The sequence below is a fragment of the Haliotis rubra genome, unplaced genomic scaffold (assembly GCF_003918875.1).
Source record: "Haliotis rubra isolate DU_JTF1 unplaced genomic scaffold, ASM391887v1 Scf92, whole genome shotgun sequence".
Classification (NCBI taxonomy): Eukaryota; Metazoa; Mollusca; class Gastropoda; order Lepetellida; family Haliotidae; genus Haliotis; species Haliotis rubra.
In genome coordinates this window covers 414,209-515,942 of record NW_025767657.1, presented here as the reverse complement: position 1 = coordinate 515,942, position 101,734 = coordinate 414,209, and the positions used below count along the sequence as shown (strand labels likewise).

The window sequence follows — 101,734 nt, the reverse complement described above, 5'->3', positions numbered from 1 at the left end:
TACACTGCCCCCGTAAAATCTATTTACCAGTAGTGAGTGAGATTTTAGCAATATTCCAGCAACATCACGGCGGGGGACACCAGAAATGGGCTTCATTGCACATTGTATCCATGTTGGGAATCGAACCCGGATCTTCGGCGTGACGAGCGATATAGCTGGAATATTGTTAAAAGCGGCGTAAAACTGAACTCACTCACTCACTTTTAAACGGTACAACCAGGCTGCAGTGAAAATGCCCTCGCCAACTCGATCAAGAATGCAGACACCTTGGCTTCAAGCCAGCACGAGTAACCGGCCTTGTCACGCGAGAGAAGCGTGGCGTGAGAATGCTTGGCGAGAAATACAGGCAGTGCCAGCAACGTTACGTGATCACCATGCAAAGCGAGATTCACCTCTGAGATAGGGTTACTCTGGGCGATCTTCACTGATGGGATTCGAAAATATGCTGGTTGAGGGGTATTAGAGTATGGCGCAATAAGCAAACATAACTAAGGTGTTCGGACAACTCGGTCCAGTGGTGTGAAATTGTGAATCGGCCGAGTTAGTCGAACACCTATTAAACTTTTAATGACCAATCAATGTACACTGCCCCCGTAAAATCTATTTACCAGTAGTGAGTGAGATTTTAGCAATATTCCAGCAACATCACGGCGGGGGACACCAGAAATGGGCTTCACACATTGTACCCATGTGGGGAATCGAACCCGGATCTTCGGCGTGACGAGCGAACGCTTTAACCACAAGACTACCCCATTTCCCCTATTTACCAATAGTTTATAGGTACAACGTGATAAAATATAATATTTTACCAAAACAGCACTTAAGAAACATTTAGAGTACAGCTTTACTTTGCTCTCTCTCTCTCTCTCTCTCTCTCTCTCTCTCTCTCTCTCTCTCTATATATATCTCTACACCAATCGCTCTCTCGCGCACACACACACACACCACCACTACAGCTACAGCGTAGCACAAAAAGCACGTGCTTACACTTATAAATTGGAAAATATTTTGATTCAAGATGCTAAAAATATATTGTTTTCTGGGTGGTTTCTGGTATAGTACCGTGGCACCCGAACGCAGCTTCGCGGATCATTTATAAACAAAACATGTTTTGTCTACACTATGCAATAGTGTCTGGGAACAGGCTGACACTTCAGTCCGAAATCGGTTGTTCTAAGGTTGAAGTCCGACGGTGGAAATGCCGATTGTAGGACAAAACCCCCTGTGGACAAAAGCCCCCTAGGACAAAAAACTCTTAGGACAAAAACCCATAAGGACAAAAAAACACAATGAGGACCTTTGGACAAAACCCCCAATCATATTCAACTACTGAGTGATTGACTTAAGTGACATGTTTTGATTGAAGCAGTAATAGAGATTATCAGTGACAGGGATTAACAGGCTTCATTAATTAACTTAGTATTTCGTTTGTAAACATTCTTAAGGGTGAAGCTTCATTATTGATGAGGATTAAGTGACTTCAAGAGTATTAAAAGTTTAATTAATCAACATAGTATTTAGATATTAGGAATGGATATTGCCTGGATTCTCCTATTGCGATATATTGCAATAATTCAAGAGATATTGCAATACATATTGTGATATATTGACTGGAAGTTTCTGTCCAAGTGCGTACATCATAAATTCATAATAGCTCTCTGTGTGCGACATCATCTTCTTAGTTGCTGTTACACCATATGTTCAGGCTCCCTGTCCCCATTGTGTATGGGTGTATGCCAGTAGTGTACAGATAAATGATATAGAGCCTTAATGTGGAATGTTTCATTGAAGTAACTGTATTGCAACAAAGTTTTGATAAAGGTAATACTATAACATGATTTTCATGGTCAGTGTTTGCTTCAACAGAATGCACTTCAATGCAGTATGTAGTTATTGTTACTGTTTGTCAGTGATTCATTCAGATTCAACTCCAATATAAACATGTGTTAACATGAACTGTTGTAAAATGAAACAAAAACATGATTTAATAATAATAATAATAATAAATGGATATTTCTTATGCGCCAAAGTCCATCCAGAGCATGCTCAAAGCGCTACATATAAAAAGAGTCACTAGAGTTCAAGAGGAAGATATGACAATTCGTCAAAATGACCATGAGAATATTTCGCAGTTATAGGTTGTAGACTTTTTTGAAGAGGAAGGTTTTGAGTCCCGATTTGAATGCTTCTAAGGATGAAGCATTTTTTTATGGGAGTAGGAAGACTGTTCCATAGGGTTGGTGCTGCAAATTTGAATGATCTATGGCCAAAGTGTTTGAGACGAACTTGGTGACCCACTTGAGCTTAAAATCCCATGTGACCTCCAATAACTAAAATCCTTCACTAGAATGTCATTATACAGCTGCGTATCAAAAGTTTGTTCACCCAAGGAAATCCATTCAAACCATTCATTTTAAGCTCGAATAGGCAAAGGAAAACAAGGAAAACACAATGAGAAGTAGTTCATGTGTGAACTTTATTCATTAATGAGTAGCTCCACCTTTGGCCGCGACCAGTGCTTTGATTCTCTTTGGCATGGACTTGTAGAGATTCTTGAACACTGAATTTGGCAAAGAATACCAATGATTTTTGACAGAGTTCCAGAGGTCATGGCTTGATGTACGCATATCTTTTGCTACTTTCTTCCCAATGATATCCCACACTGTCTCTATGGGATTCATATCAGGGGAATTTCCCGGCCATGGCAGCACCTGAATTTCCCTGCGAGCCAGATAAGCACGTGTAGATCTGGAATTGTGAGCTGGAGCATTATCATGCTGGAACACAAAGCCCTTTTCTGGAAAAACCAGACAGGAACCATGATTTGAAATATCGTTGATGATATGTTGTTGATATCGTTCACTATTCAATGTTCCTGGAACAATTTTCAGAATCCCTGGCCCGTTGTGGGAAATCATCCCCCAGACATGAACTTGAGGGGGGTGCTTTACAGTGCTCTGTAAACAAGCTGTTTTGTAGCGTTCATAGCTGAAACGTCGCACTCTCATGCGTCTTCGGTTACTGAAGCAACGGAAAATGGATTCATCAGAAAATAATATCTTGTTCCACTGCGGCAGCCGAAACTGTTTGACCCGTTTAGCCCATGAAAATCGCTGTTTTCTTTGCTTCTTATTGAGAAGAGGTTTTCTGGCAGGGACAAAACATTTTAACCCAAATGTTTGTAGTCTACGAGAGATAGTCATCCGACTAACCTGTTTACTCAATGATTGCTTTAGTCTACCATGAATAATGTTCAGTGTAGCATATCTATCCTTTAGACACAGTTTCCTGATTATTCGGTCTTCACGTCTTGAAGTACATCGAGGTCTGCCTGACCTTGGCAAATCTTCAATGCGGCCAGATTCTTTGTATTTCTTATATAACTTGATCATACCTCTAACTGAGACATCACACTTGTATTCTCTCGCCATAAACTTCTGAATTGTACTCCATTTATTCCCTGCATCCCTCAATGTCACAATCCTGCTCCGTTCCAAGTTTGTCCAGTTTCGTTTCTTTGCCTGATCCATTCTGTAAAGAAATCACGACAGTTTATTATCGACACATTGTGCGTTACCAAATGTTTCAAACCGAAGACTAAAAGCATCCCAGCAACGGAACATTATACTTTCAAGCAGAAAAGTTCAGATTTCTTACAGGGAAGATTTTATACGCTTAATTATGATGGAATGAAATTTGTAACTGTTCTATCTTTCTGCCAGAGGATAGTTTAAATATATCCTCACAAATGTTGATGTCATAATTTAAGCACAATAACAAAATAAAAGTATAACTCACCTTTCTGTCTCGATGATCGCCGCTCCTGAATTTCATTCTGCGATTCCGTTAAAGTATCAGAGCGGTTACTAAGTTGTTTAAACGCACAACAATGATGAGAACACACAACTTGAGCTCATTTGAATGCATAATTTACGAATAGGATTTGCAAACAGACACTGGAATTAAATTGAAAGCAGTACTTTAATGTAAAAGTACTACAAGCGTTTCCATTTATGAAGTGAACAAACTTTTGATACGCAGCTGTACTGTGACGGTGAGTCCTACAAAATTTATAAGACTTTGGCCTTTATCATAAATTGATAACATATGTCCCATTATTAAACAAAAATAACAAAATAATGTGAATTGTGAAATGGTCACTCAGAGCCAGTAGCTCTACTTATAGGTCCAAATAAAAGATTGGTCAAATTTTTGAAGGGCATTTAGAAATGGAATGCATAAGAAAGGCAAGATTTATGGGTGTCAGCTTTTTTATTGTGAATATGCATGACCTGATGAAGGAGCAAGCATACACTCCAAAACGTTATTCACAACAATAAGTTGAAATCCATAAATCTTGCTTTTCGTAAAAGATTGGTCCATTTGAGGCCACTGAATTCCTCCAAAACGTCACATATGTAACCATTCAAACCCCAAACTTAAAGCATTTGGTAGAATATTTTGCACTTTTGCCGCCACTTATAAAGACACTTCCACTTGTAAAATGTTACATGATACAGAAAAGAAACAAAAGTATATTTGGCACTTTTAGAGCTCATTTTGTTGCTATGGAAATGAAGGGCAGTTATTTAAAGGGAGCTAACTCTGGATGACCCAATCTATTGCAGAATCTGAACCATATGGCGATAATCGTATCGGGAGATACTGTACCGGTATATACCGGTTTACCGGTAATATTGCACAGCCCTATTAGATATGTACACATTATTAAGCATTTCAACTCACTGTCACATTACAACTGGTCTCAATATATGCTCCATAAACTAAACAGGCAGTAGCATTCCAGCATGGAGATATTGAAGAATAATAAGGGTTAAGCTACGAAGGTGTTGAGAGGCAAATTAGTGCTCAAATTGTGATGTACCCAGTTTATGCTAGTGCAAATTGGTGCTCATGATGTATGTGATGTCGGATAAATAAAATATTTGAATAATAGACAATCTTCATTATTCATTTGGAGCTTTGGGATTTTTTGTCCCACATGGTGGGGTTTTTTTGTCCTAAGGGGGTTTTGTCCTAGGGGGCTTTTGTCCACAGGAGTTTTTGTCCGCACACCGAAATGCCGTTGGCAGGATCAGGGATACTCTACAATATAGTCTCTCTGGCAGGACGAAGCCATTGAAGAAAGGCCATCTTGTCTGGTTACAACTCTCAACTTTGCCAAGGGGGATCTTTATCCTCACATCTATGTGGCCGTGAAAACCTTGGCTACAATGCCAGTGTCCTATGCAACAGCTGAGTGTTCCTTCAGAGACGCATTAAGACATACCTCAGGTCAACAATGTTAACTGGCAGATTGTCTGCACTTGCACTGATTCACCTACATTGTGATTTCGTGATGGACATTGACAAAGTCATTGAAATATTCGAACAAAGTCAAACTGGAAGACTGGCTCTGCTCTTTGACTAACACCTGTGATGACCTGATGCTGATTTGATCGTTTGTTGCATCCTCTCAGTCGCCATGACATCCACCTTATGCTTTGAAGTTGAAGCGTTCCATTTACCGAGTTCTCTTTAGGTTGTTATGGTACTTAACTCAGGGTTCCAGATAATTTTTCATGATCAGGAGTACGAACTCCTTATTTTTTCAATATAGGAGTACTGGAAAACAATAAGAGTACATTTAGAGTACTGAATGGAATTTAATGGCGTATCTGTAATCTTGTGTTTCGTTTCATATATGCACCACAACATTGCTATTCTTGTGTAAACAGGTCAGTAAACAATAAAACAATACTTTTTTTCAGATAAATACGTCTGTAAATGATTCTGAAACCGTACACCATTGCTGTGGTCCGTATCTGCTACGTTTTTAAAATTGTTTCCTACCGTATCGTGCTTATTTTATATCCGTACATACGCCGATACGGCCCTTATCTGGAGCCCTGTTAACTATTTACAATATTTACATGGTCAGGGTCTTCTTGAGTTTGATCCGCTAGTTTGGAGATAATATTTTTGGTTTGCATGTTTTACCATGTTATTGATATTTGCCTTAACTTTATCTCGTGTTCAGAAGAATGTTTTACTTTTAGATGTGGTATACCTTCCCTGATTTCAAAATGGTTCGTCATTTGTGCTTACACTCAGTATCTTCCTGGCTACGCGCCTGACCACCACCCCACCCATAAATTATTAACTGTCCTTTATATAGGAAAAGGGACTCGTTCACTTCCCCGTGTATGATCAGCCCATTGTTGTCAGGAATGACGAGGGTCAGGTTGGGTCTGTGACATGCTCGTTGTGTCATCGTGTCCTGATGGGAGTAAATTGTTGGTCATGTTTTGCATTGTCTCGATTCAATCCCAACTGCGGAAATACCGCCTTCTTTTCATGTCTGGTGAGTGTTTAGTGTCGGAGAAGAAATCAATTACGTAAACTTTGTTTTATTTTCGGGTTTCGGTTTTGTATACTCTTTGTTGTTTTAAGCGACGATCTTTAAGTTTCATGCAACAAATGAAATAAAAACTGCAAACAACCATCCATCAATAAATCACATATTCAAGCTGGGAACAACTGTTAATCCTTTATGTTTAACTTTATGAACAGAAGACTTTAGATATTGTCACATAAAACACAAAACGATTTGCACACGTGGTTCTTAGTCATATTTTCTGAAATTTAGAATGATGTAATTTGCTCATATGAAGAACACGAACCAGTTTGGATAAATTCTTGAACACAATTTCAGTTTTATCGTTGACTGTCAAATCAATAGAAATTAAGTCACAGGCGTGCAAATCACAGGTGTTCTTCCAAAGCTACAACAACCTCGTACCTGGATGGTGTCGAGAACTCATTTTGCTCTGGATTTCTGAGTCATGCAGCATCATGGACAGAAAATTTACAATGGATGGTACTTGATCAGAAACCGACTCGAAAGGGCTTTGTATTAAATGTGTTTGGGGTTTTTTTCTTTTCATTTTTCGGTGTTGTCTGACGCTTCACCAGTGTGCGAAATAGCTAGTAAATATCCAGTCAGGCCATTAAATCTCTGCAGTCAGTGGCACGAATGGCTAGTGCATTTTCATGGGGTCATTTTGTAAATATATCTCTCCCTCCGACTTGTTAACTTATAATACACTTTTAAATCATGCATTATTATAGCCTGATAAAGTTCATCATATTAGCAGCTCAATGATGAAACCTGTGTCTACATTCAAATTTCTGGCTAGTGAATTGTTTTGTGGGCTATTAACTTTCAGGCATAGCTTGGCCGACTGACTTGCAAAATTTGGAAACTGTTTCACACACTGCCCTTCACTGAGTAAAACTCCAGGTGTATGGTGGCAATATGGAATTAATAGTCTTGATCAGATCCTCTTTTTCAGTCACTAAGTCTGACCACCTGTTCAATCTGATCACCTATAATGAGGAACATTGGTTGCTGGGAACTGCTGAAAGTCACTCATAGACAAAACCGAGTGAGTTAGTGAGGTTTTATGCGCTTTCAGCAATATTCCCGCAATATCACGACAGGGGACACCAGAAATCTGCTTGACACATTGTACCCATGTGGGGAATCAAACCCGTATTTTCTACATGACGAGCAATTGCTTTAACCATTAAGCTACCCAACCACCCCTGCAAAAAACAAAAGCAGCCCCGTACATAATTGTCTTGAGTGCACCAACACTCTCCCCTCAGAAAGGGAACTGCTTAATCACAGAAACTGCCCCAGAACACAGAACAAAACCCACAGTGTTTGTTCAACAGTTTATCTGATACACTGGGAACAATCCAGACAATACAAAGTGGATATCACAAATCTTAACAATCACTAGATCCACATGCAGTAGCAATGTAATACATGGGTCATTCTCCTCAGAAACGAACAAATTTTATGATCACATTTCCTGGCATTTGTTTTCCACCCCTCATTTATGAAGTATTCTCAAAAAAATAAATCAAAACAAAAAGACATGACTGTAAACAACTGCCTACAGGAAATATTATACCATTGGCAAATACAGGGGAATCACAGAAACATTATGGAACAAAGTATTATATACAATAGACACTGTTAAAGGCTGGATGAGCAAATATTACAGCTGTACAAAACAAAACCGGCTCAAATAATGATTTCCCTCCCTTAAAACTCACCCATTGCATTGCTTATTTTCGCATACCCAGTGTGAAATAAAGCAGGAAGTGTTGAGATGTAAGTTTGAGTAGTACTGTGAAGAAGTTAGACATCACTTCAACATCAGTTTGATGTCTATTCACTATCCCACTGCTAACTACATACACAGAGCTTAGTCTAAAATTTCAGATAAAGTTTGAGAAGATAACTTGTGTTTTTTCTTAAGTCAACAGGTTAGTAAGCGTGGTTGGCAACAAAGAGAGACTTTCCGCCAGCAGCACTCTCACTACCACCTGTGTACTTTCCAAGAGCTGCAGCTCCATTGGCCTGAAACAAAAAAAGTATTGTGAACCACCGATATATATTTCAATCAGAGGCAGGGATGCAACTGAAATATGACTAGGGCTGCAACCATTCGGTTTGATTCATCAAAAATCAAATCTGACACCTTAGTTTCAATTTTCGATAACCATTATCACTATTTCGATATTTGAATACCTATTTAAAATTGTTTCCAAGGAACGTAATTTTGACTCCAACTGGAGCAGTTTCGAGTGCTGAAATAAGGCGAAACTTGATTGGTTTATGCTTGGCAAATTATCCAATGAGAATTGTTGTTAGTAGACATCGCCAAGTTGACGATGGATTTCACACTTAAAAAAGCCGAGTCTGAGAGTTAAATGAAATCTGATGTATGAAGAATCAACTCGAAAATGATCGAATCGAAGGTCCATTATCAAAAATGATCGAATTGACGGTCCATTATCAAAAATCAAATTGAATGTGGTCTGGTTGAATTGTTGCAGACCTAAATATGACATACATATATGTCCCCCCAATACTGCATAGACATAGAAAGGACAAAAGCTTCATTGATTCAGATACAATTACTTCAACTTAAAATATCTGTCAAAATAGAGCATGAAATTACGAGGTCTTTGTCATGGCCAAAATGCTTAAAGTTATAACTTCATTACAATATTACCAGTGAGTGAATGAGTTTGGTTTTCCGAGGCTTTTAGCAATATTCCAGAAATATCACAGCAAAACAAAAAACACTGTTTTCCTGTTACATGCACCACACTGGGTCCCGTTGTATAGAGCGATCTTAGCTCTAAGGCTACCGTAACTCCCGTACGTTAAAAGAGTTAAGGTAGTCTTAGCGCTAAGCTACTCCACTCTGACTGAAACCAGAAATTAGTGCACTGACCTGTGCTCTCCTGCAAAGCTCGCCCTGCCCAGCCTTGATGTTTTCATCCTTGCCCTGCCATGCAGCAAGCACACTGGCCTGGAGGGCACGCCCGTAGGAGAAGGTGAGAGCCCATGGTTTGCGGCCAGGGTACTGGTTGATGGCGTTCAGGTTGAGTGTTGCATCTTCTTCTGACTGGCCTCCAGACAGGAATGTGACACCTGGAACAGGAGCAGTAGGATTTTGGTTAACTCGGACAATATTTTCGTAATATCAGTGTCTGCTTAATGTGAGAGTGAGTGACTAAGCGAGAGTGTGAGTTTAGTTTTACGCCTGCTTTTAGCAATATTCCAGCAATATCACAGCAGGGGACACCAGAAATGGGCTTCACACATTGTACCCATGTGGAGAATAAAACCCGGGTAATGAGTGAACACTTTAACCACTAGGTTATCACACCACCCAGCTTAACTTGGGAGGAAAAAATAATCTAAAGTTCTAACTGTTTGCCACTTTCTGTAACCATCTGCCTAAAGTATGGTGCTGGCAAATGAAGGATTATAATCAGGACATATTTGGGATGCAACCCTGTGAACACAAGATCATGGCAGACCTAAGGCACTAAACATCAATTGGTGGTCCTAACATGCAGTGTATTATACCACCAAAACCAGTGTTAACATTAACAAATGAATATCAGGTGACATGTCCTAGAGATAATGTGTATAGGTGCTGTCCAGGATATATAGGAGTTCACTATTAGTGTTATTATAACTTTGAGGAATAGTGTCCTGGAATTGAGCAGTCCCCTGATTGATTGATTGATTGATTGATTGATTGATTGATTGATTGATTGATTGATTGATTGAAACGTGGATGCTGTTACCAAGAAAGTTAATGAGTGAGTTTAGTTTTATGCCGCTTTTAGCAATCTTCTACAATATCACGCCAGAGGACATCAGAAATGGGCTTCACACATCATACCCATGTGGGGAATTGAATCTGGGTCTTCAACGTGACGAGCGAACACTTTAATCACTGGGCTACCCCACCGCCCCAACAAGACACTTAAACAACTGTTCATTTTGCAATCATAACAAAGCAATGGTGTTTCATTTTAACGTCCATGAACCAAAGTAAGACGACACAGTACCTGCAACTGCTGGTGGGACAGTCCTGGAGAGGGCCTGGACTGTGGCACGGGCGTTCTCCTCATTGCTGTTCTTCTGAGCACTGCTCATGCCAGCGGTCACCATGTTGGGCTTGAGAAGGGTGCCCTCCAAGAAGACATTGTGGTCAGCCAGTGCCTTGTATGTGAATGCCAAGACCTATAGAACAGAAGATGCTGATGTTAGTACTGGACTGACTGACTGACTGACTGACTGACTGAGTTTTAGTTTTACGCTTTTAGCAATATTCCAGCAATATCACGGCGGGGGACACCAGAAATGTGTTAGTACTGGAAGTGTAATGATATAATGAGGCAGTGATATATGTATCCTGTGATATATGTACTGATGCAGTCAATTGTTATCCAGATACAGTACCTATATTTCTTAATTTCATATTCTCTCCCTTTTAGCTGGTGAATCACAACTCTGAATCATCTGTTCTTAAATCTCAGACAGCAAAGAGGGGATATTAATAGGAAGAAACATATACTTGTGGGCATTGCATACTTTAGTATGCATAGCCAACCAGGAATTACTAGATCTGCATAAACTGGTTCTTGTATTTTTCACGTTTTACATCAATAAATAACTTTATGTAATGTAGTTCATTTATAGAGATCCAGGGGTTGTAAATTGTTTCAAGGCTCACAATACATTACTGTATTGATGTATGGTTACAACACTTAGTACAGTGTTCAAATGATTTATAGTATTTATCACCACCTATTATTTGTTAAATATGGATTGAATATATGGATATAGACAACACATCCTACTTTTTCATGCCCTTAATTATGTTAATGCTGAGCACAAACTAGTGTAAAACAAATACTATCTGTTAAATTCTTTGGACTGTGGCCTTGGGGTCAGACTACAGACCGCAAGACCATCTGAAAATATCACCTTATAGTGAGTGAGTATGGTTTTACGCCACTTTTAGCAATGTTCCAGCAATATCACGGCAGGGGACACCAGAAATGGGCTTCACACATGTGGGGAATCGAACCTGGGCCTTCAGCAAGACAAGCAAACACTTTAACCACTAGGATACCCCACTGCCCAATTGCCTTTGAAGACTGAATCCTGCTGAAGTCTTACCTGCTCTGTGACTCTCTGTGCTGTCTGGATATCGTGATCACCATCTGGCAATACTTCTGGTTCAACAATGGGCACAAGGCCGTTCTGAAATAATATACATATTCATGAACATAACCCAGGCAAACACTTGGGTCAATGGCTTGACAATACAGCCTATATTCAGCTGTTAGTTTCCAATGCATTGAGGATATTGATTCATTTGTCATAGATACAATCAGTTGAATTGCTTTTAAACCTGAAATCAGAACTTCTGTTTGAACCCAAACTATTGAGGTACTGAATTACAGAAAGGCCTGGCTGAGATTTTTTACACAAATATAACACATTTGGTTTTCAAAACATACATCAGTGAGTGAGTGAGCAAGTATGGTTTTACACCACTTTTAGCAATATTTCAACAATATCACGGCAGGGGGACCCAGAAATGGGCTTCACACATTGTACCCATGTAAAACATACATCAAGGTAAACGTAACATTATCTCCTCACACTCTCAATGTCAAGAAAATGAAAAGCATATTCTGTTTGCTAGACCTCTGTAACCATTGTTTTAAAAACCTAGCCATATGATACGTTTAATTAAGTGTCAAAGACTCCGAACAAATTCCATCTGTGATATCGCATAGTATATTTAAAATCAGAATAGAAATGTAATACATTCAATTTATGCATGTGCAATGGAACAATCATATGATATACATACAAGAGATATTGGTCTTAACAATAAACTGAACTGAACATTAGGGATAGCAACATGTTGTAAGGGTGACGTACAATCACCAAGGTCACATGCTGTGACCCTGACACCTCAAGGTCAGCCCTTGGGTCACTGGGCACTTCATCTCTCTGACTCCTCATATGGGAGACACGAAGGACACAACTGATGATAACACTATTGGGGGGTACAAGCTCAAACCTATCTGCTGGCAACAAAATGCAGGGATTTACCTCGAGTCCTGTTTTTGAGGATCCCTTGGACTCATACTCTTAATTTTCATGGGTCCTGGACCACAAAATGGGGGTCCAGACACTTAAATATTATTATTAATACTGTTATTGTATTGTGTATCATGATCATCACATTGTTACAGTAATTAAATTGCAAATAATACCATAACCCAGCTAGTAGCAAACTCAGTGATAACTTATTGTCACTTGATTTGAAGTTTTACAAAAAGTATTTGGACTTTTTTGAGTCCCTGTGGACGCGCTAATAAATTTTGTTGCGTCCATTGTCAATTTTTATGTGTATAAGACGCAGGAATTCCTGTCCTGTAAATCCCTGAAAATGATTTCAAGAGCTTGAACTGGTTATATTTCAAATGAGCTTCTTACAAAGTAGGGGTGTCGCGATACGCGAATGTATCGATGCATCGACACATTTTATGACGATATGATAAGATACTGCTTCAGTGTATCGAACTTTATCGATTCAAATTTTTATGCTATATCCATCTCCTTCAAAATAGTAAAATTATACAAGACCAGCTTAGATGTAGCTTACGTTGCCGGTGTAAGGTAATGCTATGAACAGGCCGCGAAAATAATGTATCGCGATACGTATCGTATCGTGACCTTAAAATCGTGATACGTATCGTATCGTGAGATTGGTGTATCGTGACACCCCTATTACAAAGCATCATCACAAACACATTTTCACACAACACGACTTCCAAAATCTACACACAATCTTCAATAGATGTACAGACAATAATAAACTAATGGAGAATAGTGTACATCATACATCTTGACAGCATCTATGTAGGACTGAATTGTTTCCATGAACTTCTAGCTAAATTTTGAGAGTTTTTGGAAACTGATACTAATTGCACTCTGATAAAGCTTCATAAATTTACCATTTGGTGTACTAATATAATTATGTCCAAGTAATTACTTCTTATCTCATTCAACATGTTTAAATATTTACATGAAATTTTCACCCATACATTTAGACTTAAAATCATAAGATTACATTTTCCTGCCATAATGGAGTATTATCCCATTACATGAATTCAACAGGAAGAAAATAACTAACAGTGCGAAACTGTGCTACATTAACCCACTATTGTATCAGAACCTTGCCTAAATACAGTACTGAGTCAATTTTTGTTTCACACTTGAAGAACCGGGTTAGAATTGGTCTTCAGCAACTCAGCTTGCCGAAAGAGGTGACTAACTGGATCGGTGGTCAGGCTCGCTGACTTGGTTGACACATGTCATCGTATCCTTATTGCATGGATGATGGAAGCGAATGCTGTTGATCACTGGATTGTCTGGTCCAGACTTGATTATGTACAGAATGCTGCCACAAAGCTTGAATATTGCTGAGTGTGGCATTAAACAACAAACACTTTGTTTTTAAAAGAGTCGGTAATTATACCAGACTCCAGCTTCATCAAATTGGCTACAGTGTAAATGCCAGCTTACCTGTTGACAGATGCTAGCATAGCGTGCAAGGACATTGCCATTCTCCAGCATGGACTGGTAGGAAGGGGTGTGTGGGCCAATCTTCAGCACACATCTCCATTTGGCAAACTGGGCTCCATCTTTCTTGTACTGGGCACACCTGGTACCCAAGTCATCCAAACCTGAAAGAACGCATCACAGAAATCAGCTTCAGATTCATCACATAGTTCACAGAAGGGTCAGTGCATCTCAATATTTTGAGCCTCTTTTTGTGTAAGAATTGTATCCTATCAGAAGGTTATATAATTATACAGTAAGAAACTGTACAATGGAATGTAACTCAATCATATTTTCTAACAGTATGGACACAAACAGTATTAATAGAAGCAGTTTATAAATATGATTTGATTGGCTGCTGTTCACTCCCTGCAAAGGAATACAGGTCCTATTTAGAATAATGGTAGAGTGCATGACATCCTGAAATACTGTTTTGTAAAAATGTGTACTGTTGATATTAACAACTAACAACAAGAAGACATATCCCCCGCAACGGCAAAATACTCTTTATGAATATATCTACTAGTTATGATTATGTCAAATGTTTTGGAGTGTATATAGCAAAGTGGAAGGAGAGTATTGAAAGGTTTTAAGATCTGCCCCAGAAAGGAGCACTACCACCAAATTCAGTTGAAGCCAGTTGAAATGCAACAAGATGACATCCTCATAGTCACAGCTTAAGTCATGTTTCCATAGAAACAGCAAAATATAAAATTCATATCGGGGTCTAACCCCTAAAAGGCACATCTAGGGATTATGCTTGATATGTGTACCAAGTTTGATGAAGCTAGCATGTACGGTTTAGGAGATCTGCTCCGGACAAGATGACATTCTCATAGCCACAGACTAAGTCACGTTTCCATGGAAACAGCAAAAAATAAAATTTGTATCTGGGTTAACCCCCAAAAGTCACATCTAGGGATCATGGTTGACATGTGACACAAGTTTGGTTAAGCTATCACGAATAGTTTAGGAGATATGCTTTGGACAAAGTGACGGACGGACGGACGGACGGATGGAACTTGTTTCTATATCCCCCGCAACTTCGTAGCGCTACGACTGCCGTATCTTTTATAACTGTAAGAGACTTTTTTATTCAAACATTCAGATAGCATCCATCTGGCTGTCATTTACAGCAGCTTTAATTTCTCTTAAATATTCAGTGGGAAACATGATCAGAATTTATATGATCAGTTACCATATACATTCATATTCAAGAAACAAAAATGAATTTATTGTGTGTCACACTGATTTAATGGTACTGTATAAAGTGGTAGCATGTCTATTTATTCAGCATGATTGGATGCATGAATTCTGACAAGTTTTGAAAAATCATCATAAAACACATTTCTTACGCATGAAAATGAAGGACCAAGTTCTAAGGAATATACTGCAGGACAAAGCCTTATAATTCCACTTGTACAAGACTACCAAAAGTTGCTGAGTATTATTTAACAGCAAAAGACTAAGCTGATGCTTGTACCAGTTGACCGAAATCATTAGTTGATTTTGAACAGGATTCCTTTTTCATTATGCTGCACACTTGTCAAGAAAAGGTTTCAAGACAATATTACATGTAGCAACTTGTCAGATTGTTTACAGATTTCCTTGACAACTAAACTGTCTCAATTCTATTAAAATCAATTTCTGTAGAAAAAAAGAATTTATTTATACTTTCCTAGGTAAATGTTTTCTTCATCTAGGGGAAAAATTGAGATGAATATGTTTTATTTCTTCATCACTTTGTCCTCAGAATCTGTGTCTAGGGAGCAAAGATTGAGATGATGAATATAGACTTTATTCATCTCAATTTTTGCTTCCTAGACACAGATTCTGAGGACAAAGTGATGAAGTGATGAAGAAAACATGACTTTATTCATCTCAATCTTTGCTTCCTAGACACAGATTCTGAGGACAAAGTGATGAAGTGATGAAAAAAACATTTACTTAGGACATAGGTATTGCGCCAAATCTATGGCAACATCTTTTTAAGTAGCTGAGACCAATTCTCAGGTAATCAAAAGCACTAGACATTATATGCTGTCTACTAAAGCCAGATACGAAAGGGATAAATATGATCACCAGTCTATTAGTCCAAGAAGAGTGAAAATCAAGACAGACGAGCTGTTTTCCCGAAAAATGTTTTCAGGGTTCGAAATACTCCATAAATTAGTGTGCCATGGCACGGTAAATATTGAAATGACACGGTTAAAAGATGACAATTGTGTTGTTACAATTCACTTGTGTTTTCAACAAATTGATCTGTTTCCCTTCATGAATTCAATCTGTTATTCCCGATCACTAGAATCAAATATTTTGAATATTTCTTTAAAGTTGTTTTTTTATTTGAATTGGGGAGTTATTTATCAAAGATATGCAAAATATGGAACAAATCGAAGTCAGGCATGATAACAGTAAACACTTCTTATATTTAAATTGACAGTAATGTGATCACTGGTCACTGATAAATTAACTCTGTCAACAAGGTCAAAGCATAATTTCCTTTGCTATTGTCTCGCAGAATATATTGAATAACACATAAACTGTGTTGTTACTGTATTCGTTACCCAATACCTATGATATGTATTATTCCCCCAATAGCAGATTCAGTGGAAAGTGTGGTAGACTAATGCCAGTAATGGTTAAAACATCCGCTTGTCATGCTGAAGATCTGGGTTCGAATTACCACATGGGTACAATGTGAAGCCCATTTCTGGTGTTCCCCGGTGTGATATTGCTGTGATATTGCTGGCATATTGCTAAACGTCACATAAACCATTCTCACTGATAGTAGATTCATTGCAGTGCCTGTGTTCACGGGAATTCAAAGATGACAGACAAAAGATCACCATAGCCTACCCTGAGTTGTGCATTCATTGAAGGTGCCGGCAAGAGGGACCACACCCTTGTCGACCTTGATGCCAGGGATGATGCCCTTATCCTTGAGGATCTTCAGGAAAGGAGTTCCATCAGATGCCTTCTGGTAGAGAGTCTCATGGAAGAGGATCACACCACTGATGTTCTGTGAAACAACATCATCGGCGGTGAACAGGAGCTCCCGGTACTTGCGGCGGTTCTCCTCCGTGTTCTCCACGTTGATGCCGGAGAGACGCTTGCCCATGGTGCCTAAAAATACAATGTTCACCATAATTAGCAACTTGATCCATCAAGATCTGGATTGGATTTGGTTTTGGACAATCCATTCTTGCCTAAAGAGGGGATTAATGTGTTGGGTTGTTCATGGACTGGGTTGACAAATGTAAGGACAAGGACATCATGCATTTCCTTCACAATGTCCTGTTGTCCTCTAAATGTTCTACAGTATCTGACACTAGCATTCAGAGAACCCTCAGACCTAAAGATCACATGTTCTGACGAGCACATCTAGACTTTTAGTTTTATCCATATTTTCAAACACTGATGAATATAACATATATTTCTTTATAGGCAATCATTCATTCATCATGGAACTCACTCTTGAAATGCAACATTTAGTCACATCAGCAGTATTTCAGCCATAAAGTAACAAAAACAATTATAAATGCATGACACAGAGGCCTATGGACAAAGGATGGCAAAAACAACTAAAATATCACAGATATAGACGTAAAACTAGCTTGCAAATTTGAGACAATATAACATATAACAGGCAATAGATTGCCAGTAAATTAAGGTAATCATCAGGCTAAGGACAATGGGAACTTTTGCTTCCTGCATGGTCCTTTGCTGGATTTACACCATCACTTCAACAGTTGGTGATTGTGCTATCGATCTGTTACAAAACATATTTATCACAATTTTTCAAACAATTCAATTTCATTTAAAAAGTCAATGATTAAATAACAAATAACTTTATCAAAAAGATCTTGTAAACCACAATGGGACTAAAATACTGAATTTTTCCACCAAAACAAGAGTCAAATCTGCAATCATTCTATTCTGCTCACCGGTTGACTCATCAGCAGCCAGGATACCCTTGCCTGGAGCTACAATGTCATTGGCAATTTGACGGAGCTCATCTTCCTGTGCAGGAGTCAAAGCTGGCGTAAAAGCAGGCATGGCTTTCTGGAACAAACAACAAAGTCCTTATTCAAGCTGCTTTTAAAACCTAGACTCCGTCATGTAAACAGAAGAAATATCGTAATACTCATAATGCTGTGTAATGAAATTAAGTCTTGCGTACATTACCTGCATCTATAATCCTGACCGTTTCAAATCTTACCTGATTTCACAGTGCTGAGTCTGATATAACAGATTGTGGGCAATGCTACACAAAGCTACATTAGGGCTCGACTTATGCATATGGAACTTGTACTGGGGCAACCTCAAAATGCAACCACATATTTATGCAAACTTGCACCCAATGGGTGTTTATATTTTGCTGTTCAAAGAACATTGACTTCAGCTGGAAAACAGAATGTGGAACTGGCTTGACTGATAGCCACACGGATAGTGCATGAGTGATTGTTACTGTCTAATAATTTTGTTACCATGCAAGTTGATGTGCTAAATCATCCATACAAAAAATCACGCATTATATATCATTTTATATTAAACAACAAGTGCAACCTGTTTTTGTCAAGGGCAGCAAGGCTATAATATTAACTAAGGTTGCACCAGATACAAGTAGCTTTCTTTTCCTTAAATCGAGCCGTGTACATTTTCACCTATATAGATACTGCCCGTGAAAAGCCAAGTCTTGGTTGACAAGAAATAAACCATCCAAGTATGAGTCATACAACGAAGTCACCCAGCATGACCACTTGGGTGCTGTTGTACAAAGCAATCCTAGCGCTGAGGAGACTGTAACTCCTGGAGTCTCTCATACCTTAACATAGACTTAAGACAGTCTTACTGACAAGGTTGATTAGTGCAAAAAACACCCTGATCCAAATTGGTTGGCCTTTATAAGCTCTATAGTGCTGGGAACCTGCAGCAATGTTGTATACTACATCTACAACGCAACCTCCACATAGACACCTTCAAATGTCAGAGTTATGTCATGCTAAGAAAAAGTAATGTCATTTCTGACGGACATGCGATATCGATCGATTGACCCATTATTTGATCAATTGCTCCAGCACTATTATGATCATGATCAAATCAGTTGAATGTTTTATTAAACAATTAGTACATATATTAGGGAGTTTAATACCCAAATGATCTCTCTGTACTATAACATTGGTCGAGCAATCTAATGCACACCAAACTCGAAAATGGCACACCTGAGAAACAGTGAGTGAGTGAGTTTGGTTTTACGCCACTTTTAGCAATATTCCAGCAATATCACTGCAGGGGGACACCAGAAATGGGCTTCACACATTGTACCCATGTGGGGAATCGAACTCGGGTTTTTGGCATGACGAGCGGACATGTTAACTATAGGCTACATCACAGCCCCCCTGAGAAACAGGCTCCAGTGCTTAGGCACACACAAGTTCTGTGTAATTTTGAGTCCTTCATTGTCTCATTTGTGTTCTCCTTGGACTCCAAGCAAATACCATAATAAATAACATAGTAACCAGTCTTGGAAATTATATAATGCATTACTGTAATACTATATGAATATGGGACAGGGTCAGTGAGTCAGTTTACTTCAGTGAGCAGGGGACACCAAAAATGAGCTTCACAAGTTGTAGGGGCGGTGGGGTAGCCTAATGGTTAAAGCGTTGGCTCGTCACGCCAAAGACCCGGGTTCGAATCCCCACATGGGCACAATGTGTGAAGCCCATTTCTGGTGTCCCCCGCCGTGATGTTGCTGGAATATTGCTAAAAGCGGCGTAAAACCAACTCAGTCAGTCAGTCAGTCAGTCAGTCACAAGTTGTAAAAATATCGGGAATCAAACCCGGGTCTTCAGCATGATGAGCGAACACTTTAATCACTTGGCCACCCCATCATCGCGGGACAGGGCGAGACAAGAGTATTTCCCAAACAAAATTAGCCAGTCACGATCTTCAATAACACCAAAACTTGCTCTGTCATGCTAGTGCCTCAAATAGTCAAACAATTTCTGTCAAATCACTCTGTAAAATACATACAAGATGACATTGCAATTTTGTTTGAAATGTTGACAATACCTGTACCAGGATTAGTCATTTTATCAAATCTGAACAGTTTCAAACCAGATTTGAACCTATTTGTCCACTGCCAAAATCAAGACCCTTGACAAGATTCAAGCATTTGTAAGCTTTGTTTTAGACTGAGATATAGTCAATTTGTTTAAGAACCCCACCAATCTGATCTTTCATTCCTAAGATCAAGAGCAACATTTCTTCAGATCTTTCATTCCTAACTTCAAGAGCAACATTTCTTCAGATCTTTCATTCCTAACTTCAAGAGCAACATTTCTTCAGATCTTTCATTCCTAACTTCAAGAGCAACATTGCTTCAGATCTTTCATTCCTAAATTCAAGGTTAACATTCCTTCAGATCTTTTGTTCCGAATTTGAAGGGCAACAGTCCTTCACACTGCCAAGGGCATCCAGTCATCAAGGTCATTGTCATCAGAAAAAAAACTTGTAACCGTCAATTTCTGAAGATCATGGATTTGCCACGCAGAAGATTTAACTTGTTACAAAACATGACTATTCAATAAATTGACTGCTAAAAATTAACACATACACTAATAAAGATCTTTAAAAAAACATGTCCTAACACATCAAGGTCAAGGACACAGGCTGTGATAGATACATGTATCAATATCATCTGGTGACTGCACAGATGGTTCAGTAGTTATATTACACGTCTTCTATATAGCACTGAACGTGTACCATGATATATATCACAGACAGATCTCCATCATATATAAATGGCATGCAGACAAACACTGTAGAATCGTTTTCAGTAAATTTTAATCAAGACATTCTGTCCATGTTTTTTGATAATGAGATGACAGAATATTCTATCAAAATTTGCTAAACATCATGAAAGGTCTTAAAGATTTGTTGCAAAATCACTATAGACATTATGGACACTTTTTAGTTATTCCTATCATGCTTATTAGATCTCTACGAGATTTTGACTCAGAATTTGGATTAGTTGTGAATTTGAATTTACAACATTCTACATCATGATGATGCTGAGCATCAAATATTCATCAATCCCTCAGTTGGAAGTGTTTATACTTAAGCTGTGTAACTTGGGGTTTGCACCAAAAGTAAATAGAATTTTAGTCTCATTCTGGGGACGCCTAAATCTTTAAACTTTAAACATCAGGACAATCACAAGGACCACTCCATGCTGAACGTTGAACAATGGCTAAGGAAATAAAATAAATGCAGGCAAAATACAGAACAGTAGAATTATGTCCTTTGCTATGTATTACGTGGTTGTAGAATAGATTAAATCCTCTCTACATGTACAATATTGTATGGACTTATATTTACACATCTCTAATGAAGGAGAATATTTTTTACTTACTTCTGTATGATCTGTAAACAGGTAAAGTAAGCTTCTCTTGAAAGAACAGTTATACTTTCAGACAAGTCCTTTTAAATGAATGTATAAAATGAAGCAATTTGTTCCTGGAACTACATCAGATCTGAAACACCTAAATCCGTATTGCGTCAGTTTTGTCACTCCTTGAAGTCATCTGTTCTGTCAAGGATGTGGAATTGGATAGCTTCACATCGTCACGTACAAGGCTACAACGACTTCCTTTTACTGTGTTTACTTCTAAGGGTGTTTATCAAACAAATAAGCTTGTAGTAAACATGTTTATTTACCAATACTATCAATGAACACATGCAACTGACTTCGTCATTGACTCTGGGCCCATGTCAAGTAAACCAGCGTCTATGAAAGGCATGAAAGTAACAATTTCGGTATGTATACATTATTCCAGTGGTTGAGAGGCTTACCATTTCTAGACTTAAGGGGTAAACAGTAAAACGGGTGCAGCAAACTAAATTATGTTTACATACATATTGTCAAAATATATAAATATTAAAGATCCGTCTGACAAGGAGGTACAAATTCGTCAATAAAACCATGTTTGGGTCAAAATAAACCTGAATGTATTGTCATAATCACTCTAATATTTACATGTTATTGTTTCACATGAGTATTTTTCGGGGCCATTCAGACTGCGTGTTTAGTTAAAATCTATACAATGTCCTTGCAAACTTACGATACGTCAAGGTAGGACGACCTAGACTGTATAAATGAGTTAGTTCAAGGTCAGTTCGTCCTACTACAAGGACGCTGAGGAAGTACGAGTCATTATCAAATGTGCACAAAATAAATAACTAGCACTCATTATGAATATCCCTCATTATGTACCACGTGCCAATTAAATGCATTTGACGAAGTCAAAACTGCGTACTCACAGAATATGTTTCACCCGAGTGGCAAGCGACCTACTCCAACAAGAGCACACGACTAATGGCAGCGAGAACGAGGCTGTTTGCCTGTGACATCACATATATCAGGTCAACGGTCACAGGTCAAACGTCTCTCATTTCCCTTCCATGAAAGGAGGGATAGGTGAGCTCATATTGGCATGAAGCGCGCACGAACCAAATAAAATAAACAAGAACAGATTTATAAAGCATTCTCAATCAAATCATTGTATCTAGTCAATATAAACCAGGCATCCATAAACATATCTCCATTGACACGTAACAGAACAATCGGTGACACTTGTCAAGATATTCAGTTTTGGAAGATGAAAAAGGAACCCGTCTATATTTTGATAAATTTCCTGATATTACGCCGACAGTGATGCAAATTTTGACCACTAAAGTCCTCAGAAAGATTATATATCTCTGTAAAGATTATGTAAATAAACACAAAAAATAAATCATGTGGATTCTGAACCTATTATAATAATAGGAATGAAACGTCGCCTATATAGAATAAAGAAGTTGTATAACCATAAAAATAGTCCTCATCCTTCATCTACCCAATTTCTCGAATGCCAGTCAAAGAAGGAATGAACACATACATTTTTTACACGCACGCGTATTTATTTACTTTTCTTGTTGGCTATTTCCTTCACGGTCATGTAATTTGTGTTCAGTTCATAATAAATATATCCCAGAACGCTATCAACAAGTTTTGGTGGCGATATTGCCGCACTCGAGGATATTCCATTTATATAGCGGCGGTAAAATTACACCCGTATGTAAACAGTACACGTGGAAACTCAGAGAGGCATGCACGTTATATCAGTGGGCGGATACAGCTTTTTGAGAAATGGGGGGTTGGGGGTTTGCACACACTATTGAGAAAAGGAGGGGTGCACACCTCATTTTAACCAGCGTTTCAATGGTCATTTAATAAACTTTCAGGGCAAAAGGGGTGTGTGCACACACACACACACGCGCGCACCCTCTGGATCCGCCTATGGTGTATGCTCTCCCCGAAACAAAATTCCCTGAAAAGCATGTCCCCCTAACCTTTGGATTTCATTATGTATGTGGACGCCTTCTCCTTCTCCTGGATCCGCCCCTGTATTTATATGTTTCCACATTAGTTTGTTTGAAACATTTATAAAACGAAGTGCAAAAGCAAACATGTCTCTCAGTTATTATATAATATAGCAGGCACAATGAGAAACTGAAGTGATATGAAATCAATCTCTATATATTGGAAATACACGTGTAATCATACAGATGTAAAAACAGTAATCAGTGAATTGAACACATATGCACGTATCCATCCCAACACAGTCAACGACCCTTTGAGACTATTTTTACATTATTATAACGGTAATGCTATTTTTGAGAGCATTATCTTTTGTAGAAGCCACAGGTCTTCAATTAACTGCCCGACGAAGGAGGCGGTTGAAATAGACCGAGGGCTTCTGCAAATGATAATGCCTTAAAAAATAGCATTACCGTTATTATTGCTAAAATACATGGAATTGTTTTGAAAAAGAACAAGAGTCATCAGAGGATGACATATCCCCCCGGCCCCCACATCTTTGAAAGAACAAATCATCTGACAGTTGATTTTAGACTAAGTGCAAATCGTTTCCATGGAAATCATGAAAAAAATAAATGACAAAAATCTGCAAATAGCAAAAGGCACCACTTCAAGATCTGACTCACATATCTGCCAAGTTTTGCTAAAAGATATAAAGAAGTTTTCCAGTTGTGCTCCGGAAACGAAACCTACCCCGCCCTTTTGAGACTAAGTCTGAATCGTTTCCATGGAAACCGAGAAAAATAAAAATGACAAAAATCTGCAAATAGCAAAAGGCACCACTTTGGGATCTGCCTCACATATCTGCCAAGTTTTGCTGAAAGATATTAAGAAGTTTTCGCGTTGTGCTCCGGAAACAAAACCTACCCCTCCCTTTTGAGACTAAGTCCGAATTGTTTCCATGGAAACTGAGAAAATAATAAATCACAAAAATCTGCAAATAGCAAAAGGCGGCACCACTTCAAGATCTGACTCACATACTAGTATCTGCCAAGTTTTGCTGAAAGATATTGAGAAGTTTTCGAGTTGTGCTCCGGAAACGACACCAACCCCTCCTTTTGGGACTAAGTCCGAATCGTTTCCATGAAAACCGGGAAAATAAAATGCCAAAAATCTGCAAATAGCAAAAGGCACCACTTTGGGATCTGCCTTATATCTACCAAGTTCTGTTGGAAAATATTGAACGGTTATTGAGTTGTGCTCCGGAAACAAAGCCCACCCCTCCTTTTGAGACTAAGTCCGAATTGTTTCCATGGAAACTGAGAAAATAATAAATCACAAAAATCTGCAAATAGCAAAAGGCGGCACCACTTCAAGATCTGACTCACATACTAGTATCTGCCAAGTTTTGCTGAAAGATATTGAGAAGTTTTCGAGTTGTGCTCCGGAAACGACACCAACCCCTCCTTTTGGGACTAAGTCCGAATCGTTTCCATGAAAACCGGGAAAAATAAAAATGCCAAAAATCTGCAAATAGCAAAAGGCACCACTTAAGGTTCTGTTTGATATATGTACCAAGTCTTGTTGAAAAATATTGAACGGTTTTTGAGTTATGCTCCGGAAACGAAGCCCACCCTTCTTTAAGACTAAGTCCAAAACGTGTCCATGGAAACCGAGAAAAATAAAAATGACAATAATCTGTAAATAGCAAAAGACACCACCTTAGGTTATGTTTGACATATCTACCAATTTTTGTTGAAAAATATCGAACGGTCTTTGAGTTATGGTCCGGAAACAAAATGATTACGGACGGACGGACGGACAGACGAGGCGACGACTATATCCCACCGCATTACATGCCGGTGGGATAAAAAGGAAACAATGAAGGAATTTGACTGTAGGTTTACTCAAACCCAACTTCTGACGGGGTTTACTGCCCGAATGCAATTACGTCATCGAACAATTCCAGTGACGTCACAACAGAACGTGACGATATTCGACCATGGCCTTTGACAAGACCATGGCCTGCAACATGTCAAACTAAGTCAGACACAACGTCAGTTTTCAGTGTTCGGTTTTGGTCCAACAACAAAGTTATTTAGTGCAGTTGTTAAGGTTAGCACCAGCAAGAAAGCCAATATTACCGCTATTTAAAGCGGGAATTCGGGTCGCTTTGACTTGTTTGCCCCAGAATATCTGCCAGTCCAAAGCCAATGTCGAATGAACCGTAAGCCCACGCACCCACTATGACATCACTTGACAACAGAACTGATATTGAGCGGTACAATATCATTTGCATCGACCCGCAAATTTGAATTTTCTGATAATAGGAGGGCCGTTTCATGATAATTCCATGTATGTTAGCTATAATACGGTATAACGACCACGTCACCCCCGTCACACGACCTATTCTGACTCTGTGACGACATGTAGAAAACCGTCATAGGTGATACTGAAAACATGTCCGTCAACAGGTGTCGTGGTGGAGGCATGTTGTTTTAACAGACGTGTTAACACTTCCCGAAGTGGCGGACATCCACGTGTTTACAGAGCCCTGCACCCCACTAGGACTCGAAATATCAGGGTCGTGGACATTAAACACGCGCTGTTCTACCATCTTCTTATCATCTCAATATCCACCTATTAAAGTTTTCATGGGAAGGTTCCATTTAGAAACATTTTTAATGTACAGTTTCTTTTTGTGGATGTTAAGATGGTCGCTATTTTAGATATCTTATCTTTGAAAAATCAGTAAGTTTGTTGTGTTTTCGGCACAAATTTCGAACACGGTTACAAATTCAATTCTCACTCCAGTCTTCCTTAAACAATCTTATATAATAGAAACCAACCCATAGATGCATAGATTTATTTCACAAACTGTTCCAGGAATGAGTTGTGGTTAAAAAACGTTCGATCAGTGTTTTCAAATTTTGAAACATAGAAAACAACTTCGGTATACCTTACTTTTTACCCCTCAAGAATATTTTCATCGTATGGTCGACCGAAAAGGGCACTTACACTTGTCAGCACTAATAGCGAGAGACTTTTTCAAAAGTAACCTTAGAGCCCCCAGAAATATTTCATGAAATAGAATGTCTTTTTATCAATTTAAATATTTTTATCTATGACTCATCAGCTTGTTTGTTTGTTGTTTATGGCCGCACTGACATTTTCCACCTATATGGCGGCGGTCTGTAAATAACTGACTCTGGACCGGACAATCCCGTGACTGACATCATGAGCATCGATCTACGCAATTGAGATAAGATGTGTGTCAACCAAGTCAGTGAGCCCAACTACCCGATCCCGTTAGTCGTCTCTTACGACAAACATGGGTTGCTGGAGAGCAATTCTAACTCTATCTTTATATGTATCACCACCTTGTGAACACATTACTCCACAAAAATCTCCTATTTCGCGCTGATGCCTGTTTGTCATCACGATACCAGCGCTCGTGGGTTTCACCAGAGTGATATACGTGCACACGTGTGTGGTGCCCTGCCCAAGTGCACAGTAATCATAAATACGTCATGAGTGGGGCGGAGTCACGTGCACACGTGCATCACATCAGGTTTTAATTACTCCCATATTCATACCTATTCGAATGGTCTCATGGTTGTCAGGTGACAGTAAGGAACCGATAATCCTTGCAGGAATATCAAATTTTCGATCTAACCATCCCCAAATTAGACAACTATAACACGACTGTCTCCACAGAGGTCGCGCAATTTGGAACCAACTGGTTCTTGAATAAAGTTTTAATTACGCTTGTCACCGGAAATCTGGTACCGGAAGTAGAGCCTCGTGAAACTTACGGGCCCTCAGCAGGAATACAGTAACTGTTCAAAGCGGCGTTAAACCCAACTCACTAACTCTTCAACCTCTGTACGTACCTCGGATTAAAAGTGATTGCTGTTAACGGCAAATATGTTATTGCCATGTTTCCGTATTGAGGGACAAAAGTGAAATGATTCTAGATTTAAAAAATACACACGTGAGATGACATTGAACATTTTTCCCAAAAAATATAAATGTAGATCGTAAATTAGACTTATGTAAAGTCTCTAAATCAATAGATATTTGTTGAAATTATCATTTCTAGATTATATAAATATATAACAAGTTGTCAGAGACTAAGGGACCTTTAATAAGTTTATGACTAGGGAATGATGATGCTTTAAGGGTGGGTCTGGGGAAGTACGGGTGATTGTCGTAAGATTTTTACACATGTACTAGGGGTGGGGTGCGGGATCAGCAATTTTTTGCATTTAAACATTTAAAAATATGCTTAAAATTATGGAGGGGGGGCATTGATTATGTACATGACATGGGGGAGGAGTCATTTTTACTTTGTACATAAAATTTGGGGGTGGGTGGGGACATTCACATTGTACATGCTCCTCCATAAAAATCATCATCGGCCCCATTGCCATAAATTATGAACGGTCCCTAACGTCCCAAGACTCTACTATCCGCTTATCTTGACTTGCCTCTGTGTTAGAAGTGGCAAGAAAAGTCGCGCTTATTTTTGCAAGCAGGGCTAATCCAAGGTCGTCAACGAACGCCCACGTGGGTAAGGACAAACTTTATGGACAAACTTCCATCTGTATCGAAACGTCGCATCTCCCGAATAAAAGAAGTTGTTCACCCTTAAAGTCTGTCCTTATCTGATTCTCATTATGCCACTCAAAGAAGAGGCACCCAAATGCACAAATAATCGGACTTTGATGACCATATATAGCTTAAAACAAACTCCCATTCAAAATGCGTAATAAACTTATGTCTGCCCAATGGGTCACACTGTCTCCTCTCTGAAAGATGTTTTCCTGCGTACTGCTACTGACGATCACAATCGATGATGACAAAAACATGACTATCAGTTGCGGGACAATCAAACTATTAGAGGAATTTCGTTGAAAACTAGTGGAGGTTTTTTGTTCCATGCTCAGACTGTTGGAGGCCTTCATCATTATCGCTGGCGATAGGGTAGCCTTGTGGTTAATGCGTTCGCTCGTCACGCCGAAGACCCGAGTTCGATTCCCCACATGGGCACAATGTGTGAAGTCCATTTCTGCTGTCCCCCGCCGTGATATTACTGGAATATTGCTAAAAGCGGCGTAAAACCGAACTCACTCGCTCACTCGTCATGAACGTTGATAGAATTTATTACATCCATGAACTTAATCATTCAGTAAAGCCTTGGACCAAATCAAAATGTAATTACATGAGTAGATTTCCACATGTGGTTTATCTATCATATTCAACTATACATTATGCATTTGAACAGAGTAGACGTGACACAATAATAATACGTAAAATGACAACTGATAAAAAAATATCCCGAAATGTATCGGAGAACGACTTACCTGAACCTCCATGGTGAACTCTGATCTGGGTAGACACAAACGACCTTCACCTCGACCGAGATAACCTGACTTCTTCGCTTTAGGTCAGGAAAGACAAACCGCTTGGTTAAACAACAACAACATGTCTTCTCGGTGAGATAAGATTGTACCGTTATATTATACGGTATAACGGTGGAAACCTGGCTGTAGGACAAAATCCCACCCGAACAAAATCCCACAGGACAAAATGTCTGCACACTGCGGACAAAATCCCAACGGTGTGAAAAATGACATACAATTCATTTTTTTAGATACATTGTATTTATTTATTTTCCTCATAGATATAACAGTATTGATCATAAGCACTAATAACTTAATTCAACGCAATTTCATAACATAATGCATCATCCTGGTATATCTCATGGTACATGTTATCATCTAAACCAACATTCTAAACATCATCATCTTTGTTGATGAACATAAGCACTAATAACTTGATTCACCGCAATCTCATAACCAGGGAGACTATATAACGTTGTAGATTATCCCTGTCATAACATAATCCATCATCCTGGTATTGATCATAAGCACATAAGCACTAATAACGCAAACTCAAAACATTAATCAACACAATCTGATGTTGTGGCCAATGCCAGACAGAAGGGTAGCAATAACATAAAAAATGGACTTCGTCCTTTGTTGGTGATTTTGACGTGGGATTTTGTCCAAAGGAATTTTGTCATATGGGATTTTGTCTGGGTGGGATTTTGTCCGGTCGGGAGTTTGTCCATCCCCAGTAGCCATATACTAAATTACATGTATGTTGATGTTCACTGTATACAAATGTCAGCCACAGATTCGTCGCCAGCCTTGATTCCCTAATTTTGAATTTATTTTCGAATAGTTTCTAATTCCCAGTGATATTTTCAAATATTATTTTATAATAACCAGCATCCACCATCTAGACCGTATTGCTCTCTGTAGGCATATATGAAGCATATTTCGTATACAGAAAAAATGTTAAAGAGTTAACTTGATTTTTCTAATCGCAAAATGCCTTCTTAGTACTAGTTTCATAGGCTTTAATAATAACTGTTGTCGTATTTGTGGTGTAAAGGTTTTACGATTTGTAAACATTGGTTAATTTGTAAATCTATACAAATCCAAAACAAAGCATACAATAAACCAACATTGCATCAATAATAACCACCCAAACTAACTGTTAAATGATAAGTAGTAATAAATAATTTACCTTTGTTTACCCTATCGGCCGTATTTTCACTCTTAAAAAATTGAACGTTTTTGCATTTCATCTAATATTTCGACCTTGCTACTTGTTTTGAACCGAAAATCCGCAAGTAAGTTAATAGTTAATACACAGAGGAATTATGTTAAGGATTTAAGGAGCGTTTCCAGTGGAACAAATCACACCTTAAAATAAGCTCGTTGGCCATTGCATGTCAAATGTAGCATGTGCGCTTTGGATGGAGCCGGTATTCGCACTTCACGTGGAGGACTTAAAGACGCTCGCATCCTCCTGTCTTGTCTCATCCTCTGTTAATTACATTTGTGACGTCATTCCTTTGTCGGCTCCATTATTTTTAAGGAATGGAGAGTTACTCTGACATTACCCTCTACATAATCTTATCTGTAAGTGGTCAGACAGATGTTACTGGTGTGGGCATGTAGCTGCTGTTATTGCATAACACGTGACATCTGCAGAGGAAGTTGAGGAAGCTTCACACTCTTTGACCTGTCCCTGATCGGTCATCTTCATCACTTGTGTGACGTAACAGGGTGGATGTATTTCTTACGGGACATCGTTATGTGATATGCACCGTCATTATTTCAGCAACATATGGACGTGTCGAAGTACATATATGTATACAACCGCCTCCGTGGTGTAGTGGTTAGAACGTCTGCCCGGAGAGCGGAAATATATTAAAATATGGTACTTGTTGTTCCATGCCTGGCGCTCCGCATTAATTGGTACAACAAGGACTGGTCGGCTCGGAGTCAGTAATATGTGTCTGAGCGGGGTATGCATGCTTAACTGCGGCATGGTATCTCAGTGGGCTAGCACTATAAAACCTTAATCTGGGCTAGTACAAGCAGCCCCACATACGCATGCATGTCGTCATATGAGCGAAATATTCTTAAGTACGACGTTCAAACCCATTTCACCTTACCTCACCACATATACACTACTCACACTTTGCTAAGGATCACAAAAATTAGATTTATAATTTGAAATTGTATCCATTTAAAACTGGATAAATAATAATATGATAACCCTTCTTTAGGCAAACAGTCACTTTAATCTAACCTTATGCACTTGATACATGAGTAACCATAAAAATAGTTTTCATGGCACCAATCAACCATTTTGCAAATCATGGAACGAGTTATTAACAAGTACACAACACCTGTCAGTAGCAGGTATCGGATCACAAGATGCAGTGACATACTGAAACCTAGGATCGATGCTTACAATAAGCTTAGATATTTAATCCAAATAAGACCCCACATCATACATAGTTTTCTGTTGAATCAATTATCCGATCCTTAGCAAAGTGTGAATAGTATATGTACACAGTCCAGGAGGAGGCAGCTGAAAAATTTGAAATCGTAGCCTCCCCAGTACTGATTTTGTTTGACACTATTTTCAGTTAGTATGATGTCTTGGGCTCATGAAAAGGCCTGTAATACTCTCCGATTGTGGTATCAGGGTATTTTTACAGGCCATTATATGTGGCATTTTTGCCAGATTTGGTTTTCTGCCCGACAACACCTCAAAGTAAATCATTGATAGTTTTACTACTATCAATCTCATCACTTCATTTAGACTTCTGTCTACTGCTAAAGGATGTAGAAATTATTTGGCATCATTTTGTTTTGAAAATGTTGTTTAAATGGATGGCGGCCATTTTGTTTTGTCGTGTTTTGCCTTCTCAGCACTTAAATTTACATAAAAATGAACAACGAATGTTTCCATTTACATCCAAAGTTGATATTTTTATGTGTTTTGACACTTGTTTCTCCAAGAGTGATGGCTTGGGCACAAAACAAGTCATTTTGTATGGTCATATCGTGGTAATTTAATGTATTACAGCCTATTCTTTGAGACAGAGGCATTTTACCGATTCTCCGACTTTTCATGGAAATGTGTGGTGGTGATTTATTTAATGACAGTTAACATTATTCTTGTTACTAAAACAAGTTGTTTAGATGGTTGTAATGTGCAAGCACGGTGTGCAGCGACAGGTGAATTACATATTAAAAGTAATCGCTTTACAGATTGTCATGATGATGATGATGATTTGGAGATTTAACTTGCTCTTTCCGACATTAAGGTTGTGATACTTGACATTTCATTTTGTATGTGTGAGTAGGAACATGTTCGCTAGCATTACGAAACACATTTCTTTCTTGAATCTCTTTTACTCTATAACGTTTTCAACTCTTCGATATGACTGACTGACTGACTGAGTATGGTTTTACGCCATTTTTAGCTAATATTCCAGCAATATCACGGCGGGGGACACCAGAAATGGGCTTCACAAGTTGTACCCGTGTGGGGAATCGAACCGGGCCTTCGGCGTGACGAGCGAACGCTTTGACCACTAGGCTACCCCACCGCCCCTCTTCGATATGACAATAGTTGATGATCATAGGCCATAATTCTTTGCCCAATGGCAAATTGTTTCCTTTATTGAGACAGAGTTTGTTTTGAAGCACTAGCAGTAAATTAGAAAACAACAGCATAGTATGGTTTTAGACAGTAGACATCGTGGCCATACTAGTCAGATTGCGTTGATGTAAGATCTGGCAAATGATTCTTGTGGAATGTGAGATGCGAGTCTGCAGGCGCCTTCATCATTGAACAAGCTGCCGTTGGTACATCACCTGATCTGACGTCCTGATTGTATGGTGTTGATTGCACTTACCTTATAGTCGCAGTTAATTGAACAATAAACACGTATCTCTCCGCGCAGGCTATCGCTTTGTGTTTTAAAATATATAATTTTGATAGAAACAAAGAATTTTAAAAGAGAGTCCAAGTGAACTTGTTACAAAAACGCTATTAAAATCTAGGGTCTGAACATGGCGTTCGAACGCAACCAAGAAATGCCCTAGTTTGTACTGTGTTACAAAACGATATGGGTCATCTCGTCCTTGACATAACACGTCTATCCGAGCCTCCACTGTTCTCGCAAACACTGCTGATAGCGGGTTCATCTATATATATCTGTATTGTATTATGCATATTATCTGAATATAAAGTCATTGATGAGAGATATTGTATTCCAATATCAAATCTCAAAGGATATAAGTTTTGTTTAGGTACGTAGTCTCTAATCAAACTTTAACATGAAGCTGGAAGAAAGGTTGGATAGCTTCAGCAGTTTTGAATCCCATCAAAACCATGACTTACCAATTTTTGCTTCTCAATAATGCCAAAAATAACTATCGGAAATTATATGTTAAGTAATTTTTCTGAAAGTCCGACGCAATTGAGCATGATCAAAGCCTATGATTTAGGGAGTGAGGTTTTACGCCGCTTTTAGCAATAATCCAGGAATATCACACCGGGGGACACAAGGATTGTGCTTCACACACTGTACCCATGAGGTGAGTCGAACCCTCAATGCCGATGACATACCACTACGTTTTCAACGAGTGACTCAGTAGATGACTGACTGACTGAGTTTGGTTTTACGCCACTTTTAGCAATATTCCAGCAATATCACGGCGGGGGACACCAGAAATGGGCTTCACTCATTGTACCCATGTGGGGATTCGAACCCGGGTCTTCGGCGTGACGAGCCAACGCTTTAACCACTAGATTACCCCACCGCCCCCTCAGTAGATGAACAATCTCTAGACCTAGACTGGAAATGGGTGGTATATGTTAATGTATATTAGTGCTGTGTAGGTAGGGTGAGCACCCAAGTTCAAATTGGCCTTCAGTAACCCATGCATGAGTGTCGTGAGAGGCGACTAACGGGATCGGGTAAGACTCACTGACCTGGTAGAAGCATTTACCATGCCATACTCATGATGTCAATCACTGGATTGTCTGTTCCAGGGTCCCGATCCACAAAGCATTCGTAGCGCTACGATATTCGTAAGCCAATGTTAAACTATAGAATTACGACAGGTCGTAACGTTACGAACGCTTTGTGGATCGGGGCTCTGATTCGATTATCAATAGACAACCGTCATTGGCTGGAATATTGCGGCGTCAAACAAATGTAATATGGCGTTAGCCTGTATGAATATCATCACATACTACGTGTCCGATTCACGGTAGATCCTAGCACCTTGAAAAATAAAGTATAAATGATACGTCAAAAAGTCAGGAATTGAGTGTATGTTAGATTCCCTTAGCGTGTCACGTGATGTTGATCACTGGATTGTCTGACCCAGACTCCATTATTTACACATCTCCACGGATAGATGGAAGTCTAGTTTAAACAATGAATTAGTGTATGTTGTGAAAACAATGACGCCAGACATGATTTCCAAACTGTGCTATTTTTTTCAGAGAATGTTATTGTCAAAACGTGACATGCATTGACATACACTGAAAAGATAATAAGTGTTGAACAAAAGGCCAAGCCCTTCGTGGCTATCAGCTTAGAATAGAAGCATCAGAAGAAAAAAAACAACTGCCGAAAGAGACACATGAAAGAGACGCGAGGCAAGTGCAGACAGGGACCAGTGTGAAGTGAGCTTGAGTGATTGCGTCACGTGCAAGTAGTGACGGAATATCGTTGTAAATAGTGCGTAAAAAACTTGTGATGTCATACAAATCTGGGTGAAAAGAAAGACTGTGACCGGGCCAGCCGTTATGTCTCGGACTGATATACTTATCTTTCAGAGATATGGAAGTCGGTCGTATGACATTACAACCTCTGCACAGTCTGGCTGATATAATATGTACGAAGCATGTGTCCCTCTCTCTCTCTCTCTCTCTCTCTCCTCTCCTCTCTCTCCCCTCTCTCACACACACTCTCTCTCTCACTCACTCACTCACTCACTCACTAGGGGCATCGCAGCACCAATGATTTTTCATCCACATGCCCAAAGACATTCATATCCATATGATAGTTATGCATTGATTGTAGAAATGCATGCGCTATGATCAAAATATTTCAGTGTGATTTTTTTTCATATGAACCCAGTTTGGCGCGAGATTTATCAGATTTGTCGTAAGAGCGTGACATGATTAATAAAAGCGTGAGTTGGCAGGTATGCGTGCAATAAGTGTGCCCATCATTAAGTGAGGTGATGTGAAATTGGGTTTAACGTCGTACTTGAGAATATTTCGCTCATATGACGACGTGCATGCGTGTGTATGTGTATGTGCGGCTGCTTGTACTTGCCCAGACTTAAGATGGTTTTATAGTGCTAGCCCACTGAGATACCATGCCGCAGTGAAGCATGACTACCCCACTCAGACACATTATACTGACTCCGAGCCGACCAGTCCTTGTTGTACCCTTTAATGCCGAGCGCCAGGCAGGGACCAACAAGTACCATATGTTAACGTATTTTGGTATGACGCGGTCGGGGATCGAACCCGCGACCTTCCGCTCTCCGGGCGGACGCTCTAACCACTACACCACGGAGGCGGTCCTACCCATCATTAAGCAAATATCAAGTTTCAGTAAACTGTTCTAGCAGCTCAGTAACTTGGAAAATCCGTCGTTGTGACAAGCAAATATTGGGCCCCCTCAACTGACAACTACTCAAAGATGGCACGTTATTCGTGTGGGGAATGTTGTGTCATTTAAGGTGACTCGAGCCGACCAGTCCTTGTTGTACACATTAATGCCGAGCGCCAGGCAGGGACCAACAAGTACCATATTTTAACATTTTTAGGTATGACGCGGTCGGGGGTCATTTAAGGTAATTGCAAGAGATGTTGGTCGCCATCCATCGACTGTCACCCGACTGGCCAGAAAATATCAGCAAACTCCCATAACAACAGTGATGCATCTACATCGTCGTTTGTCCAGTAGAAACGTCCGAAATCGCCTTAAAACGGTCAGGTAAAGGCCCGTACGACCAGTTGCCTCATCGAGGAAGCGATGGCTGAGTGGGTGAGATCTCTGACTTTGTGTGCTGGCGATTAGGTGTCTGACTCTGAGTGTGGAGTGTGGATTCGAATCCTGCGTTCTCAACCCAACATATACAGCAAGATTATTCGTTGTCAAATTTGCAGATTTTGAATCCATAACACAGATTGCTCTTCAAGCAAACGCAGCAAGGAATAACAAAGAAAAGCAGCAGAGAACATCAAAATAGATTGAATCAGATGTTACTGTCACAACGTTGGACAGCTCGGTCATTAAACAGTTTCTTTACTCGTAAATATATTAGAGTGTATTAAGAAATTGAATGCAAAGAAAGAAGAACGTTAATACCTTGCGCTCGGCCTTCTTGTTGAGTTCCACTCTCCTCTACCTACAGCCTTCCCCCAAGAACTGACACGGGAAGGATTGACTGACTGACTGAGTTTGGTTTTACGCCGCTTTTAGCAATATTCCAGCAACATCACGGCGGGGGACACCAGAAATGGGCTTCACACATTGTACCCATGTGGGGATTCGAACCCGGGTCTTCTACGTGACGAGCCAACGCTTTAACCACTAGGCTACCCCACCGCCCCTGACACGGGAAGGAAGCAGTTGAATGTGCAGTCGGTAGGTTCTGATTTCGAGTCGGCGGAATTAAATAAAGCTTTTTTTTATTTTCGAGGTCAGAGGCCAAACTGCAAAATAACAATGCTCCCCTGTAGAAAAGTGGTATATTATACCTTATTTTTTCTTTGTTACAAAATAAATAGTTGTCGGGGTATTTTTCAATGAATCATCTAGCCCGTGAAGGTTCGGGTTAGAATGAACCTTCAGTAACCCATGCTTGTCGTAAGAGGCGACTAGTTAACGGGATCGGGTGGTCAGGCTCGCTGGCTTGGTTGAGACATGTAATCGTTTCCCACTTGCGCAGGTCCATGCTCATGCTGTTGATCACTGGATTGTCTGGTCCAGACTCGATTATTTACAGACCGCTGCTATATAGCTGGAATATTGCTGAGTGCGGCGTAAAACTAAACTCACTCACTCAATGAATCATCTTCGAAGAAAGGAAATTGTCAACCTAGATATACAGTACATCTCACATGCTATATTTATTTGCACGGAAACGTATCAAAGTGTAAATATGTCAACAAAAAGACAATCTGTGCGATATCAGATGCAAGTTTATTAATGGGAAGAAATAGAAAAAAATCTGAGAAACTATTAGTAACTATGGGCTTCATAAAAACTCTCTCAGTAGTAAAATGTAAAATGTGAAATGTTTACTACTGATGCCCATATTTTTTCTATTGTTTGTTTCCTTAACTGTATACAATATTCAAGGACTGTGCGTCTCGAACGCAACAATTTTTCATTCAAATGCTTTGGTGTAGAATAAGTACACGAAAAGACAAGTTTAGAGTTATCTTTCCCTGGGTTTACAACGCTTCAACTGTACAGTTCTTCTAGTAAACGCATGCGCTGGAGCTTATCCGTAATCAACAAAAGCTTCTTGAAAGCACACACCGAACCTAGTTTCGACTCACTTTGGGAACAATGGCGTCGGTAGCTAAACCCGAGAAAGAACAACCAGATAAAAGTGTAAATAGTAATGGAACCAAAACATTTGGCGACAAACCAAAATGTTTTGCAATCGAGGAAGGCGGAGAGGCTTACTACATCGGTTCAGAGGTACATTTCAGCATAATATTGCATGTTTACAACCTCTCGTTTACCGTGTGTAATTTACCGGCACAACACAATCGCCTTCTTTAAACACTGACTCTTTCTATCTTTGATCCCAGTTTTAGCTTATGATAAACCTTTTGAGTCTTTTTGCTGTAGTAGAAACCGATACACGTTATTGCTTGTAGTATTACTTACGAAATCAGTTATGTTTGATTATCTGGACACTCAAAATTAGCTATTTTTGGCACAGCTAGTTTGGTCCCTACTGAATTTAAAATTAGCTTATGTCCTCGAGGTATTTTTCCATTTATAAAATAGTTATTATTCAACAGTACAGCATATGGAAAGATTTCCGCCCGTAACCCCCGTATATTTTTAATCATTATAATTATATTCCTAAGAATATACGCCTATGTTTTTTTTAAACAGCCTGTACCTAAACCTAACCCTAAAATCTAACCCCAATCCTAACCCTAAACCCACGAAATAATCCTAATAAATAGAATACATTTCAAGCGGGGGTTACGGGCGGAACGCTTACCCAGCATATATAGCGTAAATGGTTGAGGCTGGCTGGTATGGCTGTAAAGACTTCACATACTGCATCAATTCTCAGGGCTTGTGTTTGGGTTGTCTTAACTCTATCTTTAGCCTGCGAATTCCATATCAGATCAAGCATCCCTTTCCATTATTTTGGGAAACTTCCAACAATTTGTATCTAGTTTTATGAAAATGACTAATGCATGTGTGCTTAAAGGTAAACATTGGAGTATGTGATTGATGACTTCATGAACAGGTTCTAATCATTTGTAAACATGTGTAAAAGTAGTCGTCGTCCTATGGTAATGTGTTAACTTATATGATTAAGTCTTTAGCCAAAAGCATAGCTTCAAGATGGCAGTGTAAGTTTGATCATCCAAACACACTAATTGAAACCTGAAAAAAGTGCACTATTCGTAGTTATTATGAGTGAGTGAGTATGGTTTTACGCCACTTTTAGGAATATTCACCAATATCATGGCGGGAGTCACAAGAAATGGGCTTCACACATTGTGCCCATGTGGGGATTCGAACCCGGGTCTTCGGCATGACACGCGGACGCTTTAACCACTAGGCTACCCCACCGGCCCCCAAGTTATTATGACATTAACATGACATTACAGCTTACTATAGTTGAAGGGGGCATTGCTGACATGGGTACTACGTACCCCAGGTATACAGGAATATACACAGCTAAAGTTACAATACAGAGCAGTACCCATACTCTAGCATGTCTAGACTATGGATGAGTCTGTATTCATATGACCCGTGAAGATCCGGGTTAGAATTGATCTTCAGCATGTTCAGAAACCCATGCCTGCCGTAAGAGGCAAATAAGGGGATTGGGTGGTCTGGCTCTCAGACTTGTGTAAATGACGTGAGACAAGCATGGGTTGCTGAAGAGCAATTCTAACCCAGATCTTCACGGGTATGAAAATCGAAGGTAAAGTGGATGTGTCTGCTAAATTTGATGGTTCATTCTGTCCACAGGTGGGCAACTTCCTTCGTATGTTCCGAGGGTCGTTATACAAGCGATATCCATCAATGTGGAGGAGACTGGTCACGGTTGAGGAAAGGAAGAAGATAGCTACCATGGGTAAACAAACACTGACATTGATTTACACATAGAAGATAGTTTTAGTTTACCAGGCACAATTGCCTACCATCTACTAATTGACTGTTAGGGCCGTTACGATTCACTTGTGTATTTGGTGAATCGGTGCACATTCCTTCATGAAATTAATTCATTATTTGAGATCAGTAGAATCACATGTTCACAATTTTTTGAAAATGAGTGTTTTTGATTTGGATCTGCCTGTTATTTTTTTAAGTGGAATAAGCGAAATGGAATACATTGAAGCAAGGTAGGATAATAGTCAATGAGCTAATGTATTTCATTTGATAGTAATGTGGTCACTGGTCATTTTCTTGACAAATTAACACTGTCAGACTCATAAAAATATTACTCTCTGACTGAATATGATTGCTAAAACAGTGATGTGTTATGGTATTCCTAAAAATTAGGCATAATCGTTCCCCTACACTCATGATATGTATCATATAGACCACTGACATCATAACGGATTCGTTACTATTGTGTACCTTTACTAGTCTTTACAAAATTCATGTTCTTGGCCAGTGGACAAAATCTACTGTCTGATTTGTTATTGTTTTGAAAGTTTTGTGCTGAATAAGAAGTATTGGTACCAACTGCTACACAAGTGTATGCATGGCATCAACAGTCTTTGCCAAAAACATGAGTTAACTAACCCGATCTGGTCTTTTGGCATCATTTTACTAGATTTGTAGTCCTATTGTATCGACTGTTATTAGCTGAGCTTACTTGAACGACTCATATTTTTCAAGAAAACTTCATGTGGTGTAAACTTGTTGAAAATTCAAAACTTGAAGTTTCAAAACTTATAGGTATAATCTGATAAGGTTTACAAGGTATTTCTTATACAGGAGAACAATCAAAAGAAGTCAGTTTTAATTCATCAGAATGTTTATGCATTTAGAATGACTATGTTGAAGCAGTTTGCTTCAGATTGCTTGATGTTCAACAACTTTATCTGGCAAGGTATTTGTTTAAACTTCATTTTCATGATTATGTAATCAATATGAGATTATGACAATAACTTTAAACAGAACTTTAACTATGCTGTCTCATTTCCCATGAATATACACATCATGGTTACCATGGCAACATATAATTGTGCTTTGTTTTATATATTCAATTGTGTGCTTTGCATGTGGTCACAGCTACTGCCAACATTTTAAGATTCCTTTGTTGACATTAATGTCCACTGAATTTCATAAAATTTGGAAATGTTTTTATCACTGTTGTTAAACTAACTTTAATCTATACATCATCAAGATTAAATGTCTTTATTTCTTTTCATTCTTTATTATCAGTGATGTTATGAAATTTTGTGACTGAATCAGCTCTTTTTATCTAATGGCTACCCGGTTAGTTTCTGGCAGGACTTTCTTACTAGAGCCTATGGATAAAAATGGTATTTGTAGGTTATATGCAGATAGAGATACAAATATTACAGGACAAGAAGGAACTACTCTCGGTGTTAAGTTCAGATTGCCTGGCCGTTGTCATACAAAGATTGAATCAGAATTAAAACAGAGACTATTGATAAACTACTGGTCTAAGGTACAGAAAATTAGGGTTTTATTGTGATGTAACTAAGACATATTATAAGTTTGGGCAGCTTTGGAGATGTAACAGCTATCCAATTTAGTAAGTACTCTAGTCTAGTTGGTCAGGATCTGTTTCCATAGGGTTTTGTAGACATCTCAACTTTGGACCTTTTCCAAGTTTAAAACAACTGGATTTGGGTGAAATATGTCCAATATTATTTCTTGTAACTATTTTTTGCTCTGCGTACTCCTGTGTCAGCATTCTGTAACATTATTACCAGATGTCAGGCCTATCAGCATGATCAGACATAAAACAAACATGGTATCTCATAGATTAGTGTGAGTGAGTGTAGTTTTACGCCACACTCAGCACTATTCCAGCTATATGGCGGCGGTCTGTAAATAATCGAGTCTGGACCAGACAATCCAGTGATCAACAGCATGAGCATCGATCTGCGCAATTGGGAACCGATGACATGTATCAACCAAGTCAGCGAGCCTGACCACCCGATCCCGTTAGTCGCCTCTTACGACAAGCATGAGATACTGAAGGCTCATTCTAACCCAGATCTTCACAGGTCTCTTTCTGAGGACACAGGAAGGATTATGATACCCTATCTTTTGTATAGGTATAGCCTAGTGGCTAACACCAGGTTCGATTCCCCACATGGGTACAAAGTGTGAAGCCCATTTCTGGTGTCTCTCGCCATGATATTGCTGGAATATTGTCAATAGCAGGCGTAAAAAAACCTTCACAAGCTTCCAAAATTTTTGGGAGATGAGTTATTTTAACTATTTACTCCAATTTAGTGGTTTGTCATCATGATCATAAGTAGTATTATCATTGTAATAATGTAGTCTATAAATGTTTTAACCTTATACATCATCATCATCACAGACAGAAATTGCTGATTTCTGTATGGCCTCGTAACATGTTATGTTTACAAAAGAGTACTTGCAATCATGGCTAAACATTTTGAGATTAGTAGAACACCAAATGAATTTGTACTTGTCTTTAGGCTTTTGCTATACAAAACAGCTTGAGGAATGCTTCATTATAATATATGTCACGTTGATTACATTCTTGGAAGGGTATGAGAGACATGATTTGTGTCACCCTTTACATGGAGCTTTGTGTTGGCCATGTTGGGATTATTTATACTGATCAGGAGATCAACCTACTGGGTTTTCAACGGCAAGGTTTCAAACATAGATTTGATACCTGTAAATTTCATTTGAAAATGAACAAGACAACTTGGTTTCAAAATTTTAAAATGTACTTGTATCAAACTGTAGTTGGAGACCTCTCTATTGAAACTACATTAGATTTATTTCCATTCTACCATGACAAAATATCAAAGTAAATTCAAACTGTTTGGTTATAGTGGAATTAATTTGTGATGTTTCATCAGTTGAGGCTGATATTTTCAATCAGTTGAAATCTAGGGTACGTAGGATGTGGGACACATGACATCCCAGTTGGTGATAGAGTAGTGTTGGAAGTCAAACTGTGTTGATGTTACCAATATTTACAATATAGTCTTTATTATTTTGTTTCCTCGAGAAATATATTCCAGCACATGCTGTAAAAATGTGTATGAACTGCAACACAGAAAGATCTGTCAAAACTGCAAATGAATTGTTTTGAATAAATATACATCATTACACATCAATATAGTTATGATCATTGTGTGACGTTTAGATTCAGTGTCTAACCAATCAGAATGCCAGATTCTAGTGTGTCATGGTAGAGTTCATGGTCATTACTTCTGCATTTGCTGCATTGTGATGTTCATTGTTAACTTGCTGCTTACATGCAGGAAAAGATGAAGAAACGCCTTCTGATTGAACCTAACAGTGATTAACATTCACTAGTGACTGGAACTATTATCCTAGCCACTTACTCTCCCTATATCTGGATGGTGGATGGAAATGACTTTACGCTTTGTGTTTACCATAGTTACAATTCCCTTTGATCAAATTTATGACATGGATGTAGTATCTCTGATTTGCTACAAATTGTAACATACTTTTGAAACCAATACAACTATATCTCTTCCTTAAACACTGATAAAAATGAATTTATAATAATTCCAGGCTGACAACAATAACCAGGACCAGTTTTAGAAACCAAAATGGCGGTAGGCCTGAAACCCTTGCCAGTTTTCCATCCTAAATACTAATTCACATTTCACTTTTGAAGAGCTATTTTTTTATGATGTACGTGTTAAAGAGTGCAGCCCAGAAGTAACTAACAGCATGCAAATTATCAGAAACCCATTTGGATACTTGGTTAGAACTTGTCCCTAGCAATCTATATTGGAAGTGAGAACCAAGCTGAGAAATCTGGTCATACTTCCATGGTGTGGATAATATTATCAGTGTTCACTAATGGTGTTTCAAAGTAACAGGACATTGGGTCCTGTAAGTTTCAGATGTCTGTCTGACCCATTGAAAATTCAAAGGACCCATAGAATAAAATTAAACACACCTTTCAGATTTAACATTTCTTATAATTAGCATTGAAATTATTAACAACCATAAGATTTATAAACAGGAAACAAGTGTCACATGCCACATGTAACAACTTCAGTCAAAGTCATTCTGAAACATACAGTCAGACACTGGGGCCCGGTGGGTTGTAGACTTCTATCAGACCGTTGGCGAATCTGCCGGATTTGTCAGAGGCTCAGACGCTATTCGTGAACACTGTTTAATATCCGTCACTGGATTGTCTGGTCTTGAATCGATTATATTACAGACCAGGTCATAGAGCTGGATATTGCAGAGTAAAACAACAAACAAACAGTAGTTGGTAGTCAGTATTCAGTTGTCAGGTAATCAGTAGGAAGTGTTTCTTCATCTCCGTCCTGCATGTTGATGTTCTGCTTATTGCACCGCTGGTGTTTTGTGCTGTCTGTGAAATGTCCAGTATAGATCAGGAGAACTGTAGTTTTCGCAGGGTTCGGTCAGCACTCTCTGGCGACAAACATCACCTTGCTGAAGGCAGCCGAGGTGGACGAGATCTTTGAGGGCAACGACGACAAATACAAAGCTGTCTCCATCAGTAGCGAACCGTCATTTACCAGGTAAACATGTAAACAATCAGCAAACTTGTATCCAGTCTCTTTACACTACTGTCACACTGAAGGGAGTGAGTGAGTTATGTTTTACGCTGCTTTTATTAATATTCCAGCAATGATGAGCGGCACTTTAATCACTAGGTTACCCCACCGCCCCTAGTTACGCTGAAGACTCTGGTTCGATTCCTCACATGGGTACAATGTGTGCAGCCCATTTCTGCTGTCCCCCCGCAGTGATACTGCTGGAATATTGCTAAAAGCAGTGTAAAACCAAACTCACTCACCACAGACTGACTCACAACTGTTAATGCTAATTCTCATTATCTTAAGATGCAAAGGAAATTCACATTTTTATGGTCTTCAAAGCAATGAATTCTGTTCATATAAGTAGAGCTTATGTTACCATGGTTAACAATCTACAGAATAATGTCGGGATTCTGAACTTGAGTGCCCATGGCAGCCACATTGGGAGAGAAATATAGTTAAAACTATATCAACATGAACAGAGACATTTTATAATTTTATTAAGATTTTCACTTACACTTGCAGCAATCTTAGGGCTAAACGTCGGCTTCCGGTCTCTATTATTATCAGATTGCATGTGTTTGTACACCATCAACTCCATTCATAAGATCACTTACGTAAGTCCAGCCCAGAACTGATTATTAAGAAGTTTTTGTTACATCTCAGTGAGGGCGGTGGGGTAGCCTAGTGGTTAAAGCGTTCGCTTATCATGTTGAAGACCCAGGTTCCATTCCTCACATGGGTACAGCCGCTCGCTTATCATGTGAAGCCCATTTCACATGGGTGGTGTCCCCTGCTGTGATATTGCTGGAATATTACAACAACAAAAAACAGCGTAAAGCTAAAATTCACTCATTTACTCACTACATCTCAGTGAGCTGTGTTGAACAACAGACTGACATCTATGAATCATTTTTTGCAACAGAGATTCAAAAACAAAGCGCAGTACCTGGGTACCCACAATTCCAAGCAGTTCGCACCACCTCGATGCTGTTCCATGCTCCACCCCCATCAACAGAAACAGACTTGGCAAAGGCAAAGTGCGGACATTCCCTCTATGGTAAACCGAAGGCCTCATCAGATTGAATGGATTTCTGCTGCCATATATATGTCAGATATTGATAGAAAATTGATTGGAAATGATGGTACAACTCTTTAGAATAGTCTACATGGTGTAAGGAAAACAATAATGTTGGTCCAGACACAGTTATGTCAAAAGCCATTTTTGGAATAGGTTACACATGTAACATTTTCCACACAAATTTGAAAAAACCCACCAGGGCCCCGTTCCGCAAAGCGATCGTAGAGCGTTAAGATGATCATAACTCCCATACTTGAACATAGACTTACGCCTGTCGTAGCGCTAAGGTGATCGTAACTCCCATACTTTAACATAGACTTACGACTGTCGTAGCGCTAAGATGATCGTAACTTCCATACTTTAACATAGACTTACGACTGTCGTAGCGCTAAGATGATCGTTAATCCCATACTTTAACATAGACTTACGACTGTCGTAGTGCTAAGATGATCGTAACTACCATACTTTAACACAGACTTACGACTGTCGTAGTGCTACGATGATCGTAACTCCCATACTTTAACATAGACTAACGACTGTCGTAGCGCTACGATCGCTTTGAGGAACGGGGCCCATGTCAATAAGTTATTTTTTTACAGGAAACTAATATATAAGAACTACTTTGCAATGCCTGCATGTGTTTGTCAGTATCCATCGCGAAGCAAAACTTTCCAAGTACAGTTTTGTAGTTAAGAGTTACTTCCCTTGGATGATCAGTTCCACATTCGACCAGCCTGATGTTTATCCAGCTCCTAGCTGTATGTTTGTTACCATAGGGTCTTAAAATTGTTGTTTGGGCTTGAAAAGGTCTTAAATTTGATGTTTGATAATCTGTACTAACTTTGTACTAGTCAGTGAGGGCCTACCATCTCTGAATTTCTACTTTTCCTCTGTACAGCTTTGTACTCTCAGACTAGCGTGATTTTCAAAAGTTTGATGATGTATCAACCCAGTTATTGAAGGATCTGATATAAATTGGAACGGAACTACAAAGGAGACAGTGAAATATTGATGTGTGTTGATTTGTGCATGTTTGTTATAGCTTTGATGACACAAACCCAGCTACCATCCACGAGAATGCTGGCCAAAATGAATCTCTTATCCCTATCAGACTCGATATGGAGTTTGATGGCCAAAAATTGAGAGATTGTTTCACATGGAATAAAAATGGTAAGTAATTTGTAGTGTTTAATGACTTAGATGAATATTCATTTTTACATAACCTAAGGATCAAACCTCATTATAAGAAGAATTCTTTCAACTGGTTGAAATTCCAGAGAAGGTTAAATATTAGCTGAATGTGTATTGTTGTTCTCTGATAGAGCTGTTGTCCATGCTGACGTTCTTACATAGAAGCAGTTGACCAAATCAAGACGTTAACATCTGATGCAGTTTCCTGACTCGTAAAACTGTAATGTAAACAACCTAATCCGGTGCGTGTCTCATCAGGAAACTGGAAGTATACTCAATCATCTTGATCGTAGCATAATCGGTGCCTGTTTTGTTTGATTTTTTTTTTATGATTGTGTCCATTTATTGCCCACATGAATTTTGTGGTGGAGGTTTAAGATTACAATCGATTATTGATCAATTACTGAGCTCCGGTTATCGATCTGCAATTATGAGCAATAACCAGCTCTAGTTGTAGGTATGAGAAGCAAATGGATCAACTGTGCACAACATTAAGTTTATCATGTTTATATGACTGATTGTTCGTTGTTCAACTCTGCATTCAGCAATAATCCATCTATTTATGATGTCAGCTTATGCACAATGTAGTTTTGTATTATAACAGTCCAACCTTCAATACATTTGTCGTGTAATTTCAGAAAAGCTAATCTCACCAGAACAGTTTGCTGAAGTATTATGTGATGACCTTGACCTTAACCCAATCAACTTCGTGTCGGCTGTGGCCCAAGCTATCCGGCAACAGATCGAGGCATCGCCCACAGAAACTATAGTGGAGGACCAGAAGGATCAAAGAGTTATACTCAAAGTAAAACAAAGTAGACTGGAAAACCAGTGGTTTTCAAGGATTCTTTTGATGGACAGTGAAATCTTTTAATCAATATTCAATATTTATGATTTGCTTCTAACGTTTTGATCAGTGTATTGAAATGTCAGAATGTTGATACTTGACATCCTCTTATTGATATTAAACCATTCATTTTAAATGAATTTGCACAGATGGCATTGTCTATTTGGGTTCACAATTCACTGTACAGAGTTATGTCCCTTAGCCGTAATATTGCTAAAAGCGGCGTAAAACCATACTCACTCACTAAATTACATGCCACCCAAGAACTGAAGTATATTTCCCCATTAGTGATATTATATTAGCCCAACCGTAAAAATAACCTGTTGCTAAAACTCATAAGGGTACAACATACATAAAACTCATTTATATTAGTTCAGTTTAAGGGCATATCAACAAACAAGACAAAAACATTTGTACTCTGCCTCTTAGATTTATTTCATTTATCATCAACAATAAGTGAGACAGAGATGCTTTTTTGTGCATTTTTCACTACAGTGGAGATCATGTATGTCTGATGCCTGAACTCTATCAGTCAATAAATATTTAGTTTTAATTATGTAAAGTTTTACAGTTGTGAAGGATTGGGTAATTAATTACACATAGTGTCCTTCCACTACTGGATTTTTCATTTTTTTATGCTTATTAGTTCGCAAGCAAAACAAACTTTTAGGATTATGGTGACTTATTTTGTGTATGTTATGCAAATCAAGAGCTCAGATTAATGCTCTGACATATCTCAAATTGTTCATCACCTTGACTGTGGATTAAGAAGATTTCCCTGTGTTTTTTATCAGTACGGTTCAGGTTTAAATATTTTTCAGAATTGATATCCAGATGGCGCTTTTTGCAGTTAAACATTCATGTAGGAAATATCTCACTAGTGGACCAATTTGAGTGGGACCTCTCCGAGCCCGAAAACAGTCCAGAGGAGTTCTCCACTAAACTGTGTGCTGAGCTGGGTAAGAATTATCCTGATACAGGATGATAGCACTGTACACTGTTGCATCCCTTATACTGTTAGCTTAAGTATTGGCTCAATAATAACCATCATCAGATGATGGCAACTGAAACATATTTTATGACTTTAAAATATTTCAATCGTTCTTATGCTTCTGTCCTTACTCCATCATGCATATTATACGAGATTTGTACTCATAACAGACAATTTTGACTCATTCCAGTTAAGTGTATTTTAAAATTAAAATGCATTATCTACTTTTGTTTTATATTATTTCACTTTGCATGAGTAAATATAATGTTTGCTTTGCACTGATATCTCAGTTTCAAATATGGTCTTCAATCCTAGATCATGGTTGCCACACTACCAAAGGGAAATAATTTGATTGGCATTTGCTAGATTGTCTCCCCTTGGCAAGTTCATTGTTCTATGCATGGGCAGCACATTTTGTTACATAATATTATTAACAAAAAGCCTATGTAGATGATGATACATATGTTATGTCACAGGTCTTGGTGGGGAGTTTGTGACAGCGATCGCATACAGTATACGAGGTCAGCTGAGCTGGCATCAAAGAACTTACGCTTTCAGGTGAGTGGCAGAGTTAGAGATTCAATCATAAAACAACTGGTCTCGTTTTGTTGAACCTGACAGTAGGGGGTTGTAGGGACGTGTGGGGCAGGCACGAGTTTGTTTCTTATCACTGCACCCATGAGTATTCCAAGCCAGTCTGTCAGTAATCAAGTGTAGAAATTCTAGTGATTGACGTTATGAGCATTGACCCTTGGATTTGGGAACTGTAACATTTAGTCTAGAGGCATCAAAGAACTTACGCTATTAGGTGAGTGGGAACTTTAGAGATTCAATAATAATACAACTGGTTTTAGTTTCGTTGAACCTGAGAGTTAAATCTTTGATGTTGCTTCCCATGAAGAACTAAACTCACTCACTCACTCTGATGTTGCAGCGAGGCACCGCTGCCTATTGTTGAAGTCGCACTCAGGAACCAGAATGAAGCGGACCAGTGGTGTCCATTCCTGGAGACACTGACCGATGCGGAAATGGAGAAGAAGATCCGAGATCAAGACAGAAATACAAGGTGGGTATGACACAGATGCTAGTTGACAGGTTTGGGTCAGTCATATTACAATGTTTCATGGTCCTTGGATTTGTCGTCACACCAAAGGCCCGGATTCGATTCCCGCAGCCTTTCCAAGTTTAAATTCAATTCTCTTTCAATGAATAGACGATTAGGAGAAGATAGGACTAGAGACGAATTATCAGCAAATAATCTTGTCAAGCAGTCTGAATCATCACCAAGATCATTTATATAAACAAGAAATAAGAAAGGACTGACCCTTGAGGGACAACAGCTTGTAAATACCTTGGCTTGGAAAGGGCTCCATTTACAAAAAACGCTTTGTGAACGATTACTTATGTCATCCACGCCGAAGACCCGGGTTCGATTCCCCAATGGGTACAATGTGTGGAGCCCATTTCTGGTGTTCCCGGCTGGAATATTGTTGGAATATTGCTGTAAGTGGCATAAAACTAAACTCACTGACTCACTCCTTGGATTTATGTACTATAAGGATAAGGACGATATCATATCATACCGGCTTATTTACTTCTCGTTCCAGAGGTATGCGAAGATTGGCCAACACAGCACCTTCCTGGTGAAAAGACCTTTAAAGTGTTGACACTGACGAGTTCGGTCTACCGGAGAAGCCATGGACGTCTTCAGTATGAGTGTAATGTATTTTGCAGGTTCTGAAACGGACATGGTTCTGCCACTGGCATTATGAGGAGTCAACTGCTCATCTGATCACAACATTGTGAGGGTAGTGGAATATCTAATGGGTGGGAAGGTAGTGGAGGGGAGGTTTCTAACGAACAGGAGGGTCAGGTGGATTTCTGACAGGTGGGAGGGTGTGGGGTTGGATCTCAAATTGGTAGGCATTTGAGGGGTGGATATTTAATGGGTATGAAGGAGGGGACGTTGAAATTAATTTATGGACCGTGGGCTTGGGTTGGAGTGAAGGAGGTGGTGGAAGGATCTAATCCAGTTTAGTATTTCAGTATTAGAATTTAGTGTAATCATATGGAATTTTCTGAAGCCAGTTTGTATTTATTGGGGATGTATGGTTGTGGATTGGTTTTGTGGAGGGACTGGGACTCTATGATCAAGAGCGGATTTGGTTCTTCAGGTAAGAAATTCAAAATAGAGCTGGGGTGGTGATTTATTTGGTTGACTGAGGGTTGGTGAGGTGGGTAGGTAGGTAGAGACCCTAAGACCTGGAATCTGTCATGGATTACCCCCAGTGGACCTTGTCAGATGGGCAGTGGGGTAGCCTAGTGGTTAATGCGTTCGCTCATCAAGCCGAAGACCCAGGTTTGATTCCCCACATGGGTACAATGTGTAAAGCCCATTTCTAGTGTTGCCCACCATGATATTGCTGGAATATTGCTAACGGCAGTGTAAAACCATACTCACTCACTCATAATCACTTAACAGATGATTGAATAGATTTATACTGTTACCATCATGTGCAAACCTAGATTTATATAACTCTTTTCAACACTATGAATACATGTTATGTTATCCAAGGGAATTTCAGGTATAGAAGTGTACTTTTAAGTATGTAACTGTTAACATGTTGCTGATCAAAATGGATCTTCCAGAAGTGGAATATTTAAAACAGGTCTCATGGATACTGATTATCTAATATTGAGATGTGAAGATAGTTATTATGAGGGAGGGAGAACAGTGTAACACATCATAGTTGATGATGGACGAAGACGAAGACAGTGTTGTGTATCATAGGACGCTGGGCTCTGGATTTCTACAGCTAAAACTGCCACGTCACCCTGTATTATGGTGTGCATCATTACAGCTAAAACTGCCACGTCACCCTGTATTATGGTGCATCATTGGTTTTGTACTGTTTCAGTTCCTGTTGTCAAGTCATTCATTGTCATTATTCATGTACATCATTTATCATTTCAAATAAATCAAATTTTCTATATCATGTTTGTTGTGTTTGTACACATGGAGGATCATTTGGCGTTCTGTTCAACATCTTCAGAATTTAGTGAGTGTTGTTTTCTGTGCCATGTTTTAGCAGGTAAGGAGGATTCATTCAGTATTCAAGTCAGAATTTAGTGAATGTCGTTTTCTGTGCCATGTTTTAGCAGGTAAGGAGGATTCATTCAGTATTCAAGTCAGAATTTAGTGAAGTGTTGTTTTCTGTGCCATGTTTTAGCAGGTATGGAGGATTCATTCAGTATTCAAGTCAGAATTTAGCGAGTGTTGTTTTCTGTGCCATGTTTTAGCAGGTAAGGAGGATTCATTCAGTATTCAAGTCAGAATTTAGTGAATGTCGTTTTCTGTGCCATGTTTTAGCAGGTAAGGAGGATTCATTCAGTATTCAAGTCAGAATTTAGTGAGTGTTGTTTTCTGTGCCATGTTTTAGCAGGTATGGAGGATTCATTCAGTATTCAAGTCAGAATTTAGTGAGTGTTGTTTTCTGTGCCATGTTTTAGCAGGTAAGGAGGATTCATTCAGTATTCAAGTCAGAATTTAGTGAATGTCGTTTTCTGTGCCATGTTTTAGCAGGTAAGGAGGATTCATTCAGTATTCAAGTCAGAATTTAGTGAATGTCTTTTTCTGTGCCATGTGTTAGCAGGTAAGGAGGATTCATTCAGTATTCAAGTCAGAATTTAGCGAGTGTTGTTTTCTGTGCCATGTTTTAGCAGGTAAGGAGGATTCATTCAGTATTCAAGTCAGAATTTAGCGAGTGTCGTTTTCTGCGCCATATTTAAGCAGGTATGGAGGATTCATTCAGTGTTCTATTCAGAATTTAGCAAGCATCATTTGGTGTGTGATGTTTGTTTCATGAAGGTATGGAAGGTTGTACTTGGTACATGTGTACAGTGTGTGAAGCCCATTTCTGGTGTTCCCTGCTGAGGTGTTGCTGGGATATTGCTAAAAGCGGCGTAAAACCATACTCACACACTAGAATGTTGCAAGGGTAAGTTGCAAGCTGTACAAGAGACACAGCTGTAATCTGAGCAATTGGTCTTAAATCTCTCGCAAAAACTAAGTCATGTATTGATTTATTAATATAAATAGAGCGTATTCACAATTGATATACCCATGAAGGTCCGGGTTAAAACTGATCCTCAGTAACCCATGCTTGTCGTAAGAGGCGACAAACGGGATCGGGTGGTCAGGTTTGCTGACTTGGTTGACACGTCATCGGTTCCCAATTGCGCAGATCAATGCTCATGCTGTTGATCACTGGATTGTCTGGTCCAGACTCGATTATTTACAGACCGCCGCCATATAGCTGGAATATTGCTGCGTGTGGCGTAAAACTACACTCGCTCATACTAATCTATGAGATACCATGTCTGTTATAAGTCTGATCATGCTGATAGGCCTGACATCTGGTAATAATGTTACAGAATGCTCAGACTTCGATTATTTACAGACCGCCGCCATATAGCTAGAATATGGCTGAGTGCGGCGTAAAACTAAACTCACTCACTCACTCACTCACTCACTCATTATAAAATAATTTCAGATACTATATTGTTCCAATCACTGCATCAGAATTCATCTCGTTATATTATTGGGTATGTTTTACTAAATCACCGGTAGGTCACAGGGGAAGGTATGCACAGCTGATTGCTATTTCTATATCTGTATACGACACAAATACACACGATAATCTTACTCCCTGCATATAACACAGTATGGCCACTGTGGAATAGCAAGGCCATCTTTCAAGCAGAAACAGATGCATGATCTGTGCAGTCCATTGGATGTTCAAATTTAATATCTGAATCACAGAATTCTGTTCTGAAGCCACTGTTTCATGTGTTTGTCGTCCTGTTGGAGAATTTCAGATGGAGGCCATTTTCTGCTCGAGAGAACGACCTCGGGAAAAGGCACTGCAGGTTTATCTGGATCTACCTTGATGTGAAATCTGGAAATAGAAATGTTCCATTACTGTATATGACTGGATTTCCATGTCAAGGCTTTGTTGAAAGCTCCAGGCAGATCAAACAGATCCATTCTGTACTGATACTGGGGCGGTGGGGTAACCTACTGGTTAAAGCTTTCGCTTGTCATGCTGAAGACCCATGTTCGATTCCCCACATGGGTTCATTAGTGTCCCCCATTGTGATATTGCTGGAATATTGCTAAAAGTGGCATAAAAGTCAACTCACTCACTCATTGTACTAGTACTCATCAATTTGGCTAAAACGGTGGTATCACATTTAAGAGTGAGTGAGTGAGTTTTTTATGCCGCTATATAGCGGCGGTCTGTAAATAATCAAATCTGGACCAGATGATCAACAGCATGAACATCGATCTTCGCAATGAGGATACGATGACATCACATTTAAGAACCTGTCAGTACATCAGTGTACACCTGGTTACAAGAAAGTCAGATGGTAATCTGCTTTTATCATGCCAAAGAATAAAATACCTACATACAATGGCCAAAACCTATTTCTGGTGTTCATCGCCATGATATTGCACAAATATTGCAAAAAATGCTCAAATAAATAAACAAAGCATATCAAAGGACACTTTGTTCATTTGAAATTCTTCCACACCAACCTTCGAACAGCCTGACACAGCATCACTTTTATTTCATTCATAGCAAAGTTCTGTCCAATGCAGTTCCTGAAAAAAAAAAACACTACTGTTCAATTAATATCCCCTCAATACTTCTGGTGATGACTGTCTTCAATGGACCTTTACAATGCTTTACAAACTGATCGTACCTCTAAGAGAGTCGTAAGTCCATGTTGAACTATGGAACTTACCGGAAAAATGCTATAATATGAAAGATAGAAATGGGAAAAGGAATTGGGTCACAAACGTAAAAGAATTATTATTTTCTATTGGATTTGGTAATGCATGGTATGAACAGCATATAAAATCTCACTCATTATTCCTGTTATCTGCTATGCTGACTTAAAGATATGTACATGCAAAACTGGAATGAAAACTTACCTCTTTCCGGGAAGTGTTTTTACTATAAAATGATTAAACAATCTATCCACAAAGAACAGTATCTGTCAGTGTTAAAAGTAAGAAAATTTAGAATAAGCCTTGCACAATTCCGCTGTTCATCTCAAGATTTGCTTACAGAATGTGGCAGGTATTTTGGCTTAATAGTGAGTGAGTGAGTGAGTGAGTTTAGCTTTACGCCACTTTTTAGCAATATCATGGTGGGGGACACCAGAAATGGGCTTCACACATTGTGCCCATGTGGGGAATCGAACACGGGTCTTCGGGGTAACGAGCGAATGCTTTAACCACTAGGCTACCCCACCGCCCTTTGGCTTACTAAAAGAACATAAGATATGTAAAATGTGTAATCTGAATGTAATTGAAAACGAGTATCACTTTCTTTGTATATGTCCAGCCTATTATATGTTGAGAAATAAGTATATTAAGAGCTACTACTTTGTACATCCTTACATTCATAACTTCATTTCACTTTCAACCAATTCTAGTAAAGTACATTTAGAAAGATTATCTTTGTATATCTATTACGCTACCACATGCAGAAAAAATTACATTCTTAAAAATTCTACTAAATGATCATTTGTTATTCACTGTATTTGTACTATAGGCCTGTGGCCTCCTGAGTATGGAAATAAATAAAGATAAAGAGTGTTATAAGTCTGTGTTCAACTATGGAACTTAAGACCACCTGAGCGCTACTACGATTACTGTGTGAAACTGGGCCCAGGTTGTGACTACATGTAAAAATTTCTTTTTCACGTTTTTCAAATGTCAGTTATATTACCGGTAATGTACTGCTAAAAATAATATTTTTTTATGTCAACCTATTGTCTGGGGTTGGGTGATGATTTTTAAGGAGAAGTATGTACAATGATGAATGACCCCCTAAAATTTATGCACATGCACATGTCATGTACAAATTCAATGACCCACCCCCAATATTTTTGATTTAATATTTCTCCTTAAAGTCATCATCATCCCCCCCTAGCCATAAATTATGAACACTCCCCATGCATTAACAAACTTTTCAAAGACACACCACCATTTCTCCCCACCCCCTAAACATAACACATGACACAATGCAGTGCATGGGGTGTCATTCTTGATTTTGAAGGTTTTCAAGAAGGTCAATAAATCACTGTAGACCATTAATTTTGACAATCATCTCGCATGACACATTTGTTAGTGTTGTTTCTAGCTGTCTTGTTTTGTTTGAAATGAAAATCGTACTCATGCAAATTTCCCGTCATATACCAATCATCTTTCAAGAGCGATTACTGCACAGACAACTATGGTCATAACGAAGTGGAAGTGGTGATGAACTCTCAAAACATTCATTATCATATCAACATTGATTGACTGTGATATATCTCCCAATTATTTCAATCATAAATTAAAAATGAAGTTCCCCTACTTTTACTCTATTAGAGTTATATATACACATCCAAGCCAGGACGGTATATATAATTTGACAGTATCATTGTCCTGATAAATGAACACTGTCAACATGATCAAAACATGTCAAGAAATTATTCTGTGATTGCTTCACTGAATATAATGAGCAATACATACTAACATGTTTTTGCAATTATTTCCCAATATTATATTTTTGTTTCCCAATATCATATTTGTTTCCCAATAACTTGTTACCCAATACTATATTTGTTACCCAATAACTTGTTTCCCAATATTATACTTGTTACCCAATACTATATTTGTTACCCAATATTATGTTTGTTACCCAATACCTTTTTTGTTACCCAATATTATATTTGTTACCCAATACCATATTTGTTACCCAATATTATATTTCTTACACAATTCCATATTAGTTACCCAATATTTGTGATATGTATCATATTTGCCTCATGGTGGATTAGTTCCAGGCCTACTATTTATCATAATGGAGATAGTATACTGGATGGTGGAGTAGTTCCAGGCCTACTATTTATCATAATGGAGATAGTATACTGGATGGTGGAGTAGTTCCAGGCCTACTATTTATCATAATGGAGATAGTATACTGGATGGTGGAGTAGTTCCAGGCCTACTATTTATCATAATGGAGATAGTATACTGGATGGTGGAGTAGTTCCAGGCCTACTATTTATCATAATGGAGATAGTATACTGGATGGTGGAGTAGTTCCAGGCCTACTATTTATCATAATGGAGATAGTATACTGGATGGTGGAGTAGTTAGGCCTACTATTTATCATAATGGAGAGATAGTATACTGGATGGTGGAGTAGTTCCAGGCCTACTATTTATCATAATGGAGATAGTATACTGGATGGTGGAGTAGTTCCAGGCCTACTATTTATCATAATGGAGATAGTATACTGGATGGTGGAGGAGTAGTTCCAGGCCTACTATTTATCATAATGGAGATAGTATACTGGATGGTTCCAGGCCTACTATTTATCATAATGGAGATAGTATACTTGATGGTGGAGTAGTTCCAGGCCTACTATTTATCATAATGGAGATAGTATACTGGATGGTGGAGTAGTTCAGGCCTACTATTTATCATAATGGAGATAGTATACTGGATGGTGGAGTAGTTCCAGGCCTACTATTTATCATAATGGAGATAGTATACTGGATGGTGGAGTAGTTCCAGGCCTACTATTTATCATAATGGAGATAGTATACTGGATGGTGGAGTAGTTCCAGGCCTACTATTTATCATAATGGAGATAGTATACTGGATGGTGGAGTAGTTCCAGGCCTACTATTTATCATAATGGAGATAGTATACTGGATGGTGGAGTAGTTCCAGGCCTACTATTTATCATAATGGGAGAGATAGTATACTGGATGGTGGAGAGTAGTCCAGGCCTACTATTTATCATAATGGAGATAGTATACTGGATGGTGGAGTAGTTCCAGGCCTACTATTTATCATAATGGAGATAGTATACTGGATGGTGGAGTAGTTCCAGGCCTACTATTTATCATAATGGAGTAGTTCAGGCCTACTATTTATCATAATGGAGATAGTATACTGGATGGTGGAGTAGTTCCAGGCCTACTATTTATCATAATGGAGATAGTATACTGGATGGTGGAGTAGTTCCAGGCCTACTATTTATCATAATGGAGATAGTATACTGGATGGTGGAGTAGTTCCAGGCCTACTATTTATCATAATGGAGATAGTATACTGGATGGTGGATTAGTTCCAGGCCTACTATTTATCATAATGGAGATAGTATACTGGATGGTGGAGTATGTCATACCTGGGACCAGCAGAGAATGGCACAAAACAGTAGGGGTCTCTGCCTGCAGCAGAATCAAGACTGAATCTCTCAGTGTCAAACTCCTGAAAAAAAGTACAGACTGTAGTGGCAGCTATGTATAACAGACGAAGCAAGGCATGGAAGGGAGGTAACTCTGGAGGGACTTTGAAGTATACATGTGAATGTCTGACTGACTGACTGAGTTTGGTTTTACGCCGCTTTTAGCAATATTCCAGCAACATCACGGCGGGGGACACCAGAAATGGGCTTCACACATTGTGCCCATGTGGGGATTCGAACCCGGGTCTTCGGCGTGACGAGCCAACGCTTTAACCATTAGGCTACCCCACCACCCCACATGTGAATGTCACCATCTTGTGCGTCTTATTGAGACGACCTCAAAGGACGATGGTATCACAACACATCATATAGCCATCCTGTGTATCTCCAGGATCTGTGCCCCCGCTTTTCCATTTTAAATTACCGTATATGACCGTCTATAAGACGACCCCATGGATAAGACGACCCCCAAACTTGACCCTTAAAATCAGTGTCAAAATGGTATGTTTCGTGCATAAGTCGATCCCCCGCGATGGGGTCCTAATTGCGGCAAACACAGACCACAGACAACTGGCGGTTACCAATAATTATAACTTTGGTCCACATTATTCAAATAATTCACAATCATATATATTGTGTCTACTCACGGATCGAAACGAAGTGTAGTTGACAGAAAATGCATAATATATTTTGCTTCTCTAAATATCAAATTTATTGTAGCAACAAACTGGCTTGCTTATTTTACCCCATTCAACAATTACGAACTGATTACCGCCTAGTTTTCCATTGACTGCTAGTTTACAGTAACATCGGTAAAAATGTGTGAATTTAAATGGCTTCCGTATTTTACCCCATTCCATGTGCGTACAATTCTGCTTACCACGTTCATGAGGGTCCTTATAACCTTAGTGTTGATTATATATATTTTACATAAAAACTGCAATTAAAATTACACAATGCTAGGTTATATTTCTTTGGGTTAAATAATAGTACTCTGTATTATATTTTACTGACGACTGCATCAGAATTCGTCCCGTTATATTATTGTGCATGTACATGCCCTTGATTTTGTTAACATTTTACCAACCAACCAAATGTCAAGATAAGGGGCCGTTCATAATTTATAGCATGGGGTATGTGTGTGTGTGTGTGTGTGTGTGTGTGTGTTTGATGATGATTTTTATATAAAAGTACACTATAATATATCTTTCCTCACAATTGTAATTTTTAAGAAATTTCCTAATGTATTATTGCCTTACAGCCTGGACTATATAAGAGATATTTTTCCTACCTTAAAGGTCACATGCAACATAAAACACAACTTTGCAGATTCTGATACCTTACGGTATGGACTTACCGAAACAAATTGTCAAAAATGCAAATTCAACTTATAAAGTTGAAGAATAACGCGATGAAAAAACCCGCGTGAAATCGGAGTTCAACCGTTTCACTAATTTTCCCCCCACTTTTCGGGGGAAAACTGGTTTCAACAGCTGGGCTGCGCTCATAGCATGTGCGCATTGAAATAGGTTTGCGCAGCTTGGAAGCGGGTTGTCCGGTGAATACTCGGTGAAGGCTTTGGTGTGAGCTATTTTTCTAATGTTTTATTGATATCTCACAGGCGCGAGCTTTTTATATGTTATTACAGTAAATTAACTGTTTATATAATTTCATTTGTCTATTTCACCACACGTTCTTCTTACCGAGTCACTTTCTCAGTTCGATACTTAAAAGCAATGTCATTATTTAGCGTTGACAGAATTTCTAACTGTGATATAGATATGTCGTTGTCACAGACAAAACTCAATGTCTTGTTTTATTGACACCTGTGTGTGTCTGCCTGCCTGTCTGCTAATGACAATATTCAATACACAGCTGTTATCACTGACCACATGCAATTTGAACTTAACACCAATCAGGCTATACACCATAAAAAAAATGCATTGATTTATGTCCCGAGTTCGGTCTCTGTCACATTATGTAATTACACAGACAGGCAGGTGTGATACTTGAACACATGACATGTTATGTCGTCTGTTGATTGCAAAGTGTTATACACAAAAAATGAGCATGTATTTACAAAACCCAACATCTCTATATACACACACACAATGAGCCGTGAGGGCATCTGCAAATGAACCAGCCGTTACACTTGAGTGCAGACCCACCCGCTCTGACTGGGTTCGGTATCCCGGCTGCTTCGTTTCTTGGGAAGTAAACCCAAGTACACAATATTGCACTTTTAATTTGCGATTATACGCTTATAATTTTGTTTATATGTTTTTTCATAACCAGCAATGTATATTATATGTCATGAATAAGTGATAATTGTGTTTTAATTATGTTTGATTTTTGGGTTGCATGTGACCTTTAAGCCATAAAAAATACCATAATGATAAATCACACATCAGAGGCATGTGAAACATACTAAACAAAGGGTAATCTATCAGTGTATATCTATCGAGATATTTAAACTAAATCTGAGATTACCAGGGGATTTGGCCAGACATTTGAGTTCCTGTGCATCTGGTAAATGTTGATGTCAACCATGACTCCTTTGGGAACCTCGACACCATCGATGATAAATATGGGTAAATACTTCAGCTTGGCCAGATCGTCCCTGAAACACAGGTACACAGGTGTGATAAATATGGGTAAATACTTCAGCTTGGCCAGATAGTCCCTGAAACACAGGTACACAGGTGTGATAAATATGGGTAAATACTTCAGCTTGGCCAGATGGTCCCTGAAACACAGGTACATGGGTGTGATAAACGTGCCATTTAGGTGAGTAATGTCTTCAAGCGCGGCCAGATGGTCACACACAGTGTACAGTATGCAGTATGTGTTGGTGTGCACATCATTTAGTCAGTATGTGTTAGTGTGTGTAATCATTTAGTGTCAGTATGTGTTGGTGTGTGTCATTTGGTGTGTGTCAGTATGTGTTGGTGGTATGTGTCAGTGTCAGTATGTGTTGGTGTGTGTCATTTAGTGTCAGTATGTGTTGGTGTGTGTCACTTAGTGTCAGTATGTGTTGGTGTGTGTCAGTATGTGTTGGTGTGTGTCATTTAGTGTCAGTATGTATTGGTGTGTGTCATTTAGTGTCAGTATGTGTTCGTGTGTGTCACTTAGTGTCAGTATGTGTTGGTGTGTGTCATTTAGTGTTAGTATGTGTTGGTGTGCATCATTTAGTGTCAGTATGTGTCAGTATGTGTTAGTGTGTGTCATTTAGTGTCAGTATGTATTGGTGTGTGTCATTTAGTGTCAGTATGTGTTGTGTGTGTGTCACTTGTGTCATTTTAGTGTATGTGTCATTTAGTGTCAGTATGTGTTGTGTGCAGTATGTGTTGGTAGTGTCAGTATGTGTTGTCATTTAGTGTGTCAGCATGTGTGTGTATGTGTCAGTGTTAGTCATGTAGTGTCAGTATGTGTTGGTGTGTCATTTAGTGTCATATTAGTGTCAGTATGTGTTGGTGTAGTGTCATGTGTTGGTGTGTGTCATGTGTCAGTATGTGTTGTGTCATTTAGTGTCAGTATGTGTTGGTGTGTGTCACTTAGTGTCAGTATGTGTTGGTGTGTGTCATTTAGTGTTAGTATGTGTTGGTGTGCATCATTTAGTGTCAGTATGTGTTGGTGTGTGTCATTTAGTGTCAGTATGTATTGGTGTGTGTCATTTAGTGTCAGTATGTGTTGGTGTGTGTCACTTAGTGTCAGTATGTGTTGGTGTGTGTCATTTAGTGTCAGTATGTGTTGGTGTGCATCATTTAGTGTCAGTATGTGTGTCAGTGTGTGTGTGTGTCAGTGTCAGTATGTGTTGGTGTGTGTCAGTATGTGTTGGTGTGCATCATTTAGTGTCAGTATGTGTTGGTGTGTGTCAGTATGTGTTGGTGTGTGTCAGTATGTGTTAGTGTGTGTCACTTAGTGTCAGTATGTGTTGGTGTGTGTCACTTAGTGTCAGTATGTGTTGGTGTGTGTCATTTAGTGTCAATATGTGTTGGTGTGCATCATTTAGTGTCAGTATGTGTTCGTGTGTGTCATTGAGTGTCAGTATGTGTTGGTGTGCGTCAGTGTGTGTCATTTAGTGTCAATATGTGTAAGTGTGTGTCATTTAGTGTCAATATGAATTGGTGTGTGTCATTTATTGTAAACCAAAAGTCACTGTGTTCTTTAATCTGATTGGTTGAAAAACGTAATCAGATGGTATTTGATTCCCGGAAATTCTCTGCGTATTAATACATACAAACATCGCTCACACCATTGTATTGTTACGTCGTCAGCTGTGATGACGTCATTAAATCATATTGTGACGTAAAGTCCGAATGACGTCACAAATGAGCAGTTCCAGATGCTACCATGGGAGACAGCCGAAACGGCCGGCTGATGACATTTCACTGCTGTACCCATACCTCGTGTCAATGAGAGCAGACACAAAAAACGTGTGTGGACCCTTCGGTTTACTTTTTGTGTTTTACAATGTCGATAAACATCATGTAGGCGAATTTCGGGTGTTATTGAGCATTTGAAGCACGGGAGTATTTCATTTGAAACCTCCGGCTGACGCCGTCGGATCCAAATGAATTCCCGTGCTTCAAATACTCAATAACACCCGGAAATTCGCCAAAACATGATGTTTATCTCCTAAGTGTCAGTATGTGTTGGTGTGTGTCATTTAGTGTCAGTATGTGTTAGTGTGCATCACTTAGTTTCAGTATGTGTTAGTGTGTGTCATTTAGTGTCAGTATGTGTTAGTGTGTGTCAGTATGTGTCAGTGTGTTAGTGAGTGTCAATGTGTGGATTTCTGTATTGGTGCTCTGTGTGGGAATGTGTGTAAGAGTGAGGGTGTGTTCATGTGTCAATGTCTGTGTTGGAATGTATGTAAGAGTGAGGGGTGTCCTTGTGTCAATGTCTGTATGGGACACACATGGACACACCCTCACTCTTACACACATTCCCATACAGACATTGACACATGGACACACCCTCACTCTTACACACATTCCCATACAGACATTGACACATGAACACACCCTCACTCTTACACACATTCCCGTTCAGACATTGACACATGAACACACCCTCACTCTTACACACATTCCCATACAGACATTGACACATGGACATACCCTCACTCTTACACACATTCCCATGCAGACATTGACACATGAACACACCCTCACTCTTACACACATTCCCGTACAGACATTGACACATGGACATACCCTCACTCTTACACACATTCCCATGCAGACATTGACACATGAACACACCCTCACTCTTACACACATTCCTGTACAGACATTGATTCATGGACATACCCTCACTCTTACACACATTCCCATACAGACATTGATACATGGACACACCCTCACTCTTACACACATTCCCATACAATGACACATGGACACACCCTCACTCTTACACACCCTCCCATACAGACATTGACACATGGACACACCCTCACTCTTACACACATTCCCATACAGACATTGACACATGAACACACCCTCACACTTACACACATTGACACATGGACACACCCTCACACTTACACACCCTCCCCCGCAGACATTGACACACCCTCACACTTACACACACATTCCCACACAGACATTGACACATGGACACACCCTCACTTACACACACCTTCCCGCGAGACATTGACATGGACACACCAAGACACTTACACATTATTCCGTACAGACATTGACATATTGGACACACCTCTCTTACACACATTCCCACAGACATTGATGACATGGACACACCCTCACTCATACACACCCTCCACACAGACATTGGACATGGACATACCCTCACTCTTACATGCATTTCACACATCAGACACATTGTCACATGGGCACAGCCCCACACTTACACACATTCCCATGCAGACATTGATACGTGGGACACACTCATTTTGACAGACATTACACCCTCCCACACAGACATCGATTATCTGACACATGAACACACCCCTCACACTTTACACACATTCACAAACAGAATGTCTGTAACGGGAATGTCTCTAAGAGTGAGGGTGTGTGTCCATGTGTCAATGTCTGTGTGGGAGGGTGTGTAATGTGTCAATGTCTGCATGGGAATGTGTGTAAGAGTGAGGGTATGTCCATGTGTCAATGTCTGTGTGGGAATGTGTGTAAGAGTGAGGGTGTGTCCATGTGTCAATGTCTGTGTGGGAGGGTGTGTAAGAGTGAGGGTGTGTCCATGTGTCATTGTATGGGAATGTTTGTAAGAGTGAGGGTATGTCCATGTGTCAATGTCTGTATGGGAATGTGTGTAAGAATGAGGGTGTGTCCATGTGTCAATGTCTGTATGGGAGGATGTGTAAGAGTGAGGTGTGTGCATGTGTCAATGTCTGCGTGGGAGGGTGTTTTCCTAACCACCACCTCCTTACCACTCCACTTCATTCTTGTCCCCGACTGCCTGTTGGACGTCTTGGAGAACCTTCTCTTGCTCGGCAGGATACTTGGCCAGAGCGTACAGACACCAGCTGATGGCTGATGCAGTAGTGTCATGACCTGAACAAAGACAACAGGTGTCTCATTACAGACAGTCACTGAAGTGATGGAAGGTGACAAACGGGATCGGCTGGTCAGGCTTGCTGACTTGGTTGACACATGTCTTCACATCCCAATTGCGTTGGTCGCTGCTCATGATATTTATCACTGTATTGTCTGGTCCAGATATTTACAGGCCACCGCCATATCGGCGTATGTACGGATACAAAATATGCACAATAGGGTAGGAAATAATTTAGAAAAAGTAGCAGATACTCACCACAGCAGTGCTGTATGGTCTTACTCTTAATGTACTCTTTAAGGTTTCCAGTACTCCTATGTTGAACAAATAATCTAGAGCCCTGATATAAGTGGAATATTGCTGAGTGTGGCGTTAAACAACAAACCAACCAGCGAGCCAACCATTAACTGATAATCATAGTGTACAACTGTCTTTCAGTACTAGGTACATAAGACCTGTTTCCATGAGCAACCTGCACCTTTATATTGTGCAGACAGGAAATGGGCGGTGGGGTAGCCTAGTGGTTAAAGTGTTTGCTTGTCACGCTGAAGACCCGGGTTCGATTCCCCACATGGGTACAATGTGTGAAGCCTATTTCTGGTGTCCCCCCGCCGTGATATTGCTGGAATATTGCTAAAAGCAGCATAAAACTATACTCACTCACTCACTCAGACAGACAGAATGCATCACATTTAGTGTCATGTTTGTACTTGCTCGCACCAGCTGAGAAACCTACATCTCGTGACCTACCTTCAAACATGAATGTGTCAACCTCATCTCTGATCTCCCGGTCAGTCAGGCCTTGACCTTCATCATCTCGAGCTGACAACAAAATGTCCAGGAAGTCCAGGCGACGCTTGTTTAGTAACTCAGGATCTGATTCCTGGAATCAAACGCCATAGTCTACATCAGACTACCGATATTCTGCACTTACTCCAACTAAGTTCACAGTATCACTATGGCAGTACAAATTCAAAGGTAAGACAATACAACCTTGTAACCTTGACTCACCTTGGCTACCTTGGCAACCTTGACTCACCTTGGCTACCTTGGCAACCTTGACTCACCTTGGCTACCTTGGTAACCTTGTGACTCACCTTGGCTACCTTGGTAACCTTGACTCTCCTTGGTAACCTTGACTCACCTTGGTAACCTTGACTCACCTTGGCTACCTTGGTAAACTTGTGACTCACCTTGGCCACCTTGGTAACCTTGACTCTCCTTGGCAACCTTGACTCACCTTGGCTACCTTGGTAACCTTGTGACTCACCTTGGCTACCTTGCTAACCTTGTGACACACCTTGGCTACCTTGACTCACTTTGGCTACCTTGGTAACCTTGACTCACCTTGGCTACCTTGGTAACCTTGACTCACCTTGACAATCTGTGACTGCCATAGTTCCCTCCTACTACAACAGTTACCAACAGGTACGTACATGAGTGTCCATACTGATTCCTACTAAGCTTACCAGTGCCTTTTTCCTGGCCGTAATGATGTCCTCTGAAAACTCGTGAACATATTTACAGAGCTTGGAAAACTCCCTCCCGTTGGCGGAGAGGTTGTAGACAATGGGGATGTAGTGCAGGATGTTCCTACAACAGGGAGGATCATAGTGTGCATGCATATAAATAAAAGCATAAATACATGCACACATCACACAGTAACCCACATAACCTGTTAACAAGCTAATCACAAAGTAACCCACATAGCCTGTTAACAAGCTTATCACAAAGTAACCAACATAGCCTGTTAACAAGCTAATTACAAAGTAACCCACATAGCCTGTTAACAACCTTATCACAAAGTAACCCACATAGCAAGTTAACAAGCTGTACACAAGGTAACCCACATAGCATGTTAACAACCTTATCACAAACTAACCCACATAGCCTGTTAACAAGCTGAACACAAGGTAACCCACATAGCATGTTAACAACCTAATCACAAAGTAACCCACATAGCATGTTAACCACCTAATCACAAAGTAACCCACATAGCCTGTTAACAACCTAATCACAAAGTAACCCACATAGCAAGTTAACAAGCTAAACACAAGGTAACCCACATAGCATGTTAACAAGCTTATCACAAAGTAACCCACATAGCATGTTAACAAGCTGAACACAAGGTAACCCACATAGCATGTTAACAAGCTGAACACAAGGTAACCCACATAGCATGTTAACAAGCTTATCACAAAGTAACCCACATAGCATGTTAACAAGCTTATCACAAAGTAACCCACATAGCAAGTTAACAAGCTGAACACAAGGTAACCCACATAGCATGTTAACAAGCTTATTACAAAGTAACCCTCATAGCATGTTAACAAGCTTATCACAAAGTAACCCACATAGCCTGTTAACAAGCTGAACACAAGGTAACCCACATAGCATGTTAACAAGCTGAACACAAGGTAACCCACATAGCATGTTAACAAGCTTATCACAAAGTAACCCACATAGCATGTTAACAAGCTTATCACAAAGTAACCCACATAGCAAGTTAACAAGCTGAACACAAGGTAACCCACATAGCATGTTAACAAGCTTATTACAAAGTAACCCTCATAGCATGTTAAGAAGCTTATCACAAAGTAACCCACATAGCAAGTTAACAAGCTACTTTGTGATTAGGTTGTTAACATGCTATGTGGCCTACTCAGCTTTTCAACAGTTAGTTATACAGCCATTACCTGCTTAGTTCAGCTTGTTAACATGGTTATGTTAGTTCAGCTTGTTAATGCCATGTATTACCTGTCGTTCAGCTTGTTAACTTGCTATGTGGGTTACTTTGTGATAAGCTTCTTAACATGCCATGAGGGTTACTTTATAATAAGCAGTTAACATGTTATGTAATTTGTGTTCATCTTGTTATCTACTGTGGTTACCCATATTAACTTGTTAACATGCTATGTTGGTTACTTAGGTTCAGCTTGTTAACATGCCAGATGTGGGTTACTTTATGATAGTTAGTTAACATGTTATGTAGTTACCTTGTAGCTAACATGTTATTGAATAACATAGTTGTTACCTGTGTTCAGCTTAACATACTATGGGTAGCTTAGGTTCAGCTTGTTAACATGCATGTGGGTTACCTTGTGTTCAGCTTGTTAACTTACTATGTGGGTTACTTTGTGATAAGCTTCTTAACATGCTATGAGGGTTACTTTGTAATAAGCTTGTTAGCTGAACACAAAGTAACCAACATAGCATGTTAACAAGCTGAACATGGGTAACCAACATAGCAAGTTAACAAGATGAACACAAGGTAACCCACATAGCATGTTAACAAGCTGAACACAAAGTAACCCACATAGCATGTTAACAAGCTGAACACATGGTAACCAACATAGCATGTTAACAAGCTGAACACAAAGTAACCAACATAGCATGTTAACAAGATGAACACAAAGTAACCAACATAGCATGTTAACAAGCTGAATACAGGTAACCCACATAGCATGTTAACAAGATGAACACAAAGTAACCAACATAGCATGTTAACAAGCTGAACACAAAGTAACCAACATAGCATGTTAACAAGCTGAACACAAGGTAACCAACATAGCATGTTAACAAGCTGAACACAGGTAACCAACATAGCATGTTAACAAGCTGAACACAGGTAACCAACATAGCATGTTAACAAGCTGAACACAGGTAACCCACATAGCATGTTAACAAGCTGAACACAGGTAACCAACATACCATGTTAACAAGCTGAACACAGGTAACCAACATACCATGTTAACAAGCTGAACACAGGTAACCAACATACCATGTTAACAAGCTGAACACAGGTAACCAACATACCATGTTAACAAGCTGAACACAGGTAACCAACACCTTAGGTGGTGCTGCGCATTGACCGTGGCGACACGCATTTGTTTAAGCTCTTGGTTTTTACTATTTTCTTGCACTATTCTGGTGCAAATATTGTATTCTGTACTGACTATGTGGTGGAATTACACTAATGAAGAACATGGCAAATTCTGTGGCAGTAATATTGATTGTTTCTATACTTTTCACCAAGTCTACTCAGCGAGATGTCATACTCTCTTCACTCACTCTCAATACGTGTTCTACTGAACTCTTCCTCTTCTGAATTAACACTCACGAATACTGGTGCTCCCCAGGGATAATGTGTATTAGCTCCTGTTCTGTTTACCCTCTACACAAATGACTGTGTAAGTGATAAACTCAATTCCCTCATATTCAAGTTCGCAGACGATGCCGCATTAACAGGACTCCTCAACAGCTCTGAACTAGATTACAGAAACGCAATTGATAGATTCACTTCCTGGTGTAAAGACAACTATCTTGCATTTAATGTCACAAAGACAAAGGAAATGATTATAGACTTTCGAACTAGTAAACAACCTCTAGAACCAGTACTCATCGACGGGAAGGAAGTGCATGTGGTAGAGGAGTACAAATATCTGGGAACTATACTCGACAATAAACTGTCTTGGAAAGCCAATACTCACGCCTTATACTGTAAAGGTCAACAAAGGCTATATTTTCTCCGCAAGCTGCGTTCTTTTAATGTTGACCTGTCATGTTAAACCTATTTTATCAAACTGTTATCCAAAGTGTTATCACATTTTGTTTACAAACATGGTACGATAATCTTCCCCTGAAGCTAAAAAACAAAATCAACTCAATTGCGAAACTTTTTAGTAAAGTTTGCGGTATTCCCCTCAATAACATGACTGCCCTATATGAGTCCCAGGCTGAAAAGAAAGCATCTGCAATTCTGGTTGATACATCCCACTTTTTACATAATCATTTTGAACTACTTCCTTCCGTCCGCCCCTTCAAAATTCCTCTTTACAGAAGTAACAGAACCTCCAAATAATGTGTACCATGCAGCATCAAACTTCTCAATAAGTATTAACATTTTACTCCTCACATGTTTCCTCTTTTTGTATTGCATACATTGCTCTTATGGGCATGAGGCTAACTTTTAAATGTTTAGTATTTATGTTAATAATGTACATCTTAATATTACTTTTGTGTTTTAATACTGTCAGTGCAATATCGTCTGATCTTTAAATGCTCCAGAGTTCTTATGAATGTAAACCAAATTTCCCACGTGGATAATAAAGTCTATCTTATCTTATCTTAACACAGCCTGTTAACCACCTTGTCACAAGGTTACCAACAAAGCCTGTTAACCAGCTAGTCACAAGGTAACCAACAAAGTCTGTTAACCAACTGGACACAAGGTAATCAACATAGTCTGTTAACCAACTGGACACAAGGTAACCAACACAGCCTGTTAACCAACTGGACACAAGGTAACCAACATAGTCTGTTAACCAACTGGACACAAGGTAACCAACACAGCCTGTTAACCAACTGGACACAAGGTAACCAACACAGCCTGTTAACCAACTGGACACAAAGTTACCAACATAATCTGTTCACCCCTGGACACAAGGTAACCAACATAGTCTGTTAACCAACTGGACACAAGGTAACCCACATAGCCTGTTAACCAACTGGACACAAGGTAACCAACATAGTCTGTTAACCAACTGGACACAAGGTAACCAACACAGCCTGTTAACCAACTGGACACAAGGTAACCAACATAGTCTGTTAACCAACTGGACACAAGGTAACCAACATAGCCTGTTAACCAACTGGACACAAGGTTACCAACATATTCTGTTAACCAACTGGACACAAGGTTACCAACACAGCCTGTTAACCAACTGGACACAAGGTAACCAACATAGTCTGTTAACCAACTGGACACAAGGTTACCAACACAGCCTGTTAACCAACTGGACACAAGGTTACCAACACAGCCTGTTAACCAACTGGACACAAGGTAACCAACATAGCCTGTTAACCAACTGGACACAAGGTTACCAACATATTCTGTTTACCAACTGGACACAAGGTTACCAACACAGCCTGTTAACCAACTGGACACAAGGTAACCAACATATTCTGTTAACCAACTGGACACAAGGTTACCAACATAGTCTGTTAACCAACTGGACACAAGGTTACCAACATATTCTGTTAACCAACTGGACACAAGGTTACCAACACAGCCTGTTAACCAACTGGACACAAGGTTACCAACATATTCTGTTAACCAACTGGACACAAGGTTACCAACACAGCCTGTTAACAAACTGGACACAAGGTAACAAGTTTGTGACAAGGCAGACAGCTGGTCCAGCTAACAAGTGACATCGTTAACTGTATGTAATTACTTACATGGCTCTTGCCAGTATCAGGTATGCTATTCTGATCACAGCTTTTACATAAGGATGGCTTTGTCTGGAAAAAAGAGACATTTCAAATTAAAAAGCTTTACAATTCTGTGAGACAGGAAAATAAGAAACAACTTTCCAGGCACCAGTGTTTCATCTTATAGCCTGTGCATTGGCCACTGCCACAATTAGTGTTCATTTATAAATAAATCTAGGTTGAGGGCTTGTAGGCATTTATGTTGATACAGTTATCTTATAGCAAACTGACATTTTAAGTGATACTTCAAGAATAATTTGACACGATACTATATAGTATAATAGTATGTTCTCAGAATATTAGTTTTTAATTGGGGCGGTGGGGTAACCTAGTGGTTAAAGTGTTTGCTTGTCACACTGAAGGCAAAGGTTCGATTCCCCACATGGGTACAATATGTGAAGCCCATTTCTGGCGTCCCCCACAGTGATATTGTTGGAATATTGCTAAAATCAGAGTAAAACTAAAACTCACTTATTCACTCAATAGTTTTGAGACTGGCCTCAAAATTAAAAGCTAAGTCCAGTTTGAGTTTTTTGGTCCTAAAAAGGTCTTCCCCAACCAACTTGAAGAAAACTGTAGCAGAAACTTTCAAAATATGCAGCCAATATGCAGCCTAAATGCAAGTCATTTTGGTTCAGAATTTTGTTTAATAAATGTAAATGCAGGGCTATGAAGCTGACATGCTTTCTATGAGCACCAAGAGTTATTTTTTGTATCATATCTGGACATAAATTTCCACAGTGGCAAGGAAAATAGAGATCAGATATCCATTATTAATTTCACATCAGACTGAAAATTCAGGATGGGCGGTAGATAGGAAACAGAGAAAAAGAGTCAGAAAACAACGTTTACTTTCTTTCCCATGTATGACATGTTGGAACCTCACCCTTGATCCTGGATGTCCTCCTTATAGGACAGAGCACACTGGAGCATGGTGTCCAGGGTAGCTAGGCTTGCAGGGGCAAACACTTCAACAGAGTTACCTCCCTTGCTTGCACTCTCCACTTTTCTCTGAAGACAGAAAATGTTGGTTGTGACATTTTGCAATTGTGTTAATCAGATGCATCGGAGACCAAATATGTGTTTTCAGTCTCTCCATAAAGTAAATTGAGTCAGGCGAGGGAACGCTTCCAAATGTGGAGAACATTATGAAAAAGAAATAGATGAGAATACATACATACTAACATTTATATAGCCGATATCCAGCTCAGCTCAGCTGCTCAAAGGCGCTTTGTTTTTCCCTCGTTCACTGCATGTCAGTCTCAACGGCACATCGTATTGTCAATCTCAACTTCCTGGGGAGCATACAACTCTTGCAACCACAAGGCTTACCGACATATTGTGGCATTCCCATCCTTAGGAGGTACCCATTCACAGCTGGTTGGACTGGGACACATAGTCACAGTACTTTGTCCAAGTTTACTGCACGTTGCTGTACCTGCAACTGGGTGTTTGCACATATTCATGTGGCCACCATCTGGTCATATACCAATGGATTCGTGGGTTCTTTTAAGTGCACAGGGTTGTGTACTGTACACTAGGGGTTGTGACAACACTGAAAGAGTCTGCACACGAAGTTGACTCCAAGGTTTTTACACCCGGTCACAGGTGGGCTCGATTCCGTAACCTCAAGTTCGCTGGATCACTAGCCTGGCGCTTTAGCCAGTTTGCCCACCACGCCCCCTAATGATAAATTAGGTTTATAGAAGATTTAACACTATCTCAAAGCTAGTCTGGTGCTGAGTCGAATAATCTGTCAATAGATCAATCTCGCTTGAGTCAGCAATTATCTATGTGACTAATTGAAGTTCATGAAATATGAAATGTCAAAATAAACTTTAGAAAGTATGTTTCTTATTGTTATGTTTGTTAAATCAAGACATAAGCAACAGATGCAGTTTCCTGACTTGTAGAAGTGCAATGTAAACAACATACCTGTGTGTCTCAACAGGAAGTATCCTTCATCGTAGTATTTTAGTGCCTATTTGTTTTCACAATGTTATGATTGTGTCTGTAATTGCCCACATGAATTTTTTGGATGTGGTTTATGATTACAATCAATTATCCAATTATCGAGCAGCATACTGTGAGCGACACCCAGCAGTATTGAAGTCACATTTACCATGAAAGTCTGGGCGACCTGGTTGTAAACCTTGAGGTACGGTTGTAGAATATCGAAGTGGAAGGCGGGAGTCAGCAGACGACGGTTTCTCTCCCACTTCTTACCATCACTAACCAATAATCCATCACCTGTAACCATGGTAACACATTTGTAAATAATGCTTCTGCATGTGGAACATTCTTTTCAATAAACAAACCTATTTATTTTGGAGCTGTAGCTATATGGGCAAGGTTTTGTAGTTTCACTGACCCGTGAAGGTCTGGATTAGAACTGATCTTCAGTAACCCATGCTTGTTGTAAAAGGCAACTAATGGGATCGGGTGGTCAGGCTCGCTGACATGGTTGACACATGTCATTGTATCCCATTTGTGTAGATTGGTGCTCATGCTGTTGATCACTGGATTGTCTGGTCCGGGCACGATTATTAACAAACCACCGTTATATAGTTAGAATATTGCTGAGTGTGGTGTAAAACCAGACTCACACACTCACTCACTCTAGTTTGAGCATCAAGTTGTATGCCTATGTTGTTGTAACGGGAGAAAAATGTGATAATTCTGTAACCATAGTAACTTGTGTGAAAGTCTCTATGGTTTGCAATTACTATTTATTCAATACATTTCATTAGCTATTGCATGTACACATCTGCATGTGGATCTTGTTTTATTCAATAAAAAGTAGTAGTGAGTGAGTATGCTGTTAGCAATATTCCAGCAATATGACGACGGGGACAACAGAAATGGGCTTCACAAATTGTACCCAAGTGGTGAATCGAACACGGGTCCTCTACGTGATGAGCGAAAGTTTTAACCACTAGGCTACCCCACCGCCCACAAAGATCAGTAGGGTAAACAGCATAATGTGTGAGAATTAGGCATCCAATATATGACCTGGGGGGCATCACTCACCCCATCCTAACAGTGTACACAGCTGGTACCAGCAAATTAGACTGGGATTTCAACACACAACAAACTATGTAAAACAATTGTTTATAACAAACAGGCTTCTAACAACCAGACAATATAAGAAACAGTTCTTGGGGTCCCTGCAAAATGCTATATACTTTAATAATTCAAAATGCATTAAGTGAGTGAGTTTAGTTTTACTCCGCTTTTAGCAATATTCCAGCAATGCCCCAGTGGGGACACAGGGAAAGGACTTCACACATTGTACCCATGTTCAGCGTTCAAAATAATCACTGACCCGGAGGCCCAATGCCGGTTGTTATTGTATCGGGCCGGCAGTTTCAAATATTTGCAGGCTCTTGTGGCCTTCAGTAAATCATCTGTTAATTTTATTTTTTTCTTAACTGGAATCTTTCCCATAATTGTTTTCTTTATTAACGTTCGAGAATCATCCATGATCCATCATGTTACGATAGCTTACAGCTTCACTTCCTGGTAGTTCAGCGCTTTGCGCATAGGAATGTCAACACCAGTCTTTAACAAATAAACCTTGTCGCCATATACGTCGCTAATTGATTTTGTAGAAACAGTGTGAAACTGTACAATGTAGTCTATTTTGTTTTTATTGGTTTGACTTTAACAAAATGGGCCTGCAGATTTCATTCTGGGCCTCTAGATCTTAAAGCCTGCAGGCAGCAGCAGGCCCAACTGGCAAATTAAAGTATTGCAAACACTGCCCATGTTGGGTATCAAACCTGGTGTTAGTCATGATGAGCAAATGCTTTAACCACTAGGCTAACCCACTGCCCCCTAAATGCATTTAACATACTTAGGTTATAACGAACTAAAATGCAGGATACTCTGAGTTTGATATAACCATTGTTTACAATATATTGCATGATTTCAAGTTCATAAACTTAGGGTTCAATATGTTATATATTTGTCACTCATTGCAATATTAAAAAGACAAAAATACAAATCTTAACGCTGAAATATTGGCAACGGGCCAATCATTTTTTCCTCCAATTCACACAAAGAGAGTGATATGATCTCACATTGACATGGACTGCATTTCAGCTAAATACCGGCACATCAGCTGAATGTGAGAAGGTTGATTTTTACCATTTAGTGAAAGGTGAGGTGCTTACAGTGTCACACAAAGATCTCTATAGGAAAAATGTTAACAGCGTTGCACAAATGAGGCGACAGTAACATACCATCTTCAATTACCAAACATCACACCAATTATGACCAATGTGAATTTTGATATTGACAGTTTGTCCGGTGCTAGTGAAGTGTGATGTGGGCTAGCAACATTTTAACTTAACTGGCCCTCCTGGCCAGTAACTTTTCAAAATTAGTTCATACACAGTCTTGAACAACATTTCAGTTACATCAGGGTACTTCCACAAGATGTGGGATGAGAGACCGGAAACATGCAGCTTGTAGATGTTACCAATTAGATCAGACATACAAGCACAGTTAGGTTCTGAAAAAACAAGGATCTTAACAGTGTTTAAAACTCCGAAATTCCAAGCCAGACAGCCGGTCTGGTAACTTTAAAAAATTACCAGTCCAGATACAAACTTGCCTGTCCAGTTTTCAACAACAAAAAAGCCAAAATAAAAGTTTCTTAATACTTTACTGTATGTATTGTAACGTTAAGGCTGAGGTACATGGCCTGGTTTACAAACTAGAAATCTGTTGCATTTTCTGCCTCACAATCAAGATCTGAGAAATAAATATCTACCAGACCACCGGACAGGCTACTATTGAAATTTGACCGTCCGAGATGAAAATAGACCGTTACGGATAGTTGAGCAGGCAGGAATTTTAAACGCTGATCTTAATCAAGGACAATCGTTGGATCCTTGCATGACTGAGGGAAGTAACTCTGTACAGCTTACTGCAGTGCCTCAAAACACTGTTCCCCTTGTTTCCATTAAAGGGAGATGTCATTATTATTCTCACCTAGCCATGGCAACAAGAAATCATATGATCCGCCACTCTTGGCCTTTGGTTCCGACGTCTTCAGAATGGCCCTGACACTCTCCGGGTGGGCTACAACTACCATAGGTCTGAAGAACCCAATCCAGAACATGTACGCTTGAGATCCATCTTTCAAAAATACCATGGAGTCTTCAATAAAGGCCTGAAAACTTTTAATCTGTAAAATACACAAATAACAAACTATATGCTTGCAGCTACAGTAAGAGATTACTAGCACTACATAATGTAAAACACTTATCTGGGGCTATACATAATGTAAAACACTTATCTGGGGCTCTACATAATGTAAAACACTTATCTGGGGCTCTACATAATGTAAAACACTTATCTGGGGCTCTACATAATGTAAAACACTTATCTGGGCTCTACATAATGTAAAACACTTATCTGGGGCTCTACATAATGTAAAACACTTATCTGGGGCTCTACATAATGTAAAACACTTATCTGGGGCTCTACATAATGTAAAACACTTATCTGGGGCTCTACATAATGTAAAAACATTTAAAAATAATGTAAAACACTTATCTGGGGCTCTACATAATGTAAAACACTTATCTGGGGCTCTACATAATGTAAAACACTTATCTGGGGCTCTACATAATGTAAAACACTTATCTGGGGCTCTACATAATGTAAAACACTTATCTGGGGCTCTACATAATGTAAAACACTTATCTGGGGCTCTAATAATGTAAAACACTTATCTGGGGCTCTACATAATGTAAAACACTTATCTGGGGCTCTAAATAATGTAAAACACTTATCTGGGGCTCTACATAATGTAAAACACTTATCTGGGGCTCTACATAATGTAAAACACTTATCTGGGGCTCTAAATAATGTAAAACACTTATCTGGGGCTCTAAATAATGTAAAACACTTATCTGGGGCTCTATATAATGTAAAACACTTATCTGGGGCTCTAAATAATGTAAAACACTTATCTGGGGCTCTATATAATGTAAAATCTAAAATACAGTATTTGCCATATTAAGTGCCCTGTTCCATGAAACACACCGAGTTCAAGGTTAAGTGTGATTTCCTATCTCGTTCCCAGCAACATATGCACTATCTGAAGAAGCAACCTGGTGGACTGAATCAGTGCTCAATGGATTGTTTGATCCAAATACGATTACTTGCAACCTATCATTACAAAGCTGGAATATTGCTCAATGTGGTGTCAAAAAGTATTATTTGTTACTAGTAACATATAATATTTTCTGTTTTCTTTTAATGTCACAATTACAGATTAGCAGGTTTTGCTGACTACTAATTTCAAACAATGTGATGAGAGAGTAAAGGGTCAATATCACATTTGCTTGTGAGTGAGTGAGTGAGTTCTTACGCCGCTTTTAACAATATTCCAGCAATATCACGGCTACGGACACCAGAAATGGGTTTCACACATTGTACGTATGTGGGGAATCGAACCTGGTTCTTCAGCATGACGAACAAACGCTTAACCACACGGCTACACCACCCCTACATTTGATTATGAGTTATAATGACCATCACATTACTTTTAAGAACAATAACATGTTAAATGCCATTTTTCTGCAAACTGAACCAAAGTTCAGAATATGCCCAGGGTATTCAGCAAGTATAATTTCATGCTGTTTTTAGCAATATTCCAGCAACATCATGGCTGGGGAAATGGGTTACACCCATGTGGGGAATCAAACTCAGGTGTTCGGAGTGACGATACTTTTTGACAACCGATCCATATTTGGATGCTTCCAAAGTTGGAGTTTTGTTTCCCAATAGTGCCTGTAAAGATCTGGGTTGGAATTGTCTTCAGCAACCCATACTTGTCATAAGACTAACACCTGGCTCACCAACAGTAATTGTTGACTATGTATCCAAATTGTGCAAATCGATGGTTATGCTGTTGATCACTTGATTGTCTGGTCCAGGGCCTAGATTTTCGAAGCTCTCTTAGCGCTAAGATAGTCGTAATTTAAGTTAAAGGGCCACTGATCCAGAGCAATTTCCGTGGACTGGTTGTTGCTTTTGTTATTGTTTTTCTCCAGTGAGTACCCGGATGATATCCCAGAATTCATGACTGGTTCGTTACCTCTGCTGCCTCTCCCTCATGCGCAATTGATATTATAGGTATAGACTGATCAACAAAGATGAAATCTTTTTTACTCGATAATCTTATATGTTGATTTTGTGAAAATTATGTAGACTTTGATGAATAATTTGGTTTCTTATATAAAATATTCACTTTGATAAAAATGCTGATTTTGATGTAAAGTTTTGATTTCATAGTAATGTTGACTTTATGAAAGTGTTAACGTAAATATGGATGTAGAATTTGATTTAAGAAATAGTTTGACCTTGAAGTTGGTGAGAAGCCTGATACAATAGCATTGTGTTGAAAGTAAGGCTAACTAAGTACATGGGGAGTCTTGGGGAGAGTAGTGAGCTTGGGTTCACTTCTAGTCAATCTGAGTGCTGTATTAAATGGCATTATTTTTATAACAAATAAAAACATTTTAAGTTTAACCAACTGCCAGTGGTAAAAACTGTTAGGACTGAAATAACTAAGTCAATGTACGTCTTTATATTTTGTCTCATAATCCTAATTAGTTCATTATCATATTTGTATGCATTTTGAAACTTAATCAAGTGCACACTCCTCTCGACCCTCAACTCTAAGTCTGCACGTACTGCGTTACGTTATAAATTAGGACTTGCCCTGTGGACTTCCCGAGAGCCTCGATACTGATAGAGCATGGCGGCTCTCAGCTACGTGTGGACCTGCTACATACCTGTTTCAGATTTCCCCACAGCCAGTGAATGGGGTAATGTGGAAACTTGTCATCCAGCGCCGTGTGCCATTTCTGTAGTTTCCTGCGAAGAGGAAGTACTTTGAAGACGAAGACGCTGATCACCAGTGCAATCAAGAACACCGCAATAACTCCAAACGCTATCATTGTTGCATGTATACAGTGTCAACGTGTTGGTCTTCCGCCAGCGTTTAGTGTCCAGTATGAATATGACAGCGTGTTATTTCTAACTATCAATCATACCCCTAACTTAAATTTGTTACCAAAAGAGCTGGCCTTCCAGTTGCTCCAGTTGCACAAAGCGCGCTATCAATGAGGCTCTACACTGATGGTGCACACGGAGCATCTTTTCGTATTGTGGGGCTGGAAAATCACGACAACACTCCTATTCCAAACACTCCTATCTCAAACACTGTCTTTGATGTCAAATGTTATATCAACGTGCAGCAGTGCTTTTATTAATATTGCCTGAAAACTAAATCTCATTACAATTCGCGGAAGACCCGGGTTCGAATGGGTACAATGAGTGAAGCCCATTTCTGGTGTCCCCCGCCGTGATATTGCTGGAATATTGCTAAAAGCGGCGTAAAACCAAACTCAGTCAGTCAGTCAGTCATTACAATTCATTTCATCATGTTTCATCAATATCATTATATGTTAAATGCTCATTTATGTAGCCTTGTCAACAAGGATTTCCCTTCACTTCCTTTCTATTCTTAGCCAGATAACCCATTCTTTGGGATTTTTCCTTTCCTATTTATAGGTCACATCAAAAGACTTCCTTTGATGTGTTACCTACTTAATAATTGACTATTGTGTCCTCTGACCTTACTTCCTTTGGCCACCTGTTTTCCACCTCACTTTACTTGCTGTTGCTGAGCTGGAAACATCTTTTCCCTTCTCAGGTATGGCCATTTTTCTAATCTGTTTCCATCTGCCTCTTTACTTTATAAATCCCTATTAAAAAGGTGCAAAATGTTATTGCAATAATAATATACTGAGTCAAAAAAAGAAACTTCACAAAATGTAATTTGAAAAATAATGAATAATTTTTCTCTGATGATACATCTATGTATCAGAAATGGGATCCCTATCTTTCGACTCTAGAAAAACGTTAGCAAAACCCACTCAAACCCATCCATTCGTCGTGCAAATGACGTTAGTGCCAAATCAGGTTTTGCATGTGCAGTCGATCACGTGAACTTCGCATCGAAGTTTTCTTCATATGCACGTGTTTGCATTGGCCTCAAGAATTGAAAAAACATTTTTAAACCACAGTTCTAACGGTACTTGAAATGCCACGATTGTCAAATGTGCAACGTGAACGTGCCGTTGGCATGTTGCAAGCGGGAAGATCAGTTATTGACGTGCAATGGGATGCAGCCGTCGTACTGTGTATGACTTTGCGAGGTCGTCTACAACAAACTGGCACCACTTCTGATCGCCCAAGGTCGGGTCGTCAATGGCGAGGGTATTCATGAGGGTATGCATATGTAGTGGCATTGGCTTTGTCAGCAGGCATCCAGTATGAGGCCTACAAATCCGAATGGGAATGTTACATTCTGCTTGCGTGTAGTATGGGCACCATTCATGCTGCATGCATGTGGTATGGCATTGGCATCTCATAGTAACTCCCCTTTTTGTGGCACTGGTTTTCTGAGTATTCATCCAGTATGGGCACCGCAAATGCGTATGTAGCATGCATGGAGAATGACGAGGGTATTCATGAGGGGATGCATATGGAGTGGTATTGGCTTTGTCAGCAGTTTAATATTTATGCATTCAATCTCCATGTCACTCTTTTTTATAGACTCATCGGAAGAGGTGGACAAGCCGTCGGTAGCGGCTGCTACGAAAACTGATCCTGAAGGTAGGTTTGTTCCATCTCAATTTAACATCCATAGTCAGGCACTACGCACTACAGCATGTAATGTGTGGTATTGGCATAGATAGCTTTAACAATGGGCCATTTTCAATCTTTTAAGCCATTCTCTCAATGTATAATGTACCCCTGCCCTTGTATCAATAGTAAACTTCCTAATTGTAATGGCCCATGTTTTATTCTAATGTGCAAAATTGGCCCATGACCTCTGCCTTTCCCAAACCCTGTGTAACCACATGTATACCTGCATGTTGCTTGCCCTAGTACATGTTATCCTGGGGTATGCAAATCCTCATGGGTATGTCAAATTCCGCATGCATGCAGGATGGTGAGCATTAATTATGGATGTATGTGGGTGGCACTGGTTTTATGAGTATTCATCCAGTATGGGCACTGCAAATGCGTATGGGTATGCCATATTTCGCATGCATGGAGAATGGCGAGGGTATTCATGAGGGGATGCATATGGAGTGGCATTGGCTTTGTGAGCATGCATCCAAGATAAGGCCTACAAATACGAATGGGTATGTTACATTCTGCATGCGTGTAGTATGGTTACCATTCAATCTCTATGTCACTCTTTTTTATAGACTCATCGGAAGAGGTGCACAAGCCGTCGGTAGCGGCTGCTACGAAAACTTATCGTAAAGGTAGGTTTGTTCCATCTCAATTTACCATCCATAGTCAGGCACTACGCACTACAACATGTAAATTCAGGTATTTACATACATCCCTGATGGCAATGTTTGTTGGGCCAACATTGGCCAACGTAGGCCCAATCATGGCCAGTGTTGGTGCAACATTGGAGCAACGCACATTGCTATCTGGGATAGCTTTAACAATGGGCCATGTTCAATCTTTTAAGCCATTTTCTCAATTTCTAATGTACCACTGTCCTTGCATCAGTAGTAAACTTCCAAATTGTAACGGCCCATGTTTTATTCTAATGTGCAAAATTGGCCCATGCCCCCTGCCTTTGCCAAACTCTGTGTAACAACATGTATCCAGTATGTGGCTTGCCCTCGTGCATGTTATCCTGGGGTCTACAAATCCTAATGGTAATCTTACATTCCGTATGCAACCAGAATGGGGCATTATTCATCACGGATGCATCTGGGTGGCACTGGCTTTCACAGCATCCATTCAGTATGCACCCTGCAAATCCGAATGGGTATGCCACGTGTCGTATTGCCGCAGTATGGCTAGGGCTAGGGCATTAATGAGGGGCATGCATATGTAGTGGCATTGTATTCGTCAGCATGCATCCAGGATGGGGCCTACAAATCCGCCTGGGTATGTTACATTCTGCATGCGTGTAGTATGGGTATCATTCATGGTGCATGCATGTGGGACTGCATTGGTACCTGATAGTAACCCCCCTTTTTGTGTGCAATGTTTCTCATTGTTCTGCACAGTTTAATATTTATGCATTCAATATCCATGTGACTCTTTTTTATAGACTCATTACGCTCATCAGATGGCGCATGGAAAGGCCTACGTTACCCGAAGGACTTGGTCCTGGTTTTCCCGAAAAATGGTCCTAAATGTAAGTTTGTTTCATCACAATTTACCATCTATAGTAAGTCACTACATCATGCCATCCACATGTATCACGTATGCTCTTAATGCATGTGCATGTATTTACATGCTTTCGCATACACCAGCAAGTTTCTGTTCAGTCTTTCCTACAGATTGGCACTTCATAGTAACGCCCCTTTTTGTGTCCAATTTCTCTTATTGTTCTGCACAGTGTAATATTTATGCATTCAATCTCAATGTCACTCTTTTTTCTACACTCATAAGATGGCGCAAAAACAGATTGCCCGAAGCCCTCGGCTGCTACCATAACTGATCCTTAAGGTAGGTTTGTTTCCTCACAATTTACCATACATAGTCAGGCACTACGCACTACAACATGTTAATTCAGGTATTTACATACATAGCTTTAACAATGGGCCATGTTCAATATTTTAAGCCATTTTCTCAATTTATATTGTATTACTGCCCTTGTATCAGTAGTAAACTTTAAAATTTTAACGGCCCATGTTTTATTCTAATGTGCAAAATGGCCCATGGCCCCTGCCTTTCCCAATCCCTGTGTGACCACATGTATCCTGTATGTTGCTTGCAGGCGTACATGTTATCCTGGGGTATGCAAATCCGTATGGCTATTTGACATTCCGTATGCATGCAGTATATATTGTAGTGTGTCACGTTATTCCCTCTGTGTCTAGATAGATACAGTTTCCTCTCTAATTATCTGTGTTTCTCGTATGCCAATCGTGTTGCTCAATGCATATGCAATGTTATCCGTCTCGTCTCTTCCTACGTATGCAGTATATAATGTTCGTGTATGCTTATGCGTTCAGTATGGCGTTATTCGAGCTGAATGTATAATATAAGGGTAATGCTATTTTTGAGGGCATTATCATTTGCAGAAGCCCGAGGTCTTCCATTAACTGCCCGACGAAGGAGGGCAGTTGAAAAAGACCGAGGGCTTCTGCAAATGATAATGCCCTCAAAAAAATAGCATTACCGCTATTATTGCTAAAATACATGGAATTTGTGTTGAAAAGAAAAGGAAACAATGAAGGAATTTGACTGTAAGTTTACCAAAATCAACTTCTGACGGGCCTGACTGCCCGAATGCAATTACGTCATCGAACAATTCAAGTGACGTCACAACAGAAAGTGACGATATTCGACCTTGGCCTTTGACAAGACCATAGCCTGCAGCATGTCAAACTATGACAGTGTTCGGTTTTGGTCCATCAACAGTCTTAATAGTGCAATTGTTAAGGTTAGCACCAGCAAGAAAGCCAATATTACCGCTATTTGAAGCGGGGAATTTGGGTTGCTTTGACTTGTTTGACCCAGAATATCTGCCAGTCGAAAGCAAATTAATGTCGAACTATGACGTCACTTGACAACAGAACTGATAGTGGCCCGTCGTTAAGGTTGAGCGGTCCAATATCATTTGCAGCGGACCGCAAATTTCTGATAATGGGAGGGCCGTTTCATGAATGTATCAACATCTGTGGTGAACATTATTCACGCATTTAATTGTTTCCTGAATCAAAGTACTGTATAAAATTGTAGCTTGATTAGGCCCCATACTGGATGCATCCGCCATGTAGTATACCCATTCGGATTTGTAGGCCCGATGCTGGATGCATCCTCATACTCAAATGCCAACCCACATTCATCCAGAAACAATCCTCATCATCCTGGATGCATCCGTCACGTAGGATAGCCATCCGTATTTGTAGGCCCCGTCCTGTATGCATCCGCCATGAAATATAACCATACGGATTTGTAGGCCCCATCCTGGATGCATCCTCATACTTAAATGCCAACCCACATTCATCCAGAAGCAATCCTCATCTTATTTGTATGAATCTTACAAGCACATTATTACGTCAAACCTATGGAATCACATATTTACTATCCTATGAAATGAAGTAACCAAAACAGAAAGCAATAGTGGTATGTTCTTTTACGTCATTGCTCATAGGGTATAAACCAGTTTTCTCATGCAACCATTAGTTTTAAGTTAATTTATGTTCATTGCATATTCTCGTGAGGCACAACATTCCACCCCACCCCGTGGTAAGTTAATAATTCACCCTCACTAATTACATACTTAATTGAGTCTGTGCCACACAAACTTAGTTGTGAATAGTAATTCTCTGTAATGTATTAGATACCTATGTGTGCTAATGGAAATAGAGTTATCAGCGTTTGTAATCACCATATCTATTCCAGGCAAGTCCCCACCTGCACAGAAACCCTGAACGTGTCATCCACCGATGAGGCAACGTCCCCCTAAATCTAACCGGTGATGGTGGGGTAGCCTAGTGGTTAAAGCGGGCACAATGTTTTAAGCCCATTTCATGTTTTCATCCTCAATGCATCCTGCACGTAGAATGGCCATCCGTATTTTGGATGCATCCTCATATTGAAACTATGCCCATCCGGATTTGTAGGGCCCATCCTTGATGCATCCAGCATGTAGAATAGCCATCCGTATTTATAGTATCCAAGCTGAAATGTAATATGACACAGGGTTCGCAGGGTGTTATAATCCGTCTTTTAATTTTTTTATATAGTACTTCATCTGTAAGCATGGACGCCTTCACCACAAGTAACAACTGTGAAGAATTGGAAGATTTTGTAAGCGTTTACCTTGAAAATGCCAACGCCTTTTTTGAATAAGTATCAAGAACATGACAGTGTTGGCTCCTTTCTTGCCCGTAGTAATGACGGCTACATTCCTGCCAGAAGTGTTAAAGTGTCCGAAATGGAGTCTGATGTGTACCTTAACTTTGAATCGGATATTGATGGCATTGTGATTGAATGGAAAACAGTCGCAGCATTAAATCATCCCGTGCGTTATCTAAATCTTCTGCCTCGTGACGAAGCAAGCATCAGGCCTATTGCATCCATGCTGAAGAAGCATGTACCTCTTACTCATTATCGTGCTCATGACCTTCAAAATTTCAAGCATTCAGTAGGAATTCGACTGTTTTATGAATACGGATGGGAATATTGGCTGGGCATAATACCAAATGGAAGCAACTCCCCAATGAGTGCTACGGATGTGCGACAAAAGTCATCTCAGTGTCTGTTTAGCCTGCGTCGGCAATTTGAGAGGCAGCTTCAGAAGGCATCTACTTTAGGTATTGCGTCTAACACTCTAAGAAAAAATAACCGTAAAAACACACGCTACTTTTCCATACTGCCTGATGATTGTCATCCTATTTTACAACTGCTTCAGACAGCTATTGACAATGTTGAAATTCACCATTCTCTTAAAACAATATGTTTTTCTTTTCGATTTGGTGAGAAAAGTGCACTTCCCATCAAAGTTCCAGCGTGTGACGTTTCGGCAGTGAGGTGTCTAAGTATACATGCTGCAGTCAATATCCAGGCAAATTTCGGTATTGCACTCATGTGGTCCCGATGTGGGTTACAGCAGTTGGTTGGTGAAAGGGGCACACTAACAAGTGTCATGTCCTTTACCGAATGTGCCAATTTTCAGAGTAATCTTGATGCACGTGCACTGGACGTGAAGCCCGAACTATACACTGTCTTGAAAGCATCTGGTGATTTACGCTTTATTCAAATGTACGTTGACACTCCTCACAGGTATCCGAAGACAACATTCCATCCCGTTTCAGGATCTGTTCTTGGCAGTTCTGTTTTCCATGGTAATGCATTAGCTTCCATGAAAAAAAATGCTGAAACCTATATTTCTGAAATGGAAAATAACTTTGAACTCTTAAGAAATTGCGTGTGTAGGCTTGAAGTTGTAGTTGCCATAGACACTCCCCCTGTGGAAGTCATTGCTACCGATTATTTGAATGTGTATGGTGTGAAGCAACTGTTATCACAAAATGCACTTCTTGTACCGTATGCTGACAGGGAACGCCTCTTTGTACCTTATCTTAAACACATCGGCTTAGCTTTAGTGGAGGAGCTGAAACACATCTATCTTGGCCATGCATCCACGTGCAACAGCACCTCATTTTGGAAAGCGTTTCAGTGTGAACTTGCTTTGGAAAAGATGTTATGGGGTCGTCCATTGTGCTGGAGAAGCCATGTGTGGTCCATCAATTTAGGGCCTGGGGTGGCATTCCCTAGCAGGTGTAAAACTGACCAGTTGGGATTTCTTTCCCTCGATCATTGTACAACTTCGCTTGAACATGAAGAATCGCACCCACCTCTTGCAATCTGGACCCATTCGTTCATTTATCAGAGAGCCATACAGCAGTTATTTGGTTTTCACGATTACCTCCATGGCTGCCAAACTGTGGTTGGGCGAAGGCTGCTGTTCATCCTTTTAAACGATTTGTACCACACGGGACGACCACCTTCCTTGTTTGCAGATTTCCTGCTTGGTTTGAAGGTTGGCACAAAAAAAAGAAGTACCCAAGTATGTGGCACCATAACTGTGAATGAACTGTGCGCGTTGTTGTGTAAAACCAGGGACAGAAATGTTCATCACATGGCCTTTCCCGCCGCACTTGCTATGGTAAAGAGTGCCTATGAAAATGCTGAGCATGTCCTATGTCTTGGCTTTGCCGAACTAGAGTTGGGCTATTTTCCTGCTGTCCGGTGTGTTGACAATCACCAAAATGCATCCTTATCATGGAAACATTTATTCAAATATTGGACAATATCGCTTCTCAGCCAGCAGAAGGTCGATCTTGAGTCAAGAGCTATTGAACTCACTTCCATTGTCAAAACACAATTACACCTTAGTAAGCTCATGTTTTCCTCAGTACTGCACAAAGTTGAAGCTTGTCCGTTGCCTTGGATATCTTCGTGCCTCACAAAGTTGCAAGGAGAACGTCTCACTCAGCAGCAGATAGTAATCTGTCTTACATTTATTAGTGCAGTTGCCTTTCTACAGCAAGGTTTTTATGTTGACTATGTGAAGCTGGTGCGCGTGGCCGATGATCTTCCTGTGCCCATGTCGACTGAAGAGACTGGAAATTCAGTCCAAGCTTCACCTATCTTCAGTGAACGTTGGCAAAATATTTCGCCTACATCCTACCATTCCTAATTCCTTACCCTTTGAAAAACAGTCCTGTTCCACAACGTGTGCACAGCAGAACCGTTCAAGTAACGACACCTATAGTGACCTTGGTCACCACAGCATGGAACATAGTATTGACCCAGATAGTAACTTGTTTGAAGAAGTCAACACTGTTCGTATCGAATCCAGACACAAACCTGCTTGCACCAACACACGTTGGAGTTCCCAGGAGCTTGAAGTTGTGTATGGAATAAAAAGTCACTTTGCAACACTGCCTTTGAGAGAACAATATGTAAAATATCAATCGGAGTGTAGATCCCGAGGCCTCTCTGACAGACATATTCTGGCCTTTAAGGCTAAATACTACCGAGTGTGACTGTATTCTTTCACATACAATCGGGTCCTTCGTGGTAAATCAGTGTCTTCTTCCTTGCAGATCCACGTTTTGCAGCATCACTGTCAGTGCGTAAGTTACATTTGAAAGAACCATGTTTTTTCACTTGTAATGTATGACTTTGTACAAGCCGTCCATGTACAGCAATTCATTCGATTGCACTTGCAGTGGGTAACAATATTGTACTCTCACGAGCAGTATCATCCATCATCTTCCGACTATTCTTCTACGAACAGCACTGTTCCTCTGTCCTGACAGATTCAGCAATGTATTGCTGTTTGCCACTTTTACAATGAATATTTTGTTCATGTTGGCCATGTTGGTCTTTATGCTGTGTGTGAAGCCCATTATTGTTTTAAATGAGGTCTATTCTTGTTTTGCCTTTACACTTAGGGTTAATGTTACTAAGTATTGAAACAACAAATGACACTGCTTTCCGACTAACATATGGTTAGTGTTAGGTTAGGGCTAGGGTTAGCCAATTAGTTTTGTTTGGTGTACATGCGTTACTTATGCTATTTTTATGCCCCCGCCATCTACCTGTCTTTTGTAGGGACTCTAAAGGTGTGCATTTCATTATTTTGTATGCAATTTCTTAATTTTGTCACTTTTACATATGTTTGAACTTAGTTGAATGTCGTTCTATTTAGCCAGTGTTCGTTCCATCCAACAGGGATGTTTATATTACACATGTGCTTTATAGGTACTTCTTAGTAAATCAATGGTGAAATTAGTTATTCATTAGAATACAAAGTAATACTTCATATATCGGTCATTTTCCAAATTAGTAGTATTTTCAGTTCTCTATTACAGTAAAGTCAAGTCCTCACAATTCATTTAATGTTATTAAAATAAAATCTCAAACTCGTCATTGTTCAAAAGTACAAACATGCAGGCTCAAATGTACTAATTCACCTTTAAATTTATACATGAGAAATTTACCCGTGAACATCCGGTATAGAATAGGTCTTCAGCAACCCATGTGCTTGCCATAAAAGGCGACTATGCTTGCGACTATGCTTACATCCATATATAATGCAAATATTCCTGTTACTATTTGCCGATGATATCATATTGTTTTCAAGCACAATTAAAGGCCTACAAATATAAATTATTGAACTAAATAAGTATTGTGATAAATGGAAACTAACTGTAAACCAGGCTAAAACAAAGATAGTTGTTTGTAAAAATGGAGGTAAGCTATAATTAAAAATGCTTCTTCAAGTGAAATACACTGGAAACAACCACTTCGCATAAATACTTAGGCGTACATTTTACCAATCATCTTTCATGGGCATTACACACATCACAGGCAGCTATACAAGCAAAGAAAATATTACTAGGTATAATAAAGTATATACTTATTTTAGGCGACTTATCTAAGGGAAGCAACTCTAGTCAAGCTGAAGAGTCATAAAAAGTATACAATGTTTCCACCCTATTTTCTGTGTACTTGAGTTTTCAAATTTTAGTATGTGGTAGAGTAGGGCAAAAATAAAGGAACACTTGTGCTTTCATGTGATCCCTAATTTCTTTCCCTCAGTATATATTCTTTAAGTCTCACTAAGGGTTATTGTCTTTCGCTCCATCGTCATTGGCTAGTTCGTTTCATTTAATTGTTCCATTCATTTTATTGTGTGCGAACATGAGCAATGTAGTAGCAACGTGACGTAATATGAATGTGACGTCATCAAGGATTTCATGACGTCACACATGATTTTATAATGTGCATTTCCATAAACAGTGAGTGAGTTAAGATTTAAAGTCACATCGGCAATATTTCAGCCATATCGTGACTAAAACTAGTTCTAAATTTGTAATACATACATATAATATATAAAACCCTGTCATCGAAGGACAGTAAAACCACTAGATTATCACAGATTGAGTTAAAACTAGCTAGCATATATCTTTAAAAGTAGAAAATTATTTCTGGACAATACAATGTAAAATTGGGCTATAGATCGCCAACAACTGAAGGTAGATCACCATACTAAGGACCATGGGGACTTACAGTGCCTTTGCTACCTGCATGGACCCTAAATGGATTTACACCATCCCTTCAGCTGCTGGCGATTGTAGGACAAGTTTAGCCGAAATTTAATATACTACGTTCTAATGCTAGCTTTGTAATCAGAGTATGGAATAAGAAGTGGTGTCACAGCTTTATTGAGTGCTGCCTTAGCAGCAAGATCAGCCATTGTATTCCCAGAAATGCCAACGTGGCTGGGTAACCAACAAAAGACGACGTCGCATTGGCCAGTAGCAAGCTCATTATACAATTCAATCATTTCTATTAAATGGATGTTTACAAGAAATTTTTTTAATAGCCTCAAGACACGAAAGAGAATCGGAAAAGATGATGTATTGTTTATATTTACGGTGTTTATTAATATATTTAAGAGCTGTTAATATGGCGTTAGCTTCTGCTGTGAAATTAGTGCTGTTTTTTGGTAGTCGAGAAGATATTGTTCGGGATCCAATGACAGTGGCACAAGCCACCATCTGGATCCATCTGTAAATAAGGATTTATATGTATTATATTTATTTCTTAATTGACTAAATTCTTGTTATAAACAAGAATTTAGTCAATTAAGAGTGCTAGTAATGTAAATCATTAGTTTCGGATTTTTAAATGTGGTTATTGTTAAGTCAACGTCTGGCCTCACCAATTGCCGATAACAATGTCAAAGGTACATATAAATTTTAATGGAGGGATCGTGAGACCATAACAAGTCGGGAGAATTTCAAGTGAAAAGTCAATCACAATGACGTCACGAGTCACAAGCTCAATAACGGGTATGTCCACAATCCGCATTGAGAACAGCAGTGCATCGACGACGCATAGAGCCTATCAAACGTGCAAGGAAGCCTTGTGGGATGTCACGCCAGATTCTCTCAAGTTCTGTTGCAAGGTCAAGGACGTTATCTGGCGGATGAGGAAGACGGCGTAGACGTCGATCCATCTCGTCCCAAACATGCTCTTTTGGGGAGAGATCCGGTGAATTTGCAGGCCCTTCAGTAAGTCAACGTTGTGGTGTTGCAAGAAATCCATAGCAACCCTTGCCGTATGAGGGCGGGCATTGTTCTGTTGGAATGTTAACCCAGGGCCATGACGTTGCAGAAAAGGAATTGCCACAGGTCGAAGAATCTGATCCCTGTAGCCCACACCAATTAATTTGCCCTGAACAATCAACAAAGGAGTTTTTGGTGTGCTGTTATTCCACCCCAAACAAGGGTCTGCAGACATGATTTCGGCACCACATTCGGCGAGCTTGTCGATGACGTTGTGTCAGGATAGGCCGTATGGCAGGACGTCGTGGTCTGATCCCGTGATGACGTAAACGTTGTCGAACTGTGTTGGGGTGGATACGGTGAAGTCCTGGGATGGTTCGGGCAGTCATCACTGCAGTCTGAAACCTGTGGGGAAGCTGGGTCACCCTTATCCATCTGTCCTGTCTTGGCGTTGTTACACGTGGACGTCCAGAACGTGGCCAATCGATGACGTCATTTGTGTTCTGGTAGCGTCTCACCAGTGCAGAAATGGTGTTCCGGTGGCAGTGGAAATGTGCAGCCACTTGTCGTTGAGACATTCCCCCACGGACCATCCCAATGGCCTCATGACGTTGTGCAGACGTGAGCCTTGGCATGCTTTGCGTTTCAATAGCCGTTTAATTTTTTGAATGATCGCAAGGGCAGGGGTTGAGCTTTCCAAAGTGACAGTATTTGCTTTGTTTCTCTTTCCCGGAATGCACTTGCAACAACGTATTGCACGTCTCAAAGACGAACCCACTGACGTCACGGAACGTGGCACGTGCATGCATGTTGGATACATGTCACTAATCTCTGAGTTTAAATCCTTATGTGTCTACACAGGTTTGATAAATTTAGATTTTAAATTTTTGTATGCACAGTTTCTTTATGTGCCTAGTATATAGTTCAGTGAAATTCCCCTTGTTCTGAGAAATATGCGTTCCTTTTTTTATTTCCATGAGTATATATAGGCAACCAGAGACAAGATCCTTGGGCTCACCTTGTAAGTGCTGGTTCAGATAGTACAACTTGTCAGCGTCAGTACTTGCATGTGGGATGATCCGAGCGCCAAAGGCCATTATGAAAGAAGCAAACTCTATAGGGTCACCCTGGAACTTCGGAACTTCTGGCCATGGAAGAAACATTGCGTTGACCATCCGTTTCTGATTCTCAACAAAAAGCTGACTAGAATTAACATCTTGATCTGGACGGTTATACCTCATGTTCTCTTGAGTTACATTGGTATGATATCTTTGAGATGTAGGCTGAAAATCCCTAGCATCAGGATTGAGAACTTTCCTGTTTGGTTCTTTACATGCTGAAGGATGCCTCTAAGTATGAATATTATATTTGCAAGTGTTAACACTGGCCGTGGAAATGGGTACTTTAGGCTTTGTCTCACCGAGAGAAGTATTGGACATGGAACATTCTCTGCCACCGTTAATGACATTTGAAACCATATGCTGACCTTCAGCTTCAGCAAAGACTTGCTCACGGGCAGCAGACTTGGCGATGACAATGTCCAGCCTCATTGCTTCAATGTCCATCTTATGCTACATTGTCTTCACTTCCAATTTCTCATGCAACATAGTCCGAGTAGCCCTGCAAGCTTAGCCTTGTCACATGAATGAGAAGATACTGACCCACTGACGCTAGTACGTGATGTCGAAGACTTAGACTTGTACACGAACCTGTAGCAGATACCAACTCATTCTGAACTTCTTCCGCCAAGTCCCGTTCAGTGGATTGGATCCAGTGCTGGGTCAAGTCTTTGAATGTCACCATGGAATTCACCCTGATGTCTACGATCTGCTGCACACCGTGCCTCTCAGCTGAGATCAGCACAGGTGAGGTATCTAAAATACAACTGGTTAAATGTATCAGAAGCAGTCTTAACTAAATGCAAATTGTCAACACTTTCCAACAACTCATTAAGCCTATTTCTATAATTAGTAACAGCTGAAGAGAAGTAGCAGCCTTACTTCTCAACAAATATAAAAGTTCAATTTTAGCTTTTACAGGAAGAGTTCTTTGACGAGAAAAACATCGAACGTCATCACTTCTGTCTTGTGTACCACCAACAGCGCCCTGGACACCATCTAAGTCATGAACATCAGATGAATAAACGTTCTCAGTGCCATTAGGAATGTCACCAGCTATGTTGTGCGAATACATCGTTCTCGTTGCACAACAAAGTCAATATATAAGCACCATACCTTGCACACGTTGAATACAGAAACGACGACACCACGCAAGGTTTGAAGAGTGGTGTAGCATTACGGCCTCACACAGTAGACATCAAGATCATCGTTGTCATCCTCTGACTGTAATTTTTTCCAAACAAATGTAGACGCAAGAATGACAAATCTCCAGTAACTTGCATCCACATAGTTTATTCTTTGATGGGAAACAATGATGACACTTTAGGCGTTGATGTAAGTTGACAATTGTAGAATACACGGTTGACGTTGATCGTTAGCCATTGTGTGAAAGGATAAATAGACGAGTGGATGAGGTTGGGAAAACAAGAATAAACAGAAACAATTTGTAATATAATTTGACTATAAATATAATGCATTAACAGAATATCATCTAAAATCATGTTTAACTATATTGAAAACGTTTTAACATTATTTGAACACTTCTAACAATATTGCATGTAAAAATAGCATTATGAGGCCACGAACTTCAAAGAAGACTATTAAACATTAAATTTGCACAAAATATACTCTTAAAAAAAGAAACTTGACATGCCGTTTTGGAGTTTACTTACAGAGTGCATATAACTGATTCAAACATGACATCATTGCTCAGTTAAAGTAAAATCATCACTTTACAAATTTCCAAACCATGATTATCCAGAAAGTGTTTGGTAAAACCACAGAGGGCTATTAAAGCCACTTGGTCAGAGTAAAATGTCAGTATCCGGTGTGACCACCATGAGCATCGATAACAGCTTGGCAGCGGTGACCCATAGAAGAAAGGAGATGCCGAATGCTGTGTTGAGGAATGTTTTGATGCACTTGCTGAAGTTCTGTGTGCAGTTCTTGTAGTGTCTGAGGTGGCGGATTACGCTGACGCAAGCATCGATAAAGAGTATCCCATAGATGTTCAATGGGGGACAAATCCGGTGATTGAAAAGGCCAAAGTAACAACTGAACATTGTTTTGCTGTGGGGAAGATCTGTCAAACACGTGCAACGTGAGGTCGAGCATTGTCATGCTCCAAAGATCACGTTGATGTATGGAACGACGTGACGTTGAACTGGTCTTCTGGCAAAAAGTCTGGCTTTCCATAGCCAATTGCGCACTGTCTGGTCGGAGATTCGGAGCAGTCCAGGGATTTGGAATATTGTGGATGATGCGGCCGGGTGTTTGAACAAAAATGTCTTAACCGGATGTAGCGATCCTGGGCGGCGGTGGTAACTCCAAGTCGACCTGACCTGGGTCTGTCATTAACACTCCCAGTATACTTTGTATCGGGTCCATTTGTTGAGATGGTCTGTCTGGACACGCTGAAGTGCCTTGCCACATCATACTGCGATGTCCGTCCTTGTGAACGGCCGATGGCGTTGTGTTGTTGAGCTTCTGTCAGTCTTTTCACTCTCTTGTCGCCTATAGTGGCTTAAAGCAAAGCATGTGGAGTACCATTGATGTGGCTTTTTAAAACCTATAGTCATAGGCTTCAGCTCAGAGTGATACACAATTTCATGATGCTCGTGCATTCCATGTAGGGGGCGTTTTAGCGATTCGCTACAGACGTGAGTGTAATGTTACGTTTTTGTTAAACGTTTCTTTTTTCAAACGTTTTGTCGTCGGCAACCATTGCCCCACATGCTGGGATTCAGCGTGGATTGGTTTGTGTCAAATGTTTTCCTAAAATTCAAATTTGTCCTATGTCAAGTTTTTTGTTTTTAAGAGTATAGAATAGTAACAGTGAGATAATAAAGATTCATGTTCATGTGTGCTACGTTGAGATTTAACAGTTAGAGGAGACCTCTTGACAGTAATAATAATCGCCATGTCTGTGGCTTTGACTCCAAGGTCCATCCATGGTACGACCCTGAACATGTCCAGCCAATGAATTTATTTATATCATTGAATTTTCTGTCCCTTTTGACAGCAATGTGATCGGCAAGATTAAGGAAAAGCATGATAAATATGCGGACCTCGCCTTTGAAATGTCTCGCTTGCATCCCAAGTACACTGTCATCAGACTCCCCATTGTTCTCGGTGCCCTTGGTTTGGTACCTCCTGATCTCTTGGCGCAGATCAGGAGAGTGCCCGTGTTCTCCACCGGGAGCACAACCCTTCTGACACTCTGGGTAATGCAGAAGGCTGCAGTGTTGGGGAGCCTTCATATTCTCCGGAAAGTTCTTGGTGGGTTAGACTAGGCAGTGTTTCCTGGGAGAAGTCCCATTCGCTGTCTGGGCTGCGTGTAGAGGGGGCGAGGGCCCTGAGCTGATGATGAGCCTTACCAGCCTGACTGTGCCAGGATCACCCGACCCCTCTCTGCTGCATATTATCTTTAATCTGTAAAACATAATAATGCATATTTATATGTGCGCCCAATCCACCTCGACAGACATGCTCAAGGCGCTACAGAGTGAAGCATGTACATATGTACAGAAGTAGTACTAGAGCACATTAAGGGAGATACTGCCGGAAGAAGTAGGTTTTAAGTTTGGACTTGAACAAGTCGAAATTGTCAATAGTTTTGAGGTCATAAGGAAGAGAGTTCCAGAGAGTAGGGGCTGCATAGGTGAAAGAGCGCTGTCCAAAAGTTTTCAGTCTGAAGCTGGGCACAGTGAGCAGATCCTGGCTGTTGGAACGAAGATTGTGTGAACTGGAGTATGATGACAACATGTTAGACAAGTACTGGGGAGCAAGACCATGCTTGGCTTTGTAGGTCAGACACAGTATCTTATGCTCGATCCTGGCTTTGATGGGCAACCAGTGAAGCTCCTTCAGTACTGGCTTGATATGGCAGCGTTTACGGAGACGATAAATGATGCGGGCAGAAGGATTTTCTGGAGTCTGTCACAGAGTTTCTGAGGAATGCCAAACAATAAACTGTTGCAATAATCCAATCTTGATGTTATGAGGGCTCTGACCAAGGCATGGGTAGCATGGGATATGAAACATAGCTTAAGAAATCGCAAAAGTTTCTGTGGAAAATTGGGCTTGAACCCTAGATGGCTGTATTACTAACAAGGGAGGTAATAACTGATACTGGTATGAAGTTATAGCTGCACTGTGCAACGGAGACAGGACAGATCGTGAAGACATTTATGATGCATGAAATATGTATATGAAAATTATGTGCTATATCTGCAAGAGAAACATGTACACAGAATAAATGAACTATATGAATCTTGCATTAACAAACACACTGACATTTATCGCCGTAAATTTTGAATTTTACCCGACCATGTTCACATGCATATCATGAAAAAACGCCTGCACGGAACTAGCGTGTTTCCACGCCAAGGGTCTCGACATATTTCAGTCACTCGAGACAGAAAACCTTAAATCTCGGACTGGTGTAGCCGAGAAAGAGAAAAGTCATCCACGGTCAAATCTGACACAAAAGATGAAATCTTGACTGTCTTTGCCCCAATCTCCTTAGAAATATCGCTTGAGTCTTTTTCATTTTGACAGAGACTTCAAACTTTCAATATCCTAGTTCTAATAAATTTATTATTTTCGGGAAGGTTGACTGATTCTAAACAGGTTAGAGATCATATGAAACGTGCAGTTTTACATACGCACGCACGCACGCACAAACACACACACACACATGCATACATTTAAAACGAACGGTATAACATACACACACGGATTTGAAAATATATAAGTGTCATCCGCCAACTCTAATTCTGTTTATTCCAACAGCAGTAAACAATAACGAAGAACTAAAACGTTGCTTTTACAAGATTTTCACCTGCTTTAAATAATAATAATGATGAAGATTTGTTGAAAACATATTCTAATATAATTACCTGCTGTTCGCGTTATTTTTCCAAATGCACATTTCTAAATACGGATCAGTGAAGATCCGGGTTAGAATGGATCTTCAATAACCCATGTTTGTAAGAGGCGACTAACTGGATCGGGTAGTCTGAAAGGCTGACTTCCTTGACACATGTCATCGTAGCCCAATTGCATAGATGGGTGCTCATGCTGTTGATCACTGGATCGTCTGGTCCAGACTCGATTATTTCCAGACCGCGGCCACACAGCTGGAATATAGCTTGGCAGTATTCTCCTGTCCACGTTCACCGATCTTCCTGAAAGATCAGGAACGTGGATAAGAGTGGACGCAATTAGATGTTTTCCGTGATTTCAATACTAGGATACCTTTGTTTACACTTCCACTGTAACAATAGTGGGTTCGAATCCCGGTTCCCTCTGACTTTGTTTCCAGGTTTGCCAGTACCACACCATGCTCCTGGATGTCACCCCAGTGGTCAACGTCTGAGACCTCCATCACTTCGGACGTTCCTCCACAACAAGCTGACACCATGTGATTGACAGAACTAGAACATTATTCAGTCCAACTTAACTGCGTTAAACCAATCCAACTCGCGCATTTGACTGGATTTATCAGACAAGAGTCACTGAAACGGGCATAAAATATTCCTAAAACAACGGATTTAGTGGCAGAGTATAAACGCCACGTCACGTCACGTCACGTCACGTCACGTCACGTCACGTAAGAGGAGGTACGCCCCTATAAGATAACTCACAAACCCAAAGAACCATAGATACCATTTTATAGATAGAGGAAGCATTGCATCGAGGGGAATGTCCGAAAATCTCTCTTTTCTTTAAAAGATGGGGGAATCATGATACCGATGAATTGCAATCTAACACGAAAACAAATAGACATTAAAGAATGAAACCAATGCGGTTTTTTCACAAAAATAAATGAAAGTTGTTTTAGAAACTGTCATCATTTATGTTTGCGTTTTCCCAGTTTGTTACAAGGGCGCAGTGGCAACTAAAGGAGTGAGTGAGTGAGAAAGTGATTTTGGTTTTACGCCGCTTTTAGCAATATTCCAGAATATCACGGCAGGGGAACACCAGAAATGGGCTTCACACATTGAACCCATGTGGGGAATCGAACCCGGGTCTTCGGCGTGACGAGCGAACGCCTTAACCACTAGGCTACCCCACCGGCCCGGCGACTAAAGGAACAGTTTGACTGTTTTTGTATACACACTTAAACAACACTTTCTTTTCATGGAAATATTTGAAAAGTAAACCAGAACACGATGTATCCTGTGGTCTAACAGTGTGAGCCACCATGGAGCCAACGTGGAATACGTTCTCAGCCTCTGATGCTGCTTGTGTGTTTGTTGTTTAACGCCGCACTCAGCAATAGTCCAGTTATATGATGGCGGTCTGTAAGTAACAGAGTCGATGACATTCATATACTAGGTCAGGTGGGTTGATCCCCCGATCCCGTTAGTCGCCTCTTATGACAAGCATGGGTATCTGAAGATTAATTCAAACCCACATCTTCACGAGTTGTTGTTTAGGTATTGGTATAAGTAGATACATGGATACGACGTTCCTCTCAAATAAATAAATCACAAAAACATGTTTGGTACTCTGACAAGTTTATTTGTCATTGTTTTATGCCAATTCGAATAAAACTAGCAATTTATAAATCACTTAATATAAGTAAGATAAACATTTGTTCAGTCTGTATCGCAAATATTGCAAGAAGCGAACGTATAAGATCAACCGAGTCCAGGGTATTCATCATACCTAAATGGAGACTGATAACGTTGGAGCGAGTGAGTGAGTGAGTGAGTTAGTTGGGTTTTACGCCACTTTTAGCAATATTCCAGCAATATCACGGCGGGGGACACCATAAATGAGCTTCACACATTGTGCCCATATGGGGATTCGAACCCGGGTCGTCAGCGTGACGAGCCGACGCTTTAACCATTAGGGTACCCCATCGCCCCTAATAACGTTGGAAGGTCGAAGATACGACTGACGTTTTAGGCGATACATCTTCCTATCACTGTTCCGTTGTTCGATGGTTCGCTGTTTTCGATGAAGTGAAAATGTATGGAAAACTATAAACCACAGGGGGTTGTAACGCTAAAAACTGCCATCAAGGTATGTACTGGGCTTGTAACGCTAAAAACTGCCATCAAGGTATGTACTATCACTAACGCGGTCTTAGCACTTTTATCTTAGTGGCAGTACATACCTTGACGGCAGTTTTTAGCGTTACAAGCCCAGTACATACCTTGACGGCAGTTTTGAGCGTTACAAGCCCAGTACATACCTTGACGGCAGTTTTTAGCGTTACAAGACCCTGTGCTATAAACGACTTCAGTATATACCAGTAGTGTAAATAACAACAAAATATAAAATATATAAACGCATACTGAACAACAGCTGCCGTTTACCATTATCTGAACAATATGTCTGCTGTACATGTCACGTGATGTTCCGTCCACGTCACATGTTAATAACGTTTTCGTTGTTGCATTTAAGGGATTGTGTCAAACTTTGCGGCCTTATAAAATGAATGATTCAGCTTGTCTTTCGGATGGGGTTTGACAGAACCTCAATATAACGCCTGTTTTACTGTCTAGTTTTCGAAGAGTTTGTATGCGCCAAGTTATATTTTCACATATATGCTGAATATTTTTTTAATTATAAAAAGAAATCATTGATTTTCAAATAAACACTGACGAAGGAGGACGTTTCCAAGCTTCTTAACGTAACCGCGTAGCTGACTTCGCCTGGTTGGTTCTTTAAAGGATATTTCATTGGCTGTTATATTTAGAGTCATATGTTTCTATTTTGGGAGATATGGGATTTCCCATTGCAGCCCATGAGGTAAATAAAGACTATGTACAACACATATTATGAGAGGAAGGATTTTCCTCTTTTGATATTTTCTCTTACGTAAAACATGGAAGACATTTCTACACCATTACGAAATAACAACATTTCTTAAAAAAACAAAAGCCATTAAACTTTAAAAGTCGTAGCACATAATTGTTGGAATTTATGTTGACGTTAAATTCATGCCCAAAATGACGAGACAAATGAGCTAAACCACACGTATGTCGATTAATGTTTGGTTTTCTACGATTAAAGCTCGTGGCTAATTTTTACATCTTTGACATAATCCTAGGTATAATCCTGTGTATAATCCTGTGTATTCCTGTATAATTCTTGATTATATTACTATGAAGTGTACAAACCGCCCGATCTTTTAAAAATATATTTGGCACAATTACCATGGTAATTCATATTAATGTGCAAAGTGTACAGACACTTGTTTTAAACAATTACTTTACATCGTATATATTACTATGACAAGTGTACAGGCAGCCTCTGGTTTGAACAACAGTGACATACTTATTACACATATGGTATATATAACTGTGACGTGTATATCTGTGACATACTTGTTACTCTTATGGTATATATTACTGTGACGTGTATATCTGTGACATACTTGTTACTCTTATGGTATATATTACTGTGACGTGTATATCTGTGACATACTTGTTACTCTTATGGTATATATTACTGTGACGTATATATTCTGTGACATACTTGTTACTTGTTACATATATGGTATATATTACTGTGACGTGTATATCTGTGACATACTTGTTACTCTTATGGTATATATTACTGTGACGTGTATATCTGTGACATACTTATTACACATATGGTATATATTACTGTGACGTGTATATCTGTGATATACTTATTACATATATGGTATATATTACTGTGACGTGTATATCTGTGACATACTTATTACACATATGGTATATATTACTGTGACATGTATATCTGTGACATACTTATAACATATACACGTATAGTATATATACTCAACAACAAAAGTAAAGGAACCCCCCAGCTATGGATATTTTAGTATCTAATAGTCCATATTATGATCCATATAAATTTAAATATTGAATACTGGGGTGGTCCTTAACTTTTGTTGTTGAGTATATATACTATGTATATCTGTGTATATCTGTGACAATGTTGAATATATAATATATATTACTGTTACATATATATCTGTGGCGTACGTATTACATATATAGTATATATATTACTGTGACATGTATATCTGAAACATACTTATTACATACATAGTATTACATTACTATGACGTGTACAAATCGCCGGCGGCAGTACAAAGTAGTAGAGGTGTGACGATACAGAAATTTCACGATACTATACGTATCGCGATATCATGGAACGATACGATTCGATAAGATGCATATCACGATATGCTATCTTTTGTTATTTTCTTTAAAAAAGTGTATTTTGATAACAAGAAACAGTGTAAATTTTGACATAACCGTCAATTTCTGGTGAAAATTCACAATTTAAAGGCCAACGATACATATCACGATACGGAAAAAAGTATCGATATATTTATTGTCAGAAAAAGTATCACGATTATCGATACTACGATATATCGTCACAACTCTACAAAGTAGCACTATCTCGATCCATACGGACCTGGGAAGCATGTATCTGGAGGGGGAATAAAAATCTGGGTTCTGTTGAGTACATATCTCTACCGAGACCAACATAATGACTAGTTGGGTAAGGTTTTAAGGCCCTTTAAGGAATAATCTATAAAGACGCTTTAACCATCTGGCTACCCCACCGCCCCCCATAACACTGATCATAAAATTGACCTTCACAAAAGACTGACCAACAGCATTTTAATGGACCCTACATACATGTGTTTGTGCCATTCCTCGATTCAATCATTTCTGTAGCTTGAATCGACGGTCGTTGGTTGGTATATGGACATCGGTTCCCAATTGCGCAGATCGATGCTCATGCTGTTGATCACCGGATTGTCTGGTCCAGACTCGATTATTTACAGACCGCCGCCATAAAGCTGGAATATTGCTGAGTGCGGCGTAAAACTAAACTCACTCACTCACTGGTATATGGAAGCAGCTTTAAAATGACTTGCATTGAAATAATACACGTAACATGTTATGTATGACTGTACATTCATTCAATGCCTCACCACCGTTCAGCATCCTGGTGACAAATCTTTGGCTACAGTGGTAGCCAAACACCTGCCCAACATCTCCCTAACAACCGACACACCCTTCCCTCTACAAAGGCGACCAACCCCTGCTCACATATCCCCTGAAAACGTCACATTCCACCCTCAACTATCTTGACCACAGCCTTGCCTCAGACCGCCTCCGTGGTGTAGTGGTTAGAGCGTCCGCCCTGAGAGCGGAAGGTCGCGGGTTCGATCCCCGACCGCGTCATACCAAAAGACGTTAAAATATGGTACTTGTTGGTCCCTGCCTGGCGCTCGGCATTAATGGGTACAACAAGGACTGGTCGGCTCGGAGTCAGTATAATGTGTCTGAGTGGGGTATCCATGCTTCACTGCGGCATGGTATCTCAGTGGGCTAGCACTATAAAACCAGCTTAAGTCTCGGCTAGAACAAGCAGCCGCACATACACACACACACGCGCATGCACGTCGTCATATGAGCGAAATATTCTCAAGCACGACGTTAAATCCAATTTCACCTCACCTCACCTTACATCCTTGCCTCACGTCTCCTCCAAACGTCAAAAGCCACCCCTCCACTATCTTGACCTCAACCCTTGCCCAGTCCCCTCCCCGTAGACTTGTGCACCCTTCAAGAGTGGTTCTATTCCTTTAGTATGACGCACACACCTTCCCCACCCCTACAGCCTGTCCCTGACAAGCTCACACTCCCACCACTACTAATCAGGGCCCCGTTTCACAAAGCTCTCGTAAGCCTAAGATCTCGTAACTTTTCTCGTAACATTCCTACTCCCTATGTGACAGATATTAGGCCTACGATAGCTTTGTGAAACGGGGCCCAGGACCTCCTACCACTGCTAATCAGGGCCTCCTACCACTACTAATCAGGGCCTCCTACCACTGCTAATCAGGGCCTCCTACCACTACTAATCAGGGTCTC

General features: G+C 39.7%; 3 protein-coding genes and 1 long non-coding RNA gene across 6 annotated transcripts; 2 read left to right on the top strand and 2 right to left on the bottom strand.

The window, feature by feature from the left end:
* Nucleotides 1–7,726: 7,726 nt before the first annotated feature.
* LOC124264307 (fructose-bisphosphate aldolase-like) lies at nucleotides 7,727–28,789 on the bottom strand. Of its 2 annotated transcripts, none has more exons than XM_046699054.1 (8): nucleotides 28,763–28,789; nucleotides 17,977–18,094; nucleotides 16,889–17,155; nucleotides 13,994–14,154; nucleotides 11,567–11,650; nucleotides 10,450–10,624; nucleotides 9,318–9,517; nucleotides 7,727–8,434 (listed from the first exon to the last, which is right to left on the bottom strand). In XM_046699054.1, the coding sequence occupies exons 1-8, from the start codon at nucleotides 28,772–28,774 to the stop codon at nucleotides 8,342–8,344; spliced, it is 1,110 nt and encodes a 369-aa protein (XP_046555010.1). In that variant the 5' UTR covers nucleotides 28,775–28,789; the 3' UTR covers nucleotides 7,727–8,341. The 2 variants fall into 2 exon arrangements, with proteins under 2 accessions (XP_046555010.1, XP_046555011.1); XM_046699055.1 differs by lacking the exon at nucleotides 28,763–28,789 and adding an exon at nucleotides 22,358–22,491.
* An 8,559-nt stretch (nucleotides 28,790–37,348) lies between these two features.
* On the top strand, nucleotides 37,349–50,766 carry LOC124264321 (SWI/SNF-related matrix-associated actin-dependent regulator of chromatin subfamily B member 1-like). 2 transcript variants are annotated; one of them, XM_046699075.1, is made up of 10 exons: nucleotides 37,349–37,518; nucleotides 39,046–39,151; nucleotides 43,670–43,796; nucleotides 44,740–44,874; nucleotides 45,938–46,065; nucleotides 46,725–46,891; nucleotides 47,784–47,892; nucleotides 48,401–48,482; nucleotides 48,859–48,990; nucleotides 49,532–50,766. In XM_046699075.1, the coding sequence occupies exons 1-10, from the start codon at nucleotides 37,384–37,386 to the stop codon at nucleotides 49,569–49,571; spliced, it is 1,161 nt and encodes a 386-aa protein (XP_046555031.1). In that variant the 5' UTR covers nucleotides 37,349–37,383; the 3' UTR covers nucleotides 49,572–50,766. The 2 variants fall into 2 exon arrangements, with proteins under 2 accessions (XP_046555031.1, XP_046555030.1); XM_046699074.1 differs by having other exon boundaries at nucleotides 43,661–43,796.
* A 1,739-nt stretch (nucleotides 50,767–52,505) lies between these two features.
* LOC124264363 (cytochrome P450 4B1-like) lies at nucleotides 52,506–78,196 on the bottom strand. The gene is made up of 12 exons (XM_046699116.1): nucleotides 77,866–78,196; nucleotides 75,050–75,245; nucleotides 72,174–72,301; nucleotides 70,938–71,062; nucleotides 70,019–70,081; nucleotides 65,248–65,371; nucleotides 64,529–64,661; nucleotides 63,654–63,777; nucleotides 59,732–59,861; nucleotides 57,182–57,264; nucleotides 53,524–53,589; nucleotides 52,506–52,882 (listed from the first exon to the last, which is right to left on the bottom strand). Exons 1-12 carry the CDS (start codon nucleotides 78,028–78,030, stop codon nucleotides 52,741–52,743), a joined length of 1,479 nt encoding a protein of 492 aa, XP_046555072.1. The 5' UTR covers nucleotides 78,031–78,196; the 3' UTR covers nucleotides 52,506–52,740.
* A 421-nt stretch (nucleotides 78,197–78,617) lies between these two features.
* LOC124264364 lies at nucleotides 78,618–84,160 on the top strand. Its single transcript, XR_006895114.1, has 6 exons — nucleotides 78,618–78,788; nucleotides 79,694–79,753; nucleotides 80,356–80,415; nucleotides 81,225–81,311; nucleotides 81,569–81,625; nucleotides 83,875–84,160. It is a non-coding gene; the product is annotated as an uncharacterized LOC124264364 (long non-coding RNA).
* The last annotated feature ends 17,574 nt before the right edge of the window (nucleotides 84,161–101,734 follow it).

Coding starts and splice junctions, on each gene's coding strand:
- LOC124264363 (XM_046699116.1), bottom strand. CDS start 78,030: ATGATAGCGTTTGGAGTTATTGCGGTGTTCTTGATTGCACTGGTGATC. Junction 72,302..75,049: donor TTTCTTGTTGCCATGGCTAG/GTGAGAATAATA, acceptor CCATGGTTACAG/GTGATGGATTATTGGTTAGT. Junction 57,265..59,731: donor ATGTCTGGCCAAATCCCCTG/GTAATCTCAGAT, acceptor ACTTTTTTTCAG/GAGTTTGACACTGAGAGATT.
- LOC124264307 (XM_046699054.1), bottom strand. Junction 14,155..16,888: donor CAATGAATGCACAACTCAGG/GTAGGCTATGGT, acceptor GCGTTCTTTCAG/GTTTGGATGACTTGGGTACC. Junction 9,518..10,449: donor TGTCCCACCAGCAGTTGCAG/GTACTGTGTCGT, acceptor CTCCTGTTCCAG/GTGTCACATTCCTGTCTGGA.
- LOC124264321 (XM_046699074.1), top strand. CDS start 37,384: ATGGCGTCGGTAGCTAAACCCGAGAAAGAACAACCAGATAAAAGTGTA. Junction 39,152..43,660: donor GAAGAAGATAGCTACCATGG/GTAAACAAACAC, acceptor GGAGAACTGTAG/TTTTCGCAGGGTTCGGTCAG. Junction 47,893..48,400: donor TAAACTGTGTGCTGAGCTGG/GTAAGAATTATC, acceptor GTTATGTCACAG/GTCTTGGTGGGGAGTTTGTG.